This window comes from Dermacentor variabilis, chromosome 7 (genome assembly GCF_050947875.1).
Source record: "Dermacentor variabilis isolate Ectoservices chromosome 7, ASM5094787v1, whole genome shotgun sequence".
In the NCBI taxonomy this organism is placed as follows: Eukaryota; Metazoa; Arthropoda; class Arachnida; order Ixodida; family Ixodidae; genus Dermacentor; species Dermacentor variabilis.
Genome location: NC_134574.1, coordinates 87,857,609 through 88,001,787, shown reverse-complemented (window position 1 = coordinate 88,001,787; position 144,179 = coordinate 87,857,609). Strand labels below are relative to the sequence as shown.

General features: G+C 48.8%; 3 protein-coding genes and 1 non-coding gene across 5 annotated transcripts; 3 read left to right on the top strand and 1 right to left on the bottom strand.

Annotated features, from left to right (window-relative positions):
- Positions 1-26,150: 26,150 nt before the first annotated feature.
- LOC142588733 (uncharacterized) lies at positions 26,151-41,867 on the bottom strand. The gene is made up of 3 exons (XM_075700549.1): positions 41,733-41,867; positions 36,370-36,542; positions 26,151-26,283 (listed from the first exon to the last, which is right to left on the bottom strand). Exons 1-3 carry the CDS (start codon positions 41,865-41,867, stop codon positions 26,151-26,153), a joined length of 441 nt encoding a protein of 146 aa, XP_075556664.1.
- An 11,864-nt stretch (positions 41,868-53,731) lies between these two features.
- Positions 53,732-83,360, top strand: LOC142587612 (iris-like). The gene is made up of 5 exons (XM_075698753.1): positions 53,732-54,199; positions 57,294-57,675; positions 68,741-69,052; positions 77,326-77,582; positions 80,546-83,360. Exons 1-5 carry the CDS (start codon positions 53,745-53,747, stop codon positions 80,898-80,900), a joined length of 1,761 nt encoding a protein of 586 aa, XP_075554868.1. The 5' UTR covers positions 53,732-53,744; the 3' UTR covers positions 80,901-83,360.
- Positions 83,361-92,452: 9,092 nt separating this feature from the next.
- Positions 92,453-118,676, top strand: LOC142586917 (iris-like). 2 transcript variants are annotated; one of them, XM_075697800.1, is made up of 5 exons: positions 92,454-92,975; positions 102,545-102,926; positions 108,297-108,608; positions 109,636-109,892; positions 118,178-118,676. In XM_075697800.1, the coding sequence occupies exons 1-5, from the start codon at positions 92,626-92,628 to the stop codon at positions 118,527-118,529; spliced, it is 1,653 nt and encodes a 550-aa protein (XP_075553915.1). In that variant the 5' UTR covers positions 92,454-92,625; the 3' UTR covers positions 118,530-118,676. The 2 variants fall into 2 exon arrangements, with proteins under 2 accessions (XP_075553916.1, XP_075553915.1); XM_075697801.1 differs by lacking the exon at positions 108,297-108,608 and having other exon boundaries at positions 92,453-92,975.
- A 19,876-nt stretch (positions 118,677-138,552) lies between these two features.
- Positions 138,553-138,627, top strand: TRNAS-GGA (transfer RNA serine (anticodon GGA)). Its single transcript has one exon. It is a non-coding gene; the product is annotated as a tRNA-Ser (tRNA).
- The last annotated feature ends 5,552 nt before the right edge of the window (positions 138,628-144,179 follow it).

Below are 144,179 nucleotides of genomic sequence, written 5' to 3'. Positions count from 1 at the left end.
TGGTCGAGTCCGGTTACGTTGGCTGCGCCAGTGCGTCGAGCCATCTGTAGAACTATAGACGCTGTTGTTCTCTCCAACGTGACGTAACTTGTGCGCGCACTCATGGTACGTCGGACTATATTAAGCCCTTGGGCCGCGGTTCTCCAGACGACGTTCTGCTGACGTCAACTAGCGGCAGGCCGCTAGCGTGTTGCGGCTCCTTCCTTCTCGCGCCATTTCCATCTATATGAAATATTTTAGCCACTGAATGACTTTTCAAATGTCTGAAAGCTATGTTGTGTAAGAATCCAAGAATATTGAATTACTCAAAATTATTAGCGATCACTAGCTACTCGCCGTTATTCGCAATATGTTTCAGCTACTCGTTCATTGATTGCCACTTCAGTGGTTTCCGCTGGCGACGCGGACGAATGACGGCTATAGCTGCCGTAGTAGGAATGTAATTTTCTCTGCCAATAACTCTTCACTTGACACACGTAAAGTTATGGGTTGTAATATACCCGACAACACCCAACTTGCAAAATCATGATCACAGTAGGTACTTGTCATATTGTTCACCTAACTACTTGTTTATTGACACTTTCATGTTACGCAACGACGACACGGAAAATAAAGGCAATCATAGTAAAAAGTTATTTGTAGTCACTTGTGACGCAGATTTCTCTGTTCCTAATTATCACAGATGTATCACCCTTTAAATTACCTTTTATTTGGTATCCATAATGTTACGATTTCTAAATAATCGAGAACGCTAAATTAATCACTAGTGACCACCAATAATACGACCATGTTTGTTACACATTCAGAAAAAAGGTCTTTAGCGAAACTGATTCATAAAAACGGCAATGAATAAAGGAAGCCTACCACTGTCATACTAAACAAAGTGATTCGCGATCACAAGTGGCATACGACTACCATCTCCTAGTAATAATATTTGAATTACCATTTTAATAATTTTTGATTTGATATCCAATACACTATAGATGCTGCTTAAAATTTCGAGCGTATCGAGCGTAATGTGGTCGCTCGATACGCTCGAAATTATAAGCATTTTAATGGATACGATTAAGTGGTCGCTAAAACTCGGTATCATCAATTTATAATGGAAACCAAAGATACCAACGTAATCACTTTTTCTATTCATTCCAATGACGAGGTGCACGGATAACGACTACTGTTGCCATATTAGACAAAAAAATGTGATCACTTGTGACTCGGTCCTAGTTATTATAATTGAATCAGAGTTTATATGCCTTTTCATTTGATATCCTATAATCTATACTGCATATAAAACGAGATCATCGAACTGGGTGTATCGCTAGTGCTCACTAATGCCCCGGCGCAATCAGTCAGCAGCGTTAACCAAAGAAATAGTAATTTAATGACTTTTGGATTGATATCAGTGACGACGTACATAAAGAAACGCTACCACTGTCATCCTAAACAAAGTGATTCGGGATCACTAGTAACTCTTGCAACAAAGCCGGCAGCTTTGGCAAGGCTATATGCCCGCCTGAAGCAAGCAGCACCCCTCTTCCTTCTCCTCATTACTAGTAACTCATTCCTACCACTCCTGTATAGTGACTGTTTGAATTGAGTGATTGTTTGAATGATTTTTCATTTTATATCCATGACTCAATGCTGTATGAAAGGTAGAAGCGGCGTTATCAGTTAGCAATATTAACGAAATGTGAATTATTTTAAACTGTGAATGACCCCTATGACGACGTGCAGGAATGAAAACTGCTTTACCAGCAAAATAAATGATTCGTTATCACTATTGACTTCATCATACCAGTTCCCAGCAGGCCTCATGGTTGAATAACTCGTTTTATGAATTAATTTGATCTCCTTGACATTACAGGTGTGTAAATCCGAGAGAACAAAACATAGTATGTTAGTAACTCGTGATCACTAGTTATACACTAGATCACTATAGGCCTGTTAATTAGCTGTGTCATGTAATTACTTAGTTAATTGTCCATTAATTCAGTGTATTTATTGAAATGGTTTTCATAAGTTAAGCTAGAACGTAATGTCTATCTTTCTAAATACAAAATAAAACATTTTACCATGCGCCGAAATTTTTGAAAAAAAAAAGGGCGCGCGATCCATTAAGGCACTCTTAGGCAAATTCTTTGTTCTATGGCATAGGATGTTCCCTATGGCATAAGAAAGGACCTACTGACACGTTCGTGTCCATAGGGCCCGTTCACAGTCTTGAAGATTGCCGCATAGGGTTTGTGTTAAAGCTTCTGCTGCCTATCCTAATCCTCACTCCTCATACCGGTCTTTTTCTCCTCTTCCATTCTCCTCTCAGTGCAGAGTACTAGTATCCGGTTAGAGGAAATTATCTCCGGCCAACGAAGGTCCTCCTCAGCAGAATCGGACGGAATCGCATAATTTGATAGGGACCCCAAAGGAGATACGTGCGGATCCATTGAAGCAAAGCTTCCTGTCAAAGAAAAAAAGAAAAAAAAAAACAGGTCAATTGGTTATCTTACTGCAGTTATGGACTTTGAATGTGCTTATACATCTTATACATTGCTTTTTTATTCTAATTTACGACCTCTCAGCGCAATAGCTAATGATCAAATTTTACTTGGGTTGTTACGCGCGTCCATAATATTGGCCTGTGAGTGTTTTCGCTTCTCTGACTGCAAAACAGCGCATGCTCTGTTTTGCGCTTCTTTATATTTATCGATAAGAGATGGAATCAGTGTATTTTGTTTAATGGTAAGTGTTTTGAAGGTGACCATCCAATTAAGGATCTGCCTGAAAGTTTCTGGATTCATTTTTAAACGTTACATTCACGAACATTTGGGACGGACTTTGTGTATCTGGTGCCGTTAACATTACGCAAGAGATTAAGTAAGCCGTGAACGAAGGCGCGGAGGCGTACTGTGATTTGTTTTCGAAGCCCCAGTGGGGCCCGGTGCGTTGAAAACACAGTTCAGTTCATTTAGTTTCACCTGTGAGCTGCCTTGAACCTGCGTGCACATCGACCATTAATATATTGAGATTTGGAACGATACAGACCTGTAGAAAAGTTGCAAAGGATGCTCTGTTGTGAAGTCTGCAACCGAGTTCTAACGACGCGCCCGTGCAACTTCCCTAATTTAAAAAGACTGAAGCTTAGAAGCTGTCACACGTTTTTTTTCGTAAGTGTTTGAATTAACGCGCCTGTTACATTATCGGAGGAACTGATGGTGCTCTCTGTATTTGTTTTTGTCGCCGTGCATCTAGAATATACTTCTTAGCTCGTTTATCTGTTTGCTTCCCGCAGTAGTCATGAGTGCCCGAAATAAAAATCACGAAAAAAAAAATCAGGGGTGTACATCAGCAGGTAGAGCGCTCGCTTATAGCATGCGAGAGGTACCGGGATTGATACCAAGCACCCCCACTGGAGCACTTCTTTTTCTTCTTTTTGTGCAGCATGGGAAAGAGGGATAAATATGGAGTTTACTGCCACAGAACTCGATAGCGGGTTCTGAGGGACAGTTCCGGAATAATTTTGACCTGCTGGAGTTCTTGCACTTGATTTCGACTCCCACCAAATGGTGTGGGTTAGAGTGCCTTAATTACCTTAACCTTGATTAACTGTGCGTTAATTAACTTCGCCTTATTGAACACCAAAAGTCGTGGGTTCGACTCCCACCAAAAATCGTGGGTGCGAGTGCTTCAGTTAACTCGCCTTTAAGGAAGTGCCCTTTAGTTAACACCAAACATCGTAGGTTCGAGTTACACCAAAACGTCAAAGGTTCGTAGTCTTTTTGGAGCATGGCGCAGTCACGCCAACGCCAGATTATCCGGCTCATGAGCCACGTAAAGATCTCGCATTAAAAAAAATGCGGTACAACCCATCCCGCGATGACGGTCGATGGTAATGCGTTTATATCGAATTACTTTAGCGACAAAACGCATTGCCATCTTCGGAACGAGTTATGAATGAGGCGCGCGTACTGCATCGGGACTACGCTATCGCGTTTCCCTATGACAGTCGCGGGCATCTGGCGCAAAGGCTGCCGCCGCGAAACCAGCGCCTGGTCTCCGAAGTGCACAAAACAAACAAAGTAACAAGAGTGCACACATACCACCTGTAGGTACATTAGTCACCCTTAGAATGCTGCCGCATTAAAATTTTAGTTTGCATGAACCACCACGAAGCCCGCGTTTGCAACGTTTGCGTACAAACATGGCCTGTGTGTCGCTGGCGGGGCATGGGAGAACCAGCGAGACAAATTATTTTGTTGTTGGGTGTTTGTCTTTTTCTCAAGTCTCTCCTGCCCATATTAATGCCACGCACGTTGTTCTGCCGAGATTCGACTCCGCAGCCGGAATCAAAGTGACACCGTGTCGAACAGCCTTCACTATCACTAACTGCCTCCAGCGCTAGTTTGCCGTGCGGCTAACTACGCGCTCCACGCAGAGACGCCAAGTACTGCTGCACGTAATCACGGTTTCACCGGTAGTGGGTTCACACCGCAAGGTGTTTGAACCCGCCACCTCCCATATTCGAAGGAAGAAGCGTTCATCGCATCTTGTCACGAAGCTGGTTGTCACATAATAGTCCGTGGAGGTATATGTGCCTGTCGGTGGTGTCATTGCGTTCCTGTTTCAATGCGATTATAATTTTGTTGTGATTATCATTTTTAGGGCACTTCAACCACTTTCACAGTGCTGTCTGTATGTATGGCTGCATGGTTTCCTGTCAGTGTCTCTACCGTTTTCCCGTCAACTTGGATCACTGGATAGTCTATGGTCTAGTGGTTCACAGCACCCCGCTGCTGTGTGATATCAGGGAACCACATTGGAAGGCGATCGTCGGGCCAACTTGGATCACGGGAGTCTGACATTGCATATGTGCCGCATTTCCGCCAACTTATATGTTACTGAGCGTGTGCTACAACTTACGAGCCGCCGTTCAATGAACCTCGTTCATACCAACTTGGATTATTGGGCACGTGAAACAAGGTACGGGCAACACTTCCATGACCCTCTTGGATTTCACTTTGGGTCGACGGGTATGTTCAACCGTGTGTGTACCGCGCTGTTAACTGGGGCATTGAATCCTAGCGCACATTCCCCATCTGCTGAGCCTACGTTTATTTTATGCTTTATTCCCTTTGTTTTCAGCAGAACCTTTTGTGCTTCCCCGTCGCGTCACAAAGCCGAGGACCTCAACGCGCTTCGAATTCAGCGCTCGTGTTTGCTGCCCGGAATCCGCGCCGAGCCGTCGTCCATTCCGCGATCTTAAAATCGGACAGCGAGAGTCTGTGAGTCTGGGTGCAGCTTCTTGTTGCAGCCGTTCGAACTCATTTAAGCGTTAAACAGCTGCATGCGTTTTGTACCAAACATGCATTGGCGCCAAACACGTGGCGTGCATTTCCAGGGCGAAACTGAAATTATGGAAGCGTCTGAAAAGACTTAAGAAGAGAAAAATCTTGCTCCAACGCTTCGTATTGTGAAAATTTAGCTTCAGGTATGTCCTCTGAAGTCAAGAATCACGTGGGCGTTGACATAACACATTACGACAGCGCACCAGTACCTAGTTTCATTACAGCAACACCGGAAACTATTTCGCCTAAATCCTTGTACTGAGACCTTTGAAATAAAAGCGGAACAGGCAATTGATTTTGAATTATTATCCAATTCTTTTAACGACTACTTCAATTCGATTTTTACTAAAGATGATGGTGCGATCCTTCTTAATTTTTTATGTCTCCTTGCCACTTATGCCGGACCTCATAATCTCAGAACAATGTATCTTCGACATGCTGTTAAAACTGAATGTAAAGAAGCCACCGGGGCCAGACAACAGCCCAAATTCCTTTCTTCAAAAATATGCCCAGTGGGTGTTTAAGTACTTGCACGTTTTATTTAATAAATCATTACGCGACGGTGAACTATCGAATGACTGGGTGACAGCCAGAATCAAACCGTTACATAAAAGTGGAAGGAGAAACAACATTAACAACTATCGCCCGATTTCATTGACATCCGCAACTTGCCAATTACTCGAACACATTGTATATAATCAAATGCTAAATTTAAGAGGAAGCTTTAGCTCGAGTGCTCCTATCTAAATACATGTAAAAGGAGAATTCGTATTTCTCGGCAACTAATGCACCAAATTTGACGAGGTTTGTTGCATTTAATAGACAAACTTAAAATCTAGTGACTGTTGGTTTCGAATCTTTGAGTTAGATTGCCAATTATTTATTAAAAATTGGCAAAAATTGAAAATTTTCAAAAAACGAAACTATCAAGTTTACAACTCTGTAACTTAACCAATAAAAATTATAATACAATTCTGTGAATTGCATCTAATAGTACATCTAAAGCGGACAAAATTGATATGTTACACATGAATATAAAAAAATTTAATCATAGGGAAATACAACTTTTGCAGAACCGTTGTAACCAACGTAACAAATTCACGTAAGATGTAAAATGACATATGGAATTTGTCCGCTTTGAATGATCTAATGAATGCCGTTTGCAGAACCGCGATATCGTTTCTTGATGCAGAGCTATGAATTTGTAAACTCCGTGCTTCTATTTTTTTCAAACGGTCAAATATTTGAAAATCGTTTTAAGAAAATTCAAGCCCTAAATCGAAATTCCGCTTCCAACAGTCACTAGAATTTAACTTTCTCTTTCAAATGCGACAAATTTCATCAAAATAGGTCCAGGGGTTATCTCATAAAAACGTTTTTGCGTTTTACATGTATTTGAATAGGCCGCGTCGGAGTTGGGCCCGCGCTAAAGCTTCCTCTTAATTGATATCACCATGATTTTTTAACCAAACATCAACACGGTTTTAGAACAGTATTCTCGACGTGTACTCAGCTGGTGGAAGCAAAGAACTATTTTTCAACATCAATTAACAATGCTACACAAATTGATGCTATTCTGATTGATTTTTCAAAAGCAATGGAATTGTAGAGAGTACCGAAGGAAGAGGGGTTCCCTTACACAGTTCCTAGCCACACAGCATCACCCACCAGACGTTATAGCACTTCAAGAATTACATTGCACTTCCACACTCACTGGATACGATGCATACACCGACAAACATGGCACCACCAAACAACCACTAGCTGCCACCCTTGTGTCCAAACAAATCACAGTGATCGAGCACACGCTCGACAGCTCCCATATTCAGCATGTTCTCTTGGAAATTGTACCTAGGAATTGATGTGAAACCAGCTTGTTCTTACTTAATATCTACAGTGCACCCAAATCGCGACGAGACGACTTTGGACAGCTTTTTCCGGCCGCCAATAAACAAGACAAAAAACTGATTATTCTGGGAGATTTCAATGCGTCCCACACAGCCTGGGGGTACCAAACAGAAACTCCAAAAGGTCGCCGTCTAGCCCACGCCATGAACCTTCATCAATTCACTCTGCTGACAGAACCTGTCACACCAACCAGAACGGACAACAGCCTAAGCCGGGATACCTGCCCTGATCTAACAATGGTCAAGGGGTTGACTCAATGCTCCTGGAACAACCTAATGGAGAATCTTGGCAGTGACCACAGCATTCAAGCCACAAAAGTCCAACTGGTGGCCATACGCACCCCAGAACATCCAATTAAATTAACCAACTGGGACACTTTCCGGTGCAACAGAACCAAATCTAAACAACACGACCCGCCATCTCTACACGAGTGGACACAACAGCTACAAGCAGATTTCAAAGCAGCCACTGAGCAACTTACTGCAGCAACGGAGACACCGGATGTGGACAGACATCTGCTCCATCTCTGGGATTCTCGAAGAGGCCTTACCAAACGATGGAAGAGGCAGAGGCACAACCGTAGGCTGAAACAAAGAATCGCCTGGATCACAGCAGAAGCTGAAGAATACGCCACCAGCCTCACTAATAGCAATTGGTACAACCGCTGCGACCGCCTTAATGGCGCACTAAGTAGTTCCAAAACGTGGTCCCGCCTCAGTGCACTAGTCAACCCAACGCACACAGTAACGCACACAATGAACACAGTCCGCACTATCATCCACAAAGAACAAATCGATGACGAAGAGATCCTCCAGACACCGCAACAGAGATACATTGCTACTGGTTACCGACCGGAGTACAAAGACTATCCACACGAGAAAGAAACCCAATGGGACGGCGATATTACAGAGACAGAAGTGAGGGCAGCCCTACACGGCATAAGACGAAACACGGCGCCCGGAGCAGACGGCATTCACTATGCACTGCTACGCAACCTCGACGACCAGGCCATACGGCAACTCACTGCATACTACAACGACAATTGGAAAAACGGAACGCTTCCACAGGAATGGCGACACGCCGATATCACCTTAATTCCGAAAGCCGGGAAACCGCTGTCCCTCCAAAATCTCTGACCCATTTCCCTGACTTCGTGTATTGGCAAACTCTTCGAGCACGTAGTTCTAAATCGCCTCCAGCCTCATCTCGAAGCGAACCAATTCTTCCCCAATACCTTATTCGGCTATCGACCAGGACTGTCTGCACAGGACATACTCCTACAACTTAAGGAGGATGTTGTGGATAGTCCAAGTAAAGCTCAAACAAGAGCCATTCTGACGTTGGACCTCAAAGGATCCTTCGATAACGTCTCACATGACCTCATTCTAAACAACCTTGCATTCTCCCGATGCGGAAAACGCATCTATGATTATGTCCGAGCCTTTTATCTGTCCGCACAGCCACCATCGGCCTAGGCGATATTCGGTCGGATATCATAAAACTTTCCGGCAGAGGGACTCCTCACGGTTCGGTTGTCTCGCCCACCGTGTTCAACGTGGCGATGGCAAAGGTACCACCGCTCCTCGACAAACTTCCGAACGTGCAGCACTCCCTGTACGCCGATGATGTTCCAATCTGGGTGACCACAGGGTCAGACGGCGCCATTCAAGACGCACTACACGCAGCCGTAAATATAGTTCAAGAGTATGCAACAGCCGGAGGTCTCACACGCGCAGCTGAGAAGTTGGAGCTCCTGCTTGTATTAAAAAAAAACGTAACAAGGCCGATATTCCACCTGCCATCGCACTGCATCTCAATGGCAACGTTATTCCAAGGGTAGACAGACTACGTGTACTAGGCCTTCACATACAACACAACGGGAAGGCCACACGTACCCTACACGTGCTCCGCCAACGACTTACCCAAGTAACGCACATGATAAAGCGCATTACAAACCGCCGACAAGGACTCCAAGAAAAAGACGTACTACGAATTGTGCAAGCCCTCATAATTAGCCGATACCTCCCCTATCATAATCTGACTCAAACTGAGATGCACCAGATGGACACTCTCCTCCGTACATCACTAAAGACAGCGCTGGGACTTCCCCAACACGCATCTACGCCGCTACTACTACGGCTGGGGGTGCATAACACCATCCGCAAGCTAGTCGAAGGTCACCTTAACAGCCAATTGCAATGTCTGCAACGAACAATGCAAGGGTGCTACATTCTATCCCGGCTATAGATACCAAACACAAAAAAAAAACGTAAACAGGAAAACCACACACTTCTTGCGCTTAGCATTCGCAACTAAATTCACGTGGCCCCAATTCCCCGGACTATGCACCCTGACCATAATAAAAACTGAAGAAAGGCAAGAGCACAAGCCCTGGCTCGACTCTAACGATGACACATCGAACACGCCGGTCCTGTACACCGACGTGGCCCGCTACCCACAGAAACGTGCCCTATGTCTAGTCGTACTAGATAGTACAGACATTCTGAGGGCTTCGGCCACGCTCAACACTGTGGACAGTGGCACGGCGGAATAGGCTGTTATCGCCCTAGCCATCGTACACGCTTCAACCATGCCGGCAACGGATGGACCCATCACAGTGGTCACTGATTGTCAGACCGCCTGCAGGACTTTGGCACAATGGAGAGTGACACCCTACACACACCGCATCCTTACATCATTACACCCCACAGCGTTACACAGGGTGCGTATCGTCTGGATACCTGGACACACCTCTCCCCATGGTAATGAACGCGCTAATGCGGTAGCCCGAGAGCTCGCTAACCGGGCGCCATTGGAAGAGCTGTCCAACCCAGACGACGCACCGACAGAACCACTGAACTACACTGAAACTCAACAATATTACAGAGATAACAGGAGACACTCCCCTGTACCACATAATTCCCTTAATCGAGAAGATGCCGTCGCTTCAAACTAATTCATTTCCCTGCCTCTTTTATCTTCACCTCTTCCACCCCACACAATATCCCTCATACTGTCCCTATTGTGGAGCAAAGCCCACAGTATATCATTGCAGCTGGGAGTGCCCGCACCCTCCGGGCTACTCCCTTATTCCTTCACCTTCACCTTCCTCTTGGGAGACTGCGCTGACCAGCTCCAACCCGCAAGAGCAGCGATGGCTGATCCTGAGGGCACGCGGAGTGGCGCGAGCCAATGGGGCCCTGAACTAAGGGCTCCACCCTGCGAGGAAGTCGCCCAATCTAATGACAAATAAATGTTTTTTCTCTCTCTCTCTCAAAAGCACCTGACAATGTTCCTCACAAAAACTACTCTAGAAATTACATAATGTTTTCAAAAATAATGAGCCAACTGAATGGACCGATACATAATTAACCCACAGCAAACAGTTTGTTTCCATTCGTAACAGCGTATCTGCATCAGTAACGATGGATTCTGGAGTACCCCACTACTCAGTGATAGGGCCACTTTTGATCCTCCTGTATATCAATAATATTGTACGAGATATTGCAGTTCATATTAACCTTTTTGCCAACGATTGTGTTTCGAACTCCGAAATTAATGCCAAATCGAATCAAGTATTGCTGAACAGTGCCCTTAAGAATATTGCTTCTTGGTGTCGAGAATTGAAGATGGTGATAAACGCTGAAAGAACGGTTTTCATGAGAATAAAACATAAACATCATTTACGCTATGATTACAGTATTAATAACACATTCCTCTCTGAAATTAGCAACTGTAAATATTTAGGGCTTTGGATTTCTAACGATCTCAATTGGAATACTCATTAATTCCGTCACTGCAAATGCGAACCAACTCTTTTTCCTCAGGCGAGCACTTAAGCTTTCCTCCCGTTTTTTTTTTTCACCCCTTGGCTTGCAAATCCGTTGTAGTGCCCATTTTCGATTACGGTGCAATGACATGGGACTCTTTTACAAAAACTGACAACGCCAATCTAGAGCAGCTACAAAGAAGCGACGTGCGTTTTTATTTATAACATATTTACGAGAACTTCAGGTACTGAGCCTTTAAAGAGGGCTAATCTTTCTTCTCTGGCACAAAAAATAATTGTTGTTCGAGACTGAAATTCTTATATCTACTATTAAAGGGCCATTGCAAGATTGGCATGACGGAAATCGTATCCATCTCGTCCGAATTCGCTACTCGCCAAAGATAGAATTTCACTGTACTTCCCTTCTCCTCGCGTACAACTGGTTCGGGTATTTATTTTTCCCGCGTACAATAGCGGACTGGAACCAGCTAAAAGTAACGTCATCTCTGCGACAACATTACCTTCCTTCTTATCATTTTACAGTGAAGTTAACTTGTTTGTATCATGTTTCCAGTGACAGTGTGTTAGTTCTTTGATGTAACCTTGTGTGTGCTCAACCTGTATGCTTTGTATTTATTCATATTGGCACAGGGTCCGTGTGACGGCAGCGGGGCTTGGCCTCTCTGTACCGACGTGGGAGCGGCCCTCATCAGTCCCAGACTGATCCCTCAGGACCTAAATAAAGTTCTCCATACCATACCACACCTGCAGTAGATTGGACAGTGCAAAGGAAGACACAGGAAGGCCAAGAAGGAAGAAGTGCGCGTGCTACCCACGCCCTCTCGATAACCTGGTCCCGTAGTCGTATTTCAGTAGCCAGCTATCCCCATCAAACGTCGTCAGTCCTTTTTTGAGGCCCCCCGCAGGGGCGTCTGCGTCAGCAGGCGTTTGGTGCGTTGCGACACCACGTACCCGAGCACATGGGGGTTGGCCCCTCCAGCGTGTAGCCTTGCGCGGCTTAGCCGTGTCCGGGGAAAGGGGGATTCTGGGGGTTGAGCCGATGCAGGGTGTTTGGACCTTTAAGGCCCCTCGCCGTAGGCAACACACCTATTTGGCCTCTGCTTCACGTAGACGGTGCCTCCAGACTGACGCACCTGGAGGAAATCGGCAGTCGCCTTTTCCTGTCTCTCTCTTCCTACAATCTTCGTCTTTCGCTTACTTTCCACCTTTCCTATCTCCTTATCTCTTCTATTTACTTCCTTCTTTTTGGCGGCAAGGGTTAACCCTGTGTGGCTATCCAACCTTGGGTACACCATATTTGCTTTTAGTGGCGGCGTACGACTGACGTCGTGCAGACTTGTATGCAAGTTCTGCCGCGTCCCCTCGTTGGGCTCCGTGGTGGGCGGTCGGCGCTGTTGCCGAATGTTTATATATTTTCATGGAAACTTCTTTCCGCAAACTTCCTGATCGCCCTCAGAAACGAGGGCGCACCGAAGATGTCTTTAAGTTTTTTGGCAATGGTACACAGAACTTTCCCCGCTTTCATGTCATCGACTCTGATAAGCCTGAGAAGACGGTGAGAATGATCTCACCTTTCGTTGTCTCGAAATCTCTGACGGAAGTTTTCGGTTCCGGATACAAAGCATCGAAAATGGCTAGCGATGATCTTCTCCTAGAGCTCCGCGATCAGAAACAATATGAAAAACTGTCCAAACTTGTATCTTTTGGAGGTGTTCCAGTCACAGTGACCCCACACCGTACCAAGAATACTACCCGTGGCGTTGTATCGGATGCTGACCTCCTAGAATTGTCTGAAGCTGAACTTCTAGAGGGTTGGAATGATCAGAACGTTTGTTTGTTTGTTTATTTATACTGTCAGTCCAAGGATGGACCATTACAGGAGTGGATAGAAATACAACAAGAAATATACAAAATATCGGTACATGTAGAACAAAGAACAATACAATAGCAGTATCTGTAAAAAGTGACATGCAGTGGCCAAAGACAAAACACTCGCAATATGTGCATCAGAAACAAATGCTATGATGCAGTCATATCCGGAAAAATAAGATTTTCCAAACCAGCAGTAAAAGCAGTGGCAGAGGAACATGTGACAAGTGGATTGGGTAATTCGTTCCATTCCTTGATAGCCCTAGGAAAGAAACTATACTTGAATATATCATTCCGTGTAACTGGCGGGTGTATGTATAAACTGTGTTTGTGTCTGGAGCGTTGATCTGGTGAAATTATACAGAAATCAGTGAAATTAAATTTAACCTGGTTATGAACAATTAGGCAGAAAAATTTCGGCCGGTCAAACTTAGCTCTTAGTTCTAAAGCGGAGAGGTTTGCGCGTCTGCATAGTTCAGTAGGAGAGTGCACGCGCTGATACTTATTAAATATGAATCTGGAGGCGAGTCGTTGAACTCTGTCCAATTTATGACGGTTGGTTACAGTGTGTGGGTCCCATACAATGTTAGCGTATTCAATAATTGGCCTTACTAATACCTTATATGCCAAGCTTTTCACATCAGGAGTTGCGCTGTACAGTCTTCGCCTGAGACCCCATAAGACTTTATTTGCTTTGCTACACACCTGATTTATATGCGCATTCCATCTCAAATCTTGAGTAAATATTAGTCCTAGATGTTTATATTCTGTTACTCTTTTTAGTTCCTGTGGACCTATGCTGTACTTGTACCGCAAAGTCACCTTCTTTCTTGTTATGGTCATACAAACTGATTTTACTGGATTCAGTGACATTTGCCATTCATTACACCATTTTAATATTCTTTTTAAATTGTTAAGTTCTAACTGGTCACTTAAAGATCCTATCCTATTCTAAATGACACAGTCGTCTGCAAACAACCTTAGTGGAACAGTTATATCGGAAGGCAAATCATTAATAAATATAAGAAATAAAAGGGGACCCAGGACACTGCCTTGGGGTACACCAGACAAAACTGGTTTGGGCATGGATTTAATTTTATTTATTTCAACATACTGCTCACGAGACTGAAGGTAGGATTTAAGCCACTTAGTAATATTTGGATTTATAAATATTTCATTCGTTTTTAAGAGGAGTTTAGGATGTGATACTTTGTCGAACGCTTTGGCGAAGTCTAAAAAATTAGGTCGACCTGTCCTCGGCAATTTAAAGTTTGTGAAAGATCGTGAACGGTTTGAACAAGTTGCGTTATTGTAGACAACCTCTTGCGAAAACCATGTTGTGCTGGTGATAATACCTTGTAAGCTTCCAGGTAATTTGACTGATGTTTACAAACTATATGCTCGAGTAGCTTGGAGCAGGTACTCGTAAGAGAAATAAGCCTGTAGTTTCCTACCTCAGATGTGCTCCCACTTTTGTGAACTGGAATTATTTTAGCTTGCTTTCAGGCTGTAGGAAATGTTCCCTGGGTGAGCGAAGATTGAAAGACTATGGTAAGATATTTAGCAACCCACGGATCATATCTATATAGGAGCTCATTCGAGATGCCATCGGGGCCGGGGGACTTCTTAATGTTAATGCGCAGAAGAAGGTTCAGGACTCCTGCCTCGTTGATGAGAAGGTCAGATGCTGAAGGGCGGTCGGAGGTGTCATGAAAGTACGGAAGTGTGCCATCATCATTGGTGAACACGGAGGAAAAAAAGGAATTGAAATTGAACGTGATCAATGTTTAGAGAATAAAAATAAGACGTGACGGAAAAGAAATCAATACCATGCACCTAATACTTACATTTGGCTGAAGCAACCTACCCGACACTATCGAGACAGGGTACGTGAAATCCGAGTGAGACCGTACATCCCAAATCCCCTACGATGCTTTAAGTGCCAGCGATTCGGCCACAGCTCACAGAACTGCCGAGGCCGCCAGACCTGTGCGAAATGCAGTGCCTACGAACACCTATCTGAAACATGTCAAAACTCTCTCCACTGTGTGAACTGTGGTGGGGAGCACGCTGCGTACTCACGGTCCTGCCCATCGTGGAAAAAAGAAAAGGAAACTGTGACAATTAAAGTCAAGGAAAACATAAGTTTCAAGGAGGCACGCAGGCGGGTATCCCACATGCCCAAGAACTCTTTTGCCGGTGTGACGCGACAGGGGGCAGCGACACAAAGGCTTCCGACGGCTGTTCCACCCACAGGCAGTGAGTCGACAGTTACGCCATCTGCCCCCGAGGTGGTTGCAGCTGACGCTGCTCCGCCAACCCAGCAGAAAGAACCATCGAGCCCGAAGGCGGGCGCAGCCGAGGCTGCCCCAACCTCCGAGGCCCCTTCCAGCGCTGGCAACAGCCAGCGCAGCCTAATCCCTCAGGGAGCCCCATCGACCTCCGGGCTGGTGGGCGCAGGGGTCTTGCCCTCCAAGGCGGGACTCTCCCTGGTAACTTCTCGCTCGCAAGAGCACGTGTCCGGAGCCTCGCTAGAGGCAATGGACACTACACCTGTCCTCAAGGCTCAACAAACGCCTAAGGGGCGGCGAGGCTCCCTCGAACGCCTCAAAAAGGGCAAAACCCCGATTACAGGGCCTCGAAAGAGCTCTGTAATCTAAGCCAACACTTCCGTTTCCGTACACACAGCGCCTATTTACTTTTAACATGGATATACAAATCATTCAATGGAATGTCAGAGGTCTTCTTAGGAACCTTGATGATGTGCAAGAGATTATCCACAAACACAATCCAAAAGTGCTGTGTCTACAGGAAACACACCTAAAATCATAATACACAAACTTTCTCCGACAGCATGTTACTTTTCGCAAAGAACGCGATGATGCAATCGCATCATCGGGCGGTGTTGCAATTGTAATTAAAAAAAAAGCATAGCGTGTCAACGTTTACAACTACGAACGGCCCTCGAGGCAGTGGTGGTTCGTGTTGTTTTGCTAAACAAACTTATCACTATTTGCTCGCTTTATATACTCCCACACTACAAACTAAGCAAACATGAATTTCAGTCCTTCATAGATGAATTGCCAGAACCTTATGTTGTTCTTGGGGATTTCAATGCGCACAACTGCCTGTGGGGCGACTCTCGAATAGATGCGCGAGGTCGTCTTGTTGAACAGTTCCTTTTCTCTTCTGGTGCTTGTCTTCTGAATAAGAAGGAACCCACATATTATTCTCTTGCAAACAGAACATTTTCTTCAATTGACTTCAGCATAGTTTCACCGTCTATACTGCCTGAACTTGAATGGGAAGTCACCAGCAATCCTTACGGGAGCGACCACTTTCCCATTCTGCTAAGAACCTCAAAAGAAAACGAATACCCACCACAGGCTCCTAGGTGGAAGGTTGATACAGCCGACTGGGAGAAATTTCGAAATCTCACTATTATCTCATGGGATGAAATGTCCTCTTTAGGAATTGATGCTGCTGTGCAGTATTTCACTGCCTTCATTATAGATGCCGCATCTAAATGCATATCTGAACCAAGTGGCTTGGCATGCAGACGTGTCCCGTGGTGAAACGACGAATGTAGGATCGCCCGTAAGAAACAGAACAAAGCGTGGGGGTTGCTACGCGCTTCTCCCACTGCAGAGAATCTTATCAACTTTAAAAAAGTGAAGTCCCAAGGCAGGCGAACCCGCTGACAGGCCAGAAAAGAAAGCTGGCAGTTGTTTTTATCGGGCATCAACTCGTACACAGATGAGGCCAAAGTCTGGAACAGGGTTATTAGGATAAGAGGGCCACAAGCACATTCACTCCCTTTGGTAAACACACAAGGCGATACCCTGCAAGATCAGGCAGACTCACTTGGGGAGCACTTCGAGAGTGTTCGAGCTCAACCCATTATTCTCAGTCCTTTCTCAAATATAAACTAACAGAAGAATGTAAGCCAATAATTAGAAAATCCAGACAGAATGAACCCTATAACCGGCCTTTCGGTATTGTCGAGTTTAGAGCTGCCTTGAACACATGCAAAAGCATTGCACCGGGACCTGACAGAGTCATGTATGACATGATCAGAAACTTACATACTGACACACAAGTTACACTGCTTACACTTTTCAACACTGTGTGGGCTGTGGGATACCTCCCATCTACATGGAAAGAGGCGATTGTGGTTCCTGTCCTGAAGCAGGGAAAAGACACCTCCTTGGCAGCAAGTTATCGTCCGATAGCTCTTACAAATTGTTTGTGTAAGCTCTTTGAAAAAAATGATTAATCGCAGACTTATACATTTCCTTGAACTCCACAATATACTCGATCCCTATCAGTGTGGCTTCAGACAAGGGCGGTCAACAACCGATCATCTTGTGCGCATTGAAGGATATATTCGCGATGCCTTTGAACACAAACAGTATATCCTCTCGATATTCCTCGATATGGAGAAGGCATATGATACAACATGGCGCACCTTGCGAGACTTGTCGGGAATGGGCATGTGTGGAAATATGTTGAAAATAATGGAAAGCTATTTGTCCAATCGTGCCTTCCGTGTAAAAGTCGGCAGGGCACTGTCACGTCCCTTTACGCAGGAAACTGGTGTACCCCAAGGAGGCGTGCTCAGCTGCACTCTCTTTATCGTTAAGGTGAACACACTACGTGCTTCACTACCACCTGCCATTTTTATTCCGTATACGTAGACGATATACAAATAGGCTTCAAATCCTGCAACCTCACAGTATGCGAAAGGCAGGTACAGCAGGGCTTAAACAAGGTGTCCAAATGGGCAGACCAAAATGGATTTAAAGTCAACCCCCACAAAAGTTCTTGTGTTCTCTTCACAAGAAAGAGAGGCCTGGTCCCAGATCCTTGCGTAGAACTTGGCGGACAACAAATTCCTGCAAACAAAGTTCACAAATTTCTTGGTGTTATACATGACTCCAGGCTTACTTTCATTCCTCACATAAAATTTCTTAAAGAAAAATGTCTTATAACAATGAACTTACTTAAAATCCTGTCCCACACAACGTGGGGTAGCGACAGACAGTGTTTATTGAATATTTACAGGAGCCTTGTTCGATCACGGTTAGATTGTGGTGCCGTAGTATATCACTCTGCTGCACCGAGCGCGCTTAAGATGTTAGGCCCCGTTCACCATGTGGGTATCCGTCTGGCCACTGGCGCATTTAGGACAAGCCCTGTTGAAAGTCTATATGTAGAGTCAGATGAGTGGCCACTTCATCTTCAGACAACAAACATCAGCCTAACGTATTTTCTCAAGGTTCACTCTAATAAGGAACATCCGTGTTTCACAACTGTTAACGACTTGACGTGTGAAACACTTTTTTCATAATAGACCCTCTATGAGACTTCCTTTCTCACTGCGTGCACGAGAACTCAGCACGGAAATGGATGTCCCAGTTCTCGAACATCACTTGATGCCTCCAGCTAAGCTAGTACCGCCCTGGGAGTGGCAGGTGATAGACTGTGATGTGTCCCTTGTGGAGGTCACAAAGCATGCTCCTGACCTCGAAATTGCTATGCGTTTCCGCGAACTTCAATCGAAATACTGCTGTTCCGAATTCTACACAGATGCATCAAAATCACATTCTGGTGTATCTTATGCTGCTGTTGGTCGCTCTTTTTCTAAATCTGATGTATTGAACCCCTTAACGAGTATCTTCACTGCAGAAACCTATGCTGTACTGTCTGCTGTAAAACATATAAATGAATTAAAACTCGACAGAGCAATAGTATTTACAGATTCGTTAAGCCTTGTAAAAGCACTGAACTTTTTACAAAAGTTTACAAATCCGGTTTTCATTGAACTTTACTCACTCTTATGCAGCATTTATTTATCATATAGAGATGTAATAATATGTTGGGTACCTGGCCATAGAGATATCGAGGGTAATGTACTAGCTGACAAAATGGCCACATCACTCACTTCACTAACCACTTTTTCTACGGCTGCTGTCCCTGTCACAGATCTGAAGCCTTTCTTAAGAAAGAAACTGCGACAACACTGGCAACGCATGTGGGACGCAGAGATAAATAACAAATTGCATGTGATAAAGCCACGGTTCTTGGCCCTCCGCAACAAGATCACGGCAAATAGATGCCCTATTCTGTCGTCTCAGAAGAGGACACACATTTGGGACCCATAATTTTCTACTCACTGGAAAGGAACCTCCAACCTGTGGCAGATGTGGTGAGAGGCTGACCGTGCTTCATGTCCTCTTGGAGTGTCGGGAGGCCGAAGCTGAAAGAAAGAAATATTTTCTTCTGGCATACCGGTATTACATCTCCTTACACCCGGCAATGCATCTTGGACTGGAACCGCTACTTAACACGAAAGCAGTCCTCGGTTTCTTAAATAATGTTATATTACATGTTACAAGTCCATTAAATTCGTAGAGCAGCCTCGTTCCAGAGGATGCCCCTGCGATAACTGTTTTGCATGGCACATGCCTCCAGGCCCTTGTGTTTCAAGGGCTCTAAGGAGGCAGAAGTGCTCTAGTAAATTTTAGAACCAGATATATTCTATACATCGTATAATTTTTTTCAAGTGCATCCTAATCTTCATTGTACACGTCACATGTCACGGCCATAATCTTATTATAGAGATTTTACGTAATTTGGAGCAACTATTTTAAGGCCTCTTTACAGCCACGTCACACCAATTTCATAGAGCTCATAACTACACTGCGAACCCATTACAAACGGCATGTCGCTCTTTGGCTATACATGACCCTTGCGCCATTAAACAACAAACATTCATTTTTTGAGGCACGTGACAAACTGGTGAAGGTGCTGGGTATTTCTCATGCCGCAGACCCCTCCTGGAAGCAGAACCACTAGCTCAGAACCAATAGAGACAATAGAGTCGGGGCAGCCGGGGGATCAGGGTACTGCCTCCACAAGACTACACAGCGATTCCAACCACCTCAACTGGTCTGGATAGTGCGATGACGACCCGGTGCACACTTCAGAACCCACTGGTTCCAATGTCGTTCTATGGTGACTTCTTTGGTGAAACCTTGTGTGTTCCCAACATGTATGCTTTATATTTATTCATCTAACAGTTTATTAAGATGTGCACTTTCTGCACATACCATTGCATACATTAAGCTTGTATCATCCTGCTAAAATCACCGTATGGTGATTGCAGTGTTCATAAAATAAAAATAAAAAGCTATGAATGTCATTTTGTATGCTACTGCCAAAATAGGGGGGCTGTTGCTCTGTCAAGCTTTTGAAAGACAGCGTTTACTTCGGTCCCCCAGCATCATCATGTATGACGGGATGGTCAAATAAACTTATATATTATTATTATATTATAATATACCTCTCCAATCCCAAGCGTTCTCCGTCGTACCATTTGATAGGTTTATGGTCATTGGAATGCATAACCTGTGGAAAACAAACATGTTGGATTGAAATACCGAGCTCATAACCATAATTTCTTCCGCAACTCATTCTATTGAAACGATTGTCCAAATCAAACATCTGCACGAACAAATCGGATTTCGTGAAGATGGGTATTCTGTATTGGTAAGGTGCTTATCCTTAGCCCCATATAAGGGCTGCCTGTGAAGATTTACCGCGACCTGAGCAGCGCATTTCAAAAATGAAGCGGGGGCTTTGAGCAATGTTATAGATTGCCGTATAGTTGATGTAGATCAATTGCTCTACAGCGATGCTGCACTGCACACAGAAAGCAGCTATCGAGACTGTGTTCATCCTAGTTCAGTCGTCGTATTTCGCAGTTGCATCAGCCTACACCGATGGTCTGGTTTCGTTCCGAGTATCTTTACCAAGCAGAGCAAACTTGTGGCACATGGAACATTCGTTGGAGTTCCAGACAAAAATATTTATTTCTTTATCACGGATGTACTGGTCTGTAGTTTCAACGGATATCTCTCCTCCCCATCTTCCTTTCCGCGTTATTGTCGCGTCACACGTGACGCAAAGCAGCACCGGAAACAACGTCGTGAGTTTGAGCGTTATAGCTTTCTCGTGAGTTGTTGGAGTACAAGTGCAGCGCAGCCGACCGCGTACAGCATCAAAACAGGACAGAAAGCAGCACAGAGTTGTTCCGGTCCCTTTGCTGGAGCAAGATGCGTGAGCACGCGTAAGGTTCCCCAACTTTTATTTACATAAAGGGCAGCTTTGGTTGTCCAAAAATTCGCACCAGAGTCACAGCTGAGTGGAGGCTCTTTGAAGTTATTTGACTCTCGCCTGTAGAGTACGACTCGTTTGCACTCTGTGGCAGGCTTTGAGCTTTTGTCCAACGCTTCCCCTCTGACGTGCCCTAGCACTGAGTCCACACTGCCTGCTGAATCGCCTGTTCAACCACTTCGGAACGGTTCCTCCAATAAGCTCCGCGGTTTCGGTTCGGTTCCAAGATGGCAGAAAAATAACGATTCGTTTAAGTTGCGGTTTAGTTTAAAAGTGACGTTTCAGCTCTGACATTTGACTTAGTTCCGGTTCGGTTCGTCACCCTGGCTTCCCCGATCCACTGTGCTTACAGCGGAGCCTGCAGGCTCGTCTTGGCTGGCCGTGGAAGAACTGCGCGTGCGCGTAGTGTGAGCGCCCACAGTTTATGCTTCAGGCATCGCCCTCTCGCACTTTTGCTGCGTGCGTTATTTTAGTTACTGCGCTGCACTTTACCCCAACCTTTCCTTCCCATATTCAAGAATCTCCTTCTCTCTCTCTCTCTTTCCGCCTCTTCACACCGCGCGCATGCGCATGGTTTGTTGAGTAATTGATTCCTTTTCTACTAGTACAGTCATAAAACCGTAATGTTTTCACAAGCAAATGCTCAAAAAGAACGGGCACTTTTTTCAATGTAAATATTTTTTCCGTTCTGCTACCTTAAATTCCTGTCCTCCCAAAGTTAAGGGTGACGGGGAGGTAGCAGAGCGTAGAAAAAGGGGTACCGGAAGACCCAAGGTTCCCAAAGTTAGAAGACGGTAATTACCGGATGTATAAAGAAACGAGAAAAGGTAGAGAAAATAACGCAGAAGGAACGCTAAAGAGCGCAAGCAAGGGGTGGGGCTTTGGGTGCGCAATGACGCTTGGGTGCGCTATTTCTACCGCTCCCGAACTGCAGCAGTCGGCAGTGTTTATCTTTCGGTCTCTTAATTGTAGCATACTATATTTCACTGCCCTCATGGGCGTCTGCGTCAACTGGCATTTGGTGTGTTGCGACACCACGTACTCGAGCACACGAGTGTTGAACCCTCCCGCGTGTCTTGTTTCTTCTTTTCGCCTCAGTGCTCCCTTCAATTGATAGTCGGCGACCATGTTGTCCACTTCTCTTGTGTCCTGTCTGCATGCCTCACCTTTTTGCATAACGAGACAGTCCGTAATATATCCCCCTTTGTTGTCGCAAAATGTCTGACAGAAGCAATCGGCTCTGGTTACAATGTAACTAAGATGGGAAGTGGCGACCTTCTTCTGGAAGTGCGTGACAAGCATCAATACCGCAAACTGACAAAACTCGTTGCGTTTGGAGACATTCCTGTCTCTGTAGGCCCCCACCGATCAATGAACACTGTGCGTGGTGCCATTTCTTTTGATGACCTCCTTAAACTCAGTGAAATCTAGTTGTGTGGATGACAAGGCCAAAACGTGGTAAAGGTGCAACGAATTAAGTGAAGGCGTGATGACAAGGAAATTCTAACAAAGCATGTCATAATAACGTTTGCAACAAGTGAACTGCCTGATTCAATAGGGACCGGATGTTGTAAACTTGGCGTATGACCGTACATTCTCAATCCGCGCCGATACTTCAAGTGTCAGCGTTTCGGGCATGGGTCTCAGAGCTGCCGAGGGCACGCTACTTGGGCAAAACATGCATCTAAAGACCACACATCACACAACTGTTCTTCCGAAACCCACTACGCTAACTGTGACGGATACCACACCGCCTATTCGCGATCGTGCCCGTGATGGAAGAAAGAAAAAGGAATGATTGAGCTGAAGGTCCAAACTAAACATTTCTTTCCCAGAAGCGCGCAAGCGTTTTTCTGTTCACAATCAGTCGAATACGTCCCACAGGGATGCGACGCGCCGGGGGGCAGTGCCACATCCTCCGGCGGCCGCCCGAGTCACACGGAGTGTGACGGCGGTTACGCCCTCAGCCCCTCTGGCAGGAGCAGCCACTGCTGTTTCGCTCACTACCACGAAGGGCCAGCAGACCTCCGGACCTGCCGGTCCCAGGGCCACTGCTCGTGCAGACAGGCCCGTAAAACCCCCGAACGTGCCCTCTGAACGGGCGTCATCCAGCGTCTCTGAAGAGGCGATGGATGCAACAAACACTACTCCGGCGTCTCAGACGCCGAAGGAACGGCGTAGCTTCGTGAAACGCGATACGAAAGAAGAAATTCCCGTATTACGGGGCCTGCAAAGGTCTCGTGAGCTAATCTAATAGATTTCTCTTGGCACACACCACAAAACACTACCAATATGGCAACACAGATAATGCATTGGAATGTGAGAGGTCTAACACACAATCTTGATGACATAAAGGAACTCCTTCATAAGTTTAATCCGAGGGTGCTGTGTGTGCAAGAGACACACCTCAATCCTTCACGCACTGACTATCTCAGACAATATGCCAATTAACGCAAAGATCGCAGTGACGCTTTCGCCTCGTCTGGCGGTGTTGCTATTATAGTTGATAATTCAGGCCTGCCAGCATTTGCATCTGCAAACGCCCCTTGAGGCAGTGACAATCGGAGCCGTGCTGTTTAATAAGCTAGTCACAGTTAGCTCTCTGTACATCCGTCCCAGCCATCAACTTTCCAGAACAGAATTCAAGAGCTTTATCGCAGAACTCCCCGAACCTTACATTGTAGTAGGCGATTTAAGTGCACACAACACCCTCTGGGGAGATTATCGTTGTGATACGAGAGAGCGCTTATTAAAAAACTTGCTTTTATCCACAAGTACATGATTACTAAATACGAAATAACCCAGGTTCTACACCACGACTCTCTCGTCGAGGTTGCGTGAGGCTCTGCGGAGCTCCGCCCTCGACGACCAAACCTGGGCGACCCCGCACGCCCGCGAGGCGGCGCCGAGGCAAGCCCTCGACGTCCCTTCGTGGGAGGCTTAGGCCCGGCCATCATGAAGTGCTGGTTGTACAATAAAAGTTTCTTCCTCCTCCTCCTCCTACAGCGTGGCAAACAAAATGTTCTCATTTATAGACTTTATACTTAACTTTATATCCTTAACACCAAGTACATTCGTGCCATACCGGGAGTGGAAGGAGATCAAAAATCCATATGGGAGGGACCATTTACCAATTGTCTTAAAGTTAACAAAAGGCGATAAGCGTTCTCCACATCTGCCCCGTTGGAAGGTCGACTGTGCTGACTGGAAACGATACAGAGAGCTGACACATTTGACCTGGCATGGCATCTGTACTGTATCAATCGATGATGCAGTGTCATATTTGACGGCATTTATAACTGATGCTGCATGAATATGTATCCCTGAAACGAATGGATCGCCCTTTAAACGACGTATTCCTTGGTGGAATGAGCAGTGCAAGGAAACCCGCAAAAATCGAAACAAGTCTTGGGATCGCCTTCGCGACTGTCCAACTACCGAGACCTTGATCAGCTTGAAGAAAATAAAGCCGAAGGTAGAAGAACGCGCCGCCGTGCCAAAAGGGAAAGCTGGCAAAAATACATCTGTAATATTAATTCATATGCAGACGAAAGAAAGCCTGGAACAATGTAAATTAACAAAATTAAAGGCTGAGACACTCATCTTCTACCATAGGTAAATACACAAGGAGACACACTTATTGACTAAGCTGATTCTCTAGGGGTACATTGCGAAAAGGTTTCTAGTTCATCCCACTACTCAGATACATTTCTGAGATACCGGCAATAAGCGGAGCGACTTGCCTCTGGGTCGGAGAGGAAATAGTAATCAACCTTACAACCGTCCATTTAGCATGGCGGAATTTCAGGCTGCACTAAATGGCTGGAACAAGTCCGCTCCAAGAGGTGACAGAATATTGTATAAAATGATCAAGAACCTACACCCTGAAACCCACAAAACACTACTGTCACTTTTCAACTCTGCGTTCTCTGCCGGCTGCATTCCATCCGCCTGGAAGGAAGCAATAATCATTCCACTACTAAAAGACGGCAAGAACACAACTTCGTTTAACAGCTATAGGCCTTTAGCCTGGACAAGTTGCCTATGTAAACTGTTTGAGAAAATGGTTAACCGGCGCTTCCTTCATTTTCTTGAAAGTAACAAACTATTAGATCCCCTACAGTGTGGTTTCAGTCTAGGTAGATCCACAACTGATCACCTTGCCCGTATCGAGACGAATATTCTCGATGCTTTTGTGCATGAGCAGTTCTTTTTGTCAGTATTTATTGACATGGAGAAGGCTTATGCCACCACGTGCGTTGCGGAATTCTCCGTGACCTGGCTGAAATAGGAGTCCGAGGCAATTTGCTGAATGTCATCGAAAGTTATCTTTCTGACCGCACGTTCCGTGTCAGAGTTGGTAATGTGCTATCTCGTCTATTTACGCAGGAAACGGGTGTGCCACAAGGTGGTGTGCTTAGCTGCACTCTATTCGTTGTAAAAATTAACTCGCTTTATACCATCATACCACGTACAATGTTTTATTCTTAATAAAAGGAAAATTAGACATCCACCCATTAGTAGCAATTTCTACAAAGGAAACTCATATGGGTTCCTCGAAAGATAATTTTTCTATTTTGAAATCGGGAACATCAATTCAAAATTTTTTTTCAATTTACGGTCTTATAAATTGCACGCAATGTGGGAGCTTATGTTAATGGGAAACATTTCAACGCAAAATGCATGTGTATGCATGTTCAATAAATGTTTATGACGTAGATCCCGATCAAGTAATGTGGGACCTACGTAATATATGGGAGAATGGCGAAGTTTATTGTCGACACAAGTTTATGTGACTACATTATAAAGAAAGTCATAAGTGCAGGTAGCGTTCTCCAAGCCAGAAGACGGAGTGCGAGACTTCTTGTTTATACCTTATTCATTCAAAATAACAGATTATTTAAATAAACGACAAAATCATACAAATCACAACAACTCCAATCGATTCGAATAAACCATTCGACTTTGTCCGCAATTAGGGGCGCTTGAACGTTAAAGAAGAAAGCGTTGGGGAAGAAATCCTTGTGGTTTAAGAGAGCGGCGAGCGACGTGGCTCTCTGCGCGTGCTATAACGACGTCACGTGCTCAGTCCCCGTCAGAGCTGGAGAAGTGTCGCTGGTCTTGTCGTTCGCAGCGGTTTCATCGCTCTTGGCCAACCCGCTGTCGTTCGCGATGGTGAACGGAATCCCGCCGGGAAACCTAGAAATCAGAGGTGAAAAAGGCGAGCGAGTTCGTATAACGACAACCCATTAACAGACGGCTATCGAAAAGCGCGAAACGGACGGACGGACGTTAAAACAAACGATCATTGAAACAAACGAACATTGAAACAATGTACCAGTTATTGTATGCATATGCATACAAGTACCCGCAGTGGTTGCTTAGTGGCTATAGTGTTCGGCTGTTAAGCACGAGATCGCGGGATCGAAACGCGGCCACGGCGGCCGCATTTCGATGGGGGCGAAAACACCCGTGCGCTTAGATTTAGGTGCACGTTAAAGAATTCCAGGTGGTCAAAATTTCCGCAGTCTCTCACTACAGCGTGCTTCATAATCAGATCGATGTTTTGGCACGTGAAAGCCCCTTATTTTCTTATGTACAGAAAATTACACCAGGCCACAAAAGTTTACGGATCACAGGATCTCAGAAAACGTTCAATTCCCCAGCAGCCTGTAGCAGTAGCCAGTAAAACCGTACACGACATGTTAGTATATTCTAGTGGATGCCCGAAATGCAAATACCAGACTGCGTTGTGAGGTTGCGGAGATATTCCACTTTTTCTCATATTTCATGGCCCGTAATATTTTGTGGTCGCGTGTACACTCTCAAAGGAAACGGATCATTAGTACCAGATATATTAGTACCAGATTCACTAGCACCAGGACTCTGTTCCAGTACTCAGCACTATATAGCATAAACATGTTGAAGCGATCAAGTCTGCGTAGACGACATGTATAAAGAAACGACAGACAGCCTTTTTTAGCATAAATCAAATTCAAATTGAAATCGGTAGCGTTCTTCAGTTGGTAGTTTGCATTTTTACCATTCCTGTTGTACTGTCTGTGCTTGTCGTATAAGCGTCCCGGCCATCATGAATCAAGTGAAAAAAATTCCCGGACCATTACAATACTCTATAACGCGAAATTTGAGCGCAGCTCTATACGTCTTCCGCGATGTATCGGCTGTCGCGGATAATCTGTCTCGTGCGGCAAGTCGAAAACGGAGCGAAGTGTGGCGCGACTGCCTCGCTAATCGTGCGGTCGCGAGAGGCAGCACGTGGGTGATGCGCAGGCGCGATTCACAGCAGCCGCCGCAGACAGACCTCCGCTCATACAGCGCTTTGCTTCCATATATGATATCTGTGGACGCACTCGCCGCATCACTTAAAACATATGGTAACAGCGCAAACAGACGACCACAAGAAGGGAGACACGCACACGCAAGCGCTTCTGTGTACGCGTCTCCCTTCTTGTAGTCGTCTGTTTGCGCTCTTACCCATATGTTTCAAGATGAACCAACTCGCCCAAAAAGAAGTATCGATGAAGCCGCATCCCGTATCGATGGTGTCATCGGTGAACAGACGATATGTGCTACTCTGGCGCCATTTCGCAGCGGTGGTCGCCGCGGAACATGTCTTGCGCGGCACTACGCTTTTCTTCTCACGTTTTCGCTGTGCCCTCCTCCTCCGCTTTCCTTTTCGCGCTCTGTTCGCTATAGCCGTCTTTCATACCCGGCTGCGCTTCGCGTTCGCTCTATCATTCGCATATGTTGGTTCGCTCGGTTGCGCCGAGGGACGCTGAGAGACACCGACGCTCCACGCAGGAGAGGGCGCCAAGGAGCTGCGCTCTAAAACGGAGCCGCGATTCGGCTTCTACAGGGAGCAGTAAGTGAGCCGACTGCGTAAGACTTTAGTGAAAGTTGCGGATGCTGTGTAAGTATACCTCTCAAATATTTATCCATCCTACCTGCGCTGCAATCTTAATAGTGTACAAGCTTACTCGCTGTAGGCGACCGATTGTAGGAGCTTGTTGTTGGCTTTAACCTTTTACCCTTTATGTTTTGGTCTTTACGGCGGTATATTTGTAAGTCTATTACGGCCATTCGCCTGTTGTCGTCGTTAGCTGCATACTGGCAGCCACTTCGTTCAGGAATAGTCGTGTGTGAGCGCGGAAGAAATGCGTGTTTGCGACCTGCTTTGACGGCGGTGGCTGGTTCCGACCGCGTCATTCTTGTTGCAAGCAGTGATAAGATAAATTGGGAATGGTTTTCCGATTACTTACAGTGCAGATTAAAATGTATTTGGGTACACATGGCCAAAAATCTTGCAAATGGCCGAGCGAACGCCCACCTGCTGTTTGCTTCACTTCGCATAAAGAAAGCTCGCGGTGCCCGCCTGTTATCCCACGCTTGAATTTGCTGTTATGGAAAGTTAGGTTTCGAGTATGTCAGTCGAATTTGCGCGGGGAGGACATAGTGAGCTGACTTCCATGCTTATCGGGGTTCAACATTCCGTGAAATGTTGTGCCAGCGCTGGCGGTAACGCTGTGTTGTTGCTACAGGTACGGTGTTAGCCTATCAGTCACTGCCGCCAATAGGTTGTCGGTCGCAGTCGGCAGTATGCTATGCAGAGCTGGCGGTGGCGCTTGTCTTGTTCGCCTTGCAGAAAGGTATGCATGACGAACGGTTGTAAACACGAGCACTCCTTTACTCTCAAGCAAAATTACACCCTTTGGATCGTATCTTGCCACACAACAATAATCGTCTTCTGTCTTGTCCGCATTTTCGTTGTTTAACGCTGCGAGCCCCGTACTTCCAAGTCACGAACGGCATGCGCGTTATCAGCACGACAGAGCATTCTCGACAGGAAAGTAGCGAGCGCAACGTTTTCAAGAAAGGAAACGCAAGCAAGACAGATGACGATTATCACTGTGTGGCAAGAGTGTAGGTGGAACGTTGCTGGTGCGGCAGACTGCGGCTGATGCTTTCTCACTCTTCATTCAGAAGGCGTTCATTCGCGGCGACCCTATGGCGGCCTCTGGTGCGCTGTGCGCAGACTTCTCGCTGTAGAAGGTCTATGGTCACGACTGTCACCGTCAACGCTGCTCAGATTCGGTTCGGTAGCACACTCATGAACACAGCCGCCCATGGCGTTATATATGACCGTGAGTGAGTGAGTGAGTGAGTGAATAAACTTTTATTTGGTGCAGCAAAATGCGATAAAATGCGCACCCGGCTAATCCCACGATGGGACTGACAGATCTAGTCTGCCGGCCCGATTGCGGGCGCGCTGGACGGCCAGGATTTGGTCTTCAAAGACGGTACATCGCTGGAGCGAGTCCCACTCTTCCTTGGTGAACTTCGGGCCCAGCGACCCGCACTCACAGAGCATATGAGGCAAAGTAGCAACCTCACCACAGGCCACGCAAGAACAATTCGGAAAAATCTCGGGATACATGCTGTTAAGGAACACCGGATTTGGGTAGGAGTTCGTTTGCAGCAGTCCGAGTGTGACCGCCTGCGGCCTGCTAAGCTTGGAGTGAGGCGGCGGGAAAACCCTTCTCTAGGCAAAAGAATTTAGTAAGTTCATTGTGCGTTATAGGAGCGTTTCTGTGTCTGGGGAGAGTGTCGCCCGATCCGAGGGCAGCGCGGTCGGTAAAGCCACGCGCAGCTTCGTGGGCAGACTTGTTGAGGTTCACAGAAACCCCTTCAATCGCCCCGACGTGCGCAGGAAACCAAAGGATGGAGTGTATGGAGGTGTCGCCGTGTTTGGCGCCTTTCAGAATTTGAAGCGCCTGCCGGGCCGCCCAGCCTTTCTGGAATGCTAAAATGCACTGACGGCCGCTTTCGAATCGCTATACACCGTTCTTCTCCGACCATCTTGCATGACGAGTGCAATGGCCACTTGCTTGGTCACCTCTGGGTTCGTCGTACGGACGGAAGCCCTGTTGATGACTTCGTCCAGCGTGTCCACGACGGAAACCGCAAAAGCCTTGCCGTCTGGGTATGCAGCTGCATCCACGATACTTGCTTCAATCTTGTCCTTGTTTATTTGCTTCAGTATATTCAATGGTCTTGCCTTGCGACGACCTGCGTTATGAACGGGATGAACGTTGCGGGGCAAAGGTGCGACCACGATCTTCTCCCCTATTTCTCTGGGGAATTGGGTGTTTTCAGCAAAGTTCTTGGTGGGTCGCGTCCGATCTCCTCGAGGATACGCCTGCCGGCCGGCGTGGTGGACAGCCGAGTTAGCTGGGCCCGTTCCTGAGCTTCGGCTATCTCCTCCATGGTGTTGTGTATGCTGAGCCGAAGGAGGTCCTCGGTATGTATTCTGACGGGTAGCCCGAGAGCTCTGTTGATTAATTTTCTAATGAAAATTAATCAACAGAGCATTAAGCTTTCAAAATCAATCAAAAGGGCATTAAGCTTTTCCCGCTCGGATGTGAGCCTGTTGTGCATGGCCACCGTTTAGGTGAAGTGACACAGCACAATGGCGTTGATGAGCCGAAGCAGATTGTCCTCCTTGAGGCCACGATGTCTGTTCGTGACCCTTCGGACGAGGCGAAAATCATTGTCAGTTTTCGCAATTATCTTGCGTAACGCAATGCCGTTGCCGCCACGTAATTCGATGAATATACCCAGGACTCTGATGGTGTCGACCCTGGGTATCGGGTCACTGCTCTGAGTGAACAGGTGAATGTCACTTTCTGAGACCGGTTTCCAGCCCTTAGGTCTGCGGCCTTTTTCTTTTCTATAAAGCAGAAGTTCAGATTTGGTCGGGTAGCATCTGAGTCCGGTGGGTAGCAGGTATTGCTCCGTGACGTCTACCGCCTCTTGCATGGCGCTTTCCACTTGCCCTTCGCTACCGCCGGTGCACCAGATCGTGATGCCGTCGGCGTAGATGGTGTGTTTGATACATTGAACTTGGGCCAGATTCCTCGAGAGGCCGATCATGCAGATGCTGAAGAGAGCAGGCGAAATGACTGAGCCTTGCGGCGTGCGCCATGGGCCCAGGAGCATCTCGTCGGAGACAATTAAAGTCGCCGATCCACAGCTTCGCTTTCCTCCCCGGCAGGAACGAACGGACGTAGATATATAGTCTGGGGCCCAGCTCCAGGTCTGTGACGGAGGCCAGAATGTATTCGTGGAGAACGTTGTCAAACGCTTTCTCGAGGTCGAGTCCGAGCAGGGCCCTGGTGTCCCTGCATGGTACTGCCGTCGATGATTCGATGTTTGATCATCTTCATGGCGTCCTGCGACGAGAGACCGGCACGGAAGCCAATCATGTTGTGAGTATAGATGCTGTTCTCTTCGAGATATCTGTTTAGTCTGTTGAGGACGAAGTGCTCCGCCACTTTCCCGACGCAAGAGGTCAGAGAGATGAGTCGGAGGTTGTCCATGTTCGGAGCCTTGCCGGGTTTGGGGATCAGGACGACGTTGGCGGTTTTCCATTGCTCTGGGACGCTGCCGTTTTTCCACGTCTCGTTGATCTTCTCGGTGAGGTGAGGATATGACCGTGATGTCAAAGCTTTTCACAACGATATCCGCAGAATTCAAGAACATGCGCACAAGGTGAGACGCCCTCTTCAGTCACTGAATTCTTTATTTCAACATAACCTTTTTTTATTTCGGGCTGCAGAGTTGGGGGTGCGGCCCTTACATGAGTGTGGCGAGTATATACCGTATGTGTCATTCTGTTAGCAGCAACACGAAGAAGCGTCCAGTACATTCTTGTTATTAATTAGTCTGCTATGTTTATACGATCGTTCTGATATACTTAAAATCTGCGTGTTAACTTTACATCTAGGTGTTGTTTCTATTTGTCTTCCCTTATTCTTTGGGTGAATACTGTAAACAAAAACCTTCCCGTCCTTTTTCTCTGTACCTTTTGTGCAGAAATTTCGCATCCACAATGAAAGCCCGTTTTGGCAGCCTTAACAAGGAGAGTGTAAGAGTGGGCCTGAATATTAATATGCAAACGACAAAGATAATGATGAAAACTGGGCAAGTGAACAACAGCTCAAGATTGCAAGTCAGCCTCTAGAGTCTGTGAAGGAGTACGTTTACCTAGGTCAACTAATCACAGGGAACCCTGACCATGAGAAGAAAATCCACAGACGAATAAAAATGGGTTGGATCGCATATGCTAGACATCGTGAGCTCCTGACTGGGAGCTTACCGTTATCATTGAAAAGGGAAATAAACAATCAGTGCATTTTACCGGTGTTAGCATATGGGGCAGAGACCTGGAGACTGACAAAGAAGCTTGATAACAAGCTAAGGACAGCGCAAAGAGCGATGGAATGAAGAATGCTAGGCATAACTTTATGAACCAGAAAGAGTTTGGATCAGAGAGCAAACGGGTATGCACGATATTCTAATAGACATTAAGAGAAAAAAATGGTGCTGGGCAGATCATGTAATGCGCAGATTAGGTAACCGTCGGACCATTAGGGTGACAGAATGGGTAACAAGAGAAGGGAAGCACAGTAGAGGACAGCTAAAGACTAGGTGGTGCGACGAAATTAGTAAATTTGCTGATCTAGTTGGAATCGGTTGGTGCAGAACAGGGGTAATTGGAGATCGCAGGAAGAGGCCTTCGTCCTGGAGTGGACATAAATAGGCTGATGATGACGTTTATTTAATTCCTTTTTAATTATTATATTTACGGCAATCATCATCATCATCATCATCATCATCATCATCATCATCATCATCATCAGCCTGGTTACGCCCACTGCAGGGCCAAGGCCTCTCCCATACTCCTCCAACTACCCCGGTCCTGTACTAATTGTGGCTATGTTGTTCCTGCAAATTTCTTAATCTCATCCGCCCACCTAACTTTCTGCCGCCCTCTGCTACGCTTCCCTTCCCTTGGAATCCATTCCGTAACTCTTAATGACCATCGGTTGTCTTCCCTCCTCATTACGCGTCCTGCCCATGCCCCATTTCTTTTTCTTGATTTCAACTAAGATATCATTAACTCGCGTTTGTTCCCTCACCCAATCAGCTCTTTTCTTATCCCCTAACGTTACACCTATCATTATTCTTTCCATAGCTCGTTGCGTCGTCCTCAATTTAAGTAGAAGCCTTTTCGTAAGCCTCCAGGTTTCTGCCCCGTACGTGAGTACTGGTAAGACACAGTTGTTATAAACTTTTCCCTTAAGGGATAATGGCAACCTACTATTCATGATCTGAGAATGCCTGCCAAACGCACCCCAGCCCATTCTAATTCTTCTGATTATTTCAGTCTCATGATCCGGATCCGCAGTCACTACCTGTCCTAAGCAGATGTATTCCCTTACCACTTCCAGTGCCTCACTACCTATCGTAAACTGCTTTTCTCTTCCGAGACTGTTAAACATTACTTTAGTTTTCTGCAAATTAATTTTTAGACCCACCCTTCGGCTTTGGTTCTCCAGGTCAGTGAGCATGCATTGCAGCTGGGCCCCTGAGTTACTAAGCAAGGCAATATCATCAGCAAATCGCAAGTTACTAATGTATTCTCCATTAACTCCTATCCCCAATTCTTCCCAATCCAGGTCTCTGAATACCTCCTGTAAACACGCTGTGAATAGCATTGGAGAGATCGTATCTCCCTGTCTGACGCCTTTCTTTATTGGGATTTTGTTGCTTTGTTTATGGAGGACTACGGTGGCTGTGGAGCCGCTATAGATATCTTTCAGTATTTTTACATAGGGCTCGTCTACACCCGGAATCCGCAATGCCTCCATGACTGCTGAGGTTTCGACTGAATCAAACGCTTTCTCGTAATCAATGAAAGCTATATATAAAGGTTGGTTATATTTCGCACATTTTTCTATCACCTGATTGATAGTGTGAATATGGTCTATTGTTGAGTAGCCTTTACGGAATCCTGCCTGGTCCTTTGGTTGACGGAAGTCTAAGGTGTTCCTGATTCTATTTGCAATTACCTTAGTAAATGCTTTGTAGGCAACGGACAGTAAGCTGATCGGTCTATAATTTTTCAACTCTTTCGCGTCCCCTTTCTTATGGATTAGGATTATGTTAGCGTTTTTCCATGATTCCGGTACGCTCGAAGTCATGAGGCATTGCGTATACAGGGTGGCCAGTTTCTCTAGAACAATCTGCCCACCATCCTTCAACAAATCTGCTGTTACCTGATCCTCGCCAGCTGTATTCCCCCTTTGCATAGCCCCCAAGGCTTTCTTTACTTCTTCCGGCATTACCTGTGGGATTTCGAATCCCTCTAGACTATTGTCTCTTCCATTATCGTCGTGGGTGCCACCGGTACTGTATAAATATCTATAGAACTCCTCAGCCACTTGAACTATCTCATCCATATTAGTAATGATATTGCCGGCTTTGTCTCTTAACGCATACATCTGATTCGTGCCAATTCCTAGTTTTTTCTTCACTGCTTTTAGGCTTCCTCCGTTCCTGAGAGCATGTTGAATTCTATCCATATTATACTTCCTCATGTCAGCTGTCTTACGCTTGTTGATTAACTTCGAAAGTTCTGCCAGTTCTATTCTAGCTGTAGGGTTAGAGGCTTTCATACATTAGCCTTTCTTGATCAGATCTTTCGTCTCCTGCCATAGCTTACTGGTATCCTGCCTAACGGAGTTACCACCGACTTCTATTGCACACTCCTTAATGATGCCCACAAGATTGTCGTTCATTGCTTCAACACTAAGGTCCTCTTCCTGAGTTAAAGCCGAATACTTGTTCTGTAGCTTGATCTGGAATTCCTCTATTTTCCCTCTTACCGCTAACTCATTGATCGGCTTCTTATGTACCAGTTTCTTCCGTTCCCTCCTTAGGTCTAGGCTAATTCGAGTTCTTACCATCCTATGGTCACTGCAGCGCACCTTGTTGAGCACGTCCACATCTTGTATGATGCCAGGGTTAGCGCAGAGTATGAAGTCTATTTCATTTCTAGTCTCGCCGTTCGGGCTCCTCCACGTCCACTTTCGGCTATCCCGCTTGCGGAAGAAGGCATTCATTATCCGCATATTATTCTGTTCGGCAAGCTCTACGAATAACTCTCGCCTGCTATTCCTAGTGCCTATGCCATATTCCCCCACTGCCTTCTCTCTGCAGCTTGCTTCTTGCCTACCTTGGCATTGAAGTCGCCCATCAGTATAGTGTATTTTGTTTTGACTTTACCCATCGCCGATTCCACGTCTTCATAGAAGCTTTCGACTTCCTGGTCATCATGACTGGATGTAGGGGCGTAGACGCGTACAACCTTCATTTTGTACCTCTTATTAAGTTTCACAACAAGACCTGCCACCCTCTCGTTGATGCTATAGAATTCCTGTATGTTACCAGCTATATTCTTATTAATCAGGAATCCGACTCCTAGTTCTCGCCTCTCCGCTAAGCGACGGTAGCACAGGACGTGCCCGCTTTTTAGCACTGTATGTGATTCTTTTGGCCTCCTAATTTCGCTGAGCCCTATTATATCCCATTTAATGCCCTCTAATTCCTCCAATAGCACTGCTAGACTCGCCTGACTAGATAACGTTCTAGCGTTAAACGTTGCCAGGTTCATGTTCCAATGGCGGCCTGTCCGGAGCCAGGGATTCTTAGCACCCTCTGCTGCGTCGCAGGTCTGACCGACGCCGTGGTCAGTTGCTTCGCAGCTGCTGGGGACTGAGGGCCGGGGGTTTGATTGTGGTGTTCATATAGGAGGTTGTGGCCAAGTACTGCACCAGGGTGGCCAATCCTGCTCTGGTGAGGGAGTGCGTTACCGGTTCTGGTCACCGGGATGAGGACACACTCCAGACCTATTCATGCAATTTTATCAACACGCGGATATTTCTTTTTTTTTCATCCGGTGGAAAATTGCGCGGCACCGGGATTCGAACCACGGACCTCTTGCACGCGAGGTGGGTGTTCTACCTCTACGCCACCGCTGCACTTCCGGCAATAAGAGGTTTTAGATCAAAATTCGAAAACAAGGCTTTTATTCGTTTACGGTTTGCGGTGTCTCTTGCTCACGTGGCCCCATTTTTCATGTTTAAACGGAAGAACGCGCCCGCATGCCCGCACGCTCGCGCGCGCGCGCACACACACACACCCACACACACACACACACACACACACACACACACACACACACACACACACACACACACACACACACACACACACACACACACACACACGCTCGCACGCACGCACACACACCATTGCTGTATAATCATTCTGTTCACCATGTACAATTTTTATGTTTGTCTATAATATGCCATGCATAATAAATTTGTATGCAGTCGCGGTCTTGCACATGCGAGGACCCACCGGTTTTCGGCGGCCTCTGCGTCGTCAGCGTCGCGGGTCGTCCGCTCGAACAGCGTTCCAGAATTTCCGATGATGGCGGCTACGCCGAGACCCGTGACCGCGCACAGCAGCACGGCCATAATCAGGGACAGGGTGAGGCGGATGCGCGCACCGGTGGTGTCTGCCGGCGGGGGCTGCATGCAGCAACAACACGATGGGCGAACGCGCTAAACGGGCATCATGCCACAAAAACCTGAAACTGAAACTATGGCGCTTAACGTCCCGCAACTGAGCACTGGGCTATAATGGAATGGACGCCCTTAGTGCAAGGTACTGTGCTATAGGAGAGTTAATGAGCCAATGAGATAAACGAGGAGTCCCTGATTCCCTGCGCGACCTCCTCGAAAACCAAAAAAAGAGAGACAAAAATACAGCCACCCGCATCCCGACGTTACGAGAGAACACGCCCGGTACTGGCGCCGCGTACAAACCAACACATATCCACAGCTCCAAATGCTTAGTAAGATACACCCTGCACACTATGGGGATACCTGTCCTTGGTACGGGGAGCGGCCAACTCTTGCCCACGTAACGTGGACGTGCAAACTACGGCCTCTAAATTCCAATTCGTCCCTTACGGTACAAATTCCGAGTAACAGACAGTGGGTGGTTTGGCTTGCGCTAGCGAAGATCTACAAAGCCCGAGAGCTCTTCTCGATCAAGCCCAGCGAACCACAGAGACCAGCGGAGTCCGCGACTGAGGCACCCACCCACAGCCCGAAATGCCGAACATGAATAAAGTTTATACACTACTAGACTAATACGCTAAATCAATTTGGACTTAAGATATCTCGCGTTAATACGTAATGTACTGACATGCGTACTTGTTTATCTTTTTCAGGTGACCGCTTTTCCCCGTCTAACAAATGTTATGGCTCAACGCGGGACGTGCCCGCGTGTATTGGAAGTTTCTCGAATGTTATCGATGGTTCCATCTGCTGTCTGTTGTCACCGAAGCTTGTGTAATCTGATTGCGTGTACAAGGCGAATTGTGTAGAACTTTCTGGGAGGCACGCGGGCACCAGCGATCACTCTGGAGTCTCATCTATAAAAGCCGACGCGCTAGACCGGCAGACCAGATTTTTGGCGATCGCCGATTGCTTTCGCCGTTATCGTTGTTCCATAGCGTTGTTTTTTGAGGGCATAGGTTCGCCCAATAAAACGTTAGTTTCGTCAATCACAATTTTGCTGCTTTTCTTCACTGTCACTGCTACGTGACAATGTTATTTAAGAAATGAAGGTCGAACTTTCACTCTTTCAACTGCGCGTCGAAATTTTTAGCGCCGGCAGGTCAGTTTGTTATAACGTAACTTTTAAAAAGTCTCGTGTAAAACTCTCTCTATACGGCGCCTTCCAACTGTGACTGCATAATCACAACTTCCGATGGCCTCTGAGGAGAGGCATGCTTAAGTTAGAGACATATTTCGTCGATGGGCGACTTAAATCGTGAGAGGATTTGTCTATCTCCTTCAGGCACGATTTTGTCTGCCAGAAGCCATATATGTCTGCGAGCTTTCTATAAAAGTAACTTAGCATTTTAGCTTTATTTGATGTTCGCGTTTCGTGTAGCAGTAAGTGATTCTTTTATTATGCTAAATCTGGAAAAGAGAAAACGAGGAAATTGCAACTGACCGCGCTGCAACTCCCTAGCATTATGCTGGCAACTGAACGGCGGTCAGTGTACAGGGAGGGCCGGATAGCAGAATAACAATAGAGAATGAGAATAGAGGAGATGACATATAGTAGATAATAATGCGGCTATATGCACTTATACACAGTTCGTGACTAAGCAAATAGTTTCACCTTAGTTCGCGCCTCACGCACATCGCAGTGTTGACAGCACGGGTCCACACCCCCTCACAATATGCAGTTGGTGTAGCGGTCGTGCGGCGAGACCGGGATGCTCTAGAACAGCTAAAGTAAGTCAATAAATTATGGCATTTTACGTGCAAAAATAATTCTGAATTCCATTATGAGGCACGCCGTAGTGATTCATTTTGACCACCTGGGGATTTTCGACGTGCAGCCAACGGATGGCGCACATACGCTTTTTTCGTATTTCGTTTCCATCGAAATGCGGCCGCCGCGGTCTCTAGGATCGTCACGGATCGTCTTATGAGCTGCTCACGGCACGCGTGAAGCCTTCAGCGATCTTAAAGGAACACTAAAGCAAATCAATAAATCAGTTTTGACTAATGGAGCATTGTTTGAGAACCCTGCGGGCAGTCATTTAAAAAAAAATAGTTTGATTATTACATGAGAAAATGAAGGTCCAAGTATCAGTATTTGAATTTTGCGCCGAAACCCCAGCACCGGCACGTCAGCGTGACGGTGCTGGGGTTTCGTGACATTCCAAAGTATGTTTTCCCATTTGGGCCGTGGTCGCTGAATAAAAGTTCCCGAAACTTGACATGTTTAATATTTGGTTCCTTTCGAACACAATGTAGTCAATCTGTACCGCTATCTATAATTAGTAGGCCTTAAAGATGCCATCAAAATCCATGACGTCACAGCCCCCAGGTGCGGGAACTCAAGCAGGCGTCGCCACACGTATTTCGTTCTTGCGCTTTTTCTGGTTTACCAAACGTCTTATCGTTGGAAGAGCGGTGTTTTTGGTGTTGTAAAAAACGGTAATTTACTGATGCAGAAGAAATCATTTTTCACTTTAGTGTCCCATTAAGATACGAAGCTGGCTAAAAACGCTGACGGACTATAGTTGGTTTGGATTCATGATACAATGTGCAGCGCGACCGGACGAAGACAGAGAAACACCGCTGTGTGCGTGTGCCGGTTTCTATCTCTGTGCGGTCGTGCTGCGCATTGCATCATGAGCTTAGGATAACCTGTTCCTGGGCTGGCTGATTGATACTTGATGAAGCCACTGCAGCGCAAGTAAACACGAACGTGAACAAGGAATACGAGACCGGACAGCACACGATCGCCTACGTTTCATCTTTTCTTCTAAGGGACTGCAATAAAAAATTGGAGGACGCTTAAGCTTCGCCTTCAAGAGTGGAACGCGATAGCGTTATCGCACCCGGTTCGCAACGCCCACTGAAAACGATCAGCGCGAGCCAAACGTTGTGATCGACACGGACAGCCGGGCCACGACGCGCCAAGAAGGCGGACGCGATCATGGGGCTGAGGCCTCGATGGCATCGTCCTCTATCTCGCTTGGGAGCACCACGCAGACGCATGACTCTTCGCCAGCAGCCAGGCAAACATTGCAAAGGACGCTTTCCCACCAGACGCGCTACAGCGCAGCGATCGCGTCAGAGGCGTCCCGCATCGCACGCTGCACCTAGGAATCGCGCTGTGAGCGGAAAGAGGAGCCGCGTCGCCTAAGCACGAGGGTTCGAGTGACGCACGCTGGTAGTTGGAAGTCTCCCGGGAGAGAGCGAGAAAACTTATTAAACGCAAGGGTATTGGGGCATCCTCGCACCGGCCCCTGCTCGGCCGCAATGCGCTCAAACGAGAGTGGCATGCCACGTGTCGGGGCAGCGCCGTACATTGCGAGGAGTGGGTCTTCTGTGTTTGCCGCAAGATGGCTTTGCGTTTGCGCAGAGCGCAGAAGAAATGTAGCGGAAACGTACTTCGCTACTCGTGTAAGTGCGACTTCTGTAATTTAGATATTCATAATTACCAATATACACCGCAGTATAACTTTCTACGGCACATTTCTAAGGCAACACCGCATTCACTAGATGCACTTTTGTCCCGCTTTGAACCATCGAACTTGTGGCTGAGTGTGGTCTGTGAATTGCTTTATATGCAAAAAACAGGAGACGATTGAGCATATCTTTTTGGACTGTCATGACGCAGTGTTTTTGTGGGATATTCTAAAACGTAGCCTTAAAAAGGAATTGCCATTAAATGCTTTCGGAATACGCTTCCTGCCATGCGCGGAACCAGAGGGAGTGCCTGTCGATCTGTTAATGCTTCTGTGCATGCACAGTGTGTGGCGAACGCGTATGGATATTAGACATGAGCGCATTGTTCAGGCCCCAGCCCATGTATATTTCATTGAAAGTGTGTTATATATACGCGAATTTTTCTGTGCACAGAGTGATCCTCCTGATTGGCTAAGTGCTTTGGACAAAGTGACTAGCCTACATCGTTCTTATCACGCCACACTGATCCGGCATTGACTAGTTGTTTTTTATGGCCATGTAATACTCACATTGTAATTTCTTTTGCCAAGCCGGTAATAAAAAAAAAAACTTGTGGATGAGTGGCAGCGTCTCCGTCTCACACTCCGGAGACCCTGGTTCGATTCCCACCCAGCCCATCTTGCAAGTTGTTTTTTATTTATGAATTGCCTTCCGGCCTTTTGGGCTCACGGCCAACGCCGACGACGCCGACGACACCGGTTTTTCTGCGACTCGAGCTCCTTAACGCTCTCGCGTTAATAATTTGCTCGCCTTGCGGCCGTGGCGTCTGCTCTTGTGTTCGTTTCAAATGCGTCAGCATTTCTATACTTACCCAACGAGGAAACCGTCCGTCACATGTAAGACGGAAATCTGCGTCGATCCCAAAGATGTATATAGTGCAATACTGGGCCGACCCGTGGCGAAGGTGAAGCAGGCTTCAAGCACTCAGCAAAGTGAGGCGAAAAGGGCATGCATTATTTGGAATCAGGCATACAGTATAGATAGAGCCCGCAAAAAACAGGAGACGATTGAGCATATCGATTGAGCAGCACGAATGTAAATCCGAGCGGCTTTACATTCGTGCTGCCTGTCGCTCCCAAGCGAACGAAGCGGCGAGAACACAGCGCTCATGTCTCAGCAGACGCCGCACTGTGCTCTTTTCGCAGATCGCTTTCGAGATATGGGCAGGCACGTCTCGCTTCAACGCGAAAGTGCGAGAGCACAGCGCACAAAGCTATGAGCAGTTGGCACTATCAATCTGCATCGCAGATTGCGTTCAAGATGTGGTCTGCGCGGCGCATAATACTTCGACGCGGATGGAGAAGGTGCTGGAGAGCGATCCCAGCTTATAGTGATCGGAACGTCATCAGCGCACCTGGCGCCGCCACCTGCAGTAGTTTGCTTGCCTCATCAATTCACCTAGCTTGCGTCGCCGTCAGCAGCAGTTCGTGTGCTGCAGCACTGTCGTTTATACCGGTCGTGTCAAGTTTCATAACCTTGATAATGATACCGGGCTGTGCCGCGATGAGCAAGAGGCGATATGCTTACGCATACTTTGACAACTCTCAGAGGAGTTTCTGCGTTATTTTATTTATTTAGGCGACAATTTCATCGTTCAGTGAGCATTTCAGTTCCGGCATACGTAACCTTCGCTGCTCCTATATATGTGCTCACCTCCGGCAGCTCCTCGGTGCGCAGCATCTCCATGACGTAGTCTCCATGAGAGTCCAGCACGTACTTGGGCAGATCGTACCTGCCCTTTCTCGGGCCCCTCTCCTTCACCGGGAAAGGGTACTCGCTCCGCGACATCTCTCCTGCGGCCGCAAGATTAAACTTAACATAGAGGAATGCCAGGATATTTTCGATTTTTCATTTCCTTGCGGTAAATGAAGGCCCTGTACATCCAATTAAACGCCAGAAAAAAAAATACTGGAAACCCTCAAACCGCCACGGATATTACAATTTGATAGCTTTTCTAGGATCCAGTTTTCCCAGGCGGTGTACGCATCACGACGTGGAAGGTGGTCACGTGGGAAAAGTAAGTCGCGACGTTTTGGCACGATCGCTCCTGCTCGCGCGGTCTCCTGCTACGCCGTTACTCGTTGTGGAGCCCGATGCTCCGAAAAATACATACAAGCCAAAATAAAATACGCCGAATTTCCAGAAAGTAAAAATCGGAAACACTCAGCCCTAAGGATAGTACACACCTAATCCCCACTGTCCCCTGACACTCGCGAATGTGACATTTGGCGGGCGTGGTATGCATACTAAGAAATATTGCGCTTTTAAGGGTGTTTTCTCGTGTATGTGACTCACCCCCTTACACCCATAGAAAAGGGTGTTTAGGCGAACTAATGTACCCATTTGAACGGGTGATTTTTTGGAATCGCAACCTTTTCACCAATGTGTGTGTTGCCGAAATGTACACTATGTATGGTTTGTTTGTGCAGCCGCATCTTTTGTCCTGTTACTGCCCTAGACTTTCGGACGTCCTCCGAAGTAATCTCGAAATGTTTTCCGGAAACGTTTATAAAAAGAAACGAAGGTAAAAAAAAGAATTCGCGCAGCCTAAATTCGAACTACAGACCTACAGGCTGCCAGTGAAAAGTGTAACCTAACGACCACTCCACCGACACAGCCACCTTAATAGCACAGTATTACCTTTAGCTGCTCTGATAGCATGGCGCCGTTCTGAAGTCTTTCAGTATTTATAAATCAGCACCAAGGTGAAAATTTAAGCGAAGCTAGCAGTTAAGAACTGAAAGGCAGGAAGGAGGGAAGAGGACGAAGTAGTTGGGTGTGTCCACTTTGCGTTCGGGTCGAACCACCTGCACAGTAAATTCTGTGCTCTTATAAATAGTAGATTGCTCCGCATGCACCCTTGAACGCTTATCCAAACCGATAACTGCAAGAAATAGCGCAATACTTACCACGCATAATATTGCGCCTGATGCTAAACCAAAAAGTACAGGCACCCGTAGGACTACAATTGGCTGACGCGCTACGACTGGCTAATGATTGGCATTTGATCTATAAAACAACACGGAGCTGAAACAACGTAAAGGAAGGCAGTTCTAAAAATCAAAAGGCAGGGTAGGAAATAAAAGGAAAAAAACTACGTTTTTCCATTCCACTGCCGGAGACGCCATGTACATGAGGAAGCTGGCTGACAGATAGAGCCTACTGCGACCATACGGCGTAATCAAATAATGACATAGCACAGACCGGAAACAGAAATTTATGGCTTTTTACTTGCTTGAAATGTTAAAGTGCCCGAACACCTTTAAATTCTTCAAGATGTATTGCACGTTTCGCACAAAACGCTTTTTAGCACTCTGAAACTTACGAAACTACGCGCTGTGTCTGCGAGTACCCTGTTTTGAAAATTGCAGGGGAAGTGAGAGTGCAAAAACGATGTTCCGACGTCCAAACCACCCTCGAGGCCGTTAATTTTCCTGAGCGTGTATACCGCTGTCATCATCACCGTATTTCCCGACGTCACGCCTATATACATATAGGTTGTGTGCCAGTTCTGGCCAGCATTGGAGACAGTCAACGTAGACAGCCAAGGAGACAGCCGGGGGGAGACAGCTTCGAGGCCACGTAATGTAACGCGTTTTCAGCCGTCTGGAAGACGCTTCTGCGACGTGATCCCACCTCGCGGCGAGAAGAAAAAGCTGAGAAAAGCCACACATTATTTCTGTATTTATAAGTCTTTGCTCCTGCGAACCTATGAAAAGCACGGCATGACTTACACTAAGGGCACAAGAAAGCGTGTCTACTTTTTCTCGTGCGCAGACGACTTTCCCGTCGAGTTTCCAAGCGTGCAGCTCAGCCGCCATCTTGTTTGGACAGGTAAGTAGCCTGCATAGTTTTTGACTTCGATGCTGTCTTCGGGAAGATTCGTCAGAATTGGAACTATACTTAAGATGGCCGCTGTCCACTTGGCCATCTACTTTGCCGTGTACGGCGAGTATAGGAATACAGCCACAAGCGTGCGCAGGGAGGCCAAACTTGCTTCCAACACGACGTGTGAAACGACGTGTGACTTGAGCTACGGTAAGTTTTCGAACCGTGGCAGTGTCCCTGAATCTGACCTACCCCCCCCCCCCCCCCCCTCCTGCTGAGACCCTCAAAACATTCCTGCGATAAAACCCTCCAATGAAATTTTGTCAATAAAATTAGTGCTATCCATCTTAATGCAGAAGCCGGCATTTTTTAAACCAGCGTTGAATTATCGAAGCCCATCTTGGTAGAGAGCGCCGTGCCTTGCTTGCCAAAAGGCACAAGCAACCACTGAAGGCCCTCATGGGACGCGGAACTAATGACCCCGCACTCGACATGTGCCCCGTTCCCAGAAGCAGATCGAGGTAGGGTAGGGGGGGGTGCAGGTCCCACTTGTGTGAAGAACTTGCACATTTTTTATGCAATAAACGATGATTTGGGAGTCAATCCACGCCGAAAAAAACTGACTATTTGCCTCGTATTGGCGCAGAGTCGCGCCGGGCTTTCTCTTGCCTTCGGCCATTTCATCCGGTGTCCTTAAATACTTAAAACTTAAATAGGCGCGAATCCGTGCTTGATTGTTATGGTCAACCAGGACGCATGGACGAAAAAATACATAAACAAGAAAACAAATACAAAAAGGAAAGTCGGGGTAAGGTGAAGTTATCAGAAGAGGTAATGAATAGAGAACAGCGAGTTTGCTACTCACAGCGGCTTCTTTGTTATCCTCTTCATGTCTCGTATTCGCAACAATGATGATGGTGTTTTCCTTCAAAATGGCGCAAACGGAGATAGGCCCCCAATCGGGTAGTATTAGGGGAACAGAAAGAAAACTGAAAACACACACACGCACGCACAAAGAAACAATCATAATGCATATAAAGGAACACGTAATATATTGTGAGGTGCCAGCCGTCCCGCACTGCCTATCTCCTGTGTCTCTGGACAGATGGCAGCACCCACAGCTGCTCCGTTTAGCATTTCGTCCTCAACCTACTAGAGGGCGCCTGGTGAGACGCCAGCAGAGACTGTCGAGAACTGGACGCGTTGCCTGTGGGATGACTGTATTTGTGTGCCTGTGCGAGCGTCGCCCTGTTGCGCCGCAGTGTTTTCCATTACTGTGGTTATTCAAGATGTAATTACCAAGAGACAGTGCCAGTGTGCCTTCAGTCGTTCACTCTCGAGCCTCGCAATATTAAGTCACATCTACAAAAGTAACATAAGGAAAAATAGTAATTATGGGAAAGCAAAGGGGAGACTTGCATAAAGCTGGCAACCTTGTGCTGCAGTGGAAAGGGCGCATGCATGCGTGATCCCTTACTGTCTGAGTGAGTCAAGAAACCTTATTGCAGGTCCGGCGAGGACGCGAACTCGTCGCGCACCCGGCTAGTACCACATCGTGACCAGCAGGTCTAGACCACCGGCCCGGTCGCGGGCACGCCGGGCAGCCAGGATTTGCTTTTCTAGAGCGGGGCTACGCAGAAGCGAGTCCCACTCCTCCTTGATGAACTTGAGGTATGTCGACCCGCACTACCAGAGCATGTGCGCTAGAGTGGAGGTCTTCCCGCAGGAGGGGCAAGCGTCGTCGCGATACACGTCCGGGTAAGCCTTGTGGAGAACGGACAGACAGGGATACGTGCTGGTCTGCAGAAGCCTAAGCGAAACGGCTTGCGCCCTGTTCAACTTGGGATGAGGGGGTGGAAAGACCCTTCTAGACATGTAGAAGAATTTAATAATCTCGTTGTGAGTAACGGGAGCGTCCCTGTGGCTGTAGGGAGGAGGGGAGTCAGTGCTTCTTGCAGAGGAAGCGCGGTCGGTGAGGTCACGCGCAGCCGAGTGAGCAGACGCATTGAGGTTCGGGGGAGCGCCCTCGACCGACCCTACGTGAGCGGGAGATTGAATTATGCGTGAGAGCATATCGCCTCGAGCTGCTAAGAAGACGAGCAGCTTGCTTGGCGATGCGACCCTTCTGAAAAGTTTTGGAATCGCTATATACCTCGGACCTACGACCCGACCGTCTAGCAGGGCGAGGGCAATGGCGGCTTGCTCGGCGACTCCGGGGTCTGAAGTGCGAATGAAGGCGCTTAGAAATCTTGCCGCTGGAGTCGACCACAACGATGGCAAAGGTCTTCCCATCGCTGTATTCCGCGGCGTCGATGAAGCTTGCTCTAATGTCTCGTTGCTTGATCTGTTTGAGGATGGCAGCTGCTCTGGCCTTGCGTCTGCCCTAGTTATGGACGGGATGGACGTTTCCGGGCACAGAGGCCACTTCGAACTTGTCTCGAATGCACCTAGGGATCGGGGTACTGACCATCGGGAATCCCGCAAGGCAGGCACGTACCCAAGGGGGGCGCGGGGGGGTCCTGCCCCCCCCCCGGAAGTTAAGACGCATAGCCCCCCCCCTCCCCGCCCACGCCTTCACTTCTGACACGCAATCCTAAAGAGCCGCCAAATCAATGTTGAGACTTGACAGCTATTCGGCGGTCAACATTTTGTTGCCTTTTTCACTCCTTTTTGATGGCGGTAGTTATCGGCGTCTCCTGGAATGTGAAGGCCAGTTTCCTCATCAATTCGGTGCCCGCGCGATTAACTGGAGATGCATTCAGTTGTCACCGTCTATTCAAAGGTCACGCGCATCGTTGTTGCTTTGTTAGTTCAACCTTCTTCGTCTAGACTGATCCAGGGACCAGGAAAGGGATTCAGTTCGTGGTCAGCTGGTCTGCACGCAGGTGGAACGAGCTGCGGCCAGAGAAAATGTCAGTTACATTTAACTTTTCTTTTTGTTTCATTATTTCCTCGAGTGACGGCTCGCCGCGACGCTGACAGCTTCTCGGAACCATATAGCCGTGATATGGGTTAGATAAGGTGGAAAATAAAATAATGCGAGACAGCGTCCACCATCAAATCCTTAAACCCTTAAACCCTTAAGTAATAACTAATAATAAATAAACCTTAAATCACAGACAATATAACTGTCATCCGTTAACTCGTGTGGTTTTACAGTCATTGTACAGCCCTTTTCGTGCAAAATTGGCAACTGGAAAGAAGAGTCTCAAGGAGTTGAGAAATTAAGCGATCGACTAAAGGAGAGGGCCGAGAGAACAGGCGAACAGGAAGGAAAAGCGAAAATTAACAAATTTAGCCATTATTTATGAAAATATTTATGGATCAACATATCTTCATATAAAAAGGAAACAGAGAAAACGCCGCCGGAAGTGGAGGACAATTCCATGTGTTCTGAATGACGCTTCTACAGTTATCATTAGAGCCGCCTAACGTAGCCACTTATCTGCTGTGCTTATGTAGGTGTTTTTCTAAGCTTCTCAGGTGGGCGCAGTACTTCTAGAATCGCAGCTTCTTGCGCCATGCGCGGTTGTACGCGACTGGCGGCCACGCGTCGTTACGTAACTTACCAAATAATAATACGAGTCGGTTGTGGCAATTGGTACAGCAGCAAACGAGGGATCCAAAAGAACTGTGATTGCTTCGCAAATATATATTTCTGTATAATTCTTCCAGAGCTAATTAAAAAAAACGCTAGTATAGTCGGATACAACTTAAGTCTCCAATGAAGTCCCGCCCACGTCCTCATAACCGCCAGCCACTGTTGCTCCGCGAGGCTGCAAATAATTCGTACTTCAAACTTTTTCTGCTACCCAAATAAGGCGGTAACTACAAAAATAAAATTATTAGCGCGTAATTTTATACCTTTTCCCTCACCTATTATAGTGTAATGGCGAATGCCTAATTCTTTATTGAACTGAAATAAAGTGCTTGCTTCGCTGCAGCTATGCACTATATTGTCGAATTTCACTTCAGTTGGCAGTGAAGTTTCATGAGTAAAACGGGTGCAGCAGTGAAATTAACTTCACCGCAGACTTTTGAAGACTCCATACATTTTGTCCATGTCGGTTGCACACCTCATTGCTTCTGCCGATGAAAAGACTCTTCAAGAACAGCAGACGCTCCGGAGGTATCAAGTACGACGCCATTTTGAAAAGGCCACATGACGACGATTTTGTTTGCTTCTGTGATTGGCTGGCGGAATAACCTAACTCCGCGTGGTCCGTGTGCCTTTGTTACCAACTGCTGTTTTTAAAGTTGTATTCTACAAAAGTAATCTTTATTTTACACTTCTGCTTCTTTACTTGTTCTTGGCAATGTTCTTTCTACGCTTCTTTCCGGCGTGAGTCCATTTGACGTGGTTATTTGTTTGCCAAGTAAAGGAGAGGTGTATCGCACAGGCGTACGTGTAAAATACACCTTATTTCATTTCTATTTTGTGGGTTTACGCGTTTTTAGGGCGAACGGTGGGCGTTATTCACATTTGTATTAGTAAAGGTACCCTCCCCCCTCATTTGCATAGAAAAGTCACCTTGGGTTGCCCCCCCCCCCCCCCCCGAAAAAAAATCTTGGGTACGTGCCTGCCGCAGGGTGGTAACCTAGCTCTTCGAGGATGTGTTTACCTGCCGCTGTGGTGCTCAGGCGAGTGAGTTGCGCGCGTTCTTGGGCGTCGGTAATCTCCTCGGCAGTGTTATGCACCCCCAGCTTTGAGGAAATCCTCCGTATGGGTCCTGATGGGTAGCCGGAGAGCCGTTTTGACTACTTTGCGGATGAGAGCGTTGCGCTTGTCTCGCTCCGCTCTGAGCCAGTTGTGCATAGAAATTGTGTACGTAAAGTGACATAGTACGAAGACATTGATAAGCCTGAGGAGATTGTTTTCCTTCATTCCTCGGTGCCGGTTTGCTTTTCTGCGAGTGAGGCGAAAAGCGTTGTCCGTCTTTGCGATGATCTTGCGGAGAGCCGTTCCGTTCCCGCCGTTGAATTCGACAAACATGCCCAGGAACCGAATAACGTCGACCTTGGTTATCACCCTCCCCCCCCCCCCCCGTCACGAGTGCGAAGACTGATGCTGCTTTCGGAGACTGGCTTCCAATGTTTGGGTCTGCCTCCCTTCTATTTTCTGTAAAGCAGAAGCTCTGACTTGGCAGGGGAGCATCGAAGTCCGGTGGGGCGGAGGTACTCCTCGATCACGTCGATCACCTCCCGCATGGATTCTTCGACTCTGTCCTCACAGCCGCCGGAGCGCCATAAGGTGATGTCGGCGTATATGGTGTGCTTGACGCACTCTACGCGTGCCAACCTCTCGGAAAGACCAATCATACAGATGTTAAACAGTGTGGGTGAGATGACGGCGCCCTGAGGAGTGCCCCGCCCTCCGGGGAGGGGGGGCACGTCGTCGGAGCTGAAGTCCCCAATGCGAAGCTTGGCCTTCCTGTTCGTTAGGAAAGATCTGACGTGGCTATGGAACCTGGAACCGAGACCCAGGTCTGAAATGGTCATTACGATGAAGCAGTGGAGCACGTTGTCGAAAGCTTTCTGGAGGTTGTTACGTTTCGCCTACGAAGCGCGGTTTAGCCGGCGCGGCTGCAACAAAGCGGCAGACATTTTGGCCCGTTCGGCGCCGCCGCTACGCCTCCCCGCCAAGCGCGTCCAGGCATGTTCCAATGCCACGTGTCTTCATGTGCGTGTGTGAGTGTATGTGCATATTGGTGCCCACGCTTGTCGAAGCGCGGCAGCCGGGGAGAGGAGCTCCCAACAACTGTGAAGCAAGGGGGTCCGAGCGGCGCCGACACGACGGCTGCTCCTCCTTCTCTTCCCATTGTGCCCACGCTTGTCGAAGCGCGGCAGCCGGGGAGAGGAGCTCCCAACAACTGTGAAGCAAGGGGGTCCGAGCGGCGCCGACACGACGGCTGCTCCTCCTTCTCTTCCCATTGTGCCCACGCTTGTCGAAGCGCGGCAGCCGGGGAGAGGAGCTCCCAACAACTGTGGAGCAAGGGGGGTCCGAGTGGCGCCGACACGTCGCTGCGCCACCTTATCCCATTGTTCCCGAGCGGCACAGTCACGTGCTCGTCTATAGAGGGGTTCCTTCTTGCCCTCAACTGCGAGAGTATAAAAGCAGCTGCCCCCGGACGCCAAGAGGGCTCCGATTTCTTCTGTTGAGTAACGTGCTCTCCCGTCTCTCTACTTCGGTCAACCTGACCGCCAACTCTTTGCGATGTTAGAATAAACAAGTTGTTTTGTTGTTACCAGTCGACTCATGCTTTGCCGGGACCTTCGGATGCTTCCAGTTGTACCCCAGGCCGCCAGGCCAACGCTACCCTTGGGGCTTGCGACCCAGGTGCAACAACGGGCGTCAGCGCCGAGTTCCCAACAACTCGCGCCAGCGGCGCGATTACAACAAGGTCCAGACTGAGCAAAGCCTTGACGTCTCTGAAACGGCCATCCCCAATCTGATGCTTTATTAAATTCATTGCATCCTGCGTCGAGAGTCCGGCGCGGAAGCCGATCATGTTGTACGTGTAAACCTCGTTGTCTTCGAGGTACCTGTTGACCCTGTTGAGGACGACGCACTCCATGACCTTGCCGACGCAGGAGGTTAGAGAAATCGGCCTGAGGTTCTCGATGATCGGGGCCTTGCCGGGCTTGTGAATGAGTACCGTGCAGGCCATCTTCCATTCTGCAGCAACAACGCCGCTATTCCATGACTCTTCGATTTTGTCGGTCAGAAAGAATCGGCGTGTCCTCGAGGTTTCTCAACATTCCGTTGGTGACTCCGTCTGGACCCGGCGCAGACTTGCGGTTGAGCGCGAACATGGCATGTCTGACCTCGGCAATGGAGAAGTCTTCGTCGCGCTCGGGGCGTGGAGGGCCTCGGTAGTCCGGGAGTTGGGTCGCAGGATCTCCGTCGCGATGGACGGGCAAGTACTTCAGTACGAGTTTTGAGACGAGCTCATCGACTGTGTGAGACATGGAGGCTTCGTGAAGGGCCCGGGCCAACGTATGCCTCTGATTTGACTTCGAGCCGCTTTCGTCGAAAAGGTGCTTCAGAATAGTCGAGGATTTGCCGTTGCGCATCTGTCCGTCGATGGATTCGCAGAGCTCGTCCCACTGCTGCTGGCATAGCGCCTTGCAGTGGTCATGGATGGCTTTGTTGAGCTCCGAGATCTTTTTTTGGAGTCTGCGATTGAGCCTTTGACCCTTCCATCGGCGGAGCAGGGGGTTTTTGGCCTCGATCAGGTGGGCAAGTCTGCTGTCCATCCGCTCGACGTCAAGATCGGTTTCCACTTTCTTGGTAGCCGCGGAAGCGTCATTCCGGACGCCTTCGCACCATTCCTCGAGAGTGGCGGGTGCCCTGGCTCTGCCGGGGCACCCGTGCGTGATCCCTTACTGTCTTTTCTGTCCCTCTTGCTAAGTGGTACACTATTTATGCTGCTTGAGCGAGTGAAAACTCTACTCGAAATGTCCGGTGATTTGGGCGGGGTGGGGCCATAAGCCCCCAGGCCAGGTGACGACCTTGATTCCTTGGACACAGGCGGCTTCCTCGGCTTTTCGGAGTGCCCACAGTTGATCGGTGAGGTCGTGGCTGAGCAGGGCCGCCTCCCAACGCGCCCCTTGGTTCGAGACTGCCATGCGTACCCCATTCGTCGGGGACCCCTGGTGCTCGATGCCGGTGCATTGCCACAGCATGTGCTGCCGAGTCGCTCTGTCTGGCTCCTCACGCTTTACACTCGTGGGATGAATAAATGTCGGGGTAGCAGAAGTGAAGGGTCGCCGGGTTCGAATACATGTGTGTCTGCAATTGCCTCCAGGCAACCGCCTGTTCCTTGTTTTTTCTTTAGTGTGGCGTGTGGTGGTGGCCATTTGCATTTTTTCAATATCTGTAGTGTTGTGTGGTGTCTCTGAAAGGGATCATGCGATCCCCTCACGTCCTGTTATATTACGGTGTTCCTGCTCGAGCCATGAACCAACCAGTCCAAATGTCTACGTTTTGGGCCCTCATTGTGACATATGCAATGCTTCATTGATTATTTCACACGTTTTCGTGGCTGGCGCTCAGCGGTCGGACTGGCCGCTGATACAAAGGTGTAGACGCAAAGAACAGGCTTTTCGCGCAACCCAGTGATCAATTTGAGGGACGGGTTCATTGCCGAACGCGAACTGTAAATTTTCATGCGGGAGGTTCTTTTTGTCCGAGTCAACCTAGTTTTTGTCGTGTATCTTGCATTCTTCCTGGACAGATCCCAAAGATATTGCAGGCTCAAAATATGTGCTACTGGGGCCACTGGATTAATACCACTGTGTATGCACCGAAATTTTTTTTACACGGAAGTGTTTTATGCTGGGTCGGAGCGAAAATCTATCTTGCGTACGTACGTCACGCAATCATCATCATGTAAACACGCGAGTTGGCGTTACTTCGCCTACCTAATGGTTAGGATAGTAGACATAGAAAGCTTAGAAAGGTTTTACTAATAAAGGAATTATTCTCTTAATTGATCACGTTTATTTGATGATGTCAGCTTTGGGGTTGTTTGTAAGTTTAGATACTTCGGTGGAGGGACCGGGCAGAACCGCTCTCTTTTCCTCCCGCCAGCCATGAATGATCAGAATATTAGATGTGAACTGTCTCGAAAAAAAAAAAAGTTTTTCTCGCACGGGAAAGATGCACTAGACAAAGTCGGCCAGCATATACAGGCCTAAATAAGTTGTTCAAAGGTAGAGCACCCCACAAACGTGGCGAATATTCTATGGAAACGTTGTTTATAAGTCTTGGCACATTAAAGAATCTGCAGCATATAGTACACATTTGAACCCAGGAACACGTTACAAGCCGTTGCCCTCCCAAAAATAAAAACGCGCTGTGGAACAAATGTATCAGAAAAGCCTTAGAGTGCCGGTACACCTTCACGCCAGTAATGCGTGCCCGGCTTGTATCCGCGTAAAAGAACGTAAAGGTATTTGGGTGAATACGCATGCGCATTCAATACCAGCATAATGACTGCGTAAAACTCCGCAAACCAAACCAAGGACCTAAGATTTTAGATTATTTATCTGGGCTCACCAGAAGCGATGCCAAATTGGTCAGTCTGTGATAAGAATTCGTGGGTGCTAGGTTCGTCTCCTCGGAAAAAGGCCAACATTATCTGCGCAGCTAATACCTTTATTTAGTTGCTGATGATGTTAAAAACCAGAATGTCGCTACACTGAGGAATGGTGGTACACAATGGCTCCAGAGAAAGTGCGAACAAAAGTGGGAATAATGAACAGCCTTATTCAGCTACCATGATGGGCTAACCGCTCAAAATTTGTGTACTGGATACAGTTATACAGCGACTACGCTTTTCTCGTGTTCAGGTACGTCGATTCCCACTTGCGGATGAGGTTGATGACGCTGATGCTGACGCTTTATTAAATGGCACAAACCCACGGTGGAGGATAGGCTACGAACCTGGTGGTAATATGATAAAACAAGAAGATGGGAAAATAAAGGTGTAATCGGAGGAACTGATAGTAAACGAAATAAAATAGTGTATAATGAGGTAGTCAGCCTTGCGGAGACAGGAATTAGAATATGCACTTCTTATTAAAAATATCAAATACAAAGGTTAGACGTAAGGAACGAATAAGTTCCCAGATAAGCGCTATTTAGGAGGCGTTGGCCAATCGTTTCAACGCGCTCGTTTCCCCGCGAGGAGTTCACGACTCGAAGGGCCACTCAGCAGCGTTCAAGTGGACAATTAATGCTTTCGCGCTCACAACTAAGAGGTGCTTAGGAGTCCTCGGATTTTTCAAGGAGTCACTATCATCGCCATCACTATAGTATAAGTGTGTGCCTCAATGCTTTTTTTAGATTTGCGCGTGCCCCTCGTGAAGGACGACGACGAAGAAGAAGCGTTCCCCTCTGTCGGCTTTGACGATTCGTCGTTCTCGGAAGCCGTCGCAATGCGCCGTCCCTCATACCAGTGGACCCTCGGCACCAGGGATGACGATGCGACGGACTCGGGCGAGGAGTACGTCCCTTCGTCGCCGCCGTCGCACCACCACCGCCGGCGATCGTCGCGACGCAAGTCAACGTCTCCCCAGGCGTCGCCCGCCACGTCGCGCTGCGGGAGCCGCAGGTCGTTGTCGCTAGTGTCGCGTCGCTCCAGCATGTCGTCTTCGATGACGTCGTCGACGTCGGTGGTCTCACGGTTGTCCCGTACGCCGCACGGTGCGGCCCCCGCTTCGCCCGTCACTGACGACGACCTCTCGTCCGAGATGGACAGCACCGATGAGGACGCCGAAACCAAGAGGTAGGCCCTTGGGCTCCTGAACTGCGATTAAGCGATAGGCAATGTAATGCTCAAGTATTGGTAACACGTCAATCAATCAAATGACATGAAATTGCACAAAATTACCTTTAAGGTATGCAGCCAGAAACTCAGTAGCGTAGTTCTCAAAATTTTTCTATTGCTCTGTCAAGGTATCCATAGAAAACGAGTGTTCGCAGGAAGATGAGAGTTGAAGCGGCCAACAGTAGACGAAAAAGAGAAGCATCATTTTGGAGCCAACCTTTCGTCAAGAACTTATCTTTGCCGATGAGCAAAAGTCCCTTTGTAACGTTCGCTCCATGGAACCTGAAGCTTGGCATACGCGGCCACTCTTGACGGTCGGTAGAATCGTCGAGAACATTAGAACTTGTGCAAGTAATTTAAGCCCGAGTATATAAGTACGCTGTAGAACCACCCACCTCAATTTTGGAATATCTCTTCAACCTCGTTGCAACCTCAGGTGGGCCCCATGACAGCGACGGTGAAGGCTTATCTGGAAGATGGAGAGATCCATACATTTGTAATCAAAGATCTGCGGCACTAGAAAACTCTCCACGATAGAATCCGGACTGTCTTTGCAGCATTGGCTGACTGCGAGTCCATTGTTTCATGGAAGAATTCTGATGGAGAGGAGACTGTCATGTCCAGTGACACAGAACTGGCACAAGCTCTGTAGAACGCGGAAGATGACCGGTTGAAAATATGTGTAAGCGTCGATGGCCAGAGATAGCGAGGTGCAGCTGGTCCCAGTTCAGAAAAACGAACAGCAGCTGCCAAGTTCAGCTATTGTTGGATCTCCAGAGTATGGAGTTCGTGCCAGAGTTCTATACTATGTCTGCGATCAGGAGATTCGAGGAGTGCGTTACAAGTGCCCGCAGCGTGTAGGCTACGATCTCTTTGTGCCATGCCACGGAATGAAGGTGCTCGTACAACGTGACCTGCCTGAAGTTTGTCAACTCTGGAATTCGTCCTCTGTGGTCCTTCCCTGCCTGGAAGCGCTTGTGGCACGACTCCGGATACCACCGGAGAAAGCGAGGAGGAGGTCCCAGGGGCTGCACGGCCCAAGGTGCCTATCGCTGGCCTCTAAACTACGGGCCAGAACAGAAGCAGTAGCAGGACGAGCGCCAGGGCTGTTTAGATGAACGCCTGTGTTATTGTTGTGAAGTCTGCAGAGAATGTTGAACAGGCCTCATTCGTAGTCATCCCTTATCCATTCTCTCATTCCGCGGCAGGACCACCAAATTTAGCGTTACCATGTCTAATGATGCACTATTTAATGGAATAGCGAGTTGCACTGGAGTTATGCGTCTTCAACTCATAAGGGCAGTAATTGATATATAGACGAGCTGCATCGTCGAAACGTTGGCTCCAGCGACATCCCTCGCTTGAACATCGTTAATAACTTCAAGACTCTCATCTTGCTCTGGCCGTGTTTCTTACTTGGATTACTATGCCATGGAGTGGTCACTGTGTCTTGGAACGCCAAAAGTGTAGCACTGTAAAATGAAGCTTATGCAGCTTTTACGATACTCAAGCGGAAAGCTTGCACGAAATCAGGATAAACTGTCAAGTAATTAGAGAATCGTAGATGCATGGCTGCATTGTTTTTTTGCTTTCCAAGCCCTTACAACACACATAACAAGCGCACCCACGAGCCAATACTATACCAATATAGCTTCTGGGCTTGAATATCAGCTATTGAATGAATCCGCTGTATATCATGCGTTTTGTTACATTAAAAGGCACGCGTGCTTTAGAAATACCATTCAGCCGGCATTATATGCACATGCATGTGTTATGTCGTGATTTATTTCACATCTTCAAGACTGCACGAATATCTGCAAAACAGATATGCATTGGACTATTGGACGACACACCGACTGACCGCCCAACTTAGCAACCAAGGGAAAGTTCTGGCAAAGCGCTTCAAAACTGTGCGGTCGTGTTGGTGGCCCTCCGAGTAAACGCGACCCGTGGAGACAGCGTGACGCCATTGTAGCTAAGAACGGCACTAGAATGTTCGAAGCAGGGCACAGTGCGTCGGTGCGATGTATGGCGTCAGGGGCGCAGCAAGGAGAGTGCATGGGGTGCAGTGCGGTGAATGATGGGAAGAATGCCGCCGTTGAAGGCTCATCCAGCTGAGGGCACTACGAGAAAGTGGGCAGCCTCGGTGGCGCAAAAACTTACGGTGACCGTTTCTCGTGTGATTTCCCGGTGCTGAGTCCATGCTGGAGGCTTGTCATACGTGAGCAGCAAGAAGCTGTCGAATCAGAGGGGGCAAACGGCGGGCGACGCTTACACCCAGTTAAATGCAGTTGTTTTCGCAAAAGCAAGCAAGCTTCGTAAGAAATTGAAGATGGTGCCGAGTTGCAGGAGTGCATGTGCAATGGTATTGTGTGCTGGAGCATAATACTGGTACATCATTTTACCTCAACTTATACCGACAAATGCAATCAAGTAGTCCTGAGGGATTGTTTGTGAGGGGGAACATTTGTTTTACATGAGAAGATACTAAACAAAGCACGCTTTGTATGTGGTAGCTTTGTTGAGAACTCGCGCAGAACGATGTAGCTTCTGTGGCGTCCCGGTAGCTACTTGAAATTGCGACCGAGATCTACCGAAAGGGATGACAAAGTATTTAAGAAAGCACGGCTCTCTTCCAGTAACCCTACGTTGCGCTATATATGCCAGCGTTTTCTCTCTGTCCGACTCTACAAAAACGATGACTCATTTGCGAGTGAAAATGAGCTACCAGAAGAAAAAATGGCAATATACATTTGCGTGATAACCCAATGAAGAAGACGCTGTTGTGCCTGTTTCTTGCCTTTCATATATACGTATCATATGCATGTTGCTTGCCATTCCGGCTTAATGTTGATGCACTGTGATCAGAAATGTCATTTATATTGCGAAGAAGAAAAGAAAGCTCAAAGTTTGACGTAGGTACTCCTTCACGATTAGAGAAAAACGGAGGAGCTCACGCTGTTTCTGAGGCTCGCGCTTTGTCGACTAGCTGGATGATGGCATGTTGTTGTCGTGTTCTGCTCTCGCGTTGACGGAGGCTCGCTCCCCTCAGGCTCCGCGAGCCGTCGTTCAACATGGCCCCCGAGATGAGCGGCTGCCTGCTGCAGTTCGCGGTGGACGTGAGCCGCAAGCTCCGCGAGGGCGGCGACACTCGCAACCTGCTCGTGTCGCCGCTGCTGCTGGCCGGCATGCTGGTGATGCTGCTGCACGGCTGCGCGTCGCGCACCAGCGCCTCTGCGGCCGCCCTGGGCCGTGCGCTGCACGTGCACTGGGCGCCGTTCCGCATGGCGCGCTCGTACGACCGCGTGGCGCGAGCCACTCTGGCGCCCTTCCGGCGGCCCAAGCTGCGCGTGCAACACTTCACCTACACGTGCTTCATGGCGCTCTTCCACGACGACAGCGTGCCGCTCGCCCACTCCTACTACCAGATGCAGGTAACGCGCCATTCGTGCCCTGTCTGCACGCCTCACCTCTTTTTTGCGTAACGAATCCTTACCAACTAGCTCAGCTTTCTGTCGTTCTAAGCTTCATTTCTAGTACTCTGAGCCCTTTTCCATGTTTCCCTAGATGAGTTTTGTGTATTCTTTCTTTTTTCGCCTTAGTGCTCCCTTCAGTTGATAGTCGGCGTTCGCGTTGTCCACTTCTTTACTCTTGTGTCCTGTCTGCATGCCTCACCTCTTTTTTTGCATAGACGTCCGCACGCCAAGTTTCATCCTAGACGCCAGCGCCTGTTTCTACCCTGACGGGACGATTTGACTTCCCACGGTGTAGGCATAGCCTCCTATATTTTTTAATGGTGTAGGTATGGTAGCTAGAGGGGGAGGTGTCAGCATCGGCTGGACTGCGCCGCGTATGGGGGAGCGTCATTTTTTCATGACAACGACCGGTGGCGCGCTCGTCGTCTCCGAGATGCCTAGCGCGAGGTTGTGGTTGAGCAATCTCTCCGGCTGTAAGCGCGCATCGTGAAGTTAGCTTCGCCTGACCCGTTTTTTGATTGTCACAAGGAGTTCTGAGTAGCCCCTTCTTGACCCACGCCACTGCAAAAATTTGGTCGGTATGCAGAGTAAGCTGGATGACCACCTGGATGTGGGCCACCTAAATGAAGTTCACGAGATGGTAAATCATTGTGATGCGATGCCAGATCATCGTGAAATGGTGGGATCAAATAGCGACTCTCGCATAACCCACTACGTCAGCGGTTATGTGACCAGGAAAATGCTAATCAGAACACAGTGCGAAGAGTATTCTGTAGCTGTTGCTTCAAAAGACTCGCGCTTGCTTCCGAAAGAGTCGTGCCCAATCACATGGATAGAGGTGGCCTACTTTACCCATATCAGGCACTAAAAGACTTGGTTGCTGCGATGGAAGATGCCTTCATGCATTGTTTCAGCTTTAGCAAGATGAAGGCTGACAGCATCATGGACCTTATTTCCTGCGTGTCAATAAATAAGCAGATTATGGTTGGCTGTGTGCAACATAGCGTAGAAATCACCAACCAAGTGATACGGTTTTTTTGTCGTCACGAGGTTGCACGTCCTTGTCGCAGGAGAGATCGCATCGAAGCAAGGGAAGCGATAAAAAATGAAGTACCAAGCTGAGGCGCACAACGTAACTGAAAAGTTTATATCAGCAAGACCAACATAAAGCGTTTGTATATGCATGTAAAACAGGAATTGTTCTGATCACATTGTATGCCCAGAAATACCTGCATATCGGAACAGAACTTCCCACCTGACAAATTGCTATTGTTTACACTGCACCTTGTTCACCGTTTCTGGGTATATACCGCCATTATATATTGGATTTTCGCTCCATTTCGTATCATATTATTTGTTTGAGAGCTAACAACCATGTATATAGATAAATATTCTTTTTTTTGTAGGGCATTTTTGGCATTATCTGAGCGGTACTGAATACGCGTACTTAGTTCTTTGCAGGTTTCTAATATTGGAGACCAAATTTCCCTTAGCGCTCTCATTATGCTGAGTTTTGACCATTGGTGCCTACAGTTCTACCTTTCTTTGCAAAATTGAATAAACTTGAAATTATCCTGGTTCACTCGAGCGACCCGTTTAAAGAGCTGAGGCGCGCACCATCGAGTAGACGATTAGCACAAGGGCCTGTAGCTCAAGGCAGTCATAAAGTCACGCCAGACAGAACTGCATACGGCACCCCATAATACTCTTTAATATGTAAAAGCGACACTGGCAAACCGCAAACAACCACCTACTGAGGTAGCTTTCTCTGTTCGGTGCAATTATGAGTTTCACAAGTGTTGCACTGAGCGCGAAGCTAAAACACGGCGATAAAATGACCAAAATTGAGTACATAGTACGTTAGGCCAGCTGCAGTGATAAAGTCGCCTAGCCTTTAAAATGATTTTCCGATACGGGTAATGCGCCCCAAGGAGCCGCGGAGCGAGAAATCACTTCACATCGGAACCAAATAACCGCAGCGGACCTTAGCCAGCGTGCGGGAAGCATCTCGGAGCCGGCAGCAGCGCCACCGCATCGTCCTGAGCAAATGCTGCCTCTCGGGCGCTCCGATGCCGACACCTCACCCTCTAACCACCATAGTATCAGGGGTAGCACACTCTCAAGTTCAACAAATGGCCACGGAGGGCGAAAAAATCGACCGCGCGCCGCTGCTAACAAAACCAGCATAGTACAATCACTTCGGGATCTTCGGGATGCTTACGTTAGTTCCAACGTTTCCCACTAGAGGCGTCGTAATAAGCGCAATTTTATTTTACAAACTTTCTCTTACAATTACCGAAGTATTTTTATTACATAAGAAAGAGGGCAAAATTATCATTGCTAATTAGATATTGCACTATTTATTAGTAAGTTTATTGTTTTTTTGTCACAATAAACTCAAATAGCGTTCAGCATCATCGATCTTTCACGTGGCCTCTGGCCTGGATTTAAAATTTTTACCGGTATTTTCGAGTGCACGGCGGCACGGATTGATTCGTTCGTACGCTTAGACTGGTTACTTGGTTGTTGCTAAAACTAGTTCACTGCCCTTCGGTGTCTCGCGTTATTTAACTTCGGGTGAAGTGACGTGTTTTCAAGCGCACATTGTTGCGTTTGGAAGCGATCCCACCGCTAGCAACCAGTTTGTTGCGTACTCCAGGGTAGCGTACCGTACTGCTGCCGAGAAGTAGCGACGCCTGCCTATCGAAGCTCGACCGACATTACTTATTGGGTAGCGTGGCGTTGTCGGCGGGCTGCAGGCATCCGGTAGACCATGGCGACCAAGCAGGGGCGAGACGATTTGCTAGTGCGAAACTTGCACGGTTTATTCACAGGTAGTTGAAAGAAGATAAGAAAAGCATGAAGTATGAAGTATATCACAAGTACATTTCGGAGCCCCTTAAATAGGCTCTCTACAAGTGTGGGCGGGATCTTGCTTCCGTCGAGGACACGTGACAGGCTCAGAGAGAGGGCCCCTCCTCCTGCATTACCGAGCACGGGAGGAGAGGTCGATCCTCTTTTCGACGAATCCGGGGAGAAGGTCGGGTGAATGACCTGTCGCCCCTGGGCTCCGGCCTAGTAGAAAGTAGGGGGAAATTCCTGTCGCCACGTGGTGTCAGACGCCAACCCTAACAACATGTAAGCCCGAAAGCTAGGTTTCGGTCGTGAGCCATTCGGAACACGGCTGCATCGAAGCGGGAACTGCATTCTGCTGCGGCTGACAACGGCAATAACGGTGAGTCGTTTAACACCGCTGCTTGAATCGTTATATAAAATTTGTCTCATTAACATACAGACGGATACACGTTAACGAACTACATCCTACATTACATATGGGCAGTCAGGATCCTCCGTTGCTGTTTCCTAAGTAAACCTTTACTGGCGAGGCTGTCGCTATACACACACAATCAGGAAAGAAAGAGAGCGATATCGGAACGCGCGTCGCATTTTTCATCTTATTGTAGCCGTGGCCATAAGTGACTGAGTAGCCTTACCAATACACATGTAAAACTGTTTTTGAGTCCGCCGGCAACTTCTTTCGTCCACAAAACCGAATAATCCTGTGGTAAAATGAAGTGAAAGTACAGAATTTAATGTATTAAACAGTTGGCAAGCATGATAATTCACCCATATTTCGTACTTGTCGGAACCAAATGATCTTGCTGTTCAGTTTGGTTTACTGCAGGGCATTTATTTTTGCAGTAGTGAAGTGGTGCATCACGTTCGTGCAGAAAAATAATGCATAATTTCCAATAGCTTCATGACTTTCATGCAGTTGCTTGTGGAACCAGCAGTGTGACCTCTTCTAGTGTATAAATGAGCTCACAAATGTTCTCGTTTGTGATTTTAATAATAGTTCAGCTGTTGACATGAATTGTAGTTATGCAGACATTAATTTTATGGACAATGGCAATATTTATTTAACATGCTGCTTAAGCGCCCTAGAACAGACAGTGTACATTTGCATGTGTTCTGTAGTCGCAAACCATTACAATATATATTTCACACCTTATTCCATTTCATATTGCAAAATTGTGCTTTTTCAATTTCTTATGCAGTCAAAATTTCTGTTCCAGACATGCAGTAATGAGGACGGCACCAGTATAAAGCAACACACTCCACGCACTAAACAGAAGCTGCTGCCTGCTACGACAAGGCCATTGTGTGGACTTTGGTTGCTACTACAAGGTAAACAACACCTGGTTCAGAAACAATGTTTGATATATGCTGTATTGGCTTGCTAGTCTTGAGATACATGTCATTTGTTTGCAGCAGATATGAATGTTTCTTTCTTGAAATTTATGGTTCAGTTTAATTGGTTCGAACATAAAAGAAAACACTGCATGAGTTTGGCTAATCTGTGCTGTATCTCATGTGTCACTGTTCTGCCCCAACAGAGTCTATGCCAAGCACATCTTGGTCATCACAGGAGCTCCCATCTACACCAACAGGAAGGAGCTGGAGCCGAATTTGCAAGGCTTTTACACCATGAACAAAGAAGCGCAAGCAGAAGAATTTGGATATCAAGTCTGCAGAGGACTGTGTCAAGACTGAAAAGAGCTTCAGTGACCATTCCTCCAGCACAGATATTTGGCCGAGTCATCCAGGTAACTCAGAAAGGACTTTCTAGAAATTATTCATGTTCAGATGCACCTGCAACTTCTGACCAAGCACCGACGACGCTGGACAAAAGAGTTCCGTCAGTTTGCCCTTAATCAGCTTCCTGGCCATGTCATTTCCATTTGTGCCAAGTGTAATTTTTTTTTCTATAAATGCAAGCTTTTTCATTGCCCATTTTCGTTAGAGATCATTCATCCTCATCCAAACATAAAGGTCAACCGATTCTTCGCTGATACTTAATACCAGTCACTGTCTGGTAGCGTACCATATCTGCAGCAGTATGTTCTAGTGTATGTTGTCATACACAATTCCTCTCCTGATTTAGCTGATGCAGCATCGACATGGTTCTTCAATGCCTGAAGAGCAAAGTGGCTTCTCTCTTGAATGCAAGCTTTCTCATTTTCCATATTCCTAGTCTCGTTGATGATTGCTCTTCTTCCTCAATAGCCTGGGTCTTTGTGCTACAAAGCTACACTGAAGTGAGTTATTGCAGAATCTGGTTTTGCTGCCCCACTTGGTTGTGGTCGCTGTGTTAAGTTTCTTGGATCTGGGGGCCTGGTCAGTTGCGTTGGTAAAGCAGTCTCTCGAGGTAAGCACGTGCTCCTGCAGTCCGCACAGCAACATAGACTCCCAGTATACACGCACTGTAACTGGTGCTCTCCGTTCGTTCTTTCCTGCTGCAGCCATGGGCAAATTGTGCTTGTGGCCTACCTCGACCATGATTTGCTCAGAACAGAGACCAGCATATGTGCTTACATGGTTCGAAGTACATGAAGTTAGCCACATGGGTGAAAAGGCCCGCAAAACTGGATGTCGAAGGTGATGTCCACAGAACCGATTTGTCCATATTGAGACAAAGTTGGGCACCAAGTGCGAGCCACACGTCAGTGGCCCCCGAAAGAAAAGAAACGTGCAGGTTGGAAAGGAGTTAACGTGAAAATACTGGGTGTCCATGTCGCTGTGTTGGTTGCGGCGACCTGCATCACCTGATTGCTTCGCAAGGGAAGTTGCTTATCTTCAACGGCAACTGTCGGTTCAAACAGGTGCTACGCTCTGTCCAATCTGTTTGTACTGCTGGTTGTCGCTCGTTACCAGATGACCACGTGCGACGAAGGCAAGAATTATGCCTGTAGCTAGGCGGCTGAATGTACCGTAAGAGACCCGTGTACGTGAATGCTCACTGTTGCCATATGGTTCGTAGCCAATGTATAATGTAGTGTCTAAACCCTATGCAGTGATTGATTGCTGTCTAATTTCGCTGTTATTTCACTTGGTTATGGTCGGCGTGTAATGCTGCTCGAATGTGGCGGCCTGGTCAGTTGCATAGTCTCCTGCAGTCTGCACAGTGACGTGGACTCCCAATTTACACGCACCGTGATTCGTGCTCCCCGTTCGCCCTTTCCTGCTGCAGCCATAGACAAATTGTGCCTCTGTCCTTTCTCGGCCGCGATTAGACATGAACGGAGACTAGCATATGGGCTTACATGGTTCGAAGTGTCTGAAGTTTATAGGATGGAAAGGCACGAAAAATAGCTGATGAAGGTGATGCCCACGAAAGCGGCTTGTCCATATTGAGACAATTTGAGACACCAAGTGTGAGCCATACATTAGCGGCCTCCGAAAAAAAGAAACTTGAAAGTTGGAAAGGAGTTAACGCTAAAATGCCGGGTAGTTCATGTTGCTCTGTTGGCTGTGGCAGCAGATGCCTGCATCACCAGATTGTTTCGCAGCGCAAGTTGCTCATCTTTAACGGCGACTGTTGCGGCAAACAGGTGGGCCACTCTATCCAATCTGTTTCCGCTGCTGGTTGTGTCTCGTTACCAGACCACCACGTGCGACGAAGGCAAGCAGTATGCCTTTAGGTAGCCGGCTGAATGTACCGTAAGGGACCCGTGTACGTGAATGATCACTGTTGCCATATGGTTCCTACCCAACGGATAGTGTATTCTCTGAACCTTATACGGTGGTTGATTGCTGTTTAATTTCATTGTTATCTCAATTGGTTATGGTCGCCGTGTCATGCTTCTCGGATGTGGCGGCCTGGTCAGTTGCATTGTGAAGCAGTCTCCTGCAGTCCGCACAGCAACATAGACTCCCAGTATACACGCACTGTAACTGGTGCTCTCCGTTCGTTCTTTCCTGCTGCAGCCATGGGCAAATTGTGCTTGTGGCCTACCTCGGCCATGATTTGCTCAGAACGGCGACCAGCATATGTGCTTACATGGTTCGAAGTACATGAAGTTGATAGCCACATGGGTGAAACGGCCCGCAAAAGTGGCTGTCGAAGGTGATGCCCACAGAACAAATTTGTACATATTGAGACAAAGTGCGGCACGAAATGCGAGCCACACGTCAGTGGCCCCCGAAAGAAAACAAACGTGTAGGTTGGAAAGGAGTTAACGCTAAAATGCCGGGTAGTCCGTGCTGCTGTGTTGGCTGCGGCAGCAGATGCCTGCATCACCCGATTGCTTCGCAATGGAAGTTGCTCATCTTCAACGGCGACTACCGCTGCGAACAGGTGGGACACACTGTCCAATCTGCTTGCGCCGCTGGTTGTCGCTCGTTGCCAGACCGCCATGTGCGACGACGACAGTGAGCCGTTCACGAGCTCGCGTCAATGATTCCAATGTATCTTGACATGCAAATTTTATTACTGCTATTGCACGAGAATGTACACTGCTTGTCTTCTGCCAATAAAGTCGCACGTTCTGTTCACTCACTTGTGGCTTATTTCTATGGGCGTCAGTGGAGGCTCTTTGGTCTCCTGGCAATTAGAACGCACCAGCTATGCGGCAGCCAAGGCATTGAGGCATGCCGCATAGCCGGTAGGGCAAGCACGGCGCGTACCATCGTACGAGCGTACGCGCCGGCAAAAAACGGTCATATTGGATTTTGCTCTAAAAAAGTACACTTCCGCTTCCGGATTGAGCAACGTCATCTGGCATCCATATAAGTAAGTTCCATGCGCTGCCGCTGCTTATTTTTGTACCACTGCGGAAGGTACAGTTTCCCTTCTCTATGTTGGTTCTTTATTCTATGATAGCATAGGCAACGTGCCAAGGACCTCGACCGTCGCTTCGCGATCGGTGGTGCTCGTGTGGACCTCGCCGTCCACGTCGGGAACGCTCGGCGCCGCGGCCACACTTGGTCGTGTAGCGATCCAATGTGACGGCGACCGCGAGCAGTGCTTCGCTGTCCATAACGACCGCTTTTTTTTGTTTGACTGAGTACGACACTGAGCTTTTTTCTTTTCCGAGGTAGAAATATAGTTAAAGGGGAACACTTTAATCGAGCGGGCCATGTTCTCAACATGAAAGCGATTGCTTCCACGGCTGACATCGAGGTTTGGGGCCGCTGTAGTCCTCAAGCTCGGATTAGCACGCTATTAAATTCAGTGACAGTATCCATACAATGACAGTGACATCCGTACAACCTTTCTTGGAGCGGTTCTCGAACAAATTTCGAGCAATTTTCAATATATCGAGCGACAGATGCATGCCTCACACTACCATTCGTAGCGCCCACACGAGCCGCTTGCGGACTTCTTGTAGACTTCTGGAAATAATATATCGATTGTAAGCAGGACAGAACTCGATCTTCATTGAATTTCACAATGCACACAAAGGGCTTCCTGCATATTTTTACATGCCTTGCGGACACCTAATTTTCCCGTTTTTGATGAGCCAGAAAACTATGTAAAATGTACGAATCACCCCGCATTCAAATAACGCACACATATAATTGCTTGAAAAGCTATGCAGCTTTCATTAAAAAGTGCTACAACTATAAACTCGCTAAAAAAATCGACGGTTTTGTCGAACGACTATATGTTCCCTCAAAAATATGGCAGTTTCAAAAAATAGATAACAACCGGACCTATTTTTGCCCGCGAATCAGTTGTGTCAAACTTCGCTGCGCTTTTTCACCCAATGCCCCGTTGGGAAGCCATAGAACTTTGCCCCGCCTCATTGCCGTAGGAACTGTTGCATCTCACAACACCGCAGTTGTGGCTTCCGATTTTTCAGACTCACTCCAACACATACGTAACTTTTTTAAAAGCGCTGCGCACGGGCGCTGCACGCACTACCGAGCTAGCACTGTCGACGCTGACAGAGCGGCCGCTTTTCCAACGTTGAAGCACTAGCCATTCGCGCCGACGCGGAGTTCGATGTGCAGGATGCCTCTAAGTTTCACCGTTTTGAAGGTATACACTTGAACCACCCGGTCCAGCTGCTTACTCCTGCCTTCGGCTGCTTGTTGGCTGCTGCTCTATACAGATGGTGTCGCAGATGTTGGACACAGGTTCCTCCATGTGCGCAGCATATCAAGATTTAGCCTGCTGCAACTAGTCTAACAGCAACTCCTGCCAACATATTGTAAGAGCGGCCCACTTCCGTAGTATTGTTCTGTAGGACGGCGTACTCGCGACTGGCATGACATGCCGTCGTCACCGTACTGCAAAACGCAAGTGCTCAACGAACGGTTAGCTTGGCGCCCGCACAGCTATGTAGTCTATAGCCACGAGATTCCAGTTTGTTGTCGTGTCCCGCCGACTCTTAACTACGCGACGCGATCACTGATATGCCACGAGGATGGTCGGCAATGAGGTTGAGGCTAGAACTCTCGTCTCTTCCTTTCTGCAGAGGTGAAATGAAGAGTATATTTTGTCTGCGTGTACACTGGAATTAGACAGAGAAAAAAAAATCCGAGGATACCTAAGGACATCTTATGAGTTCTGAATGCGAAAGCATTAATGTCTAATTGAACGCCGCTCAGCCGTCCTTCTAGTTTTGCGCTGCCAATAACGTGCCATAGCGGTACGTACTGCCCTTACTGGCAAGCAGCAGCTGCAGCCTGCGGTGCCAACGTCGCATGTCACCGACGTCCTGCGCAACGAGAGGCCGAGCAAGCAGCAGCGGCTACCAAGGCCGGCAGGCGATAGCGGTACGTGCTGCCCGAGCCAGCTAGTAGCAGCACCCTGCGGTGCTGGCTCGGACACCGCGTGCCGGCTTCCGAGAGCGACGGTGACGCGGCGTTGCGGCGATGTCCTCGCCCCTCACTCAACACCTGGCGCGCTATTGCAAAGCGTGTGCGCCCTTTGGCCCGCTCTGCTCCGTTGATGCGCGCTTGTCACGTGGCGTCGCAGCCAATGGGACTTAAGGTGCCATTCCGCTGCTACAGACGCCGGTTTTTCGCTCGACCGGGCATTTGACGCTTTCGCATCAAAATCGCCTGTGGGTAATCCATGCAGTAGTGTTCGCGAGGGACACCATGAAGACACCTGAGGCTATCAAACGTCGAGTGCACTCCTCTGTGAACGGCGTATATAGGAGGCGACGGACATTACATGTATATATGAACGCTGTGCGAAAGCTCAGTCCAAGGCTACAAGGTGTGGGCTAGATCCAGGGCGATGAAACCGGCGTAACTAATCGCCACTGCGTTGCGCGCCTTTCCGTTTTGTCAAGGGCGCCGACACGCTAGAGGTACGCTGTGTTTTCTTGACCCTTGTGCACACTCGTGAGTTACGAGATAAATATATGGGGACTGCGCCGAGGTACAACGAAGGAGGACGCGCCTTGCAGTCTTTGTCCCACGCTAGCTCAGCTGCATTACGTGACCGCGGATAAACACTCAAGAATAAGCTCTCTCTACGTTTGCATTTTATGGCGTAGCAGTCACAGTACTGCGATCGTGATTGGGAGATCAGTAGTTTGGGTTGCGTGTTCAGCGGAATTTTTTCCCCTTTCCTTCGTGCATATTATTACATCGTTTCTGTACTTGACGTCTCCGGGAGTTGTTTAACTACGCTTCACCACAAGGTCTAACACAGAGGGTTTGTGCCAAGGGGAGAGAAGCGCGAGGGTGCACGGGTGCTTAGGTATACAGATGCCGCTTTAGCGGCCGCTGACCAATAAAAGATGACACGTTGTTACTGCGAATTTGTTGTATACTTCGCCATTACGGACTCCATTGGCCATTGGCCATTGTTATCGCGTTTGGACGGAAGTTAAGCGCTCGAGTTCTCGTGTAGTGCGCATTGCCATCGGCTAGCGACGGACGGAGCAAGAGGTGTACAACTGGTAGCACCGAGCGCAGCCAAGGCATTTCTTTCTCGCCACTTGTATATCGTACATACGCACAAGCGTCGGACATAGGCGGCGCGGCTTTCGCGTGTCGGCACCTTTGACATAATGGAAGCCCGCGTGCGTTGGCCCTGTTGAACAGGATTGGACGATCATGAGCACCTTTTTCACACTATATATACGCATGAAGGTCGAAATACCATTGTTCATCTAACAAAGCTGAAACGTATTATTCCGTTCTCCTCCATTCGTATTTGTGAGAAAAAAAATAAACGAGAAGCCGAACCGCTGGCGTTTTGACACCGCTTCCCCCGCAGGAGCGCCTGTCGTACCTGCTGGTGAGGCGCAACTTCGCGCAAGACGCCGAGCAGTGCCGCCTGTCCATGGACGCCCTGGCGCGCGCCCTCTCCTCGTTCGCCTTCAAGCCGGGCCACGACATCTTCCCGCCGGGCTCGGTGGACGAGCGCAGCCTGGTCGTGCTGTTCTCGTGCATCCGCCTGGAAGGAGCGTGGCGGCACTCCTTCCAGCTGGTCAGCGGGGACTTCCACGAGACGCCCGAGGCCGCCGTCACCGTGGCCATGATGCGACAGACGGGCTCCTTCCGCATGTGCCAGTGCTCGGAGCTGGAGGTCGCGTGCCTTCTTTACACATACGCTATGAATGGAACACACTACGAGGAGGAAAAGAGTGCCGATGGCTCCGCGGTTGGGGCAGGGATTCTCGTGCTTCGCGGTAGAGCGTGTTCATTCAGCGCAGGTTCAAACAGAGAGAACGTAAGCCATCAGCGGGTGCACGAAGTCGATGAATGAATTTGGTTGTAGGATGAGTAGGTGGCGCGGCAAATGGAATCTCCAGCACGTCTTCTGCCCGTAACTCCTCCAGGCACTCTATATATGCACGATTCTGCACGCGTCGGCAACAAAAGCACTTGACACTCTTCTGAATGGAACTTTACTGCAGATGTGAACAACATTTGTAAAGGTTTTTAGTGAAATGAGTTGGAATTAAAGTAGACATCCAGGTCTATGCTCCCGTAGCCGGTATGCCATATTGCCGCTAGGTGTAACGCGCCAGCCCTGAGAAAGAAGTGACCAGAACGTGCGCTCAGAAAGAGGTGGGCGCTGAAGACGAAGAAGTAGTAGAGGCTGAGGACGCCGGCTTGAGTTTTGTGTACGCCATCTTGTGCAGCTGTCTGTCTCGGCGACGCCGGGTGCATCTTCATTTGTCTTTTCGTGACGAAACTGGTGGAGGTGCGGGGTACGGTTCATCCGATGCCACAAACCCCTCCAGGTAGCAGGAGTACCAGCCCTATACTAGTGGACACCCCTGTTCACCGGGCCAGCAGGAGAATCCGAGGATTGCCTCCGGAGCTTGATCATCGCTCCGCAACAACATCGACGCCACCACGGACCAGTATGGAAGGAACATCGACGTCTCTTTCCACCATTATGCAAGGTACGGCCACAACGGCAACTCAGTACCTGTTGCAGAATCTCCGAGTGCCGAAAGTCTTCCACGGTGATATCTTCGAGGATGTAGAAGACTCGCTAGCCCAATTTGAGCGCGTTGCCGAGATAAACGAATGGAGTGACGCGGCGAAGTTGAGAAATGTCTACTTCAGCTTGGAGGACGGTGCTAGCACTTGGTACGAGAACCGAGAAGGGCTCCTCAAATCGTGGCTCGAGTTCCGCCGTGCCTTGCTGGAGACATACACCAATTTTGATCGCCGCGAACGAGCCGAACGGGCTCTCCAATCCCGCATTCATCTGCCGAATGAAAGCGTGACGTCGTACGTAGAGGATATGACGCGCCTCTTCCGTCGAGTGGACCCTACCATGTCACAGGAAGAGAAGCTGCGCCATCTAATGCGGGGAGTTAAAGAACAGCTATTTGCTGGCCTGGTTCGAAGCCCGCCGAGACCGTGGCTGAATTCTTAACCGAAGCCACGACGGTGGAAAAGATGCTGCACGAGCGCTCAGCTTTCTATGAAAGGCAAATGAACGCTACTTCACCTTCGGACCAGCGCACCGCTACGTATGACAGGTACGCGAATGCTGCTTCACTGACGGACGCGGTTGCCTTTGGGAACCTGGACGTTCTCTTAGACATTATCCGCTCGGTAGTGCGTGATGAGCTTCAACGGCTCAGCTGCCCACCTCAGCCCACGCTGGGTTCCATTTCTGCCCTCGTGTGAAGTGAAGTGCAGCAAGCGATCCAAGGTCCCGTTTCAAGCAGCAATGCGCCACCTGTGACAACACAGTTGCAGCGGCCGTCGTATGCGGAAGTATTGGGGCGAGTCCCTGTCCGCGCTCCGACCCATTTCATCCCCGCCACGTCTTACGCTGCGTCATACGTCCCGCCGCTCCCATCAGTGCAACTGATCCAATGTATGGAGGATCGCCGCCCGCTCGAAAGGAAATCTGACGTCTGGCGTACCGCGGACAGAAGGCCTCTGTGTTATCACTGTGAAGAAGCCGGTCACGTATACTGCCAGTTCCCATACCGCCGGCTCGGACTGCAAGGTTTTGCCGAGGATTCACGAAGGCCCAGATATGGCGAAAGGCCTAAGGCGATTGAAGAGTACCTGAACCAGCAGGGTGTGCCACTGTTCCCACGGCGGCAGTCGCGCTCGCCGTCCCCCAGACGATTTTCCCCAGCTCCTAGAAGCCCCCCAATGGCAGCGCAGGGACGATCGCCAAGCCCTCGCCGGGAAAACTGAGAACAGCGACCTTCGGGGGCGAAGACCTCCCATCGACGCGAGCATGGTCTATTCAGAACGATTCAACGACGACAGCAGCCGAACTCAGCGACAGACTCTCGCTAGACATACCTGTTGTGCTCGATGGCCGCCACGTTAGTGCGTCATTGGACATGGGTGCCGACTAGTCAATCTTGTGCGGAAAACTAGCGACGGAACTCAGAAAATTTATCACGCCTTGGTCTGGAACGCAAGTTCGTACTGCTGGCGGGCATATCGTAACACCGTTGGGCATGTGCACGGTCAGAGTACAAATTCGTGGGTGTACGTTTCCAGCCAGCTACCTTATACTCCGCGATTGTTCTCAGGACCTCATCTTGGGCGTCGACTTTCTGCGAGAGTATGGTGCCATTATACACCTCCGGGAGCGCACAGTTACTTTCTCGACAGAGAGAGCAGCGAAAATCCGCGACAACTGCCGACGTAACGTGCTTCGGGTTTACGCCGACAGTGTAACTTTACCACCACGCGCAAGTGTCCTGGTTGCGGTCGTGTGCGACTATCTGCGCGACGGCGAAGCTGTTGCGGAGGACAATTCCTCCCTTATGCTGACTGATGGTGTATGTGCAGCCCGCAGTCTCATTATGCTTCGAGGTGGACATTCTGCGCTCCTCGGGACGAACTTCATCCAGGAACATTGGCCCCTGTTTCGTCGTACTACTATAGCTTTTGCTGAGCCCATAGCAGACATTGCTGAATGCTTTGCGTCTATGACAAAGGACAACCCAGCTCAGACACTCAGCAATATCGACATCAATTCAAGCCTTCCGGAGGAAAAGCAAAAAGCGCTGCGCGAATTGCTACTTCGGTTCAAGGAGTGCTTCGCATCTTCTTCTAAGGTACGCCAAACGCCCATCACGAAACACCGAATAATCACGTTTGACGATTCTCGTCCCATACAACTGCCTTATCGCGTATCGGCGAAAGAGCGCAACGTGATTAATGCGCAAGTGAAAGAAATGCTTAAAATGCTTGACGATGACGTCATACAACCACCCAAAGCCCTTGGTCTTTGCCGGTGGTCCTTGTCAAAAAGAAAGACGGAACACTTCGGTTCTGTGTTGACTATAGAAAGTTGAATAACGTAACAAAAAAGACGTTTATCAGCTTCCGCGGATCGATGATTCGTTAGATCGACTGCGGCCAACCAGGTATTTTTCATCGATAGATTTGAAGAGTGGATATTGGCAAATCGAAGTTGACGAACGAGATCACGAAAGAACTGCCTTGTTGCCCCGGATGGACTGTATGAATTTAAAGTACTTCCATTCGGCCTGTGTTCTGCACCGGCCACATTCCAGAGAATGATGGACTCTGTTCTGACGGGTCTGAAGTGGCACAGTTGTTTAGTATACTTAGGTGACGTCGTCGTGTTTGCGGCCACCTTCGAAGTACATCTGGAGCGTTTAGAGGCGGTACTTGAGGCGCTCCGCTCCGCTAATCTCACACTTAAGCCAGAAAAGTGTCACTTCGGTTACGAAGAGTTGAAGTTTCTCAGACATGTCGTGAACGCCGATGGCGTCCAGCCTGACCCAGACAAAACATCTGCTGTTGCTACTTTTCCGACTCCTCGTGTCAAGAAAGCAGTACGCGGCTTTCTCGGTCTGTGTGCGTACTATCGTCGCTTCATCGCTAACTTCTCCCGGATCGCCGAACCACTCATACGCCTCACGCGAGAAGATGCACCCTTCGTTTGGACGGATGAGCAGGACGCAGCTTTCACCGAGTTACGGCAACGCCGGCAAGAATCACCCGTCCTCGCTGACTTTGACGAGGACGCTGACACCGAGGTACATATCGACGCAAGCAACATCGGTTTTGGCGCTGTACTCGTTCAACACCAGGAAGGCGTCGAGCGAGTGATCGCCTACGTCAGTCGCACTCTTTCACGCGCCGAAATCAACTACTCCACTTCCGAGAAAGAGTGTCTAGCGGTTGTGTGGGCCATCATAAAATTTCGGCCTTATCTCTACGGTCGCCCTTTCAAGGTGGTGACAGACCACCATACCTTGTGTTGGTTAGCCAACTTACGAGACCCGTCCGGTCGACTTGTTCGATGGAGTCTCCGTCTGCAGGAGTTCGATGTAACCATCGTCTACAAATCGGGCTGCAAACACGAAGATGCGGACACGTTGTCGCGCGCTCCCGTCAAAACTTGTGATAAGGACATGGACGAAGACGGCGCATTCCTTGGGGCCCTCACCTCATCTGACCTGATCACACGGCAGCGCGAGGACGCCGAAATACGACCTCTCATCGATCACCTTGAAGGCAAGAATGTTACCATTGCACGACACATTTCTCGCAATCTAACGACCTTCTGCCTCCGAAAGGGTGTCCTCTACAAGAAAAACTCGAGTGCCAACGACAAAGAGTATCTATTGGTCGTACCTGCCGCCCTCCGTGATGACATCCTGCTAGCCTGCCATGATGAACCCACGTCTGGACACTTGGGATTTTCACGTACTCTTGCAAGAGTACGTCAGACGTACTACTGGCCCAGACTTTCTACCACGGTGAAGCGTTACGTGCAAAGCTGCCGTGAGTGTCAACGCAGGAAATCGCCGTCTTTGAAACCCGGGGGGTTACTCCAACCCATCGCACAACCTAGCGCGCCGTTTGATCAAATCGGCATGGATCTTCTGGGACCCTTTCCCTTGTCAGCCAGCGGAAACAAGTGGATTATAGTCGCCACAGACTAACACGCTACGCCGAGGCGAAAGCTGTACAACGTGCCACGGCCTACGAAGTTGCCCAGTTCTTCATAGATGAGATAGTCCTCAGACATGCTGCCCCATTATACGTCATCACCAACAGAGGGACTGCCTTTACAGCCCAACTGATAGTGGACATATTCGAGTTGAGCGGCACGCAGCATCGCAAGGCCACTGCCTATCATCCGCAGACCAACGGACTGACGGAACGGCTAAACAAGACCATTGCTGACATGCTGTCTATGTATGTAGACGTCCAGCAGAAAACATGGGATCAAGTCCTGCCGTACGTTACATTCGCGTACAACACCGCCATTCAGGAAACAACACAATTCACACCCTTCCGTCTTGTCTACGGGCGCGAGGTCCAGACCACGCTAGACGCAATGCTCCCGCACGAAACCCACGCATCACTTACTTTCGACGCCGAGCAACTTACTCGACACGCAGAGGAAGCTCGTCAACTCGCGCGCATACACATCACGAAGCAGCAGAGTACAGACGCACGACGCTACAACCTTCGACATCGGCAAGCTGAGTACCAGCCAGGTGACCAAGTCTGGGTGTGGGCTCCAATCCGTCGCCAGGGCTTATCTGAGAAGCTGCTTAGTAGATACTTTGGACCCTACAAAGTGATACGCCGCGTTAGTGAAGTGAAGTATGAGGTCATTCCCGACGGTGCCACGTCGCCTCGGCGTCGACAGCACCACTCGGAGATTGCATGTTATTCGCCTCAAACCGTATTTCGCGCGTTAAGGCGGCATCAACCCGATGTCATAAGACTTCCACACTTCCACTATCTTTTAGTAAGCATCGTAGTTTAGTAAGCATCGGGGTCGATGCTTTTCTTTTGGCGGGGGGAATAAGGCCGCTATGTGTAACGTGCCAGCGCTGAGAAAGTGACTGGAACGCGCGCTCGGAAAGAGGTGGGCGCTGCAGAAGAAGTAGTAGTAGAGGCTGAGGACGCCGGCTTGAGTTTTGTGTACGCCATCTTGTACAGCTGCCTGTGTCGCCGACGCCGGGTGCACCTTCATTTGTCTTTTCGTGACAATATTGTGGCAGGTTGAGCTCTCTTATTGTTTATCGCAACCCTTTACATCAGGCTAATTTTTAATGTGCCTGAATGGGTGCTATCGAAGTACGCTGTACATAAAATACTTCACTTTTCAAATGTTACGTTCCTGCAATGAGCGAGAGCGCACACAAGAGTCCACATATTGTAAACTGGACAAAACCTACTGAATAAATAAAATTCGCTGCTGTTCGCGTTGGATCAGTCTCGAAATAGAAAAAACGTTACGATAATAAATTCTCAATAAACAAAAATTATTGGCGCCTGTAAGAAATAACTGAAATAGCTGCGGCGTGTTGTTTATGCGCATGAAGGGTATCGAAGCGCATGAGACATATGGCATGACAGATAATTAACTGCAAAGACGCATTTAGCAGGGACCACCATGCCAAAGAGCTACGCGAGTCTTCCCTTTTAACGCGAAAGCGTTAAGGGCGCTGTGTCGCAAAAAATCCGGTGTCGGCGTCCGTCCCTGGCGTCCCCGTGAGCGAAAATTTCCCGTATATATTTAGGTATATACATATGCCATGCTTTGCTATATGACGAGCGTTATATGCGGTTTATATTGCCACACCATTCTATCACTAAACTTGCTTATACGTTGTCTTGCGTTCTTGACAAATTTATTCCTCGGAATCGTGAGAATGACAGCCCACAAACAAATGTCATGAAACAAAACGGCGACAGCGCATGCCTTTTGCGAGAAATCTTTTCAGACTGAAATATTAAAAGTGCGAAACGATAAGAGAAACCTGAATACGATTGTCTTTTTGGCACGGCTGTACACTATCTCCGGGACCGGCCCATGCAAGGGGTCCCGTTTCTAGCAGAAAGCTCTCCTTCGTGCATAGCGTTCGCCGCCAGCGTTTCCCGGTGGACATTACGGTTACATGCGTTGCTGCTGGTGGAAAACGAGCGACGCAGTCAGGGATCTCTGAATGCTATCGCGCTCCACTTTTGAAAGCGAAGCTTAAGCGTACTCCAATTTGTGTCTTCGAAAACTTCCGACGTGCATGTGAAATCAATATTGTAGATGGATGATAAAGAAATTACAATTCACTAAAAGAGCGAAACATGGTCGGCACTCGAAGCAAGGAACTTGTTGACGAAGAGTAAGCACTTACATGTATGTATCCTAATTGGAATCTAACCATGAACCGTCCGCGCACTGGATGAAATCTGCCGTTCGCCGCGTCCTAAGAACCATTTTTGACCTTTCGTAGAGGTTCGTATATGGACTGCTTGTAGAGGTCGGAAATCGATGTTTCGAGCTCTTAACGAGTGTGCCTGAAAGCATTATAAGTTGATCTAACTTCGTTGAAATATTGCGCCCGAATATTGGGAATGTCTATTGGGTTCGAATAAAAAATAATAAAGCTTTGTTTTAATATGCCACTCCTATATTACCGTGGAACATCTGTGCGAACACTAGTGGTGAATGCCTGAGAACACACACACAAACGCGCGCGCACACACCCACACACCCACAGACAGAGAGAGAGAGAGAAAGAGAGAGAGAGAAATATTGTCTGAAGATACAACGCCACGATAAAAATTAAACTTAAATGCTAACGCACATCTACTAACTATGTCTGGACATAGTGATGCGGTATACAATGCGTCTTCGATACCTCCCGACTTTGCCTGCAATGTAGGTCGAGCGGTTTAGTGCCACATTTTCTTCTTTTCGTTTATTCAAGGTGAATTCAGCAGAAAATTGCCTTGGGATACATGGCTAAAGTCTGAGGAAATGCCTGATTTGGCCGTTGGACCCTGGCAGCAAAGCGGCTGCAGGATAAGTGCAGTAGCTGAAAGAAAAGAAAGCAGATAACAAGCAAATAATCGATACACAGGTAAAAATAAATCAGAAAAGCGAGGTCATCACACATACATTACGCATTTAAGTAACAGAACTGGTTGGAAAAGATATTCCAAAAGGACTTCTTTTTGGGCAAGTTGGTGCTTAGATTTCTTTTGCGCCACAAAGTATACCTTGGTTGGAAAACTTCTCAAACTTATAACTCGTATCAACTTCTCAAATATTCTAATTACATAAAAGAGTCGCTGAGAAAATTGCAGAGCAACATGACAAACTCCCGATACAGCTTTCTCTTGCTCACTTGTGGTGCACAATAGTGTTTTCCTAGCGTGAGAGAAGCCCGCGAGAACACGAAGAATTTCCGCGCGATTGGTCGTTCGAAGCACTTTGCTGTGTGAATTCGCTGTGTGTAACAAGCCGGATCAGATGTCTGAAATGATGTTGACGACAAGTCCCCGCAGCATCTTCATTATTTACATCGAGGGAGCGAGACCCCGCATAGGCGTGAAAAACCCCCTTCTCTCCTCCTCGCGGCTCAGGTGACGGCGCTGGAGCTCCCGTACGAGAACCGCGACGTGTCTCTGGTGGTGCTGCTACCGCGCCGCCTCGACGGCCTCGCAGCGCTCGAGAAGCGGCTGACTGCCGCTCGGCTGCTTCACTGCGTGGCACGGCTCGAGGAGCGGCACAACGTGACGGTGTACATGCCCAGGCTCAAGCTGCGGAGCGTCACCGACCTGGGGCCCGTGCTGAAGGATATGGGCCTCGGCGTGCTCTTCACGGACGAGGCGAACCTTAGGTATGTCTTCTGGCCCCCGTACGCGTGCAGGGAATGTCCGAGCATTGGCTGTTCGTGGTCCCAGATGACTGCTACCTTAAGTTTGCTATATGCCTAAGCTGCGCTGGTCTGTCTTTCTTTTTTTTTGCTATTGTCATTTAGTGGGCGCAAAATCTTCCACAGTGAAATCAAACCAACTTATTATTGCTGCTGGGAAGTTCTCTAAGGTGGAGGGTGCATGAACTCTTTCCTTATGTTGACGGCTTGTTGGTTTGTGGCTAAACGCAGCAGACGAACGTTGTTCAGCGGTGCACCACACATCTCGTGTATTTCGCACACATCAACCTGTCGCTTTATGGTGTCCTGCGTAAGTCGTTTCAGCAACCGCCTGCTAGACCCTAGCTGTGCGCGCAAAATACCGCTAAACATTTTCTGGACTAAGTTATGTATCTGGTATCACCATCGATTCCACAACCCATCTCTCCCAATCAATCAATGGGACCAGAGGTGGTCGAACGTCCTTACTTATGGTTCCTCTCCTTCACTCTCAACTCACTTAAGATTAAGCAGAGCAATGTAATCCCGAAACAATGTAACAAGCGGTACGTAAGCGTGATCGCGGAACATCTCGCTTCTTTGTCGCCCTGACTTTCAGAAAGAAAAAAGAATGCCGTGCCTTGCACGCACCTCGTCACAGTGAGCAGTACATGTGCACGGTTTCGTGTTTTATTTCTGCGCCTAGCTGGTGCTTATTGCGGAAAAACAATCTTTAAATATACCTTACGCATTGATTTCATTATCAATTGATTACGAAGCTAAGAGGAAAGTTCTGCCTTTACACCCACTGAATGCGTAAAATGGGCAAGAAGAAAATTGCCATGCTTTTCAGATACCAAACTGTGCAGAAGCCGAACACTTCGCTTGGCTTATACTTGTCTAGATGTAGTTTAGGCTGTGCCACAGACACGCGCGGAAGACTTAATGAGCCTGTTTTGCTGCCCCTGTTTAACAGTCAATTTTTCTTCATAAAACATAAAGCTATCAAGAAAAACTGAACTATAAAAAAACTACTTTAAAAAGTTTGGTTGTGTTTCAGCGCAAACCTAATCTGGGTAAGGTGGTCCCACGGTTTGGCTGAAGGTGGAACTTCGCAAAAAGCTGCTTTTATGTCAACAAGTAACTCGTGTAGCCCACAACGATCGACGGAGCCTTTACAACCGTACTTCAACAAAACACTTTCAAGCAACGGCAATGTTAGGTTCGATTTAGTATATGTTTACTGATCATGTGGTTTGTGACGTTCTTTAGAAGCGTATAGCCTTCAAGGCTAGACACATGAGACATCAACACTTCATTCATCTTCACATCAACATTCATCTTCGAAGACTCCCTGGCTTAAAACACGCGCTGCATGCCTTTAGAGGAAGACAATTTTCATTGCTTCCTGCCGTTGAGCACTTTATTTCGTCACATGGCGTACAATGGACATGTGTTCCCGTGTGCACGAGCCTGGTGATTACACAGGTTAATGTAGTATTGTAATAACTTTCCGAGCACTTACCAAGCAGACATTTTATTCCAATCCGTTCAGTACACAAATAAATTAGTGTCCTTAGACGTAAGCTATACTAGTATATGAATTTAGCGTCACAGGCTTAACGTGGACTTTCATGGTATAAAGAAACTGTAGGAGCTGGTTAATAAATAAGATCTTTCGTTTTCAGGATTTCTGTTCGAAATTCAGGATGAAGGAGAGGGAGGAAGGAGGTAAAAATTAGGTGTTATTTTTAAAGATGAAAACTGGAGATAATTGGGATTTTACTTGTGTCGGATTCCCCGTAGTCCGGAATTTTTCTAGTAACTTCCCAAACGATTAACAAAAGCGTCGATCTCCTTTCGGACACAACCGCTTCATTTACACAGGCAAAATAACCCACAGAAACTTTTAATGATAGAGAGAGCTGCTCACAAGTTATGTGATGAACTATGTGTACGAATTCTCGCTGGCAGGCATTATTTACAATTTTTCGAAAATTACACGCAGAAAAAACAGCTAACAGAATCGATGTTGCTGATCCCATGTTTACTTTCTCGGCTCTTTTCTTTTCAACAAAAGGAAAAGATATATAGGGCATAAGCTGTATCACAGACGCATCCGCAGTGGGGCACGTGAAACGTGTTGTGCGTTCTGCAGGTGGTGTTTGGGCACGAGGGTACACAAATGACGTAATCAGATGCATTAGTTATATTTTTGTTAGTTGAGCATAGTACAACAGGAGTGCGCTAGCGCCCCATCACGTTGTTGTTCTTTCGTATTTTGCGGGTTTTCTTTGGCATGCGGAAAAGAGAACTACGTGAGACATCTGACATCGAAAACAATTTATTAGGCGATTTCTGAACGTGCTCTACAACTTTGCGTATCGCACGTGCGCTCATAAGTCATCAATTAAAAGTTGCCTAATTAAGTATAATTAACCTCCAGGCTTGAAGTGCCGCCTGACACGGGCAAAAATGCCGAGGGGCAGTGGGGCTATAGTAATCCAATTAGGAAGACCCACTAAGCTTCCATAAAAGACACTCTCTCACAAAAACAGGAATTGGCCTTCCTGGTGCAGTATTCCGCCACTTCCCCCCAAATGACTCGTTCGATCAAGCGAGGGCCCTCAGTCCCCAGCAGCTGCGGAGCACCTTACCAAGGCGGCAGTCAGACCTGTAACGCAGCAGAGGGTGCTGAATCGGTTGGCGCAGGACAGGGGTAATTGGATATCGCAGGTAATTGAACCTTCGTCCTGCAGTGGACATAAAATAGTCTGATGATGATGACGACAACCTAATTAATTCTGGCGAAAATAAAAAAAAAAAGGCTGAGTTACATTATGCTATTGCCAACACTATAGCTGGGTTCGATTCGCGTCCAAAGAGAAATTCATTTTCGAAGTCTTGGCTCAAGTTACGTGTACGAACGCATGTCCTTTGTGGCGCAGGTACCTGAGCAAAGCAGAAGGCGCGCACTTGTCCGGCGCGCGTCACGTGGCCGTCCTGCACGCCAACCGGAAGGGCGCCAGGGGTTCAGACAGCGCCTCCTCCTCCTCTCCCTCTGTTGGCCGCGGCGTGGTCTCTCCTCCGTCGGTGGGCGCCAGTCCGCCCACCAGCCCGCCGAGCGGGACCCTGTCTCCCGCTCCAGCAGCGGACTCGTCCAGCGCCTTGAGCAGCGGCTCCACATTCGACGAGCCGCGCACCCTGACGCAGTTCGTGGTCGACCGGCCCTTCATGCTGCTCATGCTCAAGCGCAGGCCCGACGTCGTGCTGCTGCTCGGCTCCGTCAAGAAGCTGGTCTGAGTTTCGAGGGGTGGTCACGGCTGGCGGTGTGGTTACAGTAGCATTTGCAGCGGCTGTTTTCAATCCGCACTCGATGAGTTAGTTGCGAAAAAATACAGCATCTTCGCGAGTGCAGCGCTTCTCGTGCTGTCGTCCTTGTGCGCATTTGTGACCTTTGTTCGAACGTCTACCAATGGTCTACTGTATAGTGTCTCCCGCTTTAAGCGAGTGGGAAACCTATGTGCCGATACCAAGACGACATCGTCTGCGGCTATACTTGCGTGTCCATGCGTTTTTCTGTGAAAGTGTATGGTGCGGCGAATTTGTTTGTTTAGTTACCCTTGTTTATGTACTATCACTTTGTGGCAGTAGCTGTAGACCACGGCGTCACAGACCACGGCCACCGAGGCGCGATAACGCGCGGGTAACGGCGCGCATTGTGCTGCAGGCCATGTATAGATCAAAACCATAAACACGGGTAATCTTTATAATGCGAAAACGAATATGTTTGTACTGCAAAACTTGCGTAAAAGTCACACAATAAATTTTTGATGTTTAACGTGACAAGACCTGGATGAGCTGCGTCACGCTCAAGTAACGCCGAATCGGAGCATGCACATGACTTGCCGTCAATCAACGTATTTCATTGTGCATTTACGCCTAAAAGGCGCTATAGATGTGTTCCTTGAGTTCGGGATTTGTAGCTAAGAGAGCAGGAAAAAGAAAGGCGTTTCTGTGCAGGCTAATAAAAAAATTGTCAGCACAGTGCTACACACGTGCACAGATAAGGGTGAGAGATACAATCGGTGTGCACTGTGTAAAGCGGCACAAAAATGCTAAATCGGGATTAGTGGCGAAGGGAACCGCTGACGTCATATATGGCGACACGTACATTGGTGGCTGGTGTACGGAAAAAAATACCTTTTTTCCCTAGATAAACATCAAACATCGTCTTCATACTCATGACGTCACTGCGCATCTGTATGAAGCGGTGTTTGCACAACGCCACGTGGATTCACGGTTGCGAGCGTCTCTGTCGCCAACGACCGCCGCACGTCTCTCGTCGCGCCGTTTCGCCCTGCCAGCTCGATACAGCATCGCCAAGACTGACTGCGATTGTGCAGCTTATATGTACAGTTCTTATGTGTATGTTATTTGCTGCTGGGTGTGCGCCACTGGGTCGTCATGCCACTGGGTATGCGCTATGATGATCATACAATGCGTGTGATCTGCATTATATTGAAGTAAATGGTCGCAGGAACATCTGGCCTTTGTGGAGTAAACGAACGGAGAGGACATGCCGTCGTGCCGTCGTGCCGCCATCTCCATCATCGTAATTTCATCGTCACATCGTCGTTGTCGCTGCACAGCCGTTGTGATCACGCTATCATGCCGACGATAATTCGTGCCGCCATTACCAAGCAGCGTTGCCGACGACGAAAGTTATAGACTTAAGAAATATTGCTAGTCTTTCTAGTTGCTTTCCGCGTCCGAAACATTGCTCAGTTTTGCGCGGTTCGCGCCTTCAGCAGTGATAGGCCGTCCTCAGAGATTGTGCAATCTACAGTTCCCACGAGTGTGTTATGTGCCACTGGGTCCTCACGTCTTCCTGCCACTGGGTGTGTGCCATCGTGGTCACGCTAATCGTCGTGCTGTCGTAGCTATACCATCTTCCACATTTCATAATTGTCATCCCACTCTCGTCCTGCAATCACGTTGTCATGGCGCCTTCGGCTGCGCCATCGGCCGCGCCACTGTATGTTTAAAAAGCCGCTGAGTGTTCTAGCATCCGAGAGCAGCATAGTAGTTTAAGCGGCAAAGCTATAAAACATCCTCATCACGGCATCTGACGCCATCATGATATGTTGGAGTCGTCACCCGATTCTTGTCACGCAATCGTCGTCACGCCGTCGTCGTTACGCCATCGACGGCGTAAAATTATCGTCACGCCGTCTTCGTCATGCCATCGGCGTCAGACACTCGTCATTCCATTGTCTTCATGCCATCGTCGTCATACCGTCTTCAGTGTTCCATCGACGTCATTCCTTCGTAATTCTATCGTAATCGTGCTGTCGTCATTCAATCGTGATTATGACGCTGTTGTCATCGTCATGCATTCTGTGGTATAGCGCAGCCGCGACGCCGTCGCGGTCGTTCCATTGTCATTGGAATCATGTCATACCGTCGTCTTCATGGCATCATCGTCATAAGGTCACTGTCATACAGCAGCCGTGATACATTCGTCTTGCCGTCGTCGTCACGAACTTGTCGTCATCCCATTCGCCTCATGTGATCGTCGTCAGGTTGTCGTCGTTCTATAGTGTGTACTACTTTCCTCATTTCAGAATCATCTTGTTGTCATTCAGTCGTGATTATGACACTGTTATCATGCCATCGTCGTAATGCATTCTTTGTCAACTATCCTCATGATCCTTCCATCCACGTCATTCCAGCTTGATCCGATTTTCGTTATACGATCGTCGTCATGCTGTTGTAGTTATACCATCTTCCACATTTCCGAATTGTCATCCCATTCTCGTCCTGCAATCACGTTGTCATGGCGCCTTCGGCTGCGCCATCGGCCGCGCCACTGTATGTTTAAAAAGCCGCTGAGTGTTCTAGCATCCGAGAGCAGCATAGTAGTTTAAGCGGCAAAGCTACAAAACGTCCTTTAGACTGAAATGCCATGGTAGCAGCGAGAACTTCAGTCCCACAACTTATTCGGCGAGCTCGAAGTCGCGAGCGAAGGTGCCTAACCCACATCACAGCTAATGTTTAAACATTCGCGTTATACACCTGTAACCATCCAGTCAGTTTTCTTGTTTCCTACAGCGTGTAAATCTCGAAAGTCCACTAGACAAGGCCTATGGAAAACTGATAATCGGCGATACGGTGTGTCACCTCACTAATTCAACGCTAATCGTATTAACGGTGACAGTCTTCAATGGTTTCTACAGCAATTTTAATGCTCAGCATTCTTGGGGCACTTTACGCATTTCCCGGGGTCTATCTAGCTATGAAGTACAATTTATATCTAACTATTTTGCCGCCTATACCCGGGTCACTGGGTAGTCCTTGGAACAATGGTTAGCGCATTGGGCTAGCTATGCTGAGGCAACAGTGTTAGAGACGAACCATCGTGCCAACTTGGGTTACCGAATATGTGAAAATGTGTACTGTTATGGTTGGCGTCCCGCACCCCGTGCAGAAAGGAATTTCTCTCACCCGACCTTCACACACCTTGCCTCGTTGAAATGAAGCGTGACTTCCTAATTCGCTGTGACCATTTCGAGTGTCTGCCCGTCTGGCGGAAGCCCCGCAGTGTTTACGGGCCTCTTTTGTGTGTGTGTGTGTGTGTGTGTGTGTGTGTGCCAATTTAGAGGGACCCTCTCCTCGAACGGCCAGTCTACAGGAGAGCTTCCACGAACCAGCAACGCGCAAAACAGACGGACATGAGTCTACAATTCTAGAAGGCGGGACGGCCTCCTCCTTGCAGCAGTATCTCTGTGCCGGTCACGTGACGTCGACGGAACCAAAGATTCCTCCTCCTTGCAGCATGCTTTCCGTGTCGGTCACGTGTCGTCGACGGAAGCAAGATCCCTCCCACGATTGTAGAGAGCCTATTTAAGGAGCTCCGAAATGTACTTTTTTGATCCACTTGATTCTCTTCTCATCTTCTTTCAACAACCTTTGAATAAACCGTGCAAGTTTCGCACTAGAAATCGTCTCGCCCTTGCCTGGTCGCCATAGTCTACCGGATGACTGCCGCCCGCCGACAACGCCACGCTACCCAATAAGTAACGTCAGTCGAGTTTCGATAGGCAGGCGCCGCTACAACTCGGCATCAGTATGATACGCTACCCTGGAGTACGCAACAAACTGACTGGCAGCGATTGCGATACGCAACCCAGGAGACCCCAACTTGGACGACAACTACGATATCGTAGCCTCGTCGTCCTGGTAACAACGTTCGGAAGGAAGGTGTCTGGATTCATCACTGCATATGGTGAGTGCACGGCTTTTCTTCACTAAGATATCACTTGGCTTTACATATTTTTTGGGAAGTACAGAGCAGTGATTTTTCTTTAACCGTTGTCGGAAGTTTTGAGTACGTCAAAGTTGTTATAGAGTGAAGAGTTAGCAGCACTAAGGGCAGCCATGAACTTGAAGGCACTAAAGAAGCAGGAATCGTTGAGCTTGGCCAAAGAGTTGGGCCTCCAAATTGCCGAATCAATGAGAAAGCCGGAGATCATAGAGGCGATCGAAGCGTTTGGGGCAGACGACGATGAACTGAAGGAAGGCCTAGGTAGCATCGCAGAGAAAGAGGAGGAGCGTAAGCACCTAGAGAAAGAGAAAAAAGAAGAGCGTAAGCGCCTAGAGGAAAAAGCAGAGCGTGAGCGGGCAGCACGTGAGGCCAAAGAAAAGCGCGACGTCGAAATGAAGCGCCTAGAGATTGGACTCTTGAAAGCTCAACATTCTGAAAGACCTAGCCCAGAGGCACGTGAAAGCGAGCGCAGAATGTCAGACTTGATGGCACCCTACGCAGTAGGAGGGGACATAGGTCTTTTTCTGGTACAGTCTGAGCGCACGTGTGAGAAGGCAAAATTCGCTAGAAACGCAACGCTTGCTGACGTTACTGCCACGTGAGATAGCTGATATCATTGCCCGCATGGGGAAGGAAGAAGCAGAGGACTTCAATAAAGTCAAAGTAAATCTGCTTAAAAAGTATAGATTATCAGCGGAAGCATTCAGGTGAAAATTCAGGGAAGTGGAGAAAACCAAAAGTGAGTCATATTCAGATTTTGCATACACCTTGGAGGTAAACATGAAGGAATGGCTCAGAGGAGAGGGTGCACTCGGCAACGCCGAAAAGACAATGCAGTGCGTTGCTTTAGAACAGTTCTACCGCCGGCTGCCAGTAAACATCAAGCATTGGGTACAGGATAGGCCAGGCGTAGACACTATCACGAGTGCGGCCAATCTCGCTGAGGAGCACGTAACCCTCCGTGCGTTCGAAGACAACGAAGCTCCTAAGAAGGAGGTGACTAAATACAGATCCGACAAGCCAGAGCGATGGTCGAAGTCAAATCAGTATAAGTCAAAGGAAAGGTCAGATTCGGTGAAAATTAGTGACGAGAACTGCAAGGGTAGGGAGGAGTCACCCGAACAGAGGGCAGAAAGGCAAAAGAAAAACGTTTTCGAGGCCAAGAAACCAATAGTTTGCTACAACTGCCAGCAAACGGGGCGTATCTCCGTGGGAGGCAAAAATCCCAAACTAGTGTTGATGTCACTAACTAGTAACGAGGAAAATCTGAAATTGCTAGAACCGTACATTCGAGACCTCGTGGTGAACGGCAAACCGTGTAGAGTGCTTCGCGACTCGGCAGCCACAATCGACGTGGTGCATCCGTCGTATTTAGAGGCAGGCCAGTTCACGGGAGAATGTGATTGGATAAGGCAAGCCGTGGAAACCTCCAGTGTTTGTCTCCCTGTGGCCAAGATTCATATTGAAGGGCCTTTTGGAGTACTGGACACTGAAGCAGCCGTCTCGGCACATCTCCTGCCTCAATATCCATATTTGTTTTCTAACAAATCCGAGGATTTGCTGCGACGCAGGGGAATCAGTTTTAATGAAGGGATAGTGCAAGCCTTAACTTGTTCCAAGGCATGGGATGGGCAAGGACCAAGGCAAGGGCCAAGGCAGTGTACGAATGTCCAGTGGTGGAGGAAACAGGTTTGATAGAGGATTCGTCAACCAGTACCGAACAGGACAGCCCATTAGGGGATGATGCGGAAAGCACGCCAGCTAATGAAAAGGTCAGGAAAGCAGCAGAGCATGAAATGTCTCGCTAGGCAGAATACAGACAAAGGTTTTGAATGTAGGCCATGCCACATTGATTGCTGAGCAGGAAAAAGATTCCACCCTACGTAACCTAAGGCCGGACGCTAAAGAAGGTGCGGCCAAGCAGAACGTGAAGTTCCTCATGAGGGCAGGCGTCCTCTATAGAAAGTACACCAGTCGAAAGGGAGTGCAATTCGACCAAATTGTGGTGCCGCATTCCTATCGTGAGCAGCTCCTGCACCTGGTTCACGGGGGCTTTCGGACAGGGCATCTAGGCATACGTAAAACAAGGGACCACTTATTGCAGGAATTTTAGTGGCCCGGCTGCTTTCGAGAAATAGAAGCATTTGTAAGAAGCTGCGACACATGTCAACGCATAGGCAAGCGCGGAGATTAGGCGAAAGCGCCAATGAGACTTGTTCCCATTATCACGGAGCCATTTCGCAGGCTCATAATAGACACAGTGGTGACCACTTCCTGCAACGCAGTCTGGCTATCGACACATTCTTACTGCACTATGCCCCGCAACGAAATTTCCCGCGGCAGTGCCTCTCAAAGAACTAAGCTCGGTGGAGATCGTCAACGCGCTTTTGCCTATCTTCGCCCGAGTAGGGTTTCCCGCAGAGATCAAGTCAGATCAAGGATCCGTCTTTACGAGCTCACTGACCTCAACGTTTCTGGAAAGGTGCGGCGTTATATCATTCATAGCTAAGTGTACCACCCATAGTCAAACGCGGTAGAGAAAGTCCACTCAGTCATGAAACGGATTTTGCGAGCCCTTTGTTACGAGCACAAAGCCGATTGGGAGAGTTGCTTGCCTGCGGCAATGTTCGCGCTTCGAACTGCACCACACGAATCAACAGGTTTTTCACCTTCAGAGCTCGTTTACGGTCGCTACCTTCGCTCCCCTCTTCGCTCCCCTCTTCGCATTAAGAGGAAGCTTTAGCTCGGGCCCAACTCCGACGCGGCCTATTCAAATACATGTAAAAACGCAAAAACGTTTTTCTGAGATAACCCCTGGACCGATTTTGATGAAATTTGTTGCATTTGAGAGAGTAAGATAAATTCTAGTGACTGTTGGAAGCAGAATCTTGATTTAGGGCTTGAATTTTGTTAGAAAGATTTTCAAAAATTCAGAAGTTTGAAAAAAATAGAAGCATGAAGTTTACAAACTAATAGCTCTGCATCAAGAACAGATATCGCAGTTCTGTAAACGGCATCCATTAGATCATTCAAAGCGGACAAATATTATATGTCATTTTACATCTTACGTGAATTTGTTACATTGTTTACGAGGGTTCTGCAAAAGTTGTAATTACATATTACTACATTTTTTGAGATTCATATGAAACATATCAATTTTGTCCGCTTTAGATGTTCTATCAGATACAATTCACAGAATTGTGATATTATTTTTTCTTGTTGAGTTACAGAGTTGTAAACTTGATAGTTTCGTTTTCTGAAAATTTGCAATTTTTGTCAATTTTTTATAAAATATTGACGGCCTAACTCAAAAATTCGAAACCAACAGTCACCAGATTTTAAGTTTTTCTTTTAAATGCAGCAAACCCAGTCAAATTTGGTGCAGTGGTTGCCGAGAAAAACGAATTCTCCTTTTACATGTATTTAGATAGGAGCACCCGAGCTAAAGCTTCCTCTTAAGGCAAGGCAGACGATCCTTCGGTTGTGGCATACGTGCTAGAGAATTTGGACCGTCTGCACACTTCTCAAGAATTAGCAGGGAAGGAAATGCGTAAGGCACAAAGTAATGCTAAGCATTACTATGACAGGACGGCTCGCACGCGACGCTTTGAAGTTGGGGAAAAGATAATGATCCTGGAACCTTCGTTGAAAAACAAACTAGAGGTTCAATGGGAAGGACCGGTTGACATAATTCAGAAATTATCTGAAACAAACTACGCAATCACGGTACCGGGAAAACGGAGGACACCACAAGTGTACCATAGCAATCTACTTAAACCCTACCGGCAGAGGGAGGCCATTGTGAGCATGTCCCTTAACCAACCTGAGGAGATGCCTGTTGACATTCCGGAGTTAACAGTAGGGACGGAGGCAAAAGACATTCACGAGACCATTGACAAGTTAGTAGAACAGGCGGAGTTGAATCCCAATCAGAGGGCCGAACTGAGGGAACTCGTGTCTGAATTTAAAGACCTATTTTCAGACACACCGGGCAGGACCACTGCGATCGTTCACGACATCGAGTTAACCTCATCGGACCCAGTTCGTTAGAAAGCTTATCGCGTTTCACCTCGTCAGCGTGAAGTCATGACCGCTGAAATAAACAAGATGTTAGAGCTAGGTGTAATCGAGCCAGGAGAGAGTGATTATACCTCGCCTCTTATCTTAGTTGAGGTCCCCGGAAAGGAGCCGCGACCATGTATTGACTACCGCAGGCTCAATTTAATCATGAAGGACCAGACTTATCCAATACCGCATATCGAGGAAAGGCTTGAGAAAGTGAGCACCGCTAATGTCATCTCTACGGTCGATTTTTTTAGAGGGTACTGGCAAGTTCCGTTGACCGAGAGGGCAAGCAGGCTTGCGGCGTTTATTTTCCCGATGGGAACCTTTCGTCCGAAAGTCCTGAGCTTTGGATTGAAGAATGCGCCATATTGCTTCTCTAGCCTTATGGACCAGGTGCTGCGAGGAATGGAGGACTTTGCACTTCCGTATCTCGATGACATAGCAATGTTATGTTCATCATGGGCCAACCATATGCAACCATATGGATTACTCTAACAGCAAAATCACGGTGAAGGGCTGTTTTCCCGCTACCGTTGCTTACAAGCAGCGCAGTGTCCTTGGTCTCTTGCATGTTATACAGCAGGGAATCGCAGTACTTGGATTGGGCGCCATCGGCAGCCTGGACCTGCATATACATGGGGCTGAGTTGAAATGCCTAAAAGTGTCGCTTCCGACTTTCTACCTCTGGAATTTCGCGAGAATTCAGACACTTGTTCTCATATGAGACAGGACTACTAAAAAGCTCTGCTCATCACATCAACCGCAAGCTGGATGTGACTCCAGTGGCCGCTAAGCTACGTCAACTTGCCTATATGGCCCTTCGGGAACAAGTTTCTATGGATATACAGCGGCTTGAGCAGCAGGTATAATCGAGAAAGTGGATTCTTCTGAATGCATGTCTTCGTTGTAGTGGTCCGAAAGAAGAGCGTCAGCATTCGGCTTTGCATGGACCTTCTTGAAGCCAACAAAGCTATCATCGTCGACGGATTTCCTCTTCCACATAGTGACGACTTACTACATCAGCTAGCAGGGCAACATACTTTTCAAAAATTGACTTGGCATCAGCTTGCCATCAACTGGAATTAACGCCTGAAAGCCGCGATCTGACGACGTTCATTACGCACGACGGTCTTTTTCGATTCCGTCGAGTGTGTCTCGGCCTCGCCTCTGCACCAGCCGCTTTTCAGAAGATGATGACTTCAATTCTGAAAGGCTGCAAGGGCGTACTTTGCTGCATAGATGATATCATCGTCTACGGTAAATCTGCGGCTGAGCACTCTGCGAACCTTCATGATGTTCTTCAGTGCAAATCGGCGACTGGCCTGCGGCTTAACGAAAAGTGTTGTTCAATGTGCAAGAACTGACATTTTTGGGACATGTCGTCAGCCACAATGGCTTGTCACTCTTGAAATCGAAGGTTGAAGCTATTGTTCATGGCCCAGCGCCCATGAACACCACAGAGCTACGTTCGTTCCTTGGACTTGTCGGCTATTGTGCCAACTTAATTCCCCACCTTGCTGACGTCATAGAACCTCTTCGCCAGTTACTTCGTCAAGGAGCTTCTTTTTCCTGGGACGACAAGGCTGCTCAAAGCTTCCGTGCTGTGAAGCAACTACTCGCAACAGGCAAGGCCTTGCAGATGTTTAGGCGCGAGCTACTTCCGGTAGTGACTACAGATGCTTCCGACAACGGTCTGGGAGCAGTGCTACGACAGCGATACGGAAATGAACTTCGCACCGTTGCCTTCGCGTCTCGGACGCTGTCGCAAGTACTCCGTAGGGGAAAAGGAGGTACTCGCATGCGTATGGGTGACTGAACACTGGCAAGTTTTTCTTTGGGGAAGAAAGTTCGAGCTACGAACTGACCATCAAGCTCTGGTTACTCTCCTCTCATCCCGGGGCAGAGGCCGCAGGACTACCCGAATTGTAAGATGGTCAGCACGTCTTCTCTACTACAATTTTGATGTTATCACTGTGGAAGTGATAACAAGATGGCGGAAGCTCTATCCCGATTGCCTCTGTCAAACGTGCAAGAACAAGAGGAAGAAACTGTGTGACTTGTTTCCGCCTGCATCACAAAGGCACAATTTCAGCAAGCTGTTCAATCCGACTTGCTGCTAGAGCAGGTGATGACTTACGTCACTACTAGGTGGCCGGTGAAATGCAGTCCTCTGCCTGAGTTGCAGCCCTTTTTCTACGTGCGGGATGAGTTGGCAGTTATGAACAGCCAGGATGCAGAATTGCAGGATGAGCGCCTGGTCATACCAGTTGAACTGACATCAACCAGAGTCCCTACGATATCCAGGAGTTCTACAGCACAGTCGGAACGCAGAACTAGAATCCGCCGACCTCCAGCATGGCTAAGGGACATTGTGACCTCTTAGATTGTCTTCATGAATTGTTCAAGTTTCCTTCTTTTTTTTTTAAAGGGAAGGTGTAAGTTGGTGTTTTTGTGTAGTTGGTTTTGGTTTCTGGTTTCGATTCCGTTTGCTATCTAGTTTGTTACGTCATACATGACGTCAAAGTTGCAATAAAAAGGCTGGGGCTGTCAAGAAGCATAGAGAGATGTGATCTCATAGGATTGGAGTCGTGGTTGTTCTTCTGGGACGGAGGGCTACGAGTGTGGCTCAGTGCGTGTGGCCACCTGACCTAGCTAACCTACGATACAACAACACGTATGCACATTCAATACCAGCATAATGACTTTGCGTATTACTCCGCAAACCAGACCAAGTACCTAAGATTTTAGATGTGTTTATCTGGGCTCACCAGAAGCGATGCCGAATTGGCCAGTCTGTAATAAGACATCATGAGTGCTAGGTTCGTCTCCTCGGAAAAAGCCAGCATGATCTGCGTAGCTAACACCTTTAGTTCGTTGCCGAAGATTTTAAAACCATGAGTGTCGCTAAACTGAGGAATGGTAGTACACAATGGCAAAGTGCGAACAAAAGTGATGACACTGAACAACCTTATTCAGCTGCCATGGTTGGCTAACCGCTCAACATTTGTGTACTGGATACAGCTGTACAGCGTCTGCGCTTTCCTCGTGTTCGGGCACGTCGATTCCCATTTGCCGATGATGATGATGACGCTGATGCCTTATTTAATGGCACAAACCCGCTGTGGAGGATAGCCTACGAACTGGGTGGTAATATGATAAAACAAGAAGAAGGGAAAACAAAGGGATAATCGAAGTTGTGAAAGGAACTGATAGTAAATGAAAAAAATGCATAATGAGGTAGTGAGCCTTGTGGAGATAGGAACAATAATGTGCACTTAATATTAATAATACCGAGAGTAAAGGCTAGACGTAAGGAACGAATAAGTTCCCAGATAAGCGCTATCTAGAAAGCGTTGGCCAAGCGTTTCAACGCGCTCGTTTCCCCATGAGCTCCCAACTCGAATGGCCGCTCAGCAGCGTTCGAGTAGACGATTAATGTTTTCGCGCTCACAACTAAGAGGTGCTTAGGTGTCCTCGGATTTTTCAAGGAGTCACTATCATCGCCATCACCTAAGTACAAGCGCGTGCCCCAACCTTTCTTTAGATCTGCGCGTACCCCTCGTGAAGGACGACGACGAAGAAGAAGCGTTCTCCTCTGTCGGCTGTGACGCGTCGTCGTTCTCGGAAGCCGTCGCAATGCGCCGTCGCTCATCCCAGTGGACCCTTGCCACCCGGGATGACGATGCGTCGGACTCGGGCGAGGAGTACGTCCCTTCGTCGCGGTCGTCACACCACCGCCGCCGGCGATCGTCGCGGCGCAAGTCAACGTCTCCCTCGGCGTCGTCCTCCAAGTCGCGCCGCGGGAGCCGCAGGTCGTCGTCGCTGGTGCCGCATCGTTCGAGCCTGTCGTCTTCGATGACGTCGTCGACGTCGGCGGTCTCACGGTTGTCCCGTACGCCACACGGTGCGGCCCCCGCTCCGGCCACCACTGACGAGGGCCTCTCGTCCGAGATGGACAGCACTGACGAGGACGCCGAAACTAAGAGGTAGGCCGCATGCTTGGGCACCTGAACTGCGATTGAGCGATAGGCAATGAGATGCTGAAGTATTGGTAACATGTCAATCAATCAAATGACATGAAATTGCACAAGATTACCTTTAAGGTATGCGGAAAGAAACTCAGTAGCGTAATTATCAGAATTTTTCTATTGCTCTGTCAAGGTATCCATAGAAAACGAATGTTCACAGGAAGATGAAAAGTTGAAGTGGTCAACAGTAGGCGAACAAGGGAAGCATCAACTTGGAGCCAACCTTTCACCAAGAACTTGATTTTGCCGATGAGCAAAAGTCCCCTTGTCGAAACGTTGGCTCCATGGAGCCTGAAGCTTGCCATATTCGACCACTCTGTGGTCGGTAGAATCGGCGAGAACATTAGAACTGGTGCAAGTAATTTAAGCCCGAGTATATAGGTACGCTAGAGAACCACCCATCGCCGTTTTGGTATATCTCTTCAACTTCGTTGCAACTTCAGGTGGGCCCCGTGACAGCGAATGTCAAGGCTTGTGTGGAAGATGGAGAGATCCATCCATTTGTAATCAAGGACCTGCGGCACTATAAAAATCTCCACGATAGAATCGGACAACCTTTCCAGCATTGACTGACTGGGAGTCTATTGTTTCATGGAAAAATTCTGATGGAGACGAGACTGTCATGTCCAGTGACGCAGAGCTGGTATAAGCTCTGTAGAACATGAAATATGACCGGTTAAGATTTGTGTAAGCATCGATGCCCAGAGAAAGTGAGGTCCCAGTTCAGAAAAACGGACAGCAGCTGCCAAAGTCAGATCTCCAGAGTAGGGAGTTCGTGCCAGAGTTCTATACGGTGTTTGTGATCGGGAGGTTTGAGGAGTGCGTTACAAGTGCCCGCAGCGTGTAGAATCTGATCTCTCTGGGTCGTGCCACGGAATGAAGATGCTCGAAGAACGTGACATGCCTGAAGCTTGTCAACTCTGGAATTCGTCCTCTGTGACCCCATCCCTGCCTGGAGGCGCCTGTGGCGCGACTCCGGATACCACCGGAGAGAGTGAGGAAGAGATGCGAGGGGCTCCACGGCCCAAGGTGCCTATCACTCGGCTCCGTGCTACAGGCCACAACAGAAGCAGCACCAGGACGAGCACCAGGGCTGTTTAGATGAACGGCTGCGTTATCCTTGTGAAGCCTGCAAAGAATGTTCAAAAGGCCTCATTCGTAGTCATTCTCTTATCCATTCGCTCATTCCGCGGCAGGACCACCAAATTTAGCGTTACCATGTCTATCGATGCACTATTTAATGGAACAGTGAATTGCGCTGCAATTACTTCAATGGGTCTTGGATTCGCAAGGGCAGTAATTGATAATATAGACGAGCCGCATCGTCGAAACGTTGGCTCCAGCGACATCCCTCGCTAGGCCATCGTTAATAACTTCGTCTCCCATCTTCCTGTTAATTTCTTTCTTATTTGGATTAATATGCCATGAAATGGTCACTATATCTTGGAACCCCAAAAATCTAGCACTGCAAAATGAAATTTACGCAGCTTTTACGATACTCAAGCGGGAAGCTTGCACGGAATCAGGATAAACTGCCAAGTAATTAGAGAACCGTAGATGCATGGCTGCATTTTTTATTACTTTCGAATCCCTTACAACACATAGCAAGCGCACCCACGAGCAAATACTATACCAATATAGCTTCTGGGCTTGAATATCAGCCATTGAATGACGCCGTTGAATATCATGCGTTGTTATATTAAAAGGCATGCGTGCTTTATAAATACCATTGAGCCGGCATTATATTGTCACGCGCTAACGCAAGAGTAAGTAACTGTACGAGCTGCCAGAGACAAAAAATGCCAGGCACTAAGCAAGGGTTCTCCAGCTGGCGCGGGATCTTTTACTTCGTCGTCTTCTTCGCCGTTTTGCTGGGCATGCAATGCTGACTGTTCGCTGGCTCAAAACACCAGGAGGCATTATTCCCCCTCCCAATGAAGCATCGACTCGATTTTCAAACACAAGACGCACACGAAAGTACGCACATTAGATAAGACGGAAAAAAAGGGAAAACGCGCTAGCACACATACGGGCATGCACACGAGGGAAAAAAAAAAAGGGTTCTGTCGTCGGGAACAAAAAAATAAAAAAAAACGCTTCGCAGTTCTTTGGAGGACGACGCGACGACAGCAGAAAACAAAAGTTTGTTCCACCAATACACTGAACATCACCGTGCAAAATACGGCTTGAGGCGGACGACATGTACAGTCTCTGCGCGTGGTAAACGGCGCTTGGGCGATGGTAGGTCTCCGTTTGGAACCACTTCATAGTTCACGTCGCTTACACGCCTTAGGGCTGTGTATGGTCCGAAGTACTTGCTCAGGAGTTTCTCGCTGAGGCCTCGCCGTCTAATGAGGGTCGAAACCCAAACTTGGTCACCAGGCTCATAGGTAACTTGTCGATGGTGAACGTTGTACCTTATGGCATCTGTACACTGCTGCTGTCTTATGTGGACACGGGCCCGTTGACGTGCTTCCTCGGCAGGCTGAATGTACTCCTCGACGTCAGGGACTAACAGGTCGAGCTGATCGATGTCTTCATACGGAATCATGACGTATAGCATAGTTTGAACATCTCGACCATAAACGAGGCAAATTGGCGTAAATCGTGTAGTTTCCTGTGTGGCAGTGTTGTACGCAAACGTTATGTAAGGCAGGATTTCGTCCCACGTTTTGTGCTGCACATCCACGTACATAGAGAGCATGTCTTCCACTCTTCCACTGTTTTGTTTAGTCTTTCTGTCAAGCCGTTACTCTGAGGATGGTATGCAGTGGTCTTTCGATGACTCGTGTAACTCAACTTGAAAATGTCCTCCAGAAGCTTCGGCGTAAATGCCGTCCCTCGGTCAGTGATTATGAATGATGGTGCGCCATGCCCAAGCACAATGTGATGTATAAAAAACTGGGCTACTTCAGATGCTGTCCCACGTGGTAGTGCCTTCGTCTCAGCGTAACGCTTGAAGTAATCAGTTGCGACAATGATCCACTTATTGCTGGAGGAAGACAAGGGAAATGGTCCAAGAAGGTCTATTCCAACTTGATCAAACGGCGTACGCGGAGGGTCGATGGGTCTTAGAAGGCCTGCAGGCTTGAAGGGTGGTGACTTTCGGCGCTGGCATTCACGGCATCCTTTCACGTAGCGTTTGACGCAAGCAGTCAGTCTAGGCCAGTAGTACAGTTGCCGTACCCTCAAAGTCCTTGAGTAGCCCAAGTGACCAGATGTCGGCTCGTCGTGGCAGGCTAATAGGATGTTGTCGCGAAGGGCTTGAGGCACTACTAGAAGATGTGGTTTGTCGACGGCACCTGTGTTTCTTTTGTATAAGATGCCCTCTCGTAGGCAAAATGACGACAACCGTCGCGAAAGTGGGCGAGGAATGGACGCGATGCCTCCTTCTAAGTGATCAATGATGGGCCTTAACTCAGCGTCCGATCGTTGTTTAGCGAGCAGGTCCGATCTGCTGAGGGCTACCAGGAAGGCGCTGTCGTCTTCCTCGTCAGGATCCTGAGATGCAACAGGTGCTGTTAGCGTGTCAGCATCTTCATGTTTCCTACCTGACTTGTATACGATGGTGATGTTAAATTCCTGGAGTCGCAGACTCCAACGTGCCAATCGTCCAGAAGGGTCTCGGAGGTTGGCCAACCAGCACAAAGCGTGATGATCGGTCACAACTAAATGACCGCCCGTAGAAATACGGCCTAAACTTTGTAGCAGCCCAAATAACCGCAAGGCACTCCTTCTCTGTGGTGGAATAATTGGACTCTGCCCGTGACAGAGTGCGGCTCGCGTAGGCGATAACTCGTTCAGTCCCGTCTTGCCGTTGCACCAGGATAGCTCCGATACCGATATTGCTGGCGTCAGTGCGGACTTCTGTGTCAGCATCCTCATCAAAATGACCGAGCATGGGAGAAGAAGACAATCGACGTTGTAGCTCCGCAAAGGCAGTCTGTTGTTCATCAGTCCAGAGGAATGACACGTCGTCACGTGTAAAGCGAAATAGCGGCTCTGCGATCTTCGAAAAATTTTCAATGAAGCGTCGATAATAGGCACACAAGCCCAAAAACCGTCGGACACTTTTCTTGTCGGTTGGAGTGGGAAAATCAGCTACGGCAGCAGTCTTCTCGGGATCGGGCCGAACACCTGCCGCGCTCACGACGTGACCAAGGAACATCAGTTCCTCGTAACCGAAATGGCATTTCTCTGGCTTGAGTGTGAGGTCAGCCGATCGAATGGCTTCGAGTACATTCCGAAGGTGTCGAAGGTGCTCGTCAAAAGTCTCCGAAAATATGACGACATCATCGAGATAGACGAGGCAGCTTTTCCATTTGAGGTCAGCGAGAACTGTATCCATCGTTCGCTGGAATGGGCCTGGCGCGGAACAGAGTCCGAAAGGGAGTACTTTAAGTTCGTAAAGGCCGTCCGGAGTCACAAACGCAGTTTTCTCGCGGTCCCGCTCATCTACTTCAATTTGCCAGTAGCCGCTTTTCAGATCGATAGAGAAGAAATACTTCGCGTGCCTCAGTCTATCCAGAGAATCGTCGACATGAGGCAACGGGTACACGTCTTTCTTTGTGACGGTGTTTAGCTTCCGGTAGTCAACACAAAACCGAAGCGTGCCATCTTTCTTTTTAACAAGAACGACTGGCGATGACCAGGGACTGCATGAAGGCTGTATTACGCCGTCTTTAAGCATTTCCTTCGCCTGCGTTTGAATCGCACGTCGTTCGGTCGGGGAAACACGATAAGGCTGTTGCCGTATAGGGGGCACGTCGTCATAGGTGATGATACTGTGTTTCGTAATCGACGTTTGACGTATCTTCGACGACCATGCAAAGCAAGAGTGGAACTCGAGCAACAGCTCGCGTAGGGGTTGTTTGTTCTCTTCAGGAAGCGTTGGACTAATGTCGACGTTGCGTATAGGTGCTTCAGCATTATCGATTGCCTCGGAAACAAAACACTCAGTGACATCGGCGATCGGGTCGGCGTAGGCGATGACAGTACCGGGGAAAAGGTGCCGGTGTTCGTAGCTGAAGTTCGTGACAAGAACCTAACAGTGACCATCATGGAGATCAATAAGGCTTCTTGCTACGCAAACACCTTGAGAAAGCAGGAGAGGGCGATTGCTTTCTGCGACCGCTTCACCGTCTAAGAGTCTGTCACATGCCACCTGAACCACGACACTTGCACGTGGTGGTAACTGACAGCGTCGTCGATGACACGAAGAGATGCTCAAGGGTGGATGGTGTTGGTCGTCGCTGCGGCGCTCTTTGTCGAGAAAGTGACGAGGCGTTGTCGAATGTCGATGTTAGCTCCGTGCTCCCTGAGAAAGTCCATGCCGATGATTTGTCTCGAGAACACTCAGGGAGAATGCTCAAGCTGCCAACAAACGTAGAGCCGCGAATCTGTATTCTTGCCGTGCACATGCCGAGTGGGGTGACGATGTGCCCGCCAGCTGTACGAACTGGCGTTTGATTCCAAGGCGTCGTCACTTTCTGTAGAAGGGTGGCCAGTTTTTCGCTGATTATAGAATAATCCGCTCCATTGTCCACTGAAGCCGTCAATTCGCGACCGTCGAGCAGTACACAACTGTCCAAGGAAATTCTTTTTCTGTAATCAGCAGATACTGTCGTCGTCGATGTATCGTTGGTCCGCGTACGCGTCAGTAGGAGTACTTGAGCACGTCCAGACTGAGCGGCCTCGCCCCCAAAGGCCGCTGTGGTTAGTTTTCCCGGCGCGGGCTGGGCGACCGACCCCACAGCACGCTCGAATACGTACGGCGAGTCGGAGAAAACCGCCGTGGCGAAGGGGAGCGTGACTGGTGTCGATTTGATGGGGATCCGCACTGCTGGGCAACGTATTCTTCAATTTCAGGAGGACGCTGGCCGAACCTAGGTCGCGGCGAGAAAATCCGCGTAGTCCGAGCTCTCGATAGGAGCACTGTCGGTAGACGTGCCCAGCTTCGCCACAGTGAAAGCAAAGGGGACGGCGATCAGGTGCCCGCTACACGTCTGCTTTCCTTGGGGCCTGTCAGTGGCCCTGGTAATACGAGGCCGCTTGGACGGGCTGTAGCATGGCCGGGCACGCGGTGCGAAGCGGGGAGGGAGGTGGGGCAGGTTGCCTCAAAGCTTGCGCATACGACATACGGGAGCTGTCAGTTCTTAGCGTCGAGTTTCTGTGTTGAAGGGTGGTTCTCTTAGCGCTTGCTGGACTTCGTCACGGAGAACGCTGGACAAGGAGTTGAGCGTCGGTTGTGAGGGTACCGACAGCTTCTGGAGTTCTTCGCGGATTACGGAACGAATGAGCTCTCGAAAGAAATCGACGTGGCCCCCGAGAGCTCCGAAGTAGTCCGTAGGTGAGGCAGCGTTCACTTGGCGTTCGCATGATGGTGCCCGCTGCCGAAGCGTCTGTTCCATGGTGACGGCCTCGGAAAGAAACCCTGACACAGTCTTGGGAGGACTGCGCACGAGACCGCCGAATAGCTGCTCTTTCACTCCGCGCATCAGGTACCGCACCTTCTTTTCTTCCGACATGCTGGGGTCGGCTCGTCGAAAGAGGCGCGTCATGTCCTCGACATACATTGCGACACCTTCATTCGGCATTTGTATACGGGACTGGAGATCACGCTCAGCTCACTCCCGGCGATCAGGGCTCGCATACGTCTCAAGAATCCAGCGTTTGAACTCTGCCCATGAATTTAGGGCATCTTCACGGTTCTCGTACCAAACACGCGCACCATCGTTAAGGCTGAAATATACGTTTTTCAGTTTCTCTGCGTCATCCCACTTGTTGAACGCGGCAACACGTTCATAGTGGACCAGCCAATCTTCAACATCCTCATGTATGGCGCCGTGGAAGGGATTTGGCATTCGCAGATTCAGTAGCGTACAATGAATCGGCGTAGGGCCTTCCATACCTGTTGGCGTGGTCGGAACTGCCATTTTCTCTGGGAGGAGTGCAAACTCAGGGGCTCGTGCATGGATCGTTCTGCTGGCACGGTGTACAGGCATAACCACCGGTACGGGGCTGGAGATCCTACTGCTCGGAGGGGTGTGGTGCGTAGATTATATTACCCAGCACCTCCACCAGTTTGTCACGCGCTAACGCAAGAGTGAGTAACTGTACGAGCAGCCAGAGAAGAAAAATGCCAGGCACTAAGCGACGGTTCTCCAGCTGGCGCGGGATGTTTTACTTCGTCGTCTTCTTCGCCGTTTTGCTGGGCACGCAATGCTGACTGTTCGCTGGCTCAAAACACCAGGTGGCAATATTTATAGGTGCTATGTCGTGATTTATTTCATATATGCAGGACTGCATGCATATCTGCAGAACAGATATGTATTGCAGCATTGGACGACCTACCGACCGACTGCCCAACTTAGCAGCCACGGGAAAGTTCGGGCAAAGCGCTTTAAAATTGCGCGGTCGTGGTGGTGGACCTCCGAGTAAACGCGACCCGTGGAGACAACGTGACGTCATTATAGCTAAGAACGGCACTAGAGTGTTCGAAACAGGGCACAGTGTGTTGGTGCGACGTATGGCGTCAGGGGCGCAGAAAGGAGAGTGCATGGGGTGCAGTGCGGTGCATGATAGGAAGAATGGAGCCCTTGAAGGCTCATCCAGGTGAGGGCACTACGAGAAAGTGGGCAGGCTTGGTGGTGCAAAAACTGAACTGATGCCAAATCTTTATCTACTAATGTAAAATGCGGGTACGTTTTACTTCGTAGTATTCGTAGTAGTACTCGTAGTAGCGCGTAAGTATAGTCCCTGTTTACGGGAGCGACACCAACTTTTGACGAGGTATTTTATGTGTGCTTCCTAAAATCTTGCATACATCCGTTGGGATTTTCCCGAGATTCCGGTTTATTTACTTCTGGTTATATATGTAAAGCCATGGAGCGTATAAGGGCATGTGTGGCATGGTTGCATACCTAGCGTGGTACAAAAATTGACAGAGGGAATTCTGGCGTTAGTGTTATGCGGGAGCTGCAAGTATGGCGGAGCACCCGGCAGGGAAATGGTGGTTAGCTCACGGGTTGGTCTCAAATTTGTCCTGGCTTCAAGTGGCTTTGTGATCTCGCACGTTGATCGTTTTCAACAAAACATTGCGCTATGAATGCAGCAATGTGCAAGCATTATGGATTTTTGCAGAAACTACCTGCCTCGCAATGTTCGGAAACCGAGTCATTGGTAATTTATCACGACACTGCACAATAAAGAATACGACAAGAACGTTTGGAGTCACAAGCACGAATATTAGAGGAATACATCACTGTACTAACCATCATTCCCGTGATATGTAAACGATAGAAGCGCCAGAGTTTCCTCTAGTAACTATTGCAGGAAGCTCTATGCACTGCAATTCGATGAAAACACATGTGTGTTTTCCGTTTTCATCGAGTGGCAAGGGTTGTTGGAAACAGTACGTCAATTTCTTGAGCGCTTTCTAAAGTGATGTACAGAACGCCTAGTTCATTATTTACCATATCTGCTAATTTGACGAGAAAGGAAATACGAACTATTCGCGAAACAAGATGGTCGCTCATCAATTCATAAAGAGTTTGTTTTCTAGAACAGTGACAAATGTGGGATCGTTGGAGGTTTTTACGCATTTCTCAAAAGGCAAATTGCGGGCGCGTCTTTTGGTGACCTTTTGTCGTCTGATTTCCCGGCGCTCAGTCCATGCCGGTGGCTTATCATTCGTGATCAGCAAGAAGTTGTCGAATCAGAGGGACCAAACGGCGTGCGACGCGTGCACCCAGTTAAATGCAATTGTTTTCGCAAAAGCAAGCAAACTGCGCAAGAAATCGGAGATGGTGCCCTGTTGCAGAAGCGCATGTGCAATGGTATTGTGTGCTCTAGCATAATACAGGTACGCCATCATTTTACCTGAACTTAGACAGACATTAGCAATCAAGTAGTCCTGAGGGATTGTTTGTGAGGGGGAACATTTGTTTTGCATGAGAACATACTAAACAAAGCATGCTTGGTACGTGGTAGCTTTGTTCTGACTTCGCGCAGGACGATGTAGCTTCTGTGGCGTCCCGGTAGCTACTTGAAATTGCGACCGAGATCTACCGAAAGGGATAACAAAGTATTTAAGAAAGCACGGTTCTCTTCCAGTAACCCTACGTTACGCTATATATGCCAGCGTTTTCTCTCTCTCCGACTCTACAAAAACGATGACTCGTTTGCCAGTGAAAATGAGCTACCAGAAGAAAAAATGGCAATATAAATTTGCGTGATAACCCAATGAAGAAGACGCTGTTGTGCCTGCTTCTTGCCTTTCATATATACGTATCATATGCATGTTGCTTGCCATTCCGGCTTAAGGTTGATGCACTGTGATCAGAAATGTCATTTATATTGCGAAGAAGAAAAGAAAGCTCAAAGTTTGACGTAGTTACTCCTTCTCGATTAGAGAAAAAAGGAGGGGCTCACGCTGTTTCTGAGGCTCACGCTTTGTCGACTAGCTGGATAATGGCATGCTGTTGCCGTGTTCTGCTCTCGCGTTGACGGAGGCTCGCTCCCCTCAGGCTCCGCGAGCCGTCGTTCAACATGGCCCCCGAGATGAGCGGCTGCCTGCTGCAGTTCGCGGTGGACGTGAGCCGCAAGCTCCGCGAGGGCGGCGACACGCGCAACCTGCTCGTGTCGCCGCTGCTGCTGGCCGGCATGCTGGTGATGCTGCTGCACGGCTGCGCTTCGCGCACCAGCGCCTCGGCGGCCGCCCTGGGCCGCGCGCTGCACGTGCACTGGGCGCCGTTCCGCATGGCGCGCTCGTACGACCGCGTGGCGCGAGCCACGCTGGCGCCCTTCCGGCGGCCCAAGTTGCGCGTGCAACACTTCACCTACACGTGCTTCATGGCGCTCTTCCACGACGACAGCGTGCCGCTCGCCCACTCCTACTACCAGATGCAGGTAACGCGCCATAGACGTCCGCACGTCAAGTTTCATCCTAGACGCCAGCGCTGGTTTCTTCCCTGGCGGGATTATTTCACTTCCTGCGGTATTGGCGGCGAGGGGTTACGGAGTCGCCATCTGTCGGAAGCGCCTCCCTTGCGTAGTATGAGGGATCACGCGGCGCGCTCCTTATAGGGGTCGCTTACGGCGCTAGATAAAAACACCACGCGGCAGCCCTCCTGGACATTTAGGTAGGTACTCTCAAAACGAGGGAAGTTTTTGACTGTCGATATAGTAATCTTGGGCAAACTGAAAGCACAGAATCGTTTACAGACGCTATCTCTTTACCGAATGCGTACAGTGAACGCCACTGCGCGCGGTCGCCACGATGGAGTCTCCCGAACCGGCTTCTTTGAAAGGTAGGCACACGCTGAGAGTAAACTATGTTTAATATGTTGTTATACTGGGCTGTCTGCATAACCGAATGAAGCATAACAGAATGAAGCGTCAATACAGCGATCGCACGGGTTCGGAGTGACCGACTGCGCGTCTGCATGCATGTCTGTGCACAATGTTTTGCTTTCGCTTTGAGCGCCTTTTCGCACCGTGCCGTGAGCTTCAGGCCGCAGCATATGATCATTTGACAGTACACGAGGAACCATTGTTGCGTGGACGCTATCAGAACTGTTCTAATATAATTTCGTTGTAAGACTTCGACGCCTACGGCGACTGGGATGTGCCGTCGTGACGATTCAATCTTTTCTTCTCTTCTAAATTCTTGGACATTTCAATATTATTTCTCAAGTTGCGTCGCACTGTGTGTTTATCGGTCTTCTGAGCGTGCGATTTCCCTCTGCTTCCTTTTCGTAATCCAGTGCATTAATTCATAACATAAACATGACCATATATGCCATGCCTTTTTTAATGCGCTTCTTACCGCTCCCTTTCCATTCTAGTGAACTTGCCAGACTGTAGTATCAACAAGTTCAAAGACCTAATAAAGCGTCTTGACATTAGCCGGGCAGCGTGCGTGAGCGAGCGTCTCACAGCGCGTTTTCTGCTGCTCACCGAACATCGCGCAATCCCGGCGCCGTAGCAGAAATATTCCTCGCGGCTGTGCTTGCTGCATACGCGAGTTGTAGCCGATGGCTGTTTGCCGGTTCTAAGTTTCGCAAGCAAAGCTTCATGCAGCTCTTTGCACTGCGGCTATGTGTGGATAAGGCTGACACCGGGATCCGCTGCGTACGTCCGGCACTGCGGCACCGAGCAGTAGCCTACCATGCTGCACGCCTCCAAAGGCAGCCAATACATATTATATTACTTTCAGGTGTTGTCGAGCAGACACCCAAGGCGGTGAAGCCTCACCACTTAATCAGAACTGCGGCGCAGGAAACTTTCGTTTTCAGCTCGCTTCGGCGCTTCCGAAGCAGCCGACGCGGCCGCTGTGTCCACGTGATCCCTCATGCCCCGTCACGCCGACGGTGGCGCCAGCTTTTCCAGTGGTGGAGCTCGCCCCCAATAATCAAACTCGTTGCTTATACCGTGGGAACGCGTCGGGAACCGCGTCGGGAACGCCCACGCCACGGCCACGCTTGGATGTGTACAACGACCGCGAGCAGTGCTTCACTGTTCATAACGACCGGTTTTTTTTGACGGAGTGCAACACTGAATTTTTTTCCTAGGTGAAAATATAGTTAAAGGCGAACACTCTACTCGAGCGGGCCATGTTCTCGACGTGAAAGCGGTTGCTTCGATGGCTGGCGTCGAGGTTTCTGGCCGCTGTATTCCTCAAGCACGGATTAGCACACTGTTTAAGTCCGAGACAGCATCCATGCAGTGACAGTGACATCCATGCAACCCTCCTGGGAGCAATTTCCCAGCAATATCGAGCAATTTTCAACATATCGAGCGACCGATGTATGCCTCACACTACCATTCGTACCATCAATGCGAGCCGCTTGCGGACTTCCTGTAGACTTCTGCAAAAATATATATGTTGTAAGCAGGACAGAACTCGCCATTAAATTTCACGTTGTGCACAAAGTGCTGCATATTTTTGCATGCTTTGCGGGCACCAATTTTCCCAGTTTCTGATGAGCCAAAAACCATGTACGAATCACCCCGCATTTAAATAATGCACGTATATAAATTGCTTGACTAGCTAAGCAGCTTTAAAACAACTCCCACAACGATATACGTGCTAAACATCGACGGTTTTGTTGAACGACTACATGGTCGCTCAAAAATATGGCAGTTTCAAAAAGTAAAGAACAAGCGGACCTATTTTTGCCCGCGAATCAGGTGTGTCACCGCTTTTGCACCCAATGCCTCCTTGCGAAGTCATAGAACTTTGTTCCCGCCTCGTTGCCGTAGGAACTGTTGCATCTCACAATACCGCACTTGTGACTTCCGATTTTTCGGTCTCACGCCGACACACAAGTAACCTTTTAAAAGCGCTGTGCACGTGCGCGGCACGCACTACCGAGCTAGCGCTGTCGACGCTGTCAGAGCGGCCGCTTTTCCAACGTCGAAGCACTCGCCGTTCGCGCCGACGCGGAGCTCGATGTGCACTCGCCGTTTTGAAGGTATACACTTGAACCAACCGGAAGAGCTGCTGACTGCTGCCTTCGGCTGCTTGTTGACAGCGGCTCTATACAGTTGGTGTCGCAGATGTTAGGCACAGGTTACTTCATGCGCGCATCATAACAAGATTTAACCTGCTACAACTAGTCCAACAGCAACTCCTGTCAACATATTGTAAGAGCGGTCCGCTTCCCTAGTATCGTTTTGTAGGACGGGGTATTGGCGACTGGCATGACATGCCGTCGTCACTGTGCAGCACAAAACAACGGCTCATCGAGCGGTTAGCTCAGTGCCCGGGTAGCTATGTAGTCTATAGCCACGAGATTGCAGTTTGTTATTGCGTCCTGCCGTCTCTTATCTACGCGACGCGACCACTGATGTCTCATGAAGATGGTCGGCAATGATGATGAGGCTAGAACTCTCTCCTCTTCCTTCCTGCAGAGATGACGGGAAGAATATATTTTGTCTGAGTATGGCCTAGGATTAGACAAGGAAAACAATATACGAGGACATCTAAGCACATCTTATGAGTTGTGAATGCGAAACCATTAATGTCCGATTGAACGCTGCTCCGTGGTCCTTTTAGTTTTGCGCTGCGAATAATGTACCATAGCGGTACGTGCTACCCGAGCCGGCAAAGAACAGGAGCCTGCGTTACCAATGTCGTATGCCACCGACGTCCTGCGCGACAGGAGACCTAGGAAGCAGGAGCGACTAGCAAGACCGGCAGACGAAAGTGGTACGTGCTGCCCGAGCCAGCAAGTGGCAGCACCCTGCGATGTCTGCTCGGATGCCTAAAGCCGCTTAAACTTCGTAAAGCAGTGCCATATGCTTTGAAGAATGCCGCATCCTCCTCGCGCGCGGTGGCCGAGGCTGACGCGGCGCCGCTATAGGCCTAATAGCATCGCATGGGCCCTTGCGCCGTGCATCAGCGTTATTTTTGCTCGAGAAGTGTCTACGGAGTGGCGAGGAGGCATGTTGGCGCCGTTGCTACGCTGGAGCAGTGTAGGCGGCGCCACAGTCGAGGAGGGATTAATAAAGGGAAAATCAGACATCCAGCCGTTCGTAGCAATTGCTACAAAGGAAACCCATACGCGTTTCTCGAAAGAAAAGCCTCGCACTTGAAGAAAAACTCGTCTTGGTCCGGGTCTCGAACCCGGTACCACCGCCTTTCCGGGGCAGCCGCTCTGCCATCTGAGCTAATCAGGCGGCTACCAAATGGTAGGGCGAAGTCGAATTCATCAACAACTCTAAACAAAGGCAAGAGTTTGACGTAATAGTTCTGCGGAGACACGCAAGGTGGAGAGAAGGAATTATTAAAGAGAAAATCGGACATCCACCCGTTCGTGAAAGGAGAAACGAGGAGGAGTGAAGGCGGAGGAGGAGAGTGTCGCTACTTTACGAAGTTTAAGGGGCCTTACGCGCGCCGGCTTTCGAGAGCGACGGCGACGTGGCGTTGCGGCGATGTCCTCTATCCTCACGCAACGCCTGGTGCGCTATCGCCAAGTGGGTGGGCCTTTGGCCCGCTCTGCTTACGTCGAGGCGCGCTCGTGACGTGGTGTCGCAGCCAATGGGACTTTAGGTGCCATTTCGCTGCTACAGACTGCAGACGCCAGCTTTTTCACTCAACGGGCGATTTGACACTTTCGCATCAAAATGGCTTGTGGGTAGTCGATCTAGCAGTGTTCGCGACGGACTCCGGGAAGGCATTTCAGGCTATGAAACGTCGAGTGCGCTCCCCTGGGAACGTCGTAGGAGGCGACGGGCACTAAATATATATGAACGCTGTGCGAAAGCTCAGTCCAAGGCTACAAGGTGCGCGCTAGATTCAGGACGTAGAAACCGGCGTAACTCGTCGCCACTGCCTTGGACGCCTTCCGTTCTGTCAAGCGCGCCGACACGCCTGAGATACGCTTTGTTTTCTTGACCCTTGTGCGTATGCGTGAGTTACGAGAGAAATATATGCGGACTGCGCCCAGATAAAATGAAGGAGGACGCGCTTTGCTTGCTTTGTCCCACGCTAGCGGAGCTGCATTACGTGACCGCGGATAAATACTTCGGAATAAGCTCTCTCCACGTTTGCATTTTATGGCGTAGAGTCACAGTACTGCAATCGTGATTGGGAGGTCCGTAGTTTGATTTGCGCGTTCAGCTGAATTTTGTCCCCTTTCTTTCGTGCATATTATTGCATCGTTTCTCTCTTTGACGTCTCCGAGAGTTGTTTACCTACGCTTCACCACCAGGCCTAGGTTCCTACCAAGGGGAGCGAAACGCGAGGGTGCACGGTTGCTTAGGAATACAGATGTCGCTTTAGCGGCCGTTGACCAATAAATAATGTCGCGTTGTTACGGCGAATTTGTTGTGTGTTTCGCCATTACGGACTCTATCGGCCGTTGTTATCGAGTTTGGATGGAAGTTAAGAGCTCGAGTTCTCGCGTTTTGCGCATCGCCATCGGCTAGCTACTGACGGAGCAAGACGTGTACTACTTGGTAACACCGAGGCGCAGCAGAGGCATTTTTCTCTCGCAACTTGTAGTACGTGCGCAGAAGCTTCGGTCATAGGGGGCGTGGCTCTCGCATGTCTGCACCCTTGACGTAATGGAAACCCGCGTGCGTTGGCCCTGTTGAACAGGACTGGATGATCATGATCACCTCTTTCACACTATATATACGCATGAAGATCGAAATCCTATAGTTCGCCTCATTAAGCTGAAACGTATTATTCTGTGCTCCTCTATTCGCATTTGTGAAAAGAAAAACGCGAGAAGCCGAAGCGCCGGCGTGTTGGCAACGCTTCCCCCGCAGGAGCGCCTGTCGTACCTGCTGGTGAGGCGCAACTTCGCGCAAGACGCCGAGCAGTGCCGCCTGTCCATGGACGCCCTGGCGCGCGCCCTCTCCTCATTCGCCTTCAAGCCGGGCCACGACATCTTCCCGCCGGGCTCGGTGGACGAGCACAGCCTGGTCGTGCTGTTCTCGTGCATCCGCCTGGAAGGAGCGTGGCGGCACTCCTTCCAGCCGGTCAGCGGGGACTTCCACGAGACGCCCGAGGCCGCCGTCACCGTGGCCATGATGCGACAGACGGGCTCCTTCCGCATGTGCCGGTGCTCGGAGCTGGAGGTCCGTGCCTTGCTTACACATTAGTTATGAACGGAACACACCACGAGGAGGAAAAGAGTGCAGAGGACTCCGCGGTTGGGGGGCAGGGAATCTCGTGCTCCGCGGTGAAGCTTGTTCATTCGGCGCGGGTTCAAACAGAGAGAACGTAAGCCATCAGCGGGTGCACGAAGTCGATGAATGGATTCGGTTGTAGGATGAGTAGGTGGCGCGGCAAATGGAATCTCCAGCACTTCTTCGGTCCGTAACTCCTTCAGGCACTCTATATATGCACGATTCCGCGCGCTTCGACAACAAAAGCACTTGACACTCTTCTGAATGGAACTTTACTGCAGATGTGAACAACATTTGTAAAGTTTTTTTAGTGAAATGAGTTGGAATTAAAGTAGACGTGCAGGTCTATGCTCCCGTAGCCGGCATGCCATTTTGTGGCAGGTTGATTTCTTTTATTGCTTATCGCAACCCTTTACATCAGGCTAATTTTTAATGTGCCTGAATGAGTTCTATCGAAGAATGCTGGACATAAAATACTTCGTTTTCTCAAATCTTACGTTCCTGTTGAGAGGGCACGCATGGAGTCCACATATTGTAAACTGGACCAAGGCTACTGAATAATAGCTGCTGTTCGCGTCGAATCAGTCTTGGAATGCAACAAACGTTGCGAAAATAAATTCTCAATAGACAAAAATCATTGGCGCCTGTTGGAAATAAAAAATAGCTGTGGTGTTTTGTTTAGGCGCATGAAGGGTATCGAATGGCATGAGACATATGGGACGAGGGATAATTAACTGCAAAGAAAACACGGGGAAGGCGGGAGATGGAAATTCAAGACGATGAGCGAAACGAGAATAAGGAAGACAAGTCCATTTGTCGAAACATTGCTGTGTGAATTCGCTGTGTGTAACAAGCCGGATCAGATGTCTAAAATGATGTTGACGACAAGTCCCCGCAGCATCTTCATTATTTACATTGAGGGCGGGAGACCCCGCATACGCGTGAAAAACCCGCTTCTCTCCTCCTCGCGGCGCAGGTGACGGTGCTGGAGCTCCCGTACGAGAACCGCGACGTCTCGCTGGTGGTGCTGCTGCCGCGCCGCCTCGACGGCCTCGCGGCGCTCGAGAAGCGGCTGACTGCCGCTCGGCTGCTTCACTGCGTGGCACGGCTCGAGGAGCGGCACAACGTGACCGTGTACATGCCCAGGCTCAAGCTGCGGAGCGTCACCGACCTGGGGCCCGTGCTGAAGGATATGGGCCTCGGCGTGCTCTTCACGGACGAGGCGAACCTTAGGTATACATCTCCTGTCCCGCACGCGTGCAGGGAATGTTCGAGCATTGGATGTTCGTGGTCCCAGATGACTGCGACCTTAAGTTTGCTATATGCCTAAGCTGCGCTGGTCTGTGTTTCTTTTTTTTTTGCTATTGTCATTTAATGGGCGCAAAATCTTCCACAATGAAATCAAACCAACTCATCATTGCTGCTGGGAAGTTCTCTAAGGTGGAGGGTGTATGAACTCTTTCCTTATGTTGACGGCTTGTTGGTTTGTGGCTAAACGCAGCAGACGAACGTTGTTCAGCGGTGCACCACACAGCTCGTGTATCTCGCGCACATCAACCTGTCGCTTTATGGTGTCCTGCTCAAGTCGTTTCAGCAACCGCCTGCTAGACCCTAGCTGTGCACGCAAAATGCCGCTAACCATTTGCTGGACTAAGGTATCTGGTATCGCCGTCGGTTCAACAACCCATCTCTCCCAATTGATCAATGGGAACAGAGGTGGTCGAACGTTCTTACTTACGGTTCCACTCCCTCGCTCTCAAGTCACTTAACATTAAGCGAAGCAATGCAATCCCGAAACAATGTAACCAGCGATGCGTAATCGCGGTCACTAAACAGGTCGCTCTTTCCTCGCCCTGAGTTTCAGAAAGAAAAAAGAATGCCGTGCTTTTCTCGCACCTCGTCACAGCGAGCAGTACACGTGCACGGTTTTGTGTTTAATTTCTGCGCCTAGTTGATTCTTATGTTGCAGAAAAACAATCTTTAACTATATTTTGCACATTTATTTCATTATCGGTTGATTACGAAGTTCAAGGGAAAGTTCTGCCGATACACCCACTGAGTGCGTAAAAATGGGCAAGAAGAAAACTGCATTGTTTTTCAGATACCCAACTGTGCGGAAGCCGATCTCCTCGCTTGGCTTATACTTGTCTAGATGTGCTGCACGCTGTGCCACAGATACGTGCGGAAGAGTTAATGGGCCTGGTTTGTGGCCCCTGCTTAAAAGTCCAGTTTTTTTCTTAAACAAACATGAAGCGACCAAGAAAAACTAAACTGGCAAAATAAAAAAACTGCCTTCAAAAGTTTGGTTGTGCTTCAGCGCAAAACTAATCTGAGTAACCTGGCCACATGGTTTGGTTGAAGATAGAACTTCGCCAATTCTCCCAAAAAGCTGGTTTTATGTCAACAAACAACTCGTGTAGTTTATACCCGTACGGTTGTTTCTGTAAAATGGTGGAACTAAGGAATGCAGAAAAGTTTATAGGATGAAAAACGTTTTCAGATTGCTGCGCCTCAACAGAACGCGTTCAAGCAACGGCAACGTTAGGTTCGATTGAGTGTACGTTTACTGATCATGTGGTTTGTGGCGTTCTTTCGAAGCGTATAGTCTTCAAAAATGGCACAGAAACTGAAACTCTGCCGCTATTCATTTTCAAAGACTGCCTGGCTTAAAGCACGTGTTGCACGCCTAAAATTCTGGTTGCATGCCTTAAGAGCAAAATAATCCAGTGTCATTCCTTCCTGCCTTTGAGCACTTTATTTCGTCACATGTCGTACAACTAACATGTATTTCCATGCACACAAGCCTGGAGATTACACAGGTTAATATAGTAGTGTAATAATATTCTGAGCACTTAGCAAGCACATACTTTGTTCCAGTTCGTTCAGCACACAAATAAGTTGGTGTCTTAAGACGTAAACGCGAAGTAGTACATGAATTTAGCGTCAGACGCTTAACGTGAACTTTCATGGTATAAAGAAACTCTAGAAGCTGGCTAATATGATCTTTCGTTATCGCGATATCGGTTGTTTGAAATTCAGGATGGAGGATGCGCTTTTCTTTTTAACGAAAGAAATATATGCAGGGTAAACTATATCAGAGACACATCCGCAGTGGGTATGTTTTGCGTTCGGCAGGCTGTGTATGGGCACGAGGGTAGAGAAATGACGTAATCAAATACAGAAGTTAGATTTTTGTTAGTTGAGCGTAGTACACTAGGAGTGCGCCCAAGCGCCCCATCACGTGTTCGTTTTCTTTCGTATTTCGCGGCTCTTCTTTGGCATGCGGAAAAAAGAACTACCTGAGACATGTCACGTGGAAAACAATTTATTATGCGATTTCTGAACGTGCTCTTGAACTTTGCGTATTGCACTTGCGGTCATAAGCCATTTGTATAAAACTAATGAGACGCGAGGAAAGCAGACAAAGAGCTACTCATTGTTCCAACTTCTTCTCTTCGCAGTGCCCGCCTGCTCCATTAATGCGTCTTTTTCTACATACTCCCCTCCTCCCCTCTCCCAGTAGCGTTGTCCAATTCAAGCTTGTACAATTTCTGCACTGGACTTCTTATAAGCTTGCCATCTTGAGCTTTCACACGGCAGGCTCGGATTATTCTATCTTGACCAGGGAAGACATCCACGACTCGTCCCAGTGGACAAATACCTCTAGAGATGTTAGGTTCCTCGATGAGTACTACATCGTCTTCTTGTAGACTGCTACTAGGATGCGATGAGTAGAGGTGAAGTGCCTGCATCTCGAGGAGGTATTCTTTCTTCCATCGGATCCACAGGTGGCCCACGAGCTTCTAGCGGTATCGCAACTTCTTGCTGAGGTCACGTCCGTAGCCTGTGCACTTCGAGCTTCGTCGTCATAGTTGGTTCGCTCTGGAGAGGCAAGAAATGAGCTCCCGACCAAAAAATGAGCAGGACATAGTGGAAAAGGTTCTATAGCATCCGTATACGTATAGGTTAGGGGTCTTGAATTGATAACCGCCTCTACCTCCAGCAGTACAGTCTCAGTTTGTTCGCTGTTGAGCTTTCTCTTTCCCAGCACTTTGCGTAAAGATGACTTGACTGATCGGATAAGTCTCTCCCACCTGTCGCCCCACCAAGGCGCACCTGGCATTATAAATTTCCATTCTATGCGATGTGTCAAGAGCAAAGATGCAAATGGTGAGCTCTTCGTGGTGTTCCAAATGTCCCATAGGCCTCGCGATGCTCTCTTAAATGCGAGAGCATTATCGGAGTTCAGTGTTGCGGGCGCTCCTCTACGAGCCAAAAACCTACGGAACGCTAGTGAGAAGGAGCTTGTAGAGATTCCACTCGTCGATTCAAGGTGTACAGCTCTCGTGGGCGCACATGTGAACGAAAGAATATAAGCTTTGTATGTAACTCCATCAGTCTCATGTTGCTTTACATATAGTGGGCCTGCAAAGTCTAACCCCACAACTTCAAACAACCATGTTGTGAGAAGCCTGTCTTCAGTTATTGGCGCAAATTGCACCTTTACAGGTTTGCCGTTGTATTTTTTGCAGAGAAAGCAAGCATTGATGATTCGTTTAACTTCTTCTCGAGCACGTATAACCCAGTAACGCTGTCGAATCTGCATCATGGTGCTTGCCACACCGCCATCTAAAACTCTACAGTGAGCTTCAGTAACAACTAAGGCCGTGAAGGGATGCCTCTGCGGTAGAGTAACCGGATGCTTTTCGTAATACGTAGTGTTCATTCTTTCAAATCGGCCACGAAGTCGAAGCTGCCCGCTGTGATCAAGGTAACGGTGGAGATCGTGCAGCACGGAGCGTTTCTGGACAGTGTCTCTAAGCCGAAGGTGTTCAATGCCATTTGTGAATACTTCCAGCTGGACACGACAGATCCAGAACATTTCAGCCTTGTCTAGCTCCTCTGTCGAAATAGTTCCAACGAGCGACGTTTGAATAATACGACATCGATTCACAAATCGAAATACCAAGGCGGTGACGCGCAGGAGCTCCTGTAGCTTGCCAAACTTCCTTAAGTCAATCAGGGTGTCCACTATTCTCGGCGCTTGAAGAAGTACATGTAGCATGTCACACTCTGACTCTTCGTAGATCGGTGTGCTCATGTCCGAGTCTGTAGGCCTGGTTGATCTTGGCTAGGATAAGTATTCAGGTCCCCTCCACCAGCTGTGACATGTACGTAGAATCTTTAAACTTACACCCCTAGTCCATAAATCTGACGGGTTGTCTTCTCCTGGGCAGTAACGCCATAGCAGTGGGTCATCAAATGCTGCGATTTCAGTCACTCTGTGCTTCACAAAACGACCAAACTTGTTACGGTCACTCCGGATCCCGCTCAGTGTGATCGTTGAGTGTTTCCACATGACGCAGAAAAAATGCGCTGAATCCCACGATGAGCAGATGTATTTTAATAATCTGGCTCCTACTACGCAGCTATAATCTCGAGCTTCGGTCGTGTTAAAATCTTGGTAGGTGCTACTAGAAACTTCGCTACCATTATTGATATAGCTGTATTTCCGCCGTCATCAACTGTTCTCAAATAGGCACACGCTCCATAAGCCTTCAGGCTGGCGTCGACGAATATGTGCAGCTCTGCCTTCTCCACCGCTCCATATAGCCCATCTCTTACGCAGCGCGGAATCTTGATGAAGCCCAGCTGGATTATGTCTGTGCACCATGCAGTCCATGTCGTCTTGATCTCCTCTGGTAATTCGTCATCCCAAGACTGACCTAAAAGCCACAGGCATTGAAACGAAAGCTTTGCGGTGGCAGTGAAAGGCGAGGGAATACTAAGAGGGTTGAAAATTCGGGAAGCAGCCTTGAGATTGTACCTTTTGTTTCCGGCTGAGCTGAGGATAAGTATTGGGCTATAGATTTGGAAGAAAACTTGAAGTAATCAGTTTCGATATCCCATTGCATGCCCAAAACTGCAGTTGATTCCTTTGATGCACCTTCCACTAGCTCCTCCTGGTTGTCGAAAATGTTCTGTAGTTGCTGGTTATTGGTCCTCCATTTTCTGAGACTCATGCCTGCATCTCGCATAATTGACTTCGATCGCTCATGGACGCTCAGACCGTCTTCGAATGTTTCCGCACCCACCAGTAACTCGTCTACATAAAAGGACTTCTTCAAAATAGAAGCAAGTGCTTTGTCCTCACAAGCTTTATCCAAGATGTGATGAATAGTCGCCATGAGCAAGAAAGGGCTTGATATTGATCCAAAGGGTACCCGGGTCATGCATTATTCGACAATGTTACTATTTTGGGTGACGGGAACCGCATCAAAGAAGAGAAACCGGAATGCATCTCGGTCGGTCTCCTGTATCTCAATTTGTAAGAATGCCTTCTCGATATCCGAGTTGATGGCGACCGGAAACCAGTGAAAGCGAAGCAGTACTTGTAGTAACTCTGGGTTGAGGTTCACCCCTTTATACAGGCAATCGGTGAGCGATGGAACGCGTTTACCGTGTGACGACGCGTCGAACACGACCCGGAGTTTGGTGGTCAGCGACTCCTCTCGTATAACTTCCCGATGTGGCATATAATAGGTGGCCCGATCAATAGGAACGCTCTTAGGTACCACTTCAGCATGTCCTAGCTCCAGGTATTGTCGGATGACTAGGTTGTATCGCTCCAATAATATTTCATTCATTGATCGCCTCTTTGCCAGTTTTTGTAGACGTGCGAGCGCGGTATCACGGTTGCTTCCAAGTAGCGGTTTCTGATCTTCTTTCCAAGGCAGCGCCACGGTGTATCTGCCATTTTTCTTGCGAATTGTTACTCGTAACCGTTCAATGGACTCTGGAGAGGGAGGTTCGCGAGAATCCGTGATGCCCATTGCTTCGAGCTGCCAGAACGACTGTAGAATCTGCGAGGTTGTGTCATCGTCAGTAATCGTTTCCACTCGCAGAACAAAGACCATAACCTTAGCGTCGCAGTCAAGAAAGGCTTTTTGGTGACTCCGTCCTTGCAGTGTCCATCCGAATGCCGTGTAGATTGCGACCAGTCCTAGAATTTCTATGCTCCTTGCAACTTCTCCCGTCATGATTTCCCAAAGATGGTCAGCTCCAATTAAGAAGTTGAGGCCGTTCTCAGTATCCGCTTCAAGAAAATTCTTGTCGTCAGCATACATCGCAGCTTCCGAATGAAGCTGTTATCAGCTGTCAGCGCAGCAATATCGTGACAGATAACTGGCACTATAATTGCTTGAACAATATGGATGTCGGAACAGTGCTGAATACGCAGTGGTACTTCAACAACCTTTCGTATTTTAGCAGAAGTTGGGGATGCGTTGCCAAACGTGTTGAATGAAATTCTGGTTTCTCCCAGTACATGCAGTTGTAGTTTAACAGCCAGATCTTCTGCGACGAATGATCTCTGACTGCCTCCATCCATAATCCCTCTGATGTATCTGGACCTATTATTTTTAACGACAAACGAGCGAAAAGTCTGCAAGTACACTTCTCTGTCCGTCTTTGCGCAAGCGTTTGTGGAATCTTTGTCGCAAAGCATTACTGATTGCGACAAAACTATCCCTGCTGTGCCACTTGAAGCCACCGCTTGTCTCGAAGTTTCCGCTGTAGTATCTTTCTTTCTGTAGTTCGGGTCACACATACTCGAAGCGTGTCTTCCTTGACAAACTGAGCACGTGGGTTTGACATGGCAAGACCGTGCCTGGTGACCTCGTGAAGTACATCTGTAACAGCGGTTATCCTTAGCTAGCTTCTCTTTTTAGGAAACAAGAGATAGGTTGGCGTCGCAGGCGCGTGTGCCATGCTTCTTAGATCGACAGAAGAAACACTCGCTTCAGCTGTATGATGCACTGTGCAGTATGAAAGCGGTGCTGCTTCCTCGAGTTCTCTCAGCACGGTCATCGACATATCGTTGTGACGATGTGTTGCACTGCTCTCGGCTTTCTAACTCAACACGTGTGAACATGAGCAGCTCTTTTAACTCCGTTTCCGATGTTGCTGCTGCAGGTCCTGACTCCGAGAGGTTGGTATAAGGCCCATGTTAACGTAAAGTCTGACTCCGTTTTCCTCGCGTATATGCAAGAACGATCTCGCATGGCAATACTTTCTGTAGAATATCTATCAGCATTGTAGAGAAACTGAGAGCGGGTACTTTTAGTGCAGTCAGACAGCGGATAATTAGATGCGCGGCATCACACAGCTGCCTGAGGCCGCGTACGTCACTTCCGGACATTACATGAGGTAGATGGCGAAGCACTGCCAGGTGGTGCTGCACTATTCTTTGACAATCGCCAAAATCTTCTTTGAGAAGTTCTACTACGGCATCTGAGTAGCAAGCTTCAGAAGTCGTTAAACCGGCAATGGCCACTGCCGCTTCCCCGGCAAGATAATGTCGTAAATAGAAAAACTACGTCGTTGTTGCTATAGCGTTGTTGAAATGAACAGTCTGCTCGAACTGCTCCCAGAAAGGTGCCCACTTGTGAATGTCGCCTTTAAATGTCGGCATATCAAGATTCCGTAGCCTTGGGCCAATTCTGGGCATACCGTCAGGAACTGTCGGGGTTGCATTCTGAGGAGCAGACTCCGCTGTACTGTCCACGCGTCCCAAAGCGTCGATCTTGCACCGAATCTCGGCAAGCATGCTGATAGCTTGATCGTTATATTGTGCAGCAGTACCGTATTCTGTTTCGAGCTCATCGTCGGCAATATCCTCTTCGAGCGCATCGTTAAGCTTCGAGAGCACATTGTTTCTAGCAAATAGGCGGTCAAAAATACCTGAAAGCTTGGGCTTGTCCATGGTAGGATCTGTAAGTAGGAACTGTGCTTCCTGCAGAATCTTAGTATTCTGTGCTCGTCGAGCCAACCGCATGGTCTTGAGGCGATCCATCTAATTAGCTCGTGATAGATGTCTGGTCTCCACGCCGATCATGAACGATGCGTTATCCAGTCATTCCTCGCCGCTCGCTGAGTTTATTCGTCTTTTTCTATACCATTAAGAAGTTTCGTGAATAAGTGTAATGAAATAACCTCCCGGCTTGGGGGGTGCCGCCTGACACCGGCAAAAATGCCGAGAGCCAGTGGGGCTGTACTAATCCAATCAGGAAGACCCACTAAGTTTTCACAAAAGACACTCCCGCACCGAAACAAGAATTGGCCTCCCTTGTGCAGTATCCGGCCACTACCTCCCAAATGACTCTTTCGATCAACCAATGACCCTCAGTTCCCAGCAGCTGTGGAGCACCTGACCAGGGTGGCGGCCAGACCTGTAATGCAGCAGAGGGTGTTGAATCGGTTGGCGCAGGACAGGGTTAATTGAAGATCGCAGGGAAAGACCTTCGTCCTGCTGTGGACCTAAAATAGGCTGATGATGATGATGATTATGATGATGATGATGGCAAAATGATTAGTTCTGGCGAAAATTTAAAAAAATATAGGCTGAGTTACTCTATGCTATTGCCAACACTATAGTTCGGTTCAATTCGTGTCCGAAGAGGTTTTCATTTTCGAAGTCTTGGCTCAAGTTACGTGGGACGCGTCCTTTTGGGGCGCAGGTACCTGAGCAAAGCAGAAGGCGCGCACCTGTCTGGCGCGCGCCACGTGGCCGTCCTGCACGCCAACCGGAAGGGTGCCACGGGTTCCGACAGCGCCGCCTCCTCTCCCTCTGCTGGCCACGGCTTCGTCTCTCCGCCGTCGATGGGCGCCAGTCCACCCACCAGCCCGCCGAGCGGGGCCCTGTCTCCCGCTCCAACAGCGGACTCGTCCAGCGCCTTGAGCAGCGGCTCCACATTCGACGAGACGCGCACCCTGGCGCAGTTCGTTGTCGACCGGCCCTTCATGCTGCTCATGCTCAAGCGCAGGCCCGACGTCGTGCTGCTGCTCGGCTCCGTCAAGAAGCTGGTCTGAGTTTCGAGGGGGCGTGTCACGGCCGGCGATGCGGATGCAGTAGCGCTTGCAGCGGCTGTTGTCAACTCGCGCCCGATGAGTTAATGGCGAAAAAATACAGCATCTTTGCGAGTGCAGCACTTCTCGTGCTGTCGTCTTTGTGCGCATTTGTGACCTTTGTTCGAATGTCTGCCAACTATCTACTGTATAGTGTCTCCCGCTTTAAGTGAGTGGGAAACCTATGTGGCGATAACAAGCCGCCTCGCCTGCCGTTACACTTGTGTAATCCGTGCGTCTTTTTTTTGTGAAAGTGTATGGTGCAGCCAATTTGTTTGTTTTGTTACTTTTGTTTATGTGCTATCCCATTGTGGCAATAGCTGTAGACCACGGCGTCATAGACGGCGGCCACCGAGACGCGATAATGCGCGGGTAACGGCGCGCATGGTGCTGTAGGCCATGTATGGGCCAAAAGGATAAACACGGCAAATATTTACAAAGCGAAAACGAATAGGTTTGTAGTGCAAAACTGGTAAACTGGTATTGTGGTAAATGCCACAATGAATTTTTGATGTATAACGTGACAAGACCTGGATAGGCTGCGTCACGCTCAAGATGTGCCGAATCAGAGCGTGTCTTGCCATCAATCAATGTATTTCATTGTGGATTAACGCCAAAAAGGCGTCATAAATTTGTTCCTTGAGTTCAGGATTTGTAGCTAAGACAGCAGGGGAAAGAAAGGCATTTCTGTGCAGGCTAATGTCAACCGCCACCACAGTGCTACGCACGTGCACAGATAACGGTGAGAGATACTATCGGTATACACTGTCTAAAGCGGCACAAAACTTGCCAAATCAGGATCAGTGTCGAAGGAAACCGCTGACGTCATATATAGCGGCATGTACATTGGCGGCTGGTGTCCGGGAAAATAGCTTTTTTCCCTCGATAAACATCAAACATCGTCTTCATACTCGTGACGTCGCTGCTCATCCATATGAAGCGGTGTTTTGCACAACGCCACCTGGAATAACGGTTGTAATCGTCTCTGCCGCCAAAGTCCGCTTCACGTCTCTTACCGCGCCGGTTTGCCCTGCCAGCTTACTACAGCATCGCTAAGACCGACGGCGATTGTGCAATATAAGTGCGCTTTTCCTGTGTGTTATTTGCCGCTGGGTGTGTACCACTTGGTCGTCATGCCACTGAATGTGCGCTGTCCTGATCATAGGGTGCGTGTGATCAGAAAGTGCGTGTGATGTGCGTGTGTGATGGAGTGGATGATCTTAAACTAAATGTTCGAATGAGTATCTGGCCTTTGTGGAGTAAACGAACGGAGAGGAAAGCGCAGCTGTGAAACAGTTTTCATGCCATCGTAGTCACGCTGTCCTCATGCCGACGTCGTCACGTCGTTTCGTCCTGCTGTCAGTCGTCAGGTCATCTTGGACATGCTGCCATCGTCATCGTGCCGCCATCTCCATCTTCATAATTTCATCGTCACATCATTGTTGTCGCGGGGCAAACGTTGTTGCAATCACGCTGTCATGCCGACAATAATTCGTGCCGCCATTATCAAGTAGTGTTATCGACGGCGGAAGTTATAAACAATCTACATTTCCCACGAGTATGTTATGTGCCACTGGGTCCTCATGTTTTCGTGCTACTGGGTATGTGCCATCGTGGTCACGTTGATCGTCCTCACGGCATCTGACGCCGTCATCGTATATAGTCGTCAACACCCGATTCTCGTCACGCAATCGTCGTCACGCAGTCGTTACGCCATCGTCGTCGTACACTTATGGTGACGCCGTCTTCGTCATGCCATCGGCGTCGGACACTCTTGATTCTATTCTTTATGCCATCGTCGTCACACCGCCTTCATTGTTCCGTCAACGTAATTCCTTTGTAATTCTATCGTCATCATGCTGTCGTCATTCAATTGGGATTATGACGCCGTTGTTCCTGTCATGCGTTCAATGCCATAGCGCCGTCGTGATGTCGTCGCGGTCGTTCCATTGTCAATTGAATCATGTCACACCGTCGTCCTCTCCTGGGTGACCCGAGCCTCTCTGCTCGTACAACGAGATCTGCAAACATAATTATCTATCAAGAAGACTCCTTTGCCGCATTTCTCGCTGTGCATGGCCCAGACAGTCACTCTCAGACTTCTGCAAACAAGCACTTACTCGAGCCCCGCGGCGCTGCACACAATGTACCCCGAACGGCTCCCAAGCCGGGACTGCCCTCTGTGTGGTGGTTATGTGGACTTCGAGCATGTCCTGTGGGGCTGCGCCTCTTCCGGTCCCCCTTTCGCCCAAGAGGAAATGTTGAAGCTAATTAGGGCCCAGGACCAGACCTCTCAAATCCTCGCCGTCCAGAAGACTCGCGAGAGGGCCGTCAGGTTTCACCTGATGGTCCCCGAGTGGCCCTAGCCAGGGGACGTCGAGTTTACTCGCGTCTCATCATCATCATCATCAGCATGGTTACGCCCACTGCAGGGACAAAGGCATCTTCCATACTTCTCCAACTAGCCCGGTCATCTACTAATTCTGGCCATGTTGTCCCTGCACACTTCTGAATCTCATCCGCCCACCTAACTTTCTGCCGTCCCCTGCTACGCTTCCCTTCCATTGGAATCCAGTCAGTAACCCTTAATGACCATCGGTTATCTTCCCTCCTCATTACATGTCCTGCCCATGCGCATTTCTTTTTCTTGATTTCAACTAAGATGTCATTAACTCGCGTTTGTTCCCTCACCCAATCTCCTCTTTTCTTATCCCTTAACGTTACACCTATCATTCTTCTTTCCATAGCTCGCTGCGTCGTCCTCAATTTAAGTAGAACCCTTTTCGTAAGCCTCCAGGTTTCTGCCCCGCACGTGAGCACTGGTAAAACACAGCTGTTATACATTTTTCGCTTGAGGGATAATGGCAACCTTCTGTTCATGATCTGAGAATGCCTGCCAAACGCACCGCAGCCCATTCTTATTCTTCTGATTATTTCAGTCTCATGATCTGGATCTGCGGTCGCTACCTGTCCTAAGTAAATGTACTCGCGTCTATTGTGGACCAAATAAAGTTGTTTCACTCACTCACTCATTCCCTCACCGTCGTCGTCAGGTCATCATTGTCATAAGGTTACTGTCGTATAGCCGTCGTCGTTCAGTCCTGCCATCATCGTCACACACTTGTCGTCATCCAATTCACTTCATGTGATCGTCGTCAGGTTGTCGTCCTTCTACTAGCTATCTTCCTCGTTTCAGAGTCATCTTACCGTCATTCAGCCGTGATTGACCGTTATCATGCCACCATCGTAATGCATTCTTTGTAAAGTATTGTCATGATCGTTTCAGCCTCGTCATTCCAGCTTGATCCGATTTTCGTCATACCAGCGTCGTCATCCAATTCTCCTCACGCCCTCGTCGTCGTGCTGTCATAGTTATACCATCTTCCCCATTTCGGAAATGTCATCCCATTGTCGTCTTCCCATCACGTTGTCATGGCGCGTTCGGCTGTGTTTAAAAGGCCGGCGAGTGCTCTAGCATCCGAGAGCAGCAAGCGGGAAAGCTGTAAACCATCCTTTACACAGATATGCCACAGTAGCAACGAGAACTTCAGTCCCATAAATGATTCGGCGAGCTCGAAGTCGGGAACGAACGTGCCTAACCCACATCACAGCTAACGTTTAAACATTCGCGTTATACACCCGTAACTATCCAGTGAGTTTTTAAATTTCCTAGAGCGTCAAATCTCGATAGTCCACAAGACAAGGGCTATGGAAAACCGGTCAGCGGCGATATGATTTGTCGCTTCACTGATCCAACGCTTATCGGATTAACGGCGACAGTCTTCAGCGGTTTTTGCGCCAATTTTAATCCGTCAGCATTCTTGGGGCACTTCACGCATTTCCCAGGGTCTATCTGTCTATGAAGTACAATTTGTATCTAACCATTTTGCCGCCTATGCCTGGGCCACTGGGTAGTCCGTGGACCAATGGTTAGCGCATCCGGCTAGCTATGCTGCGGTAATAGGGTTAGAAACCAACCATCGTACCAACTTTGGTCACTGAGTATGTGACAATGTGTACATACGTGCCGCTCTTCAACGAACCTCTTCCACGCCGACGTGGATCACTGTAGATGAGGGACTGGGTAGGCACCGCTGTTAAAAGAAACTCTTTCAGGCCAACTTGAATCACTGAGTATGTGGCACTCGGTCAGTGCTTTTCTTCAATGAGCCTATTTGATATCAATTTGGATCACTGTGTAGTGCCGCTCTTCTGTGAACGCCAACTTGGGCAACTAGGTTTGTGTCACTGGGTATGCGATATCCCACCGAGGCTTCGTGCCCTAGCCACCCTACAGCGGGGACCCTGGCCTTCTTCTCTCCGAACTTCGGCTTGCCCGGATACCATGTCCCCGGACCATGCCATCCAGCTCTGGCGAGCACTGTTTTTGTTCCTCCAGGACCCGGCGGCACCACCCGTCGGCGATCGGCTCCACGACAGCCACAAGCGTCGTGCGGCCCCCAATTAGCTGCCTCCAGGACGTTCGTTAATAAAACGGAGACAGCCTCACCCTTCCTCTGGGGTAATTCATTCATTCTGGGTATGTGCCGCTCTACAATGACGATTGGATTTGATTGTAAAACTTTATTTGTCCAACAGATGTAGGGAAGGCTTTAAGCCTTGCCACCTAGACGCCTAATACAATGACGAAAAATATCCCTTAATTTTCTCCGTTGCTTATGGGGCATCGAACCCACGCCATAAGGGTTACTCAAGGACAGCAATTCTATGCATTAGCAGGCTGCGCCACAAATGCACTGGGCATAGGCCGCTCTTCGATGAACCTCTCGTCAACTTGGGTAACTGAGCATGTACCACTGGACCCGACAGTCCAGGACTGCCTTGAGACTGCTGTCCTGCATTCGATTTCCTCGAAGAGCTTTGGAAAGCCCGCCCACCAGTCCGAGAGCTGCCAGATTCGCGTTCGTTCTTCACTGACCGGGAGTCGCGGACTGCCCGCTTAGTCTCGGAGCAGTCAGCACATGTTTGCTCGCACAAGCGCAAGCAACTAGCGGGCGACTGCTGTCTTAAAAAGATGAGCGCGGCTTTATACGCCATGTTGTGCAAGATGCCGTGTGCTTCTGCGTACTTTGCGCGTTCCAGATGGCAAATACAGTGCACTCGGCTAGTGCTTCTGTTACAACGGTACTTTGGATGCCATAATGCCAGTTTTTCACGAGTAAGTGGTCGGATTGCGCCAACTTTAGTCTTCGTGTCTTTTAAGACAGAAGCACAGCGATCAGGCGCACATGCGTGCTTTTATTGATGTGCTTCTCGAAATCTGTCATGCTCACTGCTATATGTGTAGTAAAGAGGTAGGTTTTGCTTTTCAGGAGAGTGAAAGCGGTGTGTGAGGGAGCATATAATATTGCATGCGGCTATTTCACGCCGATTTTTTCTTCTGCTGCAAAGTTCGAGCATTTTCTTTTTTACGTCCTGAAGTAGAACAACTTTATTGAAGAATAAAACGCTCAATGGGTGGAACCCCTAGATAAGGGCCTCACTTTCTTCAGCGCGCCGTCTTGCTTGCCGGATGATGGCCCTTTGGACCACTTCCTGTGAAGTGGACAGCGCCGCCTCCCATTGTGCATGCTGCGTAATTTCTGTGTTTGTCTTTTGTGTACATGCCGTGCATGCCCATGAGATGTGGTGTAAGGTTGACGTGGCTCCACAACATGGGCATGTGTCCGTATATTCTTCGGGATGAAATTTATGGAGAATGTGCAGGTTGTTATATGAATTACTAGACGCGGCACACGCGCTCTGTCCTATACACGCGTCAGCATTTTAATTAGCAGACAGTCTGACGCGCTTTGAGGATGTAGGCGGCTGCTTTCTGCATGAACAGCAACGTGGCATGACCGCGATTTTGCTTATGTCCGTGTGTGAATTCCGCTTAAATTTCGCTGGCAATTAGCCAACTTAAATACAGCGGCTAAGGGGCACGAAGAGCGAGACGATGACGTAAACTGCGCTTTGCGAACACGTTCTATGAGCTCAGGCTGCGATACCACTATGCAAGCTTTATGGTGGTGTCAGTGACGTGGCATCTGAGACTGCACCACTTCGGACGCCAGGCTAATGAATTCGCTGTGTAGGGGGCTATCTACGCAGCTATGCAGAAGACGGCAGCCAGGAGAGTGACTTCTGGTCGCGGTACTTTTGAAAGAAAGATCGGGCAGTCTCCGACAGCAGGACCACGTGACTGTGACGCGCTCTTCCGTCATGGCTAGTCAGACGAAGCCGCAGACTGTTTGCGGACAGTTCGGGACTGCATAATCGAAGACACCTACTGAGCGCTCGGCCCGTGAGGGAACACTGCTCAGCGTTCGCACGCACCGGCGCGCCAAGCTTCTCGTCTCGGATGCCACGCGTGGACTTCTAGGCAGAGCTACCAGATGGCGCAGCATGTCGAGAAAGAAGCGTTAGAGAGAAGCCCGGTTGCCGCATGACGCGTTTCTCAGCGTTCGCACTAGAGTGTGTTAGAAAATGGTCAAGTGGGCCTAACGGCGCTCTCCCGATGAGGCGCCGCGTGTGGGAGAATTGTGCGAGGGCGCTGCGAGCGAACTGGATTGGGGCGGAGACGCACTTCGCGGCATATTCAACGTAATTTCGCTGCGGGCGCTAAGACCGGTTGCGTGCATACGCTCTTATAAAAGTGCTTTATTTCAGCTGCAAATGTATTGACACCTTTTTCCTACGTATACATATTTTAAGCATAGGCTATACAACATGACGTATTCAATACTGGTGTCGTTGTCAAATGTGTCGTCTGCCAGCAAGCGTGCGTTCGTTGCGCGGACTCTGGCGGACGCCTGGCTTTTCTCCCAGAAAGTCTGTGTAGTGTAGTGAAGAGGAATGCCCGGCGCCGCACATACATCGCCAGTCGCCCGGGAGGCGTGAGCTCGAGATTGCCTGAGCTGCTCTGGTTGAGACACGCTGCCTGCTGCTCTCTTGTGCTGTATTCCTATTAGATTCTGGTGTAGGTGCTACGGTTTTCCCCAACCTGGAATTACGCACCCGAACTCTGCCATCCGCCATGCCTGACGACCCCAGCCCGACATCCCCACCGGTTACTCCAGCCATCGTATGTGCCGGTGCCCAGCGTCAGCGGGATCCTGATATCTTCAGCGGCACCGATGAGAAAGACGTTGAAGATTGGCTGGAATCGTATGAACGCACCAGCAATACCAACAAATGGGACGATCCCCTAAAGCTCTGCAACGCGATCTTCTATTTATCGAGCGTCGCCAAGCTGTGGTTCAAAAACCACGGAGCCGATCTCCGCACGTGGGCTAGCTTCAAAACCGGCATCGCAGAAGTTTTCGGCCGCCCTGGCGTGCGCAAACTTCGCGCAGAACAACGCCTACGAAGCCGAACCCAGCAAACTGGTGAAACCTTCACCAGCTACACAGAGGACATCGTCGACCTCTGCCGGCGTGTCAACCCGACGATGGCGGAGGCGGACAAGGTACGTCACATCATGAAGGGCATTTCCGATAATGCCTTTCATATGCTCCTCTCCAAAAACCCAGGCACTGTCTCTCAGGTCATTGAGCTTTGCCAGAGTTTCGACGAGCTCTGCAGACAGCGCCTTCTCACGTGGCGCCCCCCTGCGTCCGACGAAACCCTCGCGAGCATGACCGCGGCTCCTGAGATGGACTCCGTGCTTGGCCAGATAAAAGAGTTCGTCCGTGCTGAGGTCGCTCGTCAGCTTTCGCTGCTGTCCTCAGCCACGCCACCACCTTCGCCTTTGCCGGCCAACCTTCGTCAGGTCATCCAGGAGCAAGTGGGTGCAGCTCTCCCTTCTGCCCACGAGATTCCGTCTGTGCCGACTCCAGTTGCTTTTCCCGAGGTGACTGCACCTCTCAGCTATGCCGAGGCTCTCGCGCGGCCACCACCTCCGACCTTCGCGCCATCCCCATCGGTCGTACCGCTGCGTCCAGCTCCTCACTTCGTTCAGCCGCGGTACAGCAGTGGACAATGGCGCACTCCTGACAACCGGTTAATATGTTTTGCGTGTGGTGTACCTGGCCACGTTGCACGATTTTGTCGTCGCCGCGCAACGTCCTACCGCCGTAGCTTCGACGCCACACCATACGTTTACCCATACCCGTCATGCTCCGCGTCTCAGTCTCAGAACCCCGGCCCGATGTCTTCCTACTCGGACCATCGCCCTCTTGTTGACCGCCGTTCGTCATCGCCTCGACGCGGCTCGCTTTCGCCGATGCGCCGTCGTCCTTCTTCGCCGGAACGGGAAAACTAATCGTCGCAGTTCCAGAGGCAAGAACTGCGTCACCCACGAACAGACCAAGGCATCTCCCTTCTCCGACTAATGTTATTGACGTATATGTGGACGGCGTCGCTGCACTCGCCCTCGTTGACACTGGTGCCGCAGTTTCAGTTATTAGTGCCAAACTTTGCCGTTCGCTCAGAAAAGTCACGACGCCACTGTTTAACGTGTCACTTCGTACTGCCAGCGCACTTTTTACGCCATCTGCAATTTTCGCTCGTCGCAAATGTTCCCCGCTGCCTTTCGCTCTTTTGGACGTTCATGCCGGCGTCAGCAGATTGCTCGTCGCCAACCGATTACCCTGTCCTCTCACTTTGCTTCGTGGGGAGTGCGCTGGCCGTGCCCAGTGTGTCGACCCCGCTGCCGTCATTGACATGCAAACTGGTCCCATCGCCACTCATGAGGTCGCCGTTGTGACCTGTAACCCCGCGCAGGAGCCGACTTCGCCCGATGTTTTACATAGCTCCATCGCCGATACGTTGACTGTTTCTCAACGCGCCCAGCTTCTACGCCTTCTCGACAAATTCCGTTCGTCTTTCGACTGCCAGCATGTTCCCTTGGGCCGCACGTCAATTGTTTGTAATCGCATCGACACGGGTACCAGTGCGCCACTGCGACAAACACCATATCGCGTATTTGTGACTCAGCGCCGTGTTATCGACGACCAAGTAGCTGACATGCTCAAGCGCGGCGTCATTCAGCCTTGGGACAACCCCTGGGCATCTCCCGTTGTTCTTGTTAAGAAGAAAGATGGATCGATACAATTCTGTGTTGATTACCGTCGTCTTAACAAAATAACTCGTAAAGATGTTTACCCTCTTCCGAGAAATGACGACGCCCTTGACTGTCTCCAAGGCGCGGAGTTTTTCTCTTCTATCGACTTACGCAACGGCTATTGGCAAGTCCCCATGGCACCCGAAGACCAACCTAAAGCGGCCTTTGTAATACCAGATGGCCTATATGAACTTCGTGTCATGCCTTTCGGGCTTTGCAACGCCGCCGCAACATTTGAGCGTATGATGGACAATCTTTTGCATGGTCTCATGTGGAAAACGTGCCTGTGCTGCTTAGATGATGTGGTTATTTTTTCGCCCAATTTCCCCACCCATCTCTGTAGGCTGGAGGAAGTGTTGCACTGCCTAACTGCGGCCGGTCTTCAGCTCAACCTCAAGAAATTCCATTTTGGCGCAAGTCAGCTCACCATCCTTGGCCATGTAGTATCTAAACACGGTATTCTTCCTGACACCGCCAAGCTCCGTGCAGTTGCTCATTTTGCCAAAGCTTCCTCCGTAAGAGAACTTCGCAGCTTCCTTAGCCTGTGTTCTTACTTTCGCCGCTTCATTCGGAATTTTGCGTCCATCACCGCTTCCTTGAATCAGCTTCTACGGAGCGATTTGAATGACTACGCCTGGTCGTCCGCTTGTGACGATGCCTTCCAAGAGTTGCGTCGTCTAATGACTTCGCCGCCTATACTGCGTCACTTCGACTCGACAGCTCCGACCGAAGTACACACCGACGCCAGCGGTGTTGTACTCGGCGCTGTGCTCGCGCAGCACAAATCTGGATTCGACGAGTCCGTCGTTGCCTACGCAGGCCGCACCCTCACCAAAGCCGAGAAGAATTATTCCGTTACGGAGAAGGAATGTTTGGCCATAATCTGGGGCACTTGGTAAATTTCGACCCTACCTCTATGGCCGCCCCTTCGACGTGATTACAGATCACCATACACTTTGTTGGCTGTCCACGCTGAAGGACCTTCAGGTCGATTAGCTCGCTGGGCTTTGCGGTTGCAAGATTTCAACGTGCGCTTTATCTAGAGGTCTGGCCGCCGCCACACCGATGCCGACGCACTTTCCCGTTCGCCCGTGTCAACCGAAAGCGATGCCTGCCTCTCTGCCGTTGACCAAGTACTTTCCTTCCCAGCAGGCTGCGACATGGCTTCGGAGCAACCCAAGGATGCCAGGATTAGTACTCTTATCAGCTTCGTTCGAAACCCGTCGACTGTTCCTTCACCTTCTCGAGCTTTGCGCCGTCAAGCATCTCACTTCAAAATTCGGGATGGACTTCTCTATCGGCGGAATTACGTCTCTGGCGTCCGCAAGTGGTTGCTGGTTATACCTCGACATCTTCGTGGTGAAATATGTTCTGCTTTCCATACTGACCCGCAGTGTGCACATGCGGGTGTCTTCAAGACGTACAGCCGGCTTCGCTCCAGGTTTTATTGGCGTGGCATGTAAACCTTTGTGTGCAAGTACATTCGGTCGTGCCCTCAGTGCCAACGCCGCAAGGTTTCTGCTCAGCATGTCTCTGGTCCACTGCAACCAATCCCGTGTACTGCCACGCCCTTCGATCGCATTGACCTGTATGGACCCCTTCCGAGCACGGCTTCCGGGAACCGCTGGATAGTCGTCGCCATCGACCATTTGACGCGATACGCAGAAACATCCGCTCTGCCTGCTGCCACCTCTCGCGATATAGCATCCTTCCTCCTGAAAAACTTGATTCTCCGTCACGGTGCACATCGTGAGCTTTTAAGTCATAGAGGACGTGTATTCCTCTCCGAAATCGTAAACGCGCTCCTTGCTGGATGTCGCATCGTTCATCGTTCATCGTTCATCGCACCACCACCACCTACCATCCTCAAACTAATGGTCTGACGGAAATATTTAACCTCACCCTTGGCGACATGCTCTCCAAATGCGTCGCCTCTGATCACACTGATTGGGACCTCATTTTGCCAGTCATCACGTTCGCCTACAACACTGCACCACAGGCGCCCACAAACTTCTCCCAATTATTTTCTTTTATGGCCGCGAACCTCAGACCACCCTCGACACCATTCTTCCGTACAGACCCGACTCATCCGAATGTACGCCCCTCGCTGAAGCTGCCCGCCGCGCAGAGGAATGCCGTCAGCTCGCCCGTTCCTTTACAGCCGTCGACCAATGGAAATAAAAATCTTGACTTGACGATGATCACCCGCATTGTCTCTCTCTTCCAGACTCCCTTGTGTGGCTTATGGGTTCCCGCCGTTCCTGCTGGACTCTCATCCAAGCTTGTCTCCAAATATCAAGGACCCTACCGTGTTGTAGCGCAGACATCGCCTGTTGTTTGGATCGCACCGCTGGTACGATCTGTTGGGAACTCGGCGCTGACGCCCGTGGTTGTACCTGGGTCGCAAGCCCCAAGGGTAGCGTTGGCCTGGCGGCCTGGGGTACAACTGGAAGCATCCGAAGGTCCCGGCAAAGCATGAGTCGACTGGTAACAACAAAACAACTTGTTTATTTTAACATCGCAAAGAGTTGGCGATCAGGTTGACCGAAGAAGAGAGACGGGAGAGCACTTTACTCAACAGAAGAAATCGGAGCCCTCCTTTTGGCGTCCGGGGGCAGCTGTCTTTATACTCTCGCAGTTGAGGGCAAGAAGGAACCCCTCAATAGACGAGCACGTGAACGTACAATGTCGTAGCGCTGTCGTAGCACAATGTCGTAGCACACTGTCGTAGCGCTGTCGTAGCACAATGTCGTAGCACAATGTCGTAGCACACTGTCGTAGCGCTGCCGGTCGGGCACAATGACTGTAATGAGAGGGTGATCCTTTGCGGTCGCATCGCCGCAGTCGCGCCTGGAAACACCTGGCGGGGAGCGTTGCGGCGACGACGATCGGGCCAAAATGTCTGCCGCCCCGCCGCAGTCGCGCCGGCAAAACCACGTGTCGCAGGCGAAACGCAACAGACCGCCCCGCCGGGGAAAGGAGATCCCGATGGACAGGGGACTGCATCCGCTGTCCGGAGGGATGTCACTCGATGATGCTCATAACCGAAGTCGGGCGTCCCTCGACGTTTCTTGAGCGCAGCGCACAGAGAAGGCCTCGTTCTCTCGTTCAGGTTCGCACGGGACACTGCAAAGTGACTTCGGGAGAGTTCACATTTTTGTTCTCGTTCCCGGCAAGCGTTAGAACTACGCTGAAACTCAACCGCTCAGTCAGCAAGCACGGCACAACCCTCACTAAGCCCTGCCAGGCTCTTTCCCCTTTTTATACCACTGCCTAGTTCCTTACAGTAGTCTAGCATCACTCAGAACGCGTCCACAAATTGAAAAATTGCACTAGAAAGCATATCATCACTTTGAAACACTAAACAAAAGCAATATGTTAAAAAAAATCCTGCCTCAGGAAGAAAAACATCAGTAACCAACAATTTTGAGGCTGATTCCTACGTTAGGGGCTTCGACTTAAGCCATCGGCGTTACCGTTGAGACTCCCCTTTTTGTAACGCACCTCAAAGGAATATTGTTGTAAAGCGAGGCTCCAGCGCAGGAGGCGGCCATTTTTGGGAGAGATGGTCTGCAGCCATTGGAGAGGGCAGTGATCCGTCTCAATGATAAACCTCGAGCCGGCTAGATAGCATGACAATTTCTGAATGGCCCACACGAGACATGCACACTCTTTCTCGGTGGCGCTATACGCCTGCTCACGACTGGTCAGCTTACGACTAGCATACAGGACGGGGTGTTCTACTTCTCCCTTTTCCCGTTGGCACAGTACAACGCCCATGCCTCGCTCACTAGCATCGCACTGAACAATGAACCCTTTTGTATAGTCTGGCGAAAGTAGCACAGGCTGGCTTGTTAGGGCACTCTTTAGGGCGCTAAAAGCTCTTTCCTTTGTCTCGTCCCAGACGACTGTTTGAGGCTCTGTTTTTCTTAGAGCATCCGTCAGGGGAGCCGCGATATCAGAGTACCTGGGAATGTACCTCTGATAGCAGCCGGCGACACCCAAGAACGACCGAATATCGGTCTTTGTGCGCGGTTGCGGAAAGTCTCGCACAGCGGCCACTTTTATTTCAGAGGGGCGGCGACGACCCTGACCAATCACGTGACCGAGGTAGACAACCTCGGCCTGTGCTAACTGGCACTTAGGAGCCTTTACTGTCAAGCCCGCTTCGCGCAGGCGGGTTAGCACTGCCCGCAAGTGTGCCATATGCTCAGACCAGGATGCGGAGAATATCGCTACGTCGTCTAGATACGGTAAAGCGAATTCTTGCTGTCCCCTCAACACTTTATCCATGAGGCTTGAAAAACAGTATGGCGCGTTCTTCAAACCAAAACTCAACACTTTAGGACGGAATGTTCCCATTGGTGAAATGAACGCCGCATACCTACTAGCCTCTTCTGTAAGTGGAACCTGCCAATAACCCCTGACAAGATCTAGGGTGGAAATAAACTGAGCGCTACTAACTTTCTCAAGGCGCTCCTCGATGTTAGGGATCGGATAAATTTGATCCTTAGTGATGGAATTAAGCCTGCGGTAGTCGACGCAAGGACGAGGTTCCTTGCCCGGTACCTCAACTAAAATCAAAGGGGAGGTATAATCACTCTCACCTGCCTCAATAACACCGAGCTGTAGCATTTTCTTTACCTCAGCCTCCATAATATCGCTCTGGCGGGGTGACACCCGATACGCCTTGGATCGTACTGGCTCTGGGGAGGTAAGTTCTATATCATGAGTAAGTACAGAAGTCCTACCAGGCCTCTCAGAGAACAGACCTTGAAACTCTTGTAATAGCTGGTGTAGTTCGGTTTTCTGCTCGGGTGACAGCGGTGCTTTACTGATAAGGTCACTAATGACTTGACCGGTGTCTTCCCTGTTCGTCACTGAGCCTAGTCCTGGAAGCTCGACCGGAAGCTCTTCAGGAACGTTTACCATCATGCACACCACTGCTTCCCTTTGTCTATAAGGTTTGAGCAGATTACAGTGGTAAACTTGCTGTGCTTTCCGCTTTCCTGGCAGACTTACCACGTAGTTAACGTCCGACAGTTTCTGAACAATTCGCGCTGGGCCCTCCCACTGCACGTCTAGTTTGTTGTTTAGCGATGTGCGCAATATCATGACCTCATCGCCCACCTCAAAACGACGGGCCCTGGCTGTCCGATCATAATAAACCTTGGCCCTCTGCTGGGCCTTTGTCATTGCTTCACCTGACAACTCCTGTGCCCTTCTTAAGCGTTCGAGGAGCTTAAGTACGTACTCCACCACGACTGGGTCGTCGCCCCTGCCTTCCCATGATTCTCGAAGCATGCGAAGCGGAGATCGAAGCGAGCGACCGTACACCAGTTCAGCTGGCGAAAACCCCGTAGCTGCATGCGGCGCGGTCCTTAAAGCAAACATCACCCCAGGCAGACACAGCTCCCAGTCAGTTCGATGTTCAAAACGCAATGCTCTCAACACGCGCTTCATGACGGAGTGGAGCTTCTCAACGGAATTCGACTGTGGGTGGTACACTGAGCTGTGTAGCAGCTTTACCCCACACCTTTCGAGAAAAGTTGTCGTCAAAGCGCTAGTAAACACTGTGCCCTGATCTGATTGGATTTCTGCAGGAAAACCAACTCGCGCAAATATGGACAGTAGTGCATTGACTATCTCAACTGAGCTGAGTTCTTTAAGCGGCACTGCTTCAGGGAACTTTGTCGCTGGGCAGATCACAGTCAAAATGTGTCTGTACCCCGTGGCTGTTACCGGCAGAGGTCCCACTGTATCAATAACGAGCCGTCTAAAAGGCTCCGTTATGATAGGTACCAATTTCAACGGCGCCCTTGATTTGTCCCCTGGTTTGCCCACCCGCTGACAAGTGTCACATGTCCTCACGAAATGGTCTGCGTCCCGAAAACACCCTGGCCAATAGTACTCTTGCAAGAGACGGTCCTTAGTTTTCTTAACTCCTAGGTGTCCGGACCACGAACCCCCATGCGTCAAGCGCAACAGATCATGACGATAGCATTGAGGCACGATCAGCTGATCGAACTCCATTCCTCTGCGGTCTAGATACTTCCGGTACAGGACTCCACCTCTTTCCACAAAACGCGCAGTTTTCCTGGCGATACCTTCTTTGACATTGCAGCGTATGTTTTCTAGGCTACCATCCTTCTTTTGCTCGGCTATCAAAGCCGACCGGCTGACTTTTAGCAACCTATCAAGTCCGTCTGACGTAGGCGCGATGAGCAAATCAGTAGATAGCTCTTCTAACTTTCCCGTGTCGGGCGTTTCCTCTCCAGTATCTGGCGCCTTTAACGTTACAGACTCAAGTTTATTCAGTTCGGGCGTGCTCTGAATATCAGCTTGCTGCGCCTCTGACCCTTTTTCGTTGTTTGATAACGTCGGCCCCGCAACTACCGCCTTTGCAGCGAGCTCCCGAACCTTCGCTCTGGTTAAGGCCTGAACACTAGCTTCACCAAACAAAAGCCCCTTCTCGCGCAGGAGGTGATCGGACCTGTTTGAAAATAGGTACGGGTACTGGGGTGGCAGCATAGATGACACTGCCGCCTCTGTCTCAAGCGCTCCGAAAGGTCCTTCAATAAGCACCTTTGCTACTGGCAGACACACGCTATGAGCTTCCACGGCTTGCTTGATCCACGCGCACTCGCCCGTGAACATATGGGGTTCTACATAAGACGGGTGAACTACATCCATCGTAGCTGCGGAATCGCGAAGCACTCGGCACTCTTTCCCGTTCACGAGGAGGTCTCGCATGTAAGGCTCGAGAAGCTTCATGTTCTCGTCAGTGCTGCCTATTGAAAAAAACACAACTTTTGGTGTTGTTTCCGGACACTGCGCCGAAAAGTGACCCGGCTTCTGGCACGTATAACAAACGCGCGCTTGCCTCATCTCGAACCGCTTTCTGCGTTCGGCTTCGGCTGCCGCCGTCTCCTTAGGTTCGGTCGCACTGCTTCCACTCGCATCCGCACTACGCGTGTTCCCCTTTGCTCTCATGGGTGTGAACTTCGGCCTCTCAAACTTCGAGCCAAATTCACCCTTTTGACCGTCCTTAGCTCCGCGAGCCCGACGCGTCACAAACTCCTCGGCTAGCTCAGCGGCTTTAGCCACCGTACAAACGTCTGGCCTATCCAAGACCCAGTATCGCACGTTCTCCGGTAACCGACTATAAAACTGTTCTAGCCCGAAGCACTGCAGAACTTTATCGTGGTCACCAAACGCTTTCTCTTCTTTGAGCCAGTCCTGCATGTTCGACATAAGCCTATACGCAAACTCTGTATATGACTCACTTTTGCCTTTCTCATTTTCCCGAAACTTCCGACGGAACGCCTCCGCAGACAGCCGGTACTTTTTTAGCAGACTTGATTTTACTTTGTCGAAATCCTCTGCCTCCTCTCTATCCAAGCGAGCGACTACGTCGGCCGCCTCGCCGGGTAACAAAGTGAGCAAGCGCTGTGGCCACGTTTCCCGAGAGAACCCCTGCTTCTCGCACGTTCTCTCGAAGTTAACCAGGAACAAACCAATGTCCTCTCCAAGCTTAAACGGCCGCATCAGGTCAGTCATTTTGAACAATACGCGTTCTCCTGCACCGTGTGCCTGACTTCCATTACGAGCGCGTTCTATCTCTATCTCGAGACGCTTCATTTCCAAAGCGTGTTGACGGTCGCGCTCTTCTTTTTCTTTCTCTTTTTGTTCTTTAAGTTCGCGCTCCTGTCTTTTTGCAGTCTCCCTTTCCTCAATGGTCTCAAGGCATTCCGACAGCTCGTCATCCTCAGCCTCTAACTCAAGAATAGCCTTTATCAGTTCTGGTTTTCTGAGTTTGTCCGAGACATCCAGACCCAACTCTCTTGCAAGCTCCAACAATTTCGGTTTGCGCAACGACTTCAAATCCATGGCTGCTCTGAATGCTGCTTTCTCTACTGCTTACTATTGTCTTGCCGCAAACTAACCCGGCAGCAACGACAACCACAATTACCAGCTCTGTTTCTGACACTAACAAAAGCCTGGCAAAGCTCAGAAGAAGAAAGTCCCGCACTCACCAAACCTCGCAGGCAGGAATTCCGCGCAGTCGTTCCGCTGCAGGCAACCAGTCGTCACACAGGGCTCGTTGCACTGCTCCCGGATCGTCGTTGAGCTGCTCAGCATACAGTCAACTGCATCTCTTCGCTGCTGGCCTCCGTTGTCGCGATCTCACCGCTGGCAGACAGTTGTTTGAAGTCGGAGGCGATCTCACCGCTGGCAACCAGTTGTTTGAAGTCGGAGGCGATCTCACCGCTGCCAACCAGATGTTTGGGATCGCACCGCTGGTACGATCTGTTGGGAACTCGGCGCTGACGCCCGTGGTTGTACCTGGGTCGCAAGCCCCAAGGGTAGCGTTGGCCTGGCGGCCTGGGGTACAACTGGAAGCATCCGAAGGTCCCGGCAAAGCATGAGTCGACTGGTAACAACAAAACAACTTGTTTATTTTAACATCGCAAAGAGTTGGCGATCAGGTTGACCGAAGAAGAGAGACGGGAGAGCACTTTACTCAACAGAAGAAATCGGAGCCCTCCTTTTGGCGTCCGGGGGCAGCTGTCTTTATACTCTCGCAGTTGAGGGCAAGAAGGAACCCCTCAATAGACGAGCACGTGAACGTACAATGTCGTAGCGCTGTCGTAGCACAATGTCGTAGCACACTGTCGTAGCGCTGTCGTAGCACAATGTCGTAGCACAATGTCGTAGCACACTGTCGTAGCGCTGCCGGTCGGGCACAATGACTGTAATGAGAGGGTGATCCTTTGCGGTCGCATCGCCGCAGTCGCGCCTGGAAACACCTGGCGGGGAGCGTTGCGGCGACGACGATCGGGCCAAAATGTCTGCCGCCCCGCCGCAGTCGCGCCGGCAAAACCACGTGTCGCAGGCGAAACGCAACACTGTGAACTCTATTGTCGAGCCTGCCACGCCACCTACGGACCAACGCTGTCGTGGTCGTGAAACCATCCACGTGCAACGCCGGAAGCCGTATTATGACCCCATGATTCTATGTTCACCGTGAGTCGCCAGGATGGCTCCTTTTCCTGTCGGGGGCAATTGTAGTGAAGAGGAATGCCCGGCGCCGCAGGCACATCGCCAGTCGCCCGGGAGGCGCAAGCTCGAGATTGCCTGAGCTGCTCTGGTTGAGACACGCTGCCTGCTGCTCTCTTGTGCTGTATTCCTATTAGAGTAGTAGTTTTTTTTATGGCTGTACTCGCTTTGTTACGCCCACGACTCTTGTAAGCCGGTACCAATTCTCGTTTTACCCAGGTGAACTGCTATCTTTAATATTGTTCTTTAAAAGTAACCGCAATTTTTGCCACCTATGCCACTTTTCTGGAACATGAAGCTACGTAAGAAAATGTTATTGCTATAGTGTCAATTTAAGCATGCTTTTTGTTGGTGGAATATTGTTCAAGGACAATGATCCAAGAAAAGAGTTTTATAGTGAAATAAACCAGGTTTATTAACTGCGTGGTGCAAAAAGATGCAGATGACCAGTGCCTTTCTAAGTAAATCTGAGGCTGCATAGACATATATATCCTTTACATATATGTACAGGAAAAATAATCAAATATTCTAAATTAACTGATTAAAAAAGTGAAAACTCCCGACCGGATAAAGCGTGTTTCTTCTAAAACCTGCACCAGCCCCAAGTGTACCAATCAACTTTCCGAGAAACGGAATCGAGGCAATTAGTGGACGTTAATATGAACATCAATGTTAGGGAAAAGATATTGCCTATGTACTCATACTGAATCGGGGAGACCGGGAAGTCTTTACCAGTGTATTCTCCGTGGCTTGTCTGGCGATGTCCTTCAACGTGCCAGCAGACGAAATGAAGTAAAAACATATAGTCTAATGTAATGGTATTTGCCATTCAGATCGTGTTCGACTTCAGAATTCACCATTAGAAATTGTCGAGTAGCCATTTTCATTCGAATGCAGTGCATCAGATGTGCATGTAGCACTTCTGAAGTCCCTAGGTGAGGGACCAATGCAAGTAAGGGCTCCTATTCCGAACGATTGTGCTGCTGGATAGTCGTGGCTGTTGCGCAGAGACGCACCAGTTCCTGGGAGAATTAAAGCACGGGTGCTAATCGGTTCTGCTGAGCAGGTTCCCAGCTGTCATTCAATATAAGTGCCCCGTTTTGGGGCCGCCTGCAAATCTGCTAACTTGATTCAGGCCAAGAAACATTCGTTTTGAGTCTCACCATTTCTGCAACCCATTAAAACCGGTTGCCCATTGTGGTACCACACTTATCAATCAACGAATACAGCGGATCTACAAATACCTCTACGTGTATGAGAGGCATGCCGTACTTGTAATTGCTTCATGTTTGTCCTTATGATAGTGCACCAGATAACTGAAAGCAGCCGTTTATGATGCAGAAGCTGCTTAGTTCATCTCACGTACAGTTGGGAATGGCATTACATTTAGGTAAGAAATGTTAAATAGGCGTAACGTGTTTTTCTCAGAAATCAGACTCGAGAATAATTTATTTCATTTACACCCCTGGAAAAAGCAGAAGGACGCAGCTACCTTCTTCTTTTCTTTAAATTATAAACATCTAAGCAAGAAGCATAGATATGTTTTTCCGTCTGCGTTTCGCGAGACCTACTGATGGGAAAACTATATGTGCAAGAATACACACCATAAATACATGACGCTTGAAGAACAAGTAAAACAGTTGTTCTCCAAAGGGAACCGTACAATACCATAGTAGAATGGAAGCCGCCACTGCGAACGCAATGCACGGGCGATCACCGAGCGTCATTAACAATACACAAATGTCTGATTTTCCCTTTATTCATTACTTCTCTCCACCTTGCGGGTTTCCGCAGAACTACTACGTCAAACTCTTGCCTTTGCTTCGTGTTGTCGACAAATTCGACTTCGCCCTGCTAGCCGCCTGGTTAGCTCAGATGGTAGAGCGGCTGCCCTGGAAAGGCAGTGGTCCCGGGTTTGAGTCCCGGACCAGGACGAATTTTTCTTCAACTATGAGGCTTTTCTTTCGAGGAACCCGTATGGGTTTTCTTTGCAGCAATCGCTACGAACGGGTAGATGTCTGATTTCCCCTCTATTCAAAATTTAATAAAGAAGAGAAACAAATGTATCTATTTCTAAGGCATAAATACATGTCATATGCAATTATGAGCACCGTTCAAGTGGTCCATACGCACATATCAGCGCGCGAAGTTGTATGAATTACCTTTCCGAGAAGTATCGCCAGCAGTTTCTAACGGCGCGACCTTGATGCGGCACAATGCACGTTGATCGCAGCCCCGCCACAGTATTTTTCCTCATCGCGCGCCTCGCAGCAGTGCGCAACCTCAGGCGCTCAGCTCGTTCCACCATGTTCTAGTACACTATAGTTCGCACGCAGCGGCGCGCCATGCATGTCAGAGGTCACGCGCACGATTCACTGGCGGCATTAGATGGTGCCGAGGGTTCCTAGGGAAGCACAATAAAGGAATCCCTCTGCAGCAGATGCCTCGCTTCCACGGGGCAGTACGGTGCGTTGCTACACTGATAGAGTGCTAAACGCATTACCATCGACAGCCGTCGTGAGATGGGTTCATCCTCAATTTTCTTTTCCTGGCCAATTATTTAATATGTCAAGAGGTGTAATTTGATCTGTAAAGTACAAGGAGAAAGGAAGGCCGATGGTGGATGCCATTCTCACCGCGGACGGGGTACGTGCCATGTGGTTCACGCGACAACAACGGCAACGACAACAATGACGAAGACAACAACAACAACAACAACAACTTCCTGCACGTGCTGCACGGCCTGCCTGATCTGCTGCTTCGCTAGCCCTCTGTCGTTCTGGTGCGCCTTGGTCCGGGCTTCATCCGTGTTCACTGACAAGTAGCGGGCGGTTACCTGCCTTTTAACGCGATAGCGTTAAGGAGCTCGTGTCGCAGAAAAGCCGGTGTCGTCGGCGTCGGTGTCGGCGTCCGCGGCGCCGGCCGTGAGCGATAAATCACGGCAGGCACTTCATAAATAAAAAGCAACTTCCAAGATGGGCTGGGTGGGAATCGAACCAGGGTCTTTGGAGTGTGAGACGGAGACGTTACCACTGAGCCACGAGTTCGATGCTTCAAAGCGGTATAAAAGCTCCTCTAGTGAACGCGGTGTTGCCTTAGAAACGAGCTGTTTCTAAGGCTCAGGCGTGCGTCGTTGTCGCGCCGAACGCTGCGTTGCTCGACGCTCACCGCGTCCGATGGGGGGCGCGTAGTCGCTGCGCCGTAGCCCATTGTCTTACACCCCTTGGCGGGTCGACGGGAACGCTGCCGCGTTCCACTCTTGAAGGCGAAGCTTAAGCGTCCTCCAATTTTTTTTCAAATTGATTGTCTCTTTGTTATCGCTTTGACTGCAATTGAGTGGGTTCGATCAGAGACCGACAGGGTATAGCCGATATTCTAATGGACATTAAGAGAAAAGAAAATGGCGCTAGGCAGGTAATGCAATGCGCAGGTTAGGTAACCGTTGGATCATTAGGGTTACAGAATGGGTACAGAAGGGAAGCGCACTAGAGGACGGCAGAAGAGTAAGTGGTGCGATGAAATTAGGAAATTCGCAGGTGCTAGTTGGAAATGGTTGGCGCAGGACAGGGGTAATTGGAAATAGCAGAGAAGAGGCCTTCGTCCTGCAGTGGACATAAAATAGGCTGTTGCTACTGCTGATGTTTATCGATATGGTGAGATCTGTTTCATCCGCGGGCCAGAGAGCTACCCTCTGGTCTGCTTCCATTCCTCCGCAGGATCTACCAGCGGAATTGTTCCTTCGCAGTGGAACCAGTAGCACTCCTGTGGCTTTGGTAGCTACGAATTGAGGAGTTATTCGTATGAAGAAACCTAAGGCCATACAATCAGAGCTTCGCGCAGTCTCGTCGTACTTCCACCAGCACATAACCGAGGTCCGACAATTTGGAAGGGGGGGATCCTCTGTTGTTCACCAGACCAGGCCTGTGTAGAGGATCTGCTGAAATGCACTAACTTGGGCACGCAACCGGTCAGTTTCTTCATCCCTCCTCACCTAGCTTGCTGCAAAGGTCTAGTCCGCGGTGTGGACATGCGCTTAGGTCCACCAGGAATCCCGGAGATCTTTTTTGCAGAGGTGTAGTTTCCGTGTACGGCTGCAGCAGGCTTGTAGACAATAAGAGGGTCCCTACAGAAACAATCATAGAAACATTAGCAGGGATGGTTGCCCCATCAGAGATAAAGGAAGGGCCATTAATCTACTGAGTAAAACCCTTAGATACAAGCGACCACTATAATGCCCCAAGTGGTGGCGGCACGGACACAGCGCTCCTGGCTGTCGATCAAGGGCTCCGTTTCGTTTATGCGAGGAAGTCCATATTGGCAACGACTGCATGTTTCAAATGCAAATCATGCGGCCGGCTACTGCAATTGCCCTGCAAGATCGAAAGATATCCTGGTAATTGAAATAATTGAGAGGAGGCGGTGCTCTCGTCGAGAAGCTCTTGCGGAAGTTCATCAGAGCAGGATCCAGGGTTCCGCTGGCGTAGCAGCCCGACAGTCACTTGGCATGGACTCGTCAATTTCCCAGGCAATTGCAACAGTGCTACAAAAGGCGATGGAAAAAGCATTAGAATAGATTTTACTAAACCTATCTGACTGGTTGACTACGGCAATATCCACGCAATTATCTGGTATGTCTCAAGCAATAAAAACAACGCGCGAAATTCGGCCGCATCATTTACAAAGTCACCTGAGTGTCAGACAGATCTTCCCTCTAACAGTGATGATTTAGCAAGACCTTCGACTTCAAATCAGGTTGATCACGAATGTCATTCTGATTCAGGCTTTCTAGGCAATCGAGATGTGGATACGGAAACTCGAGTTCTTAAACGCACAAAATCGCCTAACAACGAACTGCCTAATTCTCCTAACTCTAAAACAAAAAAGTGTGCGAAAGAATAACTTGCGAGGACTGACTTTCTGAAAGACAGTATTCTGGACCAAGTAGTTGTGGCTGTTTGTCTACCGCCAACATAGGGTGCTAAGAATACTTCTGTGGAATTGCCGATCAATACTTTCTACTGCTACATATTTATTATATTTCCTTTCTCAGCTATCTCCAGACGTCATACTATTACAAGAAACTCATTTTCCCGCTGACGAAGACTCATTTAAACGACTACGGGTCTTTTAGATTGGATAGACCTTCTCGAGGTGGTGGACTAGTTGTTTTGATTTCGTTTATATTCAGTCATAAAGCAAAAATTTAACATCATAATCTATCATCCGAATGTGAAATCTTAATATTAGAAATAACTATTCCGCTTAACTCCTACTTTCCCACTGGGGTGCAAGATGCGCGCTCACTTGATGCCGCAGTGGCCTATTGCAAAATAAACATGTTTGCGGCAGACTTCAACTAACATCATGTGTCATGGAGATTCTGCACTGACGCATCTGGAGAACGTTTATGCGATTGGACTAAGGCTAACGATTTCACATGTTTAAATGCTGAAGTTGCGACTTTCGTGCGTTCACAGTCGCGATCTGTACTAGATTTGACATTTGCTACCTCAGGCGTTTCCATCTCTTCTTGGGCTGTGGTCGATGCCGCCACTAGTAGTGACCACCGCCCGATGGTCATTGATATTAACAACTTCCTGATTTCTTTAAATACACATACGCTGACTTTGGTAGACGATTCAAAATTTAAACATAATTTACAGTCAACTTTGTCTTCTACCAGGAATGAAACAGATTTTAAAGCGATGAACCTTTGTGCAATATTGAAAGGTATCATTATAAAATCTCAATTTGTAGTCGCATCAACAAAAGCGAGTACTAATTGTCAATGGTGGAACACTGATTGCGCACGAGATTATAGAAGCCGGAAAGCTGCATAGAAGAAACTTATTTTCAATCAGTGCCCTACTAATTGGAGTAAATATAAGTATGCTGCTGCTCTGTTTAAAAAAGCAATTTTATTACCAAAGGATAGTTATGATGAAAAACGGTAGGATATTTCATAGAAAAGTGGTAATAAAAAGCACCGTTTAGATTCTTCCGCTGTCGGAAGTATGTTTCAGTGCCCGTAAATACTGACTCTGTTGTTCTGTCACCAAAATAATTGTCAGAATCTTGAGATAAGTTGATAAAGGTTTAGAACAGCGCTTTACAACTCAACTGCAGGCAAACTTCGCAGGGGCTGTGGCCCAGGATGATTTCTTAGCGGTAACTATGGAACAGCTTCAGCACGTTGTTCAACTGCTCCCTGGCCCAGCCCCGGTTCCAGGTGGCATTGCACCTGTCACGTTGAAAATATTGTTTGACCTCACCCCAGAAGACCTCCATAATGTAGTTAATTACTCCCTCATGAACGCATGGATACCTCCTGAATGGAAACTCGTAAAAACTAATCCCCCTGCTTAAAGATCAAGCAGCGGGAATGAATATGTATAATGTAAGGCCAATCGCACTAACTTCGAATAATAGAGAGGGTACTGCACATCTGTATCATGAAATTTTTAAATGCTGACACATTGTTAAGCCCATGTAAGATTGGGTTTAGACCTGGATGCTCGATATGGTGCGTACATGTCGATTTAGAGGGACGCATTAAGCTTGCTCGACACAAGCGGCAGCATGCCGCCTGTCTTCTCCTATTTTGTTTAACACTTTATTAAGCTCAAATATATTGCGCGATACCGTACAAATATATGTCTATGCAAACGACATAGTATTCTTTGCGTCTGCGAGTGATAAGAACACTGCAGTCATACTTAGGAATGCTTGAAGATTGATTTGCAGATATTCGATTGTCGCGTAGTGTCAATAAAACTTCCTTAATTGTGTTTCCATTGAATGTCCCGGTTATTATCTCTTTCCAATACCGGTAGGAAATAATTCCGCAAGTTGACTTTATCGAATATCTAGGTGTAATACGCGACCCAAGACTGAACTGGCGAAATCACATTGATCACGTTAAATCTAAGGCAGCACATGCTATAAAACTATTTCTATGGATAATGTCATAAAGCGTACGTTAAAATTAAACAAAGAATAGCTGAAATTATTACTGAAGAAGCAAGACTTACAAATTAAGAAAGAAAAGCTAGAACTCGCTGAACAATTGAAATGGGTGGCTTAGTAGTTCAAGCTAAACTTGATGATTTAGCCACTAACGTTTTACTAGGCGCTTTTGTTTCTCTGAAAAAAGAATTAATACAACATCCTAATGCCCACGATGAGTGGACTAAAATCGGTAAAAATATTTTTAAAAATCTTAAGAATCGTCCGTTTTGAATGTAACCTTGTTTTACATCGGCACGTGTACTTGTTTGTCTATAACGGGCGACACGTTTCACCACCTAACAAATGTTATCGCGAAGCGCAGGACGGCGTGTAATGTATCGGAAGTTTCTGGAATGTTATCTGTGCTTCCATCCGCTGTCTGTGACCGAACCTTGTGCAATCTGATCGCATGTGTGTGCGACACGAATGATGTAGAACTTTGTGGAGGGCACGCGGGTCCCAGCGATTACTCTGGACTG

Excerpts from the sequence above, each read along its gene's own strand:
- LOC142588733 (XM_075700549.1), bottom strand. The coding sequence starts at position 41,867 with ATGTCGCGGAGCGAGTACCCTTTCCCGGTGAAGGAGAGGGGCCCGAGA. Across the intron at positions 36,543-41,732 it reads GCACCGAGGAGCTGCCGGAG|CCCCCGCCGGCAGACACCAC; the intron begins GTGAGCACATAT and ends TGCTGCATGCAG. Across the intron at positions 26,284-36,369 it reads GCAGAGGCCGCCGAAAACCG|GTTTCCCGGCGGGATTCCGT; the intron begins GTGGGTCCTCGC and ends TCTGATTTCTAG.
- LOC142587612 (XM_075698753.1), top strand. The coding sequence starts at position 53,745 with ATGCTTTTTTTAGATTTGCGCGTGCCCCTCGTGAAGGACGACGACGAA. Across the intron at positions 57,676-68,740 it reads ACTCCTACTACCAGATGCAG|GAGCGCCTGTCGTACCTGCT; the intron begins GTAACGCGCCAT and ends CTTCCCCCGCAG. Across the intron at positions 69,053-77,325 it reads GCCAGTGCTCGGAGCTGGAG|GTGACGGCGCTGGAGCTCCC; the intron begins GTCGCGTGCCTT and ends CTCGCGGCTCAG.
- LOC142586917 (XM_075697800.1), top strand. The coding sequence starts at position 92,626 with ATGCGCCGTCGCTCATCCCAGTGGACCCTTGCCACCCGGGATGACGAT. Across the intron at positions 92,976-102,544 it reads GAGGACGCCGAAACTAAGAG|GCTCCGCGAGCCGTCGTTCA; the intron begins GTAGGCCGCATG and ends CGCTCCCCTCAG. Across the intron at positions 108,609-109,635 it reads GCCGGTGCTCGGAGCTGGAG|GTGACGGTGCTGGAGCTCCC; the intron begins GTCCGTGCCTTG and ends CTCGCGGCGCAG.